Source organism: Aphelocoma coerulescens, chromosome 1A (assembly GCF_041296385.1).
Source record: "Aphelocoma coerulescens isolate FSJ_1873_10779 chromosome 1A, UR_Acoe_1.0, whole genome shotgun sequence".
In the NCBI taxonomy this organism is placed as follows: Eukaryota; Metazoa; Chordata; class Aves; order Passeriformes; family Corvidae; genus Aphelocoma; species Aphelocoma coerulescens.
In genome coordinates, this window is record NC_091014.1 from 70,543,462 (window position 1) to 70,687,640 (window position 144,179).

Consider the following 144,179-nt stretch of genomic DNA (forward strand, 5'->3'; position numbering starts at 1 on the left):
TAATAGAATCTGATCCTTTAAAGGGATTAGAGTTTGAGTAAAGTCAGAAGCCTTTGATTCATTTTCTTTTTTATGATCGACAGATGCTAAATTAAATTATATAAATGAACAAACAGTCCCATAATTTTTTTAAATCCATGTTTTAATTTAAACAGCACAAGGACAAACATTTATCTTCAACTGAGTTTTCCCACCAGCCTCCAGAATTAAAATGTTTTTCTTGGCTAGTTTTTATGTTTTATGCTCAGATTTTTTAATAATTATTTGGATCATGCATTTTGCATTTATGTTGATCCTTAGCTGTGAATAGCAAAATCCTATCTAGCTTCTTGATGAAAGTTTACAGGAAACATGGAAATGACATATCCTATGTTTTCTTTATTCTTTCTTCTTCTGTTTCTTATTATTTACCTCCCTTTTTAGTAATTTATTGAGAATTATAAGCTCTGTTGGAGACCTTATACTGTGCATATGTGGGCTGGGACACCTTTCACTAGTCCAGGCTGCTCCAAGTCCTGCCCCACATGGCTTTGAACACTTCCAGGGATAGGGCAGCCACAGCCTCTCCAGGCAACCTGTGCCGGGGCCTCACCACACTGTTTTCCCTCTGGTGCCACACTTTGGTGTTCTGCTTGAAGAGCCCTAAGTGACCCTTTAAGCTTAAACACAACCAGACAAGTTTCATAGTTTCATCCCACACATTTATGAGGGACAACACGGTAATGTCACACAAATGTGATCCAGTGACTTAATTAGAACCAAGTTAGCAGAGACAGAGCGAAGCTGTACATCTCCCGAGAGTCCTGGGGGACTGCTGCAGGAGGGTGAAGGCCAGGAAGAGATGGGAAAGGTTAGTAAAAGGACGGGAAAAAACCTCACAAACCCAAACCAGAACAAACCAACATGCATTTTATAGGGGGGAAAAAAGTTAGAATCTAGTTGTATATTTTGAAAGAGAAAGGTTAGAAAAACATTCAAGGAGAGCGCCCAAAGAGTTAATTTCCGGCAGCACTTGAGGCAGCAAAGCCTGGGAAGGCTCCTGGCGCCCTCTGGTGTGAGGCGGGAGCAGGAGTGGAAATTTCCTCTGGAAAACAGCTTTGTCCTAAAGTTCAGGCAGATAAAATGACTCTTAAGCGTCCTGATGGGAAGAGCGGTAATTTGACTTCCCAAGCGAAGCCTTGCTTGGGGTACAGCTTAGTTTGGGGGTGATGGGGAGGGAAGAGGGAAGGTTGTCTTATATATATATATATATTTTTTTTTACTTGTTTTTCTTTTTTCTCCGGAGTCTCAAGTTGGGCCGGCTGCAATATGAAGAAAGGGGCCCTGAAAGCCAGTAAATGAAAACCTCGCAGGATCCTCGGAATAATGGTTGCAGCAGGACAAATACCCTTAAAAAACAACAAAACCCCCAAACTATGTGCACCTGTTTCCCTCCCGTATGGAGTTTCCAAGGGAGGGATAGCCTAAACTAGCACGGAGGAGAAATGTCTTCTTCCAAAATGACTTAAATAGTAAAAGGGAAAAGCCTCCGAAAAAAGAGAAAAACAAGCAAACAAACAAGCAAACAAACAACAAAACAGAAAAGGCATTCTTGACTTCAAGCACCTCTCCCTTAAAATTGAAGGATGCTCCCTAACCCAAATCGACACCCTTATTTTAATTGCCAGGAGAGTGAGGAGAGCTCTCTGCTAGCAGGCTACGAATTCACTTTTTTTTTAATTTTTTTTTTTTTTTTTTTTTTTTTTTTTTTTTTTTTTTACAATTAGCAGCAATAATAGCTACTTGTGAGGAACAAATGCACAAAAGCCCACACCTAAATGCAAAGGGGCCGACAGAGCAAACATCAGGATTATTCCTTTAGGTACCTGTTGAGGAAATATCCTCTGGTTTTAACCCCTAAAATTAAAAGGGGGCGGGGGGCGCGGTGTTTATGCTGATTGGAGACAAATACACAGAACTTTCCAGCTCCTCTTTACCAGCTGTTTTTCCTTCATTCCTAATATCTTCCAGCAAATGCATCTTCCAACCCCTCCCAGGAGACCTGATTTTTGGCAGGAACCGCTTTTTGGCAGGGGATGGTCCTGCAGTCCGGCCGCAGTGGGGGGCCCCGGCTGCAGGTCTGCCCCCGCGGGGGTCTCCAGGTGGGAGACGGTAACGGGGATTTCAGCTGGCCTTGGACTGCAGCTCTTCCTCTCGGCATCCTTTCCATGTGGGCAGGAGAACAAATTTACCTTCAAAACAAAACATAGGTTTGTTTTATTACTTTTTTTCTTAATGAGTTTTTTTTTTTTAATATATATATACACATATATTTGTTCGTTGTTTTTGTGTGTTTATTTGGTTTTTTTTTTTTTCTTTTAAAAAAGAGGCTTTTTATGCAAGTGCTTTCACCTCCTGATCCGTCAACGCTTGACAAAGTTTGGGGAAATAAGCGGCAAGTCCCTGACGGCCGCTCTGCTTTTTGCATACCAACCAAAACACACTTCCTTAGGGTAAAAAATGCTAAACTAAACACAGTTTATTTAGTGAAAGCTAGCAGATTTCTGTTGTCAAGATGCAGGCGAGGTTCCGCACCTCCCTTGGTTTGTTGGCATACACGCGTGGTGCTCTTCCACCCCAAGCTCCCCATCGAAGTGCTTTGAAAGAGGAAAGATACTAGTATTTTTTTCCTTTTTTAATTAAGGGACCCATTTTACAGGCAGCGATAAGTCAAAGCAAACTGTAGCCGAATTCTTGTAGGAAGGGTCATGCGCGGGCGGATTTATCCTATTAATAGGACACAGGAAGAGCCGGGAGAGCAAACGCCAGCCCTGAACACAGCGTGGTATGTTATTTGAGGTAATAGTTTGAGAGCAGACACTCAGTACTTTGTAGACGTTCAAACGCGTCGTTATTTCGTGTTAAATAACATTTTAGAAGACGCTCCCCCGGTTTTTCTGCTGGAAGGATGCGGGATTATTTGGAAGCATTTAAAATGGAGAGGAAAAAAAAATCAGACGACAGCTCCCTGTGGGAAGCTAATCGACATTACAGATAGTAAACGTCCTACTATTAAGGGCTGCTTTAACGCAATTGGTTTTAAATAATAAACATATAAATACAGGAAATAATTCTAAGACCACATCGGAGTTTACCTGAAAATGACGGTAAAGTAACAGAGCATTCCCGAAACTGTCAGTACATCTCAGGGAAGCCTGCTAAAGGACTGACAGCTGGCGGCAAAAAAAAGAAAAAAAAAAAAAGGACAGGACACCCCCGAGCCCAAAGGTCGCCGCAGTTAGGAGGAAATACACAATACGTCTCTAAAAATCTCGCTCGCTTAATTGTTACTTTTGTAGTTAAAGTATTGGCTGACGCCGCAGATATTAAACATCCCAGTAACGCGATTACAGACGTACGGAACATTTAAAACATGACCCTACCAGTTTAAGAACTAAGCCTTTTAGGAAAAAAGACTGTGATAGCTATTCATTTTCCCTAATTAGGAATGAATGTTTTTCTTAAAGAATTCTTTTTACAACAGAGACTTCACAAAACAAGATGTCAGTAATTTTGCTTGTATTGACCTTCCTCTTCACAAGCAGTAAAAAATGTAGAATTCAGGAGGTGCAGGATTTTTGGTTGGTTGTAGTTTATTTAACTATTTTATTTTATGTCGAGCTTTTATTGTTGTTTTTTTGGTTTTGTTTTTTTTTTTTTTTTTTTCAGATCCACTTTGTATCCATGTTTAGTACATTAGCCCATTAATAAGAATATCCAGAAGAAAAAACAAAACAAAACTATGGAGGTGACGAGTAGGGCCCTACTGTACTTTTTTAACTAACTGAAAGACAAAATTTCTATTGACTTAGGTTGGAAGTGAACGAGGCCCTGTGAGAATCACTACAGGAGCCAGGTGTATTTTCCTTTGTCTCCTCAACCTTGAGAGACGAGCGGGACGATGCCGCACACCGGCCCCGGCGGCTGCACCATCCCGGGGCAGGGCTGCTCCGGCCCAAGCGGCACGGAGCTGCTCCCAAAACTCTCCGGAATCCCTCCCCACCGTGCGGGGTCCCCTCCTTTGCAGAAGGAGGGCACACGAGTTGCAGGCGGCAGCTGCCCTGCTCGAGCGGGACCGACGGACCGGCGCGGCAGCAGGAGCCAGAACCAAGCCAGGGGCTTTGCAGATATTCCCTTCCAAAGCGCAGAGAAAACGGATTACACTGAATTATCAAGTACCCCGCAATATTCTGCTTCGATTCACGCTTCAAATAAATTACTTTTCTAATAATCCATTAACTGCTTTAACGACCAGTGTTACTTATTCACCAGTGCTCCGTGAAAGTTACTTATTTGAAAATTCTTTGCGATTTCCAGTTGCTCTCCACATAACATGCACTATTCAAAGAAAGCAAGAGGGCTTTCAAACAGGAAAACACAGAGTTAGTCCCTCATTTCTCAAGACGAGCACGGCACTGGGGCTCCTAGTTTTATTTTTAATACAAAGAAAATTATTTTCCCCCTTGCTAAGCACTCACTGTTCCCGTGGATCTCCCTGAAAGGTGCTGGGTGCTGAAGCCTTAGGAGAAAACGGGCCACCTTCTGAGAAAGGCCTAACTACGGACTTAAACAGCCTCACTTGAACAGCCCACATTAACAAGCAATAAACCCTACGACTTCGTTTCAATCCCAAATTCACTGTACCACGCTTAAAGGATGACTTAAACAATGTGAGTACTACAGAAACAGTGTGCAAAAGTTACAGCCGAAACGGGAATTAAAAAAAAAAAAAAAAAAAAAAAAAGGGCTCTCATAACGGAAAAATGCTTTTAGGAGATGTGACAGCTGCACTCTGGAGCAGGACCTGCAGACTCGTGCGTTCCCTGAGGAAGCACAGCCAGCGCGCTCCGACCGCCGTCCCATGGACACCGCAGCGTTACACGGGTTGTAAATCCCGCTGCCCCGGCACCCACCCGCGGGGGATGCCCAGCACAAGGACCGCCAGCTGAGAACCAAAACCGCCGGGGGGGGGACAGCCGAGGGCGCCCCCGACTCCCACCAGTTATTTTTATCCGCGTCCGGCCTTTCCAACTCATCAGATATTCGCTGCGAGGCGGAGCAATAGAAAAGCACCCTCAGAACTCAGCCGGGCTCGCAGGGACACACAGAACCCACCACCGGGAGCGAGCAGCCCGCGGCACCAACAGGGACGCGGGCAGGGCTGCGGCATCGGGCCCGCACACTGCCCTCCCTGATCCTTAAATTAGCAACAGAAAGAGTTAATTACCTAAAACCAAAATATTGTGGAGATCTCAGTAAAGCAAAGAAAGAAAATTAAAAAGCAACAAAAAATACACCCCTAAATACCAGTCTAGGACAGGCGGGCAGCAGCACAGCACTGCTGGCTCACGGAGACTGAGCTCGGATTACCCTCCGCGACGCTCCCAGCACGGAGGGAAGGAACCTTCTTTTTGTTGTTGTTGTTGATTTGGTTTTGGTTTTTTTTTAAAGTTTAGTTAGTTAGTTTGTTTCCCCCCCTGCAATGTCTATTCTCTTTTCTGCACTAATCAGCAACCCCGTCCCTGTGCACTAGGCCCTGCAGAATCTTCCAAAACAGTTTAATAAGGGGTAAACCCGGGACTGAGACATTCTGATTGGCATTTAGTTTTTATACATATAAAATCTATAAAGTACAGATTATATATTTATACGCACATATAAAAATATATATCTAACCTCCCCCCGGCCTTTTTCAATATATCGGGAAAAAATCAGACTCGAGGTAATGCAAAGTCATTAAAATGAGCAGTTTTCTCTGGCTCTGTCTGACAGGCTTTGTCTTTATGTCTGCGTCAGACAGTGCTCAGTCTAAACCAACCGGATTAACCAGGACGATCCCCGGGTGATCCTGAGCAGCGTGACAAACCGCAGTGATAAAATATGACCGTGCCACTCTCTGCAAACACCTCGGGATTGTTTTACAGTGGTACATCCCCGGTTATCCCTCTGCTCGTGACTGCCGGCCGCGGGGCTGGCTGCAGGAATTAAAATCCACCATCTCACCCGGGGAAAGTTTTAAATCCCAGGATTCACTTTCCTCTTCACGAACAGTAAAAAAATTCAGGTGTGGCAAAGCAATTTTTTAAAAGTTATTTTTAAATAAAAATATTTTTTAATTAAAAACTGTAGTGTTCAGGAGTAGCGATAAACTCGTAAAAATCGTGACACGGGCGCAATGCAAGTATTTTTAAACAATCGGTATGGGTTTCTCAAAAGGATTAGTATGATTTCAGCAACCTTGTCTTTGAAATACATTTCGGGGGCCCGGAATGTTACGTGCTCGGTTACTCGAGAGGGAAAGGACACACCGGGACGCTGTGGATGTTAGCATTTTGGTGAATTTTTGTTAGACCCAAGGAGAGGAGCCCGGGGGGGGGGGGGGGGGGGGGGAGGAGAGCAGGCGGTCCCTGCACACAGCACCACACAGCCAGCCTCGCCATTTTACACAGCCACCGCTCCTGCGCATTAAACGGGACAGCGGAGGACGGGGTGGGATTAGCTCCAGGAATGGCACAAGCGTTCATCCGGGGGCTGCGGAGGAGCCGAGGAGCCCGCAGAGGGGCATGCGAGCACACAGAGCCCTGCGCCCACCGCGCCCCTTCAGCGCTGCTTCCGGAGAGCGCAAGATTTAAAAAAAAATTGGTGACAACGAGGGAGGAGAGCCGCGACCTCTTCCAGTTTGTGTTTCCAGGCACGGCCCTCCAGCCTAACACGCCTGTGTCCTCTGGCGGAGAGGGCACCGAAATGAAGATGTCTGTGGCCCGCCGGGTCCTGCCCCCCACGGCGGAGAGGGCTCTGCGCTTCGCCAACCGGGATCCCACTGTCCGGCACCCGTCCCGCGGCCTCCCGGCCGTGCGAGCCTGCTTGGCCCGCAGGGAAGGGCGGGCTGAAGGCGGCGGGGGCGGGGGCTGAGGACGGCTGCCTGCGGGGAGAGCCCAGAGAAAATGGAGGCAGGCGGGTTAGCTGCATGGCGGCAGCGGGGCGGCCGAAGGGCGCTCTGAGCTTCCTGCTAAGGTGGGAGCGAGTGAGCTTCCCCCCGCCCGTGTGGGCTTAACCGGGAGTCGGCAGCCACACACCGCCCGAGCCTCCCCGGGCTCCGGCCACGGCGTGGCCCCGCACGGCCCGGCCCTTCAAGGCGGCCGCGGGGCCGTTCCAGAACGTTCCCCGCGCGCGGGCTCTGCCAGCCCGGCATGGCGGGCGGTGGGCGCCCCCTGCTGTCCTCATGCAGCGGTCACGGCCCTCCGGGGCGCCGGGACAGCTAAAACACGTAAAATGTAGTGATTCTGTGGGGAAAGCGTCATCTTTCAACTCTGGCTTGGCACCCTGCAGTGTATACGCCGGCGCCCCAGCACCTGCTGAGTGTATAATTTATGTCAGGATTTTGTAAAATTTTTAATTTAGCAGTGTAAATCAAAAGTGCTGAGTTGCCAAGTAAAATGAATGTTGAGTTAAACTCAGTTGACCAGTGCAATACAGCTTCTTTCCCTTTATTTTCCTTTAAAAATACGTGCCTGTTTTATCACCCCTTTATGGTGGTTTATGGTTCCTTTAAATGTTGAATATCAGATCGCAAATACCAAAAATGTAAATCCAGCTTGTCTAATCTGGAGTTTAAAATATTCTTGTGATGTCACAAAGTGATGGCTTATAAAATATTTTCATTTAATTAGGAAGTGCTAAGAGGATTTCTGCAAGAAAAAAAATAAAGGCGAGGAAGCTCAGTTTGAATTATTTATGTGCTGTGAACTATCATGATTGCTGCTGCAGCTTTTCAAGTACAAAAATGCAGGATTTGCTCGCTTTTCATTTTTAGAACCTAATTCTTTAATTATTCAGGCATGCAAATTACTGTGAAGAGGGATTAATTATGCAGGTAATCAAGGTTTTACTCTAAGTTTACTTTTAAAAAGCAAAGATTGGCTGATACTATGAACAGTGTTGCTGGGCTTGTGCACTGAAATACTCCTTTAAGGTATGATAACAGTCTGGGATTTCATGGAAGTAAAAGGGGTAGGGATGAATTTGTGCCTTGCATAAGCCAAGGAACACAATGCATGACATAAATCTTGCTGTCCTGCGAGAGAGAAGGATCTCCTTCCTCAGGACCGAGCGCTCATCAACCTGTTTCTTCTTACAGAATCATAGAATACTCCACATTGAAAGGGACCCACAGGGATCATCAAGCCCAACCCCTGATCCTGCACAGAATGCCCCAACAATCCTATGCTGTGCCTGAGAGTGTTGTCCAAACACTCCTGGAGCTGTGGTAGCCATGGCCATTCCCTGGTTCAGTGCCCGACCACCCTCTGGGAGAAGAACCTTTCCCTGATATCCAGTCTGACCCTCCCCTGACCCAGCTCCAGCCATTCCCTCGGGTCCTGTCCCTGGTCACACAGAGCAGAAATTGGAGCTGTCCCTCCATTGCCCCTTGGGAGGAAGCTGCAGACCCCGGTGAGGTCTGACCTCAGTCTCCTCCAGCTAAAAAAACAAGGACTCTTCCCCTCAGTGGTGTGTACAAAAAGACATTCTGCAGAGGGTGCCGTGAAGTGGGGTGGTCAGAGGAAGTTTCAGATTGGAAAGAAGTGCAAATAAAATGAAAGGGGAAGACCCTTAATTCCACCATTTTGTCAAGCTCACTGGCCTCAGGGGTGGCATCTGGTGCCCTCAGGGGTCTGTCTCCTCCAGAAAGATGCTGCATCCATTACACAGCATCATGGCACTTTACTTCACCTGTGCTCAGGCTCTATCTTGGCATTCGCTGTCTTGGTTTCACTGCCAAAGCACACAAATCTATCAGTGGCAGACCTTAAGATGGAGAAGCTCAACTTCTATGCACAAACACTGCTCTGCATCGTTTAAGAAATGATGCTGTCAAGAGTACCACAAAAGTGCACCATCAGTGAGCACTGGTTGCATTTCTAAATGTTTTTGCAGCTGTAATCACGCTTAGATGCTTCAATTAGCAATCCCTTATTTAAAGCTGATGGATATCCAGATATACAAGTGACATTGTATCTTCAGTATGACTGATTTCAGTGGGATTATAATTTGTTATGAAAGACCTTCTCCCAGCCCTTCAGACTCATATATTTTATTGCGAAGCTGAGCATAAGTCCCTGAAGATAGGGAGGCTTAGGGCAGGGAGTGGTGGGAAGGGGCCAGTGCTTATTTCAAGGGATTCTTACAAGCTGTCAATCACTTCAGTGCTTCTGGCTTTAAGGCATGTCAAGTCAGAAAGCCAAGATTTGTGGATTTGCCTGATTTGGATGCTGCTTAATTACGAGTCCTTTTGATCGGTTATGGAAATAAAGCCTACACAAGGTTTTTTTGGTGTTGGAGAAAGAGGGGTGTTGTATGCCTCTTTCAAAAGAGCTGGATCTGTAGGAGTAATGCTATCTTATTTGTTGTCCAAGAAGAAGAAAAATAGGGGGTTTTTTTTATATGTCAGAGGAATATTTTAAAAAGTTAGGACAAGAGTTAAAGGTCTGTGGAATGGGGCAGCCTGAGTCCTTTGGAGACTTCATGACTCGTTTCATCTTCCTCCCTCCCCAGAACTTCCATTCTATTGCAATTGTTTGAGGCACCTTCTGGGCAGCAGGGAGGAGCCCACAGCATTAAAAAGACTATTTTTTTTCAGACTGACAAAAATGTGCTACAGCATCCACCTCATGCACACACAGCAACTAACAAAACCTTTTAGCTTCTCCCTGCCAAAGCAGTTTCCTCAAGCATCCTTCAACAGCCACTCCTTAAAGCAGGAGAAAGAAACCTCAAACACTAATCCCCACCAACTAGTCTGCTGGCAGATAGCTTAAAGGAAAAATGGACCTCTTACTTTTACTGGAGTTTTACTTTTTTGACTCGGTGATGAGAGTGGTAGTTAAGCAGCATTTGCAGTATAGTGGCTCTGATGATGTCAGAAGGAAAAGACAGGGTGGGAGATGCTGATACAGCAGGGGAAAAGTCTGCATGCTTGATAACCAGTTACCTTCCGTTAGATGAATATCACAAGCAATTAATTGATATGTATTGATATGTAATTACATGGAAAATGCTGCAAAAGATATTTATAGCAAATATAAATTCACTCCTTACAAATAGTGAATAGCCTTCTCAAAGAATAGAAATAGTAATGCTCATACTAAGCAGGATTGACCTTAGCATTAGCGTAGTGGGGTTCAGCCAGATTGAAGGAAGACATTCTTTTCTGAACAAAACATACAAGTTCAAGCTCCTTCTTTGTTCTGAAGATAAGTTCTGCAGTCTAAGAAAAAACTGCTTAGAAAAGGAACATGATTAAAAGAAATCATGACTATAGAATGCACATACTTGCATGTTCTGGTGACATGTACTTAAGGAAGAAAAAGGTAGGCAGAGAGAAAGAGACAAATTAAACTCACCAAAAAAAATCTCATTCACCCCCTTATTTTGTCCACATGATGAAACATGAACATGGAAAAAAAGCCTGTGCACACAAAGGACACAACCATCGGTGCTTAGTAATGGGGTTAAGACACTCAATTTACTTCCCTGTTACAGTAAGGTGTCATATAGTGTCCTGCTTTCAGGGCAGTTTACAGATGGTTTACAGAACACACCCTCAGGACATGGCAGCCATGGGGTTGGATGCCTCACTGTACTGACACTGGTGTAGCCATCATGGTGCAAACCCTCTGTACATACTGTAGTGTTGGTGGGACTGCTGGAGAAACTCCCTACCTAGGGACAGGAGTGGGTGAGGGGATCTCCTCCTTGCCCTTAGTTCAGTTTCTCAAAACATTGTTTCTTCTGCTCCCGGGGTGGAAGCCACTTCCAGCTTTGGGTGGATGGAAGAAGAAAGGGCAAGGCGCTGATCCTCAGCTGTATAGAGTGAACAGCAACAGATGGAAAAGTAGGAGACAAATTAATTTTCCCTTCCCTTTCTGGATATCTCTCTGGATTTAATTATCCAGGGATTTTATAGCTGTCAACTGATGGATGTGCAGTCTAGCAGTGCCTGCTGGCTAATCCACTTTGGGGCTATATTAGATTGGTTGAAAATGAGTGGATTAGAATAATATTCTGCTGTAACATAAAACAATAATGGGAAGAATGAGGAAGTTTATGGAAAAAGTATTATTGATGTCAATAGAGGAAACCAAGTGTCAATTTCTAAGAGGTAGATCTGAATTTCAGTAACATTAGTGCAGCACCAGAGAGAGTTGGGCTTGTTCATATGAGACTGAGAATTACATTAAAAAAAAAAAGACAGAAAAATGAGAAAAATAAATAGGATATATGGTCTTGTGGTTTGGTAGGAAACCAAAGACAGGATATTAAATTATGTTTGTGTGGTCAGTAGCATCTTGTGAACCCAGATGTAGGACCCAAAGAGTGGTAAAACAATAACAGTTGGAAGAAGAGAAATGGAAAGTCATAGACCTGTCAAAAGAAATACAAGTGAGCTCCTTTACATGAGTCCTTGAGGACCGAAGATATGTCTTAAGCCATGAAAATTCTTACTGTGTGTAAAGTCTTTATTTAATAATTCGTACTCAAATAACGCACCACCAAACCCCAGAATGGTGCATAAACCTGTGTTTTGACACTGTGTGTCCATTTTCTTGCTCTTACCTGTGAATAAAGGTTTACTCTTAAACCACTGATTTGGAATTGAGTAAAACAAGAGATTCTCTGTATATGTTATGGTCTAAGGAAGCTTGTTTTTATATATATACTTTTTAAAATATTTTGTGCTCAGTCCAACAAACACACAGTGGGTCTTTTGGCAGAAGTATAAAAATTGTTTCTGCACCAACACTAAGCTTTTATCATCCTGAATTGTTTCCTTCAAGATATGTCTACATGCCAGTATCACCATTACCTTGTTTGAATTGAGTATGATGCATTTTCTCTAAGTAATTGGGAAAGAAAAGCTTTTTCGTGCAAACCATTTGCAAACTGAGAAATAGAGTAGAACAAAATAGAATAGAATATTAAATTGTCAGTTGGAAAGAAGCCACAACAATCATCTGGTCTATCTACTGGACCACTTCAAGGCTGGCCAAAAGTTAAAACATGTTATCACTGTCCAAATGCCTCTTAAGCTCTGACAAGTATTGGGCATTGATCAGCTCTCCAGAAAGGGTTTTCCAGTGTCTTTGGAAATGTCAATGCTTTAAGGAAAGATAGGTAAATCATTCTTTTAGTATCTTAAGGGGATAGAAGTAGCCACAGAAATCAGAGTCCTTGTACTTCCAAAAAGTTCCCTGAACAAACCAAGAGTGATTCAGGGAGTATCAGGAGATCTCATAAAATACATGAGGTGTCTTTAACAAGGTAAACCTGATCTCCTGACTTGTTTCTCCCCCTGGGAGGAAGTGGTAATTTCCCCCTGTTTCATCCATATTGGTAATTAAACAGATAACTTATGGAAGACCTCTTAGGTGAGAATATAAACAGCTTAATTGCCTGTAATGAGCAACAACTGATGCAGTCACTGGCATTCGCAGATGCTTTCTGTAGCAGTGCCTTCATTACAAAATGTGCAAAAGTGACCAATACTCTGCCCTTTATGTAGAAAAGTGTTAACAATCTTCCCAGTAATAACATCAAAACATCCGTGTTGCTTTTTGCAAGCCATGAATGCAAAGGTCTAGGTCACAGGTTTGGCGTTTCCCATTTGGCAAAACTAGCTCACACATCCAAAGACCATGGAATATTTATATCCTTTGGCTTTATTATCACTTCTTTCATATCAGCCAAATCTATTGCCACCTGTTTAGCTTTCCCCCCACTATTGATATCCCTGCTGTCTTTTCTAGCGCTGATTCTGGGTAGGTAGTAAAGCCTGTAGAGAAGGAAATGGCAGCAAAGCCGGCATCTCCTTGCTGAGGCAGGAGGCACTGTGATGGAAGTGACTCACAGTCATTCAGTAGGGAAGTGATTCAGTGCAGACTAGCATTAGGCTTGTCAAATTCAGCGTCCTCAGGTTTCCTGAAGTCATGACAAACCACAATGATGAGCTGAAGTAATCTGTGACAAAGAATTAAAAGGCAGAGGGCACCCACTTGCCACTTCTTTGACTTCTTTGGTTGTATTATTTTACTGCGTTATCAGCAGTATGGCTTGACAGACTAACAATGTAATACACTTAAAATGACTGAGCTGGAGCTGAAATGAATTGGTCTGTCAGCATCTACAAGGAAGACCATCAGAAAAGCCAGTCTGAAGGAGAGGTGATGTTCTAATTTCAAAAAGGGAGCTCTAGACATGGAAATTGTGAAAGAAACAGCATCTTGTGGATTCTAGAAATACTACATTTTCTGTCAGATTACACTCTTCAACCCAGCTTTCATTTTTATTTTTAAAATATAGTTGTTGATTTATAGCAAATTCTTAGGGAAACCAAGGAAATGCTGTATATCCTGTATATTTTTAATACAGTGATTCATTTTATCAGTGCTTGATTTTATTTAGTTCCAGAATCTTTCCTTCACTACTATTCCAATTAACTCCTATTTCCTCCAGTCCTCTCTTCTATCTGCTGATCTCTTCTGTGCACCATTTTTCTCTTATATCACTGTTCTTCAATTTCTGCCTTCCATTTTCTGTTCTCTTGAAGACTCTTTTTTTTGTCAATATGTAAGTAGAAGTAATAGCCACCCTTAAAGCCCTCTAAATATTTGTTGTCCTAAATTGGATTCTTCCAAAACATATACTTATGATACATATAGAAAACAGATTGCTCTGTGTTATGACACCAAGAAAAGTAAGATTTATTAACAGGGCAAGCTTTACAAGAGCTGACATAGTGCAGTTCTAAAAAAGACAGACAAGCTTTGATTTTCACATTACAAAGGAAAAGTACCCATACAGCAACATGGCAGTTGGAAAGAAACTCATAGGAAATTGCTGTTTTTTCTTCTTAATTGCCAGAAGTAAGGGGACATGTACAGCTGTCAGCCAAAAGAGGGGTTTTTCTCCCTGTGTTTATGCCTCATGATTGTGGAAGATACTGTCTGTGGGCCATTGCCTTTAGAATCAACCCAGGTTATGACTTTCTAAAAGAAGAAAAAAATGTAGTGAAAAGATATGATAAAAAGACATTTAGCTCAGAGACTGTGTTTAATCAAGGCAATAAATAGATTCTCATTTTATGGCTCATAGAGGCTCAGTAGACAATTCATAACAATCAACTGGAGTTTGAAAGGTCCCAAATAGCAAAGGGCAAAAGACTGTATTAGCTCTGGCATGCACACAAACAAGCCTGGAACGATTCTGTGAACAAAGCTTTTGATCACTTTAGAGGGAAAAATTTACTCAGTATAAAATTCCCCTGCATCCAGAGATCCCATGGACACAATGTGAAGTGGTGAGGAGCATCCCCAAGAACAATACTGGATGTTGGAGCTATGCTCTGGATTTGGAAGGATGTTGGGGACTAATCATTAACACTCAGTAATCAGAAATTCTGTGTTGAATTATGTGAAGGTCACAAAGCTAGGCTCCAATTTGCTAACCCTCATAGGAACTTGTAGAAAAAAGTCATTGTCTGTACCCAAAGAAGAATGAAATAATTTAATTAATACCCTGGGGTGAAACATGTTCATCCTACAGGAACTGTTCATCTTTCTCAAAGATTCTTCAATTCTTCACTTTTCTGAAAGCACAGGTAGAGGTATGCAGGTACAGGCACAGTGGCACCTGTTCTTAGTTCCACCCTTCTTTTAAAAAGCAGAAAGATAAATGTATTCTAGAAACCACAGGGAACTGAAGACTTGCTACAGCAAGGCCGTGGCTGAAGTCACTAAATAACTGGCTTCTGCTCTGTGTTTGCTCTCAGGGGTGGCAGGTACAGCAGGAGCCAGCACCTGCCAGCCCAGTGTCTAACAGGATTGGTTTGGTGTGCTTCCTTAGGAGACTGTCTGCATGCTGGCAGCTTTCAGGGAGGTACTGGGTGGGGAGAAAGGGAGATGCTGTGGTGGCCACACACTGATTTCAGATAAACATAGATGGTAGAATGGTTTTTGTTGGAAGGGACCTTTAAAGGTACACCTAGCCCAAGCCCCAGAGCAGGAGTGCAGGTCTCATGCCAAAAAGGCTTAATCTCCTGCCTTTTTGGGCCCTTGCTCAGGAGACCTGTGCTTGGTTTGGAAAGAATTTTAAAATTGTTTTTATAATGCATGTAAGGCATGTTAGGGCTGCATCCAAACAATCTGCAGAGAACCTTCGGCTCCAAAGGAGGTGACGAAAGAGTAGAGGCTGTCAACAGCACTTAAGGTTTAAACTCTGGTCTCTACAGATATCTTGTACTGAGAGTTTAATCAGACACTGGAGTCAAGCAAAGAGTTAAATCTGTAAAGTGAAGTATGCACTTTTAAACATCTCATAAATTGCTTGTAACTGCACAAAATACCGCAGGGTGCATGTGAGTAAGTACCCTCACATGAAGCTGAATTGCAGCCAGATAAAATACCCTGCAGCTTTTGTTGATAATAATGATGAAAGAGAGGCTTATTGTAATAGAAAGAAAATGTAGGAAAGATTTGTAGATAAGTGACCATTCTAAGTCAGTGACCTGGGGGACAACATGATGCAAACAACATTATTTGATGTATCGTTGAAAGCTGTAAAGGGAAGAGTGGCAAACCTTTTTAGATAATTTCCAAAGTCTGGCCATTACATATATGTTAATATATCTTATTCTTCCTTGTCATAGAACTGCAGCATGACAACAATATCTAGGTTAGTCAAACCCTGATACACAGAGGAGATGATTAAAATATCCATGTAAAAGAGACAAGTGTTCTGGAAAACAGATGAAGGATGAATGAAGAGTAAACTTCGTTGGACACATCCTTATAAACTACTCACTAGGGGTCATTGTCACCTGAAAACCTTTTTAATAGGGCATTTATTTCAGATTTAAGGCACTAGAAATATTTCTTACTCCTAAGAAGTAGCCTAATGAATGGATATTTATTTCAGCACTGACTTTACCGTAGCTGTAAATAAACTGCAGACTGTCCTAGGTAAAAGCAGTAGATGGTTTTAAATGATGGCTGGTGGAAAAGACAGCAAGCTAAACAAACCAATGTTCTCATGTTTAGGTTGGCAACATTAATATCATCAATCCTCTGCTTTCAAAAATAATGTCTGGACTCTCCCTCCCCCCGCTTCCATTATTAGATTTATTTTAAAAATCAGGATAATTTTAAATATTGCAATTCTAGATATGCCTGTTTTTCTTAGAAGGCCGTAATTTCTGTGAGCAGGGAAAAAAATCACATTAAGGAGTTTTTCTTGGCACCTCACGTGTATGGAACAAAATAATCCAGAGGTTCTCGTTTGTCGTTTAAAAACATCAGGCATTGGAAGGCATGTGATTAGCTTTTGAAATCTAGAAATAATGTACTGTCAAATGTATATAAATACAGATCGTCTGAGTAGATTTTAAAAACAACAGGCACAAAATTGAGAGATGATATTTTTATTCCAAACAGGAGGGTTCATATTCACACAGATTTATCTCCAAATAGCAAGCAGTATACAATAAAACAAATTAATAATTTCAATATGAATAAAGCCTGTCAATTCCTGTATTTTTATGAAGAGATGGTTATCAAGTCCATTAATGAGTTATTCTTAGGAGAAAAAAGAGTGTTTAAAGGCTCGATTACAAGATACCGAATATGACCTAAACATAGGTCTGCTATTATGGAGTTTCGTACTGGTTGCTGAAATGAGTTGAATATGAGGGGAAAAAAGATACTCTTATTTCTGCACTATTTGCCTTTCAGGATGTTTCCCTGACAGGAGAATGCACCAGGTAGCAAGACAGAGATAGGCACTTTGACTGTAGACCTGAGATTTCTGGGAAGTGTAGTGTAGAAATCAAAAGAAAAAAAAAAAGCAGGTTTGGGTTTTTTTTTTCTTTTATAGATGGTTATTTGAAATTAATGAAATGACAAGGTTTTTGGTTTTGCAATTAATGAAGCTACAAGATTTTGTATTTGCAGTTAGTGAAAATGCAAGATTTTTGTGTAGGTACACGCAGTGATGCTGTTCTGCTCTGGGGGCAATCCCAGAGGCATGTATTTTGTCTGATGACAGAAATGCATTTAAGCATTTATCTGAGAGATTATGAGTAATACCTTTGAAAGCAGTAGGATGAATTGCTAAAGGAGGTTCACATGACTAAGATGTATCACCAGTGATATATTGACAAATGAAAAAAAGAGGTAAGCTTATCCATGTTGTGGTCAAGCCAGTGGGAAGTTAGTTATCTCCACACTACTCAAATTAGAAACAAGTAAATTTTGCCTCAGTGTCTGGCAATGAAGCCAGAACATGGATGGATGGAGATAGGGTAAGTGGAAACCTCATGATACCTTAGAGCTCCAAATACTGATGTCTGGCTCAATTGGAAGAGAGAACCATCATCACATTTTATTTGTCAATTAATACTCTTTCTCTGCTATATTTCTCTTGCTTATTCTTACTAAGGCACCCTGTCTTCTTACAATGAAAAGTACATCTCTGGAGGGTTACCTGAAGAAGGAATCCAAAGGACCCTGCAACTCTAGACTCACAATCTTGCTTCATACAATAGGGATAAAGCAAATATCTAGCAAGGGGACAGGTGCGGTGGTGAAAAACCTACAATAGGACCTGGTAGACTTTTCTCTTTGGCAACTAAAGGGTAGGAAGGTTTCTGTTGTAATTTTGCTAAGAAGCAATCTTCCCTTGAGAGAAGCATTGATTGAAGAGTGCTATGCTCCCTATCTACAAGCTCATCCCCAGATTTGGCACTGTGGCCACTTTGGCCTTACACTGGGATGCTGCCCTGGTACAAACACTCTGTGGGTCTCAATGTGTCTGAAGGGGAATGTGTTGCTTACTTCAATGAGATTTCAAGGTTTTTCCCTGTGATGCAAACTGTAAGTCTGGTTGTGTTTGAAATCTACAGTGATGCAATTTCACTGGGACAGAACATCAGGCCAAACACACAGAAGAGGTAGAGCTTTAGTCTTCTCAAGCTGATTATCAATGCTTACTGGTTTGCAACTCAGAAGCTAAAAAGCATTTTGCACCAGATAGAGTAAGGTAACAGTAGAGAAGATCAGTTTGGAAGAAAAGACTGCTTAACAATGTGCAGCTTCCCTTGTAATATTTTCAAAAATTGCAGTGCTCAGTAGGCAGGCAAAACAAGATCAGTATATCTCGTAAAACTAGCTTTTGAAAGTTGATTTTAAAGGTTAAGTATAATCTAAACCCACTATGATATCTTTTGTAGTCATCTTTCAAAACCATAGATAACTAAAAAGGTGTTTTCCTACCTAGATATGTCTGAGAATATAATTAGAAAATAGGAATGAGCATGTAAATCACAGCAAAAGTTACTTCTGAATCCTGATTTTTCCTTTGTTGCATCATATGTAGTTGTAGGGCCTAGAGACTTGCTGATTACAGACTTAATTGCTAGTCTAAATTTATTTTATCTTGATTCCAGTAGAAATCTTGCTAAACTGAGTATTTATTTTGTGTTCATTTGGTAGTAGGCTTCTTTAGTAGGGCTACCTTAGGCAAGTTGTGGACTTGAGTTCAATAATGATGTCTCACTGTATTATCTGAAGCATGGAATAAAAGTTGTTCACGGAACTTCGAAATCTACAGTCTCAAACCTTAAATCTCTGAATTGCTGTACTGATTAGAAATGTGCAAATGCTCCTTTGATTAGACATTTGTGTCGCGAGGACTGGGGAGAAGGCTTGTTTCTGCAAGATAGAATGAAAGGGCTTGCTTCCTGAAATACAGCCTAGAGACAACTGCTCTGGGTGTTCCTCTAAACTCCTGGATGGAGCAACAGTGCCAGAGAGTGGCTGGCTGGGATAAATGCAGCTGGATTTGCCTTGTAGTTAAGCCTTCGGGACTTAAAACAAGCGCACACAGAATCAGAATATCCCGGGCTGGAAGGGAACCACAAGGATCATCCAAGTCCACCTCCTGGACCAGTGGTTGATCTGAGCAGTACAGAAAGAAGAGAAAGGCGCGTAAAGTGGCCTATCACAGAGTAATTTTCTCTGTTATTGTCTGCATTCCCCAGAAATTTGACAGGATTTACTCTGATTTTGAACACTATACTTGGAAAGGTGACCAACAGTTCCTTTCCCCTTTGGTCCTGCTTGCTCATACTTTCATTTACAGAGCTGTGCAGGCTGCAAGCTGTTCTCACACTGTGGGGATTGCTGCTCCTGCTTGGGCAAAGTTCCCCGTTCATGAAATCCTATAAGCCCCAGGTCAGACAAACAGCACTGTGTCCCTTGTGGCACAGCCTGGAATAAATGGGACCCATGCCTGGGCCAGTGAATCTCATTCCCATCATCTTCATTTTTTTAAGAAATTAACACCTAAGTAAGCTTTCAGATTCACAGCCTGACCAGTGACTTCTGAAGGTCACTTGGATTCTCCTCCCTAGGTGAAGGAAAAGGCTCTCCATCTGGAGTGGGGGTAAATGCATTTGTGATGGATTGGAAAAGCTGAAGCTCAATAGGGCTTTGAAATATTTTACCACAGAAGCCACTTCATCAAAAGGCTGTGGGGAGGTGTGGGAAGAGTGTGGGGACCAGCAGAAGTGTGTGTAGGTGACCTTTCTTTTTGGCACGTTTTGGCGGTGTGAATGTTGAGCTTTGTCAGCAGAAAGTCAGTTGCTGAGAAAGTGAATTACGGAATTTTCAGTTGACTATATCCCCTGCTATGCCAGTTGTTTTGGATGAGTAATAAATAAGAATGTGCACTAGAAGAGCATTCAGCAAATGGTTTCAACCCACGTCTACCAATGCTTTAATATTCAGGAATATTACCTTGTGTCCAGAAAGTCTTTTAGCTTTACTAAGATGGTATTTGTTTAAAGTAATTCAACGGGATTTATATATTTTGCACATAAAGTAATTAGGTGAATCTCTGAATACTAATGTGATAATTAACCATTTTAATATTCTACAGGGATTTTTTTCTTAAATCACAGAATTATTAAGCTTCATTAAATCTTCTAATCCTTAGCCTAAGTTTTCAGGAACAGTCAAACTGATATTTGAAGGGAAGAAAATCTATAATTTTCCCCCAGTCTAGGATCTTCAAATCAATTAGCTGAAGATAACAGTGGAGTAAGGGTCAAAAATACAGAATTTTTTTGCCCTCTAAACGATTCCACAATCTAGCCTAGTTTCTGTTGTTGAAACTTCTTGGGTTTGCATGAAGAATACTCACTAATTCACAGGAGCAAGTGGGATGTGCTAGCCTGATGGTGAGCATGTAGTCACTGAGGAGATGAAGACAATATGAGTTGCATTCCTACTTCCGTGGGGTTTGTGAGAAAACAGGCAAACAGGTACGAGGGGTCTGTAGAGGAGACCAGTAACAACACATAGTTGTGATGCTGAGCCCCTCACTCCTCTTAATCTCCCTGGCCGGTGAATGTACATGGCCTCACACGCCGGGAGGCAGCCTGCCCCTCCACGCCGGTTCCGGACCCACACCCGGGTTTGGGCGCGGGTGCGGGAGCAAAGGACAGGGAGGTAGCGCAGGGGCAGCTCCCAGGTGCAGCGCTCCTATAGCTAGCGGTGGCGGAGGGGCGCGGTCTGCACGTCCCGTCGACGCCGGAGCTCCTGAGCGCATCCCAGCCCGGCAGGACCGGGGCCGCCCCGCAGCCCCGCTCCCCGAGCCCAGCAGCACCCCCGCCCCGCCGCGTCTCCGCAGGGTGGCGCTGTGACCCCGCGGGACAGGCCGGGGCCGCCCGGAGCCGGGGCTGCGCCAACTCCGCGGACAGAGCTCCGGGACCATCCCCGGGACACATCCCCGGGACACATCCCCGGGGCAGTTCTGCAGACAGAGCTCCGGGACCATCCCCGGGACACATCCCCGGGGCAGTTCTGCAGACAGAGCTCCGGGGCACGTCCCCGGGACACATCCCCAGGGCACATCCCCGGGACACATTCCCGGGGCAGTTCTGCAGACAGAGCTCCGGGACACATCCCCGGGACACATCCCCGGGGCACATTGACGGGGCAGTTCTGCAGACAGAGCTCCGGGGCACATTCCCGCGGCACATCCCCGGGGCACATCCCCGAGGCAGATCTGCGGACAGAGCTCCGGGGCACATCCCCGTGGCAGCTCTGCGGACAGAGTTCTGGGGCACATACCCGGGGCACATCCCCGCGACACCCGCCCGCTGCCGCCGTTCGGGCCCGCCGCCGCCCTCGGCATCGCCCAGCCCTGGCACCCGCCTCGTCCCGCCCCGGCCGCAGGGCAGATCTTTGCATACCCCGCTCCTCCCGCCGCCGCATGCCCGCGACGCTCGTGAGGGACGCACGACACTTCGTCTCCAAAAAGTTTCAAAAACCGGAAAAAAGGTTCACAGGTGGCGGGTGATTGTGGGGGTGCATCGTGAATGACCTTTTGGTGTTGGTCGAAGACTTTGGGAGGCAGCTGTGGGTAAAGTTATGAGGCTGTTGGAGACATGGCTCTGGCAAAAGGGAAACATAGAATCACGAAGAGTCACGGAATATTCTGAGTTGGAGGGGACCCACAAGGATCCTCAAAGTCCAACTCAGGGACCTGCACAGGACAACCCCAAGAATCACACCATGTGCCTAGGATTCCTGTGATTCTATGAAACACGGCCTCATCTTACCAAAAATGGCTTTAAAAATAGCGGGGATGAAGAACAAAAAAACCCTTATGTTGGATCAGAAAAAAAAAAAAAAAAAAGATAATAAATTACATTTAAATACAAGGAAATGAATGTGAAGGGAAGCCTCGGCATTTTTTAAGGACAAATCGTCTGTAGTTGAGTACTGATGACAGTGTAGCCGAGCGGACTGTAGGAGAGCTGGCTGCCTCCGAAAGCCGGAGCGCTGATTATTAAAGAATAAAACTGAGGAATGTGGGGAGAAAAGAGCCAAACCGATCCTCAGGCAGAGGAATCGGAGCTGGCGGTGGAGTGGGAAGTCTCGGCTGCCTTCGTCTCTACTGGGGGACTCGTTCTGAGTCCCCCTTTCCCCAGCACGGCCCTTCTCTGTCCCGCTTCGCTTCCGCTTGCCCTCACAGGGACCGGCTTGGGGTCTCTGCATGATGCCTGGAGAGGACTCTATTCTCGTGGGCTGGCTGGGTGATGGCAAGGTGCGGACAGCCTTTACTGTGGGAGTCTAAGCATGAACTGCGATTTCACACTGCACCTCTTCAACCACGGCAGCCTGGCTGGCCTTTAAAAAATCCTCTGTTTTCTCCGTCAGGATAGATACTTTACGATGAAGTTGTGTGTTCAGCCTCTTTTGCTTGCTTGTCACTGCCTGCTTTCCTTTCAGCCTTTCCTGGTGTGTTTAGCCGATTCTCTTTGAGAGATGCCTAGAGCCATCTGTGCTGACTGTTGCTACACGTATATGAATGTATGTGTAGGAGAGGGCAGAGGTGCACGAGTTTTTCCGTATCTGTGTAACTCCCTACAGCCCACAGACTTGTATCGGAGTGCTATTTAAGCGTGCGTATGCATGCAAGATCTGTGCCTCCGGACAGACACACATTGTATAGTTGACTGGAACAGATAATTCCACAGAATGCAGGAATAAACTGAGCAGCTCAGAAAGCAGTGAGGAAGAAAAGTAGAAAAAACAGAGAGAAAGAAATGAAAGGAGGAAAAAACAGAAAGAAAGGGAAGCCTTGCTCCTTGTTAGTGCCTGAGCATAAAGTGAGGTTTTGTCTCACCGATTAATCTCTCTAGGAGCAGCAAACTGAATATCCTAAACTGGTGTTAGAAGCCAAGTGTATCTGTTTCTCAAAGGAGGAAGCATGTTTTCTTACCGCGGAAAATTATATCAAATTTGGTGGCAGACATTTGTGTCCAGCCGGGTCAAATGGCCGAAGAAGTAGTCTGGACACACGTTGCTTTTTAGGATACGGAGCTGCCAGCAAGTGCAGCAAGTGGGGATTAACGCCTGCCTCTGTTTGTTTAAAAAGGAGAAAAAAAAATAAAGGAGAGAGAGAAAAAAGTTTTAACAGTTTCTTTTGCGAAGTCTGTACATTGCAAATCCAGCCGCGTTACCATACTAGAGGAAATGAAAAAATGCTTCGGTTTGAGAGGACGAGTCCTTTATTTCCCTTATTGGATAGGTTTCATGTGTTTTCCCCAACACTCCGGCTTAAGGACATGCCTTTTGAAACACAAACACACGCACAACTCGCACACGCACACACAGATAAGATATGACACATGCGGGGTGGAGGGAAGAGCGGGAGAGAGAGAGAGAGGGAGAGAGAGAGGGAGAGAGAGAGAAGAGAAGAGAGAGAGAGATCCTCCTACCTGGAGCCATAGATTGCAAGATACGTAGTGTTACCTGGGGAAGTCAGAACAAGTAAAAACAGATTGAACTTCAGGGCTCTATGAGGCAGTTGATCAAGATCAGTGCTTGCTCATTCTCTCCCTCAGACTGTCTGTCTTGGGGTTTTGTTTTACCCTTTTGAGCAGCCCTTTCCTTTTTTTCTTCCTCTTTAGCTTTAATATCGGAGCCGGTTTCGGTCACCATGGCTCTGGGAAGAGCTGCCTATCTGCACGGAGTTGACTTTTTACAGCTCGGCCAGCTTTGCTCCTGGGTAGCTTCAGCAGTGCTCTTGACTGGGATTTAATCGACAAGATCAGTTCGGCTTTTTGTGCGATTTTTATGGCTCAGTCCATTTCCTAGATCATGCACAGAAACTTTCGGAAGTGGATTTTCTACGTGTTTCTATGCTTTGGAGTCATCTATGTCAAATTAGGGTAAGTCCTTGTGCACGACAAATCTCCTTGGCTTTTGGGTCACGTTAGTGCAGAGTTGGGAGAAAAATACTGCAAAGGAGGGGAAAAAAAAAAAAGGAAAAGAAGAGGAAAGATGTGGTTATTTCTCTCTCCGCCCCCCGGGTGTCCGAGCGCCGGCAGCCCCCCGAAGCACGGCCGTGGGTCTCCCCGGTCCCGGGCCATGCCCGGCGGCGGGGCGCTCTGCCCGCCCCGAGCTTGCAGGGAGCCGGTCGCGGGTGATGACGGATCCTTTTATTTTGTACTGCTTAAGCGAACTTCAATATTATCTCTGGCTTGCAGTACCCTCAAAGGAAAAAAAAAAGAAAAAGGCAGCCTAACAGAGTTAACTCAGGCGCTGCTGCTGGGACAATAGAGCAGAGCTGAGGTATTAGGCGAAAGGGGCGGGAGGAGGGGAATCCCTGCTCTGAACCTGCGCTCAGGGATTTGGTTTATGCAGGCCTAGACACAATTTGCGTTTCTATCCATCACACGGACGTGTTGAAATTAACTTGACAACTGGTCCGGCTACCTCTGCTCTGGTGCTCCCGGGAAGCCAAGCGGGCTCAGGCGAAGGAACCGGCCCGGGGCCCTGGAGGGTGCGGCGGGGGCTCCCGGGGAGCCCGCTGTTTTCTCCTCGGTGTTTGATCACCGCAATCGAGAGCACGCGGTTATTTTGGTTGCCAAGTTTCGCCCTCTTTCCCTCTGCCTCTCCCCCCAGTGCCTGTATGCCCTTATTAATATTGCTCGTCGCAGTAGGCTGACTTGAGTTGAATTTCCACATTCCTGAGCCCCAGCCGAGTCCTTACCTGTCGAGCTACAAACTCTTTAAAGATCCTGTCTTTGCATAGCTGCGGGATTTTTATTTTTTTTTTTTTTTTATGATCAAGAATGCATAAGGTGAGTTGCAATCCACCTTGAAATCAATACGTGGAAGAGGAAGGGGAAGCCAAAGGGCAGCTCCCAAAGGCAGGAGAACGGGCACACTTCCCCGGAGCGACAAGCAGGCTGAAGCCCGACCGGAGCAGCGGAGCGAGAGGGCAACGGGGAGCGAGGAGCGGCCTGGCCCTGCCCGCGGGGACCCGCCGCTGCGGGCGCTGCTCCGCGCACGATGCGCGCCTGGAACAGCCCCGTCCCCGGTGTCAGGAGCCCGGGCAGTGGCGGGAGGAGCGGGCTGGCAAGGAGAGGGAGGGAATCTGCAAGAGGGAGCACGCCAGAGCCGAGGATTAAGGTTAAACAGCGGGGGGAAAGAATTAAGCTGGGCTCCTCGGGGATGAGAAAGGGAGCGGCAGGCTCTGTATACCCCACCGGGAGCTCCTGCAGCTGCGGGCAGCAAGGGCAGGGCTGTCCCATTTACAGGGCGCCGGCGAGACCCGCGGGCTGCGTCCCGGGAGTGTTCCCAGCGGGTTGCTCGGCGGACACCAGCCGGATCGCATCCCCTTGTGTTTGCTTATTTAGGTATTTTTGGCACGGCTCTCGCCCCGCCCCTGCTGCCGCAGGTGCCGCCGCGGTGGCCGGCGGAGCACGGCGCTGCCCCGCAGGCGACCCGCGGAGGATGCGCGGATGCGGAAGGGGCGCGGGAGACGCCCTCCGCGCTGCCCCCACCCTGCCCCGGTGGGGACCCCGCGTCCGCCCCTGCCCCAGCTGAGGCACATGCCCGGGGGTAGCTCCAAATCCTGACTGCTGGAGACAAGAGGTCTTCTCAGTGCTCTAACCTTTGCGAGGCCAAGTACCTGTGCCGCCCTTTGTCGTAGCCGTGGTCGGCAGCGATGGGCTCTGTCGTCCTCCAGGCTCGGATTGCTGGGAGTTTAGATGTGTCGTGAATTTGTTGAGGCTGTGTATCCATAAATGAAGCGATGACAGGGTACCCAATCTACTTCAATAGTGTGAGGACTTTGTACAGCACACCCCTCAGAGAGAGGCAGGCGAGCTCAAAGAAAACGCTTTGCAAAATAAGGGCAATAATACAGCTATTGCTTTCACTGCGGCGGAAGGGAACAGAGGATTGGGCACTTGTTGCAGTCTGGAAGGCAGATCTCTTTTCGAAATTGATTTTGGCTATTTTAGAAGGGGATGCAGAGCAAAAATCACAAGAATGCTGTCGGACTGAGCCTGGAAGTGAAACTGAGCGGACATCAGGAACAGTAAAAGCCTTTGCGGAAACTATCAGATCCATCACCGTGCCTGTAAGGCGATGAGGATACTTCACTTTCTCTGAACAATAGGAGAGAAATTTGCTCTGAGATCCAGGGCTACTTCTAGGCTAGGCATGTGGGGTGCAATTATTTCCTCTTTCATCAGCCACTGGAACTACCATTTTGTTGAAACCATATCCTTTGGGTGTAATAATGCCTTTTCTGGTGAGCTCTTTGCTTTGGAGGGGGGGGGGGGGCGAGGGGGGGTGTGAAGGCAGATGAAACGCAGTCTGTCTTCCAGGGCATTCGGCTGATTTTCAGCGGGAAGGAGAGACCTGTCGTGTCAGCCACGGCAAGGAGGGGAGGCTTGGCAGGTTGGGTTTTTTTTCCTTACTGCTGAGCACGTCTTCATGTCTGAATAAAACGTGCTAAAAGCTCCACTTTCGGTGGCAAACATGACACCGAGGGGAGAGAAAATAACGCAATACAGAAACTGTTGGACGGGCCGGGGTGTTGCATGGGGTGACACGGCAGGGTCCCACAAAAAAACTCTATCTTCTCCAGGTAGGAGGAGAGAGCAGGGTCCCACTCAGGTAGTCCTCCCTCTCGGGGATCTTCCGTTGTTTCCGTGTCTATTTCCGGTCCCCCAGTTTGCTGGAGAAACATGCGTGAGGTGAAGCATCCCTTAATATTTCTGTCGATGACGTTTCCAAGCACTGAAGCGTAAAGCATCTGCAGCCCCGCTAACTCCATTTAACCCCTCGCGAAAACAGGTCACATCAAATATTGACCTCAGGCAGGACTGAAACAGAAATATTTCCTGCCAAGATCACAGAGCATTCGGGTACCGTTTAATTAATAAATACGTCAGAAATTAAAAGTCATAGCAGCACCACAGATGCAAATCACAGCGGAAGGTCTGGGGATGAGTGATGTGTCTTTCAGAAAGATGGAGTCGAGGACAATACCCCGCTCAGAGATCTGGGGGGCAAACCCCACCCTTTTCCTCTTTACTCTGGAGGAAAAGAAGGGTGACAGCCAGGCATCTCCAAAGGGAGCGGGGAAGATCCCCTTTCCCCGCGGGGAGAAGGTCACGGTGCGGTTAGAGGAATGCGGGAGGCGGGAGCTGGCACAGCTCAAGGGAGCAACGAAAGGTATCGGCACCCCTTTGGGAGGCGGCGGGGGCTCTTCTTCCGAGCTGAGGGCGCACAGGGCTACGGACGTCGGGGACCCCGGCCCATTCTGGGAGGGTCGGAGCACGCCGCGCCCTCTCGGGACTCCCAGGGACGCTGCGGCGGGGAACGGGACAGCCGGTCCCACTCGCCTCTCCCGCGTCGAAGTTCGCCTTGGCTTTGCGGCGTTTTCAGTAAAGGCCAACGAAATCCCGCTGCCCTCGCCGTCCCCGGGGCTGTCCAGCCGCGGGGAGCCCGCCCGGGTCGGCCCTGTCCCCCCGGCCCTCGGCAGACAGCGGCCGGAGCTCAGCCTCGGCGGCGGGCAGCACGTGGAGCTCTGGGAGCTCCGGCGAGGCCCCGAGAGGAGACCCGCCCGATTTATGCCCGGAACGCCGGAAGGCGCGGCCGCGGCCCGGGGCTGCCTGGCGCCGTCCCGCCGGCGGGACCATACGCTCCGCGGCCCCTCCACGGGCACCTGCCGTTGTGCTGCCGCCACCGCCTTCCCTGCCCTCCCATCGGCCAGACACCGCTCATTCTGAGACTCATTGTTGCCTTCTTTCCTCCGGCACTGATCTTGGAGCTCGGTGAGATACAAGGAACGCGCGGTTCCGCCCAGAAAGGACCCGGTGCGCTGCCCGCCTGGCGCACCTTCCCGGCTTCCGACGTGCCCTTCTTCCGGACTGTCCCCAGGCTTAGGGTTAAAAAGGAACCGCGGCTGGGAATAGATGGATAACAGGGGAAAAAAAAAAGGCAAATAGTTTATTAGTGCCTGCCCGCCCGTAGTGTCGGCAACTATTTCAGTGTCATTCTGCCCGCATTTTGTCCAAAATACACCTGTTTGTGGAAAAAAGTCACAGATGCTGAAGTGCCCATATTAGACGTTACCGACAGCACCTCTCTTCCGGTTTGACGTTTTATTGAAGGGGATGTTTTCGTCTTCAATCAGCAAAATGAGTGTGGTTCTCGCTACCCCGGCTGACATACGTATAGAAACCATTTGGATGGAATTTACAAGGTTATTCTCATCATCATCATCATCATCATCATCGTCATTCTCCTCCTCCTCATCATCATTCATCATCAGTAATTTTTCGGCATAATAACCAGCCCCTGGTTTTAGAATCAAAACTAACTCCCCGAAGAGAAGCTGCAAGGCTTGGTTTCTTTACACGACTTTTCTTCCCCTACACAACACATCTGTGGATAAAGTCAGTTTCGACCTGAAAAATTGGAAATTGGCAAACCGTCTTCGTTTCAGATGGAGTGGGTCAAACTTTGCCAGCACAAGTCCGAAATTTTCCAGTGCCAACATTTACTTTGCATTTTTACAGTTCGCTCTCCCCCTCCCTTTCCCCCCCAGGCACATCTTTAAAAGCAGAGGCACATTTAAAATACCTATCCGAAGCGGAACAAATGCTGTAAATAAAACATTCAAAGTGGCTGCTCCTTCTCCTGGTTTCACGTTTAGCAGAGTTGCCCCAGCCCCATGTCTAGTAGGAGAAAGGGCACTGCAGGAGATATACATCTCTAGCTCTTTTGCTGTATATACACCCGCACGCACACTTACAGAAGTATAAATACGACCATTTTAGAATCCTAAATAATTATAAATAAGACGGTTCTGGGATGTAATAATCGTTGAAAGGCTTAAGCTTCCGTCTCTTGTTAATCGAGATCAGCGTTTCTCCAAAGGATGTTGACTGCCCCAACGTCTGGGTGGACCTTGCAGATGAAAGTGGTTAAAGCAACCAAACCCTGAGAAGATATTCATCGCATATTGAGTGGCATACAACGTTTTTGCACCAGTTCTGCAATTCCCATTCCATCTGAGGGAATATTTCGTTGTGTCGCGGAGACAGCTGCACCCGTGTTCTGGGACTGGTTAACTGGAGGAGTTGCTACCAGGGTGTTTTGTAGAGCTCTTAGCCAAGACATCTTCTTCAGTCATTAGGCAATTAACCTGAGACGAACATTTACAGACCGAGGGCACTTCGGAGCCCGGTTCTTGCTCATTTCAGCTGCATTTGGGTTTAATTGTCTTCGGTGGCCGTTTCTCTTTCGGGGTTCGTTTTCGACCTCCAGCCCCGGTATTTGCAGCACAGATCTTTGCACCATCGCTCTCAGCACTTCCGAAATGAAGGACAGACGCCCAACAATGCAGAGGAAGAGCGACTGTCTCCTGCACGACTGGGGCTGCTCGGGGCGAAGGGCTCCCGCCCGCCGGAGCGGGAAGGGTCGAGCATCTCTTGGTCGTGGGGCGCGGCGGTGCCAAAGGGGCAGGAGTCGCTCGGCTCGGGGGGAAGGCGGGGGAGAGGCAACTAACCTGCCGGGAAACGTCTCTTAGGAGCTGTATCTTCTCGGAAACGAGAGAAGGAGAGGGAAGAGCGGAGACGAAAGCTCTTCCTGCGGGAGTGGCGAGAGGTGTGGGGAGTCGGGAGCCGCCGGCAGCCGCCCCCCGCTCGCTCCCTACAGCGGTTCCACACTAGTCCTTTCCTTCCCTGCTCTCACGCGAAACCCAGTCTCGCCGGGAAGCCACGAGTGTGCATGTCTTTATTTCTCACTCAGTCAAACTATGACTACATAGGCGTCCCTTTTTTCTTGCGTTGCTCCTGAAATCGAAGCTTAATTTTTAACATCGGGGGGACAACAACAGCCAAACCCCCGCCGGGGCTGGAGGGAAGGCGTAACCCTTCGGTGGAACCGGGACAACCGGCCACGATAAAGCAATTAACTGAGAGCGGAGTTGGGAGCTGCCAGCTCGTTCAGGCTCTCTCCCAGGACGAGCTAAGGGTGCCACGGCAGATGCAGGGAGCTCGCAGCCCACCGAGCGGTGGAGGGGGAGTTAAAAATGCCCCATGGAGCGCGAAAGGAGCGCTTGCCGGGCGAGGAGTACGGAGAATGCTCAGCCAGGGAGCACAGATTCATTGCAGCCCGGGCTACATCAGTGTCTTTCCATTGCCATCCTCCCCTTAAAAAAAAAAAAAAAAAAAAAAAAAAAAAAGAGGGAGAGAAAAAAAGTAGGCGGATTGCAGTGACTGACTGCCCAATGGCAGCCCCGGGTCTCAGGAGAGTTACAGAGAGAGAGAGAGGGAGAGAGAGAGGCACTTTCTGCCATCCAAATCCCTTAAACCATCCTCATTCCAACACAAGAACCCACTGTAACAACTTCCAACCACTGAGACATGACAGGCAGGAGCCCAGAGGCAGCAGCAACAGCGAGAGCAGCAGCAGCAGCACACACTCTGCACAGGGAGCAGCATTAGCACCAGGGGAATACTACACACAACAATACAAACAAACAAACAAACAGACAAAGCCCCCCCAAGCCCAAGGGACTGGATTCCAACTCAGATTCAAGCCACAGCTGACACCAAAAAGGGTGGGGAATTGCGACCAGGGGGGGCCAGAAAGGAATAACCAAGGAAGCGAACTCAAGAGTGTAAACGGGATTCAGCCATGATCCTTTTTTCATCTCGCAGTGTGTTACTCTCAGTGTATTACCCTCAGATTTTCCTCATCCTTACCAGTGGGAGTTACCTGTAAGTGATCCAGATTTTTTTTTTTTTTCAAATACTGTTTGCAATGCCCCCGCTAGCAGCTACCTAGGGGCAATGCGCAGAGCGAGCAGAGGGAGCCGGGAGAAGCCAGCACGGGCGGCAGCTCCGTGCGGTGCGTGGTGGTGAGGATGGTGGTGGTGGTGGCGGCGGAGGAGGAGGAGATGCTGTGCTGGTGGCGGTGCTGGCGCTGCTGGTCGGACCCCGCCGGGGGAAGGGACGCACCGCCAGGTAACTCCCGGGGCTGCCCCGCCGGGGAGGCCGGGGCCCGGCGTGCCCGCAGCGGGGGCGGCGCACCTGGGAGGGCGGCGGGGCAACGGGACGCGGAGCGGCCGGCGTCTCCCCTGGGGACTCCGACCCCGACTCCTCCTCCTGCCAAACCGGAGATGGGCATTGCTTCGCGTCCGTCGGGGGAAGGCTGTTTGTGTGCGGAGATCCCGGGGAGCGCGGGGCTGCCGCAGCCGGCGGCGAGCGCCCAACCCGGACCGCCCGCGGAGAGCCCCCGCCGCCGAGGCGCTCCGTCGGCCGGCTGCTTTCGCTCCGGAGGGATCTCCAGTCCCGCAGTTAGAGCTGGCTCCAGGACCTTTTCCTTGTGAGGAAGGGGGTGGAGGTAGGGGTGGGGGAAATGAGAGTCGGTGGGTGGGACTGCGAGGAATTTCGGTCTCTTTTTTAAATATCTGTATCTGTATCTATCGTTGCGGTGGATAAGACGCGGCTGGGCTAGTCCGTGCGGGCTGCGGAGAGAGTGTCCGCCGTCGTTCTCCTGCAGGTCTCCCGGCAGGTCTCTGCGCCCGCCCGCCGCCGCGTTAGGGTGGCGGGGGTGGAGGGCCGGGGTCCCCGCGCCGGCCGGAGGGGAGCCGGGCCCGTCCGGGGCTGCAGCCGGAGTCCGGAGGGGCTGCCGGGGAACTGTCAAGAGCTTCTGCTCTCTTGCTCTCCGGAGGAGACCTGACCGCGCCGCGGGGCAGCCGTGCGGAGAGGAGGGCGCTAGGGGCGGCAGGTACCCGGCGGAGGGAGCCGGTTTAAAATCGGGGAGCCTTCTCCCTCCCTTGAGCAGCTCCCAAGCCCCGGGGGTACGGCAAGAGTCTCCGTGCCGGAACGCGGGGATCGGGCCCGGGAGAGCTCTGGGGCGGTTCGGAGCCTGCCCAGGCTGCCGGGGCTGCGGCAGAGGGGTTCACCTCTGTCGGTGATGGAGAACCCCGCCTAGGCATCCCCGGCCCCGCATTTAATCTCGGCTGCCGGGGCCGGACGGATTTCCCTACTCTCCCATCCCCATGCCGACCTCAGTTTTTTGTGCCCCGACGGATGCAAATTTGAGGTCCTATCCCTGAACTATATGTGGATTAATATGTATGTGGGGTTTTTTCTCTGTAAGCGTGCACAGGAACACATGCACATAAACAAGTACGTGTGTTCCTCTGTGTGTGTGTCCGTCTATTTTCTGTGGGCTATGGAAAAAACATATCCCACCGCTATGGGAGAAAAGTAGGAATAAACACACCCATAAAAAGAAACTAAAAGCCTATTTCTGCATTCTTAATTCTTAATGAAATGCACATGTCTTGGCCACCGATTTTTAAAAGCACTTAGATTTATGGAAGCACGTTAGATCAATTCAGCCAGAGCCGCCTGTTTCTGTTCACAGGAGGGATATGTCTGCTGCGTAGGTGACCGATAGCTTGTAAAAAAGCTTGCCGTGCTATCTTTAGTTGGTTGGTTTGTTTTATTTTTTTTTTTTTAGACAGGAGGAAGGAGTCGTAATAAATAAATAAATACACCCTTTTAATATAAGCGTAGCCTTATTTTTCTCAAAACCGTAGGAAATTACTATCCTACAAAGTTTTCCTTCTATAAATAGTTCAAATCTTAAAACAAAAGTTTTCAACCGCACACCAGATGCTGGGATGCTGGCGGTTTCCCTTGCTGTGTGACATAATTATAAGGTCCGAAAGCAAAAGCTATAGAAGTATAATAATAATACTAAGGCGACTGCTGAGGGGAAACACAAGGGAAGCAATGCCTGCTTTATTTAAAGCCAACTGCTTGGGGATCTTTTGAACGCTGCCCCGCGACAATGAGAAGTTGTGGTGGATAAATAATGCTCTCTCGCCTTTCCCTGGGCCGTCCCCAGTTCATCCCCTCCGCTGCAGGTCACTCGGAGCTGGACCCGCGGAGCCGCAGCGGAGGTGGCTATTGCAGCCCAGCAGAGCAGAAGCGAAAGGGATCAGGAGGTGAAACCCAACAAAGCGGAGCCCCAAAGCGACGCGCACCTCCCTCCATCCATCACTCCGAAGGGACGGAGCAGGCTGCTTTCCCGGGGAGAAAGCAGCGCGCGGGGCCAAGGGGGACAGGGTGCCCGAGACCCGAACCCCTCGCTTCCCCTCCACGCCACCCCCGGCCCCAGCCCCCGGCCACACTTGCTCCGTCTCCGCTGTGTCCCCTCCATCCTTCCCGCAGAGCGGGAGCAGCGGCGGGAGAGCTGGGCGGGCTGCGGTGCTTCGCCTCACTCCTTGTAGGAAGTGAAAAGAAAGAGGAGTTATTTCAGTGCTTAATGGAGAGCAGCCTACTGAACTTGTGGTGTTAGTCTGGTGTATAAATATACTTCTCTGGCTTACTAATGATAGCTTTTGAAGATTAAAGCATAGTAGAGCCTGTTGGAGCATTATCTACCGGTGTCTGTTTCTGCTACCTTCGCTCTCCGGTCTCCGGAGGGGAGGATGCTTCCCAAGCTCCTATTTAGTGAGCTCTCAGGGACTGTCAATGGTTATGGTAATTTTCCCCGAGATCTCTATCATCTTTTGGCTATGGGAACGACTCATTGGCTTCTGCATTGCTGCTCCTTCAGGGATAGAGGGGGCGAGTTTCAGCGGGCGAGCAAACGGAGTGCGGGGTGTCTGTGCTCAGTCACTCTTGGTGCGGGGAATGCAGGCCGGGGGCGATGGGATGCTGCCCTGTTATTCTGCAACAAAACCTGTCAAGGAGAAGTCCCATCGTGATGAAATGGGGTTTTCAGAATGGATAAGGCAATGGTGAAATGAAATGAAACGGGCACCACACCTCAGTGTCTGGTGTGCAATAGCTGGGAAGAAAGTTAAATTATAGTCAACTACTGCAAAAATTAAAGAACCAACTCCTTTATAAAATTGATTTCTATATGGTAAGTGTGCTATCTGATAAAGTTATCTTCTTCAGCGTGCTTGCCTGGTAACCTTTGGCCTGCTGAGGCACTGTGAACATTTTTACAACCAGAAGAAATGTGTCTGACTCCCTGAAAAAGAAAACTGACTGTGGCTCCAATAGCGGATGCATTTTAATGCTGGATATATTTTGGTAATCCAAGTCAATATTTAAAGTATAAGGCTGCCATTAAATAATATTGGTGTAATTAGTATAAATGTCTAAATACCAGGATTATGTAGAACACTGCCACTGTTTCTTGCAGTGCATGTGGGAGTGTGCATGTGTCTGTACACATACACATTTAGCTGCTTTTAAAGAAGGTGGTGCACGTCCATTTTCCATTGGTGCTCCCCTTTCACTGTTCATCTTCTTTAAGGCTGGATGCATTCACCAGCAACGTGAGAGTCGGTTCTTAAGAAGCTTATTTCAGGGATTATCTGATGGCACATAGACACAGTTAATTCAGTTATTTGCTATAAAGTGATTTGGAATAATTCATAAGAGAGAGTGCGTGTATGTAGTAATAGCAGCACAAATCTCCAAAGCAGATATGTTTTCTAACACCATAACACAGCAAATCATTTATATTGGTGAGTAGATGTCACTGCTTGGTTAGGAAATGTAGAGAAGGAAAAATCCTCTTCATGTTTTGCATTTGTTCTGCTGGTTCTTCCACATCCTCATAATTCCGTATCCTTAACAACAGGGCTTCTTCACACTTGTGGGAAGCAGATTAGAAGGAATGCAGATTGTTCATATGCCTACAGGAAAGTGGTCATGCCTAATCCCTAAAGATTAGGACTGCTGGATAGAGTCCCTGGAGTTTGCCTCTTAATCTGTCAGTGCTGGAGGGGGCTGCACAGGCAGAGAACCCAGCTGCTCTGTGAGGTAGATCCTTCAAGGGGACAGTGGGCACAGCTTCACCTGCAATGCCAACCAGAGTGACTGATGCTCCCACTTTAGCTGGTGCAGTCAGGGTTACACAGGCCTGGCCCACTCTTCTCATCCTGGTTAGATCAGGGCAGGATCAACCTCCATGATTAAGCTGACTATTATGGGAATGGGTTTGTCTCTGGCTCAGTCACTGAGCTGCATGTAAATCCATCATTTCCCTGCTTTTGCATCTTGTACATTCTATAACTGAGACTTTAGGGCAAGCTTGCTCTCTCAGCCTCCAGTTATGCAGTATACAATGCCCAAGGAGAGTGCTGTTGAGATCCTTAGATTCTCCTTTTACATGGTACTGTAATAATGATCCTCTCTAAGAGGATTTGGAATAGGACTTCCTTCCACTTTACCATCCCTCAGCGATGTGTTCGCTTATAGGCAAAACAGGTGAATCTTCAAAGGGTATTAGGTATTTTCAGGCTCATCTAAAGCTAATGTTTTTATTCAGCAGAAAAGATAAAAGATATTTTTATGCTGAACTGCCATAAGCTTGGCTTACCTGCCTAAGACAGGATATTTCCATGTATTGAAGCAGCTACACAAAGATGGGAGAATGATTGTGGTATGATTTCTTGGTAGCTCTAGAAGGTAAAGTCCAGCATTTCACTGTGAGACCCAGAATAAAATTCCCTGTCTAAAACCAGAGAGCTCTGGTAAATCTGTGGCTGGCCACTCCTCTCCCTGCCAAGGTCTAGCTCAAGCACTCAAATCCTGAATATCCTTAAATCCAAATGCATTTGGATGAAGACAACTCTCTCAATCCTTTGAAACAATCAGGTTCCAGAAATTAGATGTTTAGCACACCTTGAAATTGAAAAAAAATAATTACTTTAGAAATTATAAGGAAAGGTGACAGCACCCAGAATGTGTAGGATGACAGCATGGAATTAGTACATATGTTGGGTTACCAACATAATATAAAAAGTGGATACAAAGCAATATGAAATATTCAGATGAATAGGTAAGATTGAATAGAGATATGTTTGCGTATTAAACACCCAACAAGGCTAGACCTCAGAAGAGAGTTTAAAGAACTAAACAAAATGACCTGCAATTATACAGTTAGACTGACAAACACCTTTTTTGCAATGGGAAAAACATACCATGTGTACCTGGCAATATAGCATGCTGAGGGTAGAATGCTGTCATGGCCTTTCTCAGTGCACCGGACTGTGTAACTGGGGCTGAAACGCACAGAGCCTCCTAACCCCAAAATACGGTTTAACCCCCTAGTCCTCCCAAGTTACCCCAAGCAACAGAAACCTGGGACCAGCTGTAGATCAAAGGAGCTCTACAGTCATGCTGACACCATGCATTACAGAGCTGGTTAATGTTGCAAGCCCAATTTCTTCAGCCCACAACCTTTGCATGTTATTTTACCCTCGGTGGACTCTCACTGGTGCCTTTCATGGCTGCTGGCAAAGCACATCTACCTGTTAATTACCTGACAGATAAGTTTTTGCAACTCCAGGTTCGCCTGTCTGCTTGGTTCCTCTCATTATTTTTGCTCTTTCCCCCTTGATGCTCCACTGCCCTTCTGTAGAGCATCTCTCCTGCCTACCCCAGGTCTGTAACTTGTGTAGTGTTACAGTAAAACTCTACATGGAAGGGTTCTGTGAAAACCAGACAGGCCTCTCTCCGTGAGAACCATGATGGAAAAGCAAAATCTCCATGACTTTTTTGTTCTGGAATTGTGCCATGCACATGTGAATACCCTGTCAATGAGCTGAAGAAACTTGTCACCAAAAGCTTCAGGATTACAAGCCCAGAATTATGTAGGAGGATAAGAAAGTCCAGGAATGTAGGTGCAGGAGTACTCTGGAAGAAAAGCCAAGGAAGGCATGTTTCTGGAGAATGTCTTTCAGTCTTTTAAGGGTTATTAGAACCCTCTCCTCTTTTACTGTCCCTTCAATCCTCCCCCAAATGTAGAAGGATATATTTTCTCTCCATTGCGGAGAGTTGTGCAGGACTTGCTGTTTACTTCTTGCCAAGACAATTCCTATGTATTTGCATTTGCTATAACACATGCCTAAGGAACATATACTGCTCTAGCAAAAATGGAAAGAAATTCTAGATACAGAGACTTAAATATTTGCTCAGTAGGTTTTCCTGTCCATATGCATTTCTATGACTTCTCCCTTTCATTACTGCCAACATGTTTTTAGGACAAACCTTTAGATAACATGTTGAGTTGTTTTTTCTATGCTTTCCTCTTGAGCATTCTTTCTAAAAGTCAGTTTTCCGGATGGAGCTGAAAGTTCGCTGCCTTGTTCAGTTCTAATGGAGTATGGGCATGTTTTCTGAAGTTAAGATAATTAAGGCCAATAGTTGCTCTTAACATAAACACGTCTTTATTCCACTAGGAACTGACAGCAAGATGATTATCACCTACTAACTATTTTACAGCAAATCATAGATTCTCTAGAAGATCTCAAGACAGAGTAAATCAGTGTTATTGTATCTTGTTTTCCTGGAAATAATTTTAATAGTGCGTACAGTTTGTACCCGTATCACTGTTATGGTTTTGAACATTTATTTTTGTTTTAGCTTATGCTTGTGCATCACATTTCCCTTAAAAAAGGATAAACTTCACGTTTATGCAAAAATCCCACTTAATCATCATGGTGACAGTCTTTGTTTCAGCTCTTTGTCCAAGGTCAGATTTCACCCTGAGTTCCTAATAGGGAGGAAAAGGACATTCAGTGGTACAGCAAGTATGCAAGTGAGGGTCAGGTGTTTGATAGGTGGCAGAAGAATTTCCCGCATGTAGCGGCACCAAGTTCACTGGTCCCTGCACATTCCAAATGTTTTATTTGAAGTACAGCCACACTGTTACTAGGCAGTGGCACCACTTTCAAAGCTGATGGAACTCTGTGGACTTTACTGGCAGATTTGTGATGCAAAAGTAATGCTGGCAAGTTGCATCTCCACCTGCACATACTTGGAAGGCACAACCAAAGGCATTTGAAATAATTTCATTCTGGATGTCCATCACTGTGTAGCATTTTAGCAAGCTCTTATATCTTGTCCTTTAAGCACTAAGGGCCTAAGGCTTCTCTCCTCTGAGGCCATATCCACAGCTCAGCAAGCTAATAAAGCAGGAGTGACTCTGCTGCAGTCAATAGAGTGACTCCAGTGCAATCAAGAAGAGTACCAAACAGAAAGTCAGCACCAGCCTTGTTCTTACAGTATCCTTTTGAATGCAGCCTTGGCACAGGTTCCCATTTTATGCAATTTATAGGGAATCTGGCCATAGTTCACAAGAACATACAGCGAAGACAATATTGATAGGAGGCCATGCCAGACAAACCCTAAAATCAGTTCCATGGGCCACTGAAAGAATCATGGCCTTTGGAATCAGCAAGACCAGACGTAAGTCCAAAACCTTATTTAATTTTTTGAGGGGAGAAGCACATCAAAAACCTTGCAGCATTTGCTGTTGCGTGAGAGGTATAGCAGAGCATCCCAGGCTTCAAAGCTGGAAGTAAGCATAAGCCAGAAAGACATAAACCACTATCTGCATGCAATAGGACCTGGAAAAGGTTTTGAGTTGTATCTAATTTAAAATCTTAAAGTGCTGCAGTACTGGGACTGGATATCATATCCACCTTCCTAGTCTGGCTGAAGTGAGACATAATTATAAAATGTGACTACTATTTAATAATAGTTTCTTTCATTCAAGGATTGTAAGTCAATTAATCCTACCAGTATTCAAGTGAATTTGGCAAGGATCATTTCCCTCACTGCTGGGGTAGAATGCAGCAACTGCTGTGCAGTACCCAGCAGAGCTGTATGGACATGCAGGACCAGCACCAGTCCTGACATTCCTGGCAGCAAGGCAGGAAAGCATCTGAAAAAGCCCAAGCACATCTCTAATTGATCTGGACCCTAGCCAGGGCCAGTCTCTCTAAAGATTGCACTTTCCCATGGTGGGTTTCACTCTGTGGTGAAGATAGGAACAGTCCGAGACTGGGCCAGTGTCTGAGATACTGAATAGCAGTATCGTGACTTCTGCCTGCCTCAGTTTCCCACAGCTTTAATAGGGCAATAACAGCACTGGCAAGACTTGAAGGTAGGGGAGGGGCAGGAGAGCAAGAGCTGCCACAGCATTTTGGAAAGAGAAAATGCAGCGTAAGTGCTGCGTCATTACTTTCAGTGACTCTGACCACAAGCAGCAAAGACGGCGCGATTGCGTCTCATCTGAAACACGGCATCGCCGTCGCCCTCTTCACCACCATGCCAAGCATGCCCTTGGGGAGAGATCGGGGAAAGGGCTGCTCACCAAAGTCATGAGCATCATTTCTGACAGTGCCTTCTCCTTCCCTGGGAGCCAGACAGCCACTGTGGGCAGTGTGACAGAAGACTTGGCCTCAGAGAGCTGCTGGCCTTGGGGTATGAGGTGGCCGCTGGCGTGCTGGGCATCAGGCAGGACATGGTTAAGGGAGTGCTGAAGGGAATGGCCACATCTCTCATGACTCCTTTGGCTGCTCGCCAGGGAGCCATGTGACTCCTTGGTCAAAAGAGTCCTCTCAACCATGAGACACTTTTTTTCCCCCTCTGGTTGTACCTTTTCTTTTCTGAAGTTAAAAGAAAACAAAACATACCCACAAAACTTTCCACATTAAAGTTATATTGTAGTCTGATGACTCAGGGTGAGAAATTCAAGGGGAATGAAGAGGAAGGGAAACATTCCTGAATCAGATCTGTTGTGCTGAACCTTACAGAAAAGGATGATTTTGCTGGATGGAGAACAGCTCTGCTGCAGCACAGTGAGCAAGAAGCAAAGGATGGGACTTAAATCCCTTCCCTGCTGCTGTGGACTACTGCTAAATCTCTCAGGGTAGTTTCAAACCCAGTGGACTTTGACGCTATCGAGAGGGCTGAGGGTGGAAATGCAAATAAATATGGCCTCATCTGATTCACAGTAAATTACTTGTTCTCCACTCCCATGGCCTAAAGAGTACATCAACTAGCTTTACAGTTTTTGCTTAGCTTTTTTTTTATTGGCACTGCCCACAATAATTAGATTGGCACATCCCTAGTAGACTCCCTGGAGTCTTTTATTCCTCTGCCTACTCTGTCTCTGGGGAGCTTTGCCCAGGGTAGGTGCTTCTGAGGGGAGGGATGGGGTCAGGTTATTGTTGTTAATGTCACTCTGGTTATGTTGTAAAAGATGCATCAAAGAGGAAGTTCTTGCACTATGACCTAAAGGTCATCAGACTCTGGATTAGGCTAATCTCTAAAAATTTGTTCCCCAGACAGATCCTTTCGACCGAGAGTAACTTACCTCTAGGCATGGAGCTTTGTCATGTGTTTTATGATCTTCATTGTTCCAGAGAAGCTCCACAGCCCTGGCAGAGGTTTGCTCTGTCTTCCCTTGCTGGGCCATGATCCACTAATTGTTGTGTTGAGGTTAGGCTTCACACCTTGAACTAAGGATGAAAGAGAGCAGGGAAGATGAGAAGGACTTGCATGCAGTGGTGATGTGAGCAGCACAGCCTCACCCGGACACATGCTGTCGATTTTGAAGTCAGTATGCTGTTTTCATGGTCACAGCACTTTGGAAGTCATACAGTCTGCATCTCACTGTGCCTTTGTCCTCTCTTTGGAGCAAAAGGGCAAAACATTTTGAAAATTGCCAGCCAAGAAATTTTCCAGGCCTGTTAGTCTCTTTGGGACTCTTGTAGGCTGCACTGAGTGGTTGGAAAAGCTGTGGATAGAGAGTGCAAGTTCAGGGATGTCCATGAACCAGTAACACAGAATGCAAGCTGTGCCAAGGGTGTGGAGGTGCAGGACAGGATTTAGAAACAACAGCTTGCTCCTTCCTTTTTAATCCCCAAATGCAGACATGCTTCTGAGCAGAGCCAAGGTATCCTCTTGGTGTAAATACTCACTTTTAAGGAATGCACTTAAAGCAAGCATGTGTGGCTGGCCCTGTGTGCTCCTCTCCTCTCCCCACCCCAGCTAGGCAGTGTGCTAAAGCCAGTTCCTTAGCAACAAGACTTGGCAGGTGGCACCTGATGATGTAATTGTGCCCCTGGGCCATTAGGAGTCATGAGGTGCAGCCAGATGCTCCTGATCTGTCCATGGGTGTGATTTTTTGTCAAGTGTCATCTTACTGCAACTAGGAAATTTGTTCAGTTTGGGTCAAGTACTTCTGTTAGGGTGCTCTTCACACCCAATGTGTTGGCATGGGAGAAATGTGTGGACGTCCAGGGCTGAGGGGTGTTCCTCCAACTAACAGGGAAGAGATCCTACTTCTCACCACTTTGGTCTCCACTTATTTCCAAATCCAGACCTTCCCTTCAGGAAGACCCACTAACCTGAGCATTGATTCAGGTGCAAATAATGAAATGGCTCCCTTGGACAAGATGCTCCATTTTGTGTGTAAGAGATGAGGAACCTTCTAAGAGTTTGCCACTTTTGCTTCCTGGGATTTCCGTTTTGCAATAAGGTCTTTTAATTCTTAAATATATGAGGGCCCTGCTGCAGGAGAGATCAAATGACAGTTCCTTTTTGCAGTTTGAAAACACCTTGCTGTTCCAGGATTTCTTGCCTTGCTGTCTTGGTGTGGAAGCTAGGGGTTGAATCAGTCACACCTTCGTATTAAAGACTTGGTGTAGCAAAGTCCAACAGACAATGATGTGTTCTGGCTATCATGGAGGTGAATAGGAAAGGGGGGCCTCCAGTGAATTGCGGAGTTTGTTCTCTCTGTCTTTCCTTGGGAAGAGCTGTCATTGCCTGCCATGTTTGCTGCAGTGCTGTAGGAGATAAGAAATGAGGTAGTCAAGAAGTGGCTTAAAGTGCTCCCAAGTCTTGCTTCAACTTTGGGGAAGCCTTTCCTAACAGTGTGCAGGAAAGTTCTTCCAGCATTGCCTGCTTGACCTGCAAGCAGGGGAGGATGGCTCTGTGCCTTGGAAGCACATGCAAGACTTGTGCTATTTTTCCTACTCACAGCCAGCTAGGTACTGCCTAAAGTTGAAGTTTAAACTTTGGTTCCACCCAAACGTTGCCTGAATAACTTCAGGATTTAGCTCACAGTATTTTGTTAGGAGAGTGCTGTTTTTTGGAAAGAGAAACTGGTGCATTTTACCTCTCCAAAACTGAAAACCAACTTTCAGCACTAGCCAAAGCCCCGCTTTTCTTTGTATTGCCCAGACAGGATTATTTGAGGTGTATCAGATATTTTCTTACATGATAGTTGCCATTGTACACCTAATTAGAAATCAGCTTTAGCTTTCTGACAACAGCTGGCACAGATTATGTACGCTCTAAGACATCTTGTGAGATAATTAAAGTGTTGACTGAAAACATAGCAGAGCAAAAGGAATGTTTCTCAAAGCAGAGCCACTTTACAGGTTGGTTGTGTGCGTTTTGTTAAATGCAGCTCAGGCATAACTGCCCTGACTTGGATGAATTCCCCAGAAATTAATCTGGTGCCATATTTTTTGAGAAAAAAATCCTGAAATTCTTTCAGTTTCTGGCTCCTTTTTAAATTAAACAGATGTATATGAATATACTGCTTGTGAAGGGTGCCTGAATCACAGCCCTGAAAAATGAATTCCTCTTCTTACCCACAAAACCAGCACAGCACAAGCAGAGGGTGTGTGAGCTTCCCCACTCCACCCCATCCTCATGTCTCATCCATGACCTAGAGGGGCAACCTCTAGCTAGGCATAAGCGGGTGGCTCAGTCTCTGTACTTATTTAATCCTTGGCCAACCTGCCAAGGCTGCCAAAGAGGGTGCCAATTGTGGTGGTGGTTTCTGTGATGTGGATAGTCATCCACTGGGAACTGGATTAAGACCATCAACTCATTTCAAATACTCTAGGCCACAAAGCTTCTGCCAAACAGTAACCATTTTTTTCATCACTACCGACTTGGGTCATGTTTGGATCAGCGATGAAAGGCTCCATATCCCAATACCAAGCCCCTGAGCCATACAGTTTCCCGGAATAATTTTTTAAAAAGAGGAAAACATTATTCTTTGTCCTAGATTCTACTTTGATCTGCTGATTTTTAATGTGCATATTGGCACTTTAAGATACATCATTTTCATTACTTGATTGTAGAGGGCTTAGATGATGGGAAGGATTTTGGAAGATGGCAGGTGGCAGACCCATGTGGTGTGATCCGAAATAAGCTCTCTGAGATAGTGTCTACACACTCTGGAACCCCAGCTTACATTATGTTTTAACCTATAATTGATTTTGCACCTTCAGATTTATCTTATAATCCCTCAGGAGAAAAACTGCCATTAAAATTGAAGATCAGATTCTCCATTGCTCTTGCTCTTTCAGAGATACCTAGTTGTGTGTCAGATCTGCTAGCATTTCCAGCAGCTGTTTATATTGTCAGTGGCCCCTGTTGAACCCATCACAGATCTCTGTGCATGCCCACTAGCACCCTGAGTTGTTGGGAGGTGATTTATTTTTCAGATACTGCAGAACTGCAGGAGGCAGAGACTAAATTTTTGCTCAAATCTTATGGCCCAGCAGGGCAGGAACTGGAGTGGAGTTCCAGCTTGACCCCCAAACCATAAGTCCTTCTCTTCAGCACACCTGATAGTGGAGTTAGGGGCAGCTGAAATAGTTTTGTTGGTAATAAATAGTATTGCTTCCTGGGCTGTAGCTCTTGCCCAGAAGAGACCCAGCCCAAAGAACACCAAAGGTGAGCAGCACATTTTCAGCATGCCAAACGAAAGGTTCTGGCCTTCCTCAGGTAATACATAACCATGCAGTGTTGCCACCAGCTCTCCTTTGAGCTGCAGCAATTCCTGAAGGGTAATTGGTTTTGTTTTTCTGGGGGTAATTTACATTGAAGCTAGCATGAGGGCACTACTTCAATTGCTTTAGTTCCTTGGAACAGTGAGTCACCTGTCTCTTTCTTCCCTATTACACACGGAAGTGACGTGTGCTGGGATAACAAAGGAGTGACTGTTAAGATGATAGAGAATTCTGAGCAAATCCATTACAGCTATGGATATTCTGAAGCAAAGAGTAGAGGAAAAAATGATGGTATTTATTGATGGTATTGTGAGGCTGTGGTAGAACCTGCTTTCTCTCATACAGGTGAAGTGTCAGAGGCATCTTACCAGTCGTATATTAGTCTTGGACGGTGAAACATCTATTTTGGATTTCCTTTTATTTTCTTAAAAAGAAAAGGAAAAGATTTTATTTTATATATCCTCGTGCTGTGAAAAAGTTATCCCAGTTAAGAGAAATAGAGGAAGATAAAGAGTAGGGAAGAAACTGTGCTTAAACAATTATATGTAGCCATATAGATATGCATAGAAATAATAATTCTTTAATTTTTTTAAGACTAAGCGTGTCTCTTCTCTCTTTCTCTGCTTATTTGGAGCCCTTTGCATATAGTTTCTCTTTCCAGAGTAGAAGCTTCCCTTTCAGTAACAGCTGAGGCTTAAGTTCAGGGAGAGCTGGAAGCATACAGGCTTTGGAGAGCTTGTAGTTGCATCATATATTTAAACAGACCATGTCACACACGTAGAAAACACAGGATATACACAGTGCCCAGCACCCTTGTATGTTCCCTGAGTACAAAGGGATTCCAAGACATGCTTAACTCTTTCCTGAAGCAAGCTCTAAATTTGGGTGGCATGTCTCAAGTTTACGTTTTCCCTTCCAAACTCATTAAAAGTGAGTTGAAAATGTACCTTGTCAGAGAAATCTCACTTTGGGACACCCGAGCTTATGTAAGTAAGTCAGATTTTGCCTTGCAGCTTGTTGGCTGCGTGTGAAGACCAAGCTTACCATCCTAGGAGTTTTGGGATGGGAGGTGATGAGGAGTGATGGTGGCATGGGAGGGACAGCCAGGGAAGAGCCTGCATGTTCCCCAGGGAGAAGGGAATGGAGAGAAGGGAGGGGTGGAAAAACCCATCAGGAAGGAGACTAACAACTGAAAGGAAAAAAGTGAGAAGTCCATGAAGTCTGAAAAAGATGAATCTGGAGGATGAAACAGGCTTTAGGATGGCTGCCAGAGAGGGAGCCAGTTCTTGGTATGTTTAGCATTTAGTCCAGTCATTGCTCAACCTGTCCTGTTGGTCCAAGCCATGACCCCATCAGTTGGTCTGAAATTTAATCACCTCACAGCAGCTTTTTTGCCACTCATCATGAGGATCACAGCTCGGAGAGGAGCATATCCTGTAGCCAGAAGGCAAGTGGGGTGTTAGGAAGTGTGATCAGGAGGTGTGAGCAGAGTGGCTCAGTAAACCAAGCTCAGCCCAGAGACACCCACTGTGCAGCTGGTGGCTTGGTTTTCCCCAGACAGAATGTGACTGACCATTCTGGCCAGGGAGAGAGACAACAAAGGACAGAGTGCAGGTCATAGCTGGCTAGTTTCAGCTAGTAGAGCTTGATCCCCTTTTTGAGAGGAGAAGTACAGGAGAGGAAATGTAAAAGAGATAAGAGACAAAGCACAGTTTACATCAGGAAGAGAATTTGGTATTGGAAGATTTTCTGCATGGCTGCTCCACATAAATTGTGCTCAGCTCTACGGTTGCAGGATTTTGGTGTCTCTGATGTGGCTCTTGAATTGTCCTAAGGACAATTCTGTGATTTAGCATCTGAGAAATATAAGGCCTCACATGGGTGCACTTTTAAACTTAGAGATTCAGAAGCGCTCTAATATTGATGGTTAAAAGGGATGTGGAATAAATGCTGTCTTTACAGGATTTAATTTGTGGATATGGGGTGAATATACTGTATGGCCTGAGAGTCCACAACCCCAGTGTGTACTGGGAATACATAGTATTGCAAATCTTTGGTGTGACACTGGTGTTTGAGGCTGAATTCACAGTCACTGCTGAGGGGATGCTCAGCTTTGCCTTCCTCTAGAGCATGAATTCATTTCAAAAGCCAAGCTTTCAGGGAGTATAGCATTGTTTGTGTGCAGCCAAACCATAAGGGATTTTTTTCCCAAATTAAATTCAGCTCTTTCCTTGCCATCTTTAGAACTATTTTCAATATTTCAGCTGACTGGGATCCAGTTTTAAAATATATGTAGGAGTCTTTGCTTGGCACAGAATAGAAACCTTGGCTTTTATAGCATCCATGCACTACAAGGGTCTAGTTTATTACTTTGTAAAGTGTTCTTTGGGATATATGTTTCTTTATATAAAACTAAGTCCAGAAAAATTCATATTTCACATCTCTCTTCTCTGTTGTTTTCTTCATGGATAGAAATATATATATAAAAGATTTATAAGGTATGGAAAGACTCCAGAGAAGGTCTGACTGATTATGAGTGGTTTTGGGTTTTTAGGTTTTTAGCTTTTCTTAGAGTTCTCTTTTCAAAGTTGCACATCATTTTCATTGAAATTGGTACCTCATCCATACATATATGATTTTGTGTGTCCAAGCCTGATTCTCAGTTTCACTCAGCAGTTTTCACCAAGGACATATATATGTAGACCTGAGACCCGGCAAATATTAACATAAGTTGGCTATTGTATCATCCTTCTCGGTAACTCGAATTAAACTCCTTGAGATGAAGACTGGTATCTGAAGTAAGCTATCTTAATCAAGGCTTATCTCAGTGTAGCTATGCCATTTCAGTCTTGTCATACAATCTCAGAGCTGTATTTTCTTTTTCTCCCTCTCCTCTCTTCCCTCTATTACTGTTTCTAAAATAAAATTATTAAGGAAGAAGATAACTGACAGAGAAGCACATGAAACTCAAAGGAGGCTCAGAAACCACCTATAATTCCCATCAGTGTATTCTACTATTTGGAATAAACCTCAAGTCACTCACTTTCCCTGAAATGTGAACCCCAAAATGCACTTCCCGGGGACCAAGAAGCACCTGGCAAATACCTGGAGAGAGACTTGCTCCCATGTTCAGCAACACATGCAGGCACACACGTGCAGTTCCCCAGGCAGAAGAGTAAATGCTCGCTCCAGTGCTTCCAAGTTGAGAACACATATCTGGGCAAGCATAGGTTATTATAACTCTGGACAGCAAACCACAAAGGCATTCAAAGAATCACCACCACAGCATTTTACAGAATATTATTACAACTGTCACTAGGAGTTCTGTCAGAAATCTGGAAATTGCAAAGGACAAAAATTTAACTGCTGAGAAGCAGAGAATTCTCAGAAATTGTCTGGCAGTATGCTGGCACATTTGACCTGACAGAAAAGTGCTGGACTTTGCTGCTAACGATCCTGGAGAGTAAAGGGGGACAGTAGTGTCAGAATGATACTTGTGTACCCCTGAATGATACTCATGTGTCCCTCTTCCTTCAAGATCCTAATGCATTCTCATTAGTGTTTTCATGTCTGCTTGCTCTCCTCCTTTATATTGCACCACCTCTGAAGCTGGACTAGTTTCAAGGACTAACTTGAATACTGCTTAAAATCTCACATCTCATTAGAACTGAGACTTTGGAAACAAGTTTGAGTTTTAAGAGAGAGAAAGTAAATGGAGCTGTTCTCATATAACCTTTACCTACACCAACAAAATAAGTCACAGCAAGATTGCATTTAAATTATATCTGGTTGGGCATGACCTCTTGTGCTGTTAAAAACCTTATTTTGTGCATTTATGTATTCTGATAAGATGCATGGCATTTTGTGTTGCTCCAAATTTTAATTTTACTTTACGAATCCTTTCCCCTTGTTCCCTTGTTGCAAGAGGTTGTCAGAAGAGAAGTAGGGATTTGGACACAAGGATCTGAAAGCCAGCACTTTTGAAACTTGGGAAGCTTCTGTAGGAAGGGGTTTTGGTAGTTTGAGTGCTTGGGATATCTTTTAGATGGGAGGTAGAGCGGGGCTATCGTGCAAAGGTGCAGAGCTTGAATTCCTTATTTAAGTCCCACATGAGCAGTGGCTCTGAGGAATCTTCTCCATGCTGCATCCTTTTTAGATGCTACTTCAACCCAAAGTGATCCATGAGCACATTGCCTGAAAGCTTCTGATTGCACTACTAGGAGTGAAATGATTAAGCACGCTAATTACCATTTCTGCCAGATTTCAGGAAAAGCAGATTTGTGGCATGAGCTGGGCAGCTCATGTTTCTCTTGGATTTAAGGTTTCAGGCTTCTTGCAGACTGAGGGGAGCAGTGAGGTTTCAGTAGCTGGTGTGTTGAAGGGCGAATGAACTCATTACAGAAGCACTCGTGATCAGAACAGGGCTGCAGCTCCAGCAGTGAGTGAGGACATGTTCATGCAGTTGGCCCCAGTTCCTGTCTGTGGGAGAGCCTGCCAGCATGTGTGAAAGTGCTGCTGGGGGTGTGTAAGCTGCTGGCAACAAAGCCTTGTTGCCTCTGTCATCATGTATTCCAGGGATGTCTTTCTCAGAGCCCCACATGTGGCACAAGGAGACCCTGTGGGTGCTCCCGTATGCTGGGATAGGATTGCCACACCCAGAGTGATGCTGCCCTGTACAGAATAAAGGTTTATGCTGGAAATACCTGAGAGAGTTATGAAACATTATCTTTACTGCTGGTCATGCCCACCTCCCTCCAAAGCCAGGTGTCTTAATACTGATAGTTCAGGGTCTTGTCTGTAACACAGTACTGACACTGCGGAGGTGTGAAAGTGCCCAGTTGTGCAAAATCCTTTCGGCCAGCACTGCTCTGATGACTCTGATGACAATCTGGAAATTGAAGTTCAACTTCAGGTTGACAGGACAAGAGGATATGGGCTCAAGCTGTGCCAGGGGAGGTTCAGGTTGGAAATCAGGAAGAATTTCTTCATGGAATGTGTTGTAGACATTGGCTGCCTAGGGAGGTGGTGGAGTCCCCATCCCTGGAGGTGTCCAAGGAACACCTTGGTTGATAAGGTGGGGACTGGTCACAGGCTGGACTTGATGATCTGGGAGGTCTTTTACAAACTTAATGGTTCTATGATCATGTCCTCTTACTTTGGTCCCAGAGCTGGATGGATATTTTGTTGTCTAGTGTAGTTATTTGCAACCAGAAGAAAACACAATTGTATTTTTAAGTGCAAAAAGCCTCATAAGCTATAGACCACAGGGTGAATGAGAATATGTTGGACCAGGGGTGCTTTTCAGGCAACCTGAGGCCATAAACAATGTAAAATTGTGGATTGTTGTAGAGTCATATGATCCTAGAAGGCCTAGAAATGGACACAAGACAATTTCTCAGGGGTGCATGCTCTTTTCCAGTCAAAATGACTTATGAGATATTATGCATGAAGCCCATCAGTCATCCAAGGCTGACTATTGTGTCTGACGTAGGAAATACCGATTCTGGGGGGAAATATGTTTATGTATGTGCTGGTGGTTTTATAACTGCTCCTTAGGTTTGGGGCTTCAGAAGTGTCTCCAGGGAGCCTGGGTTAATGGGTACAAGAGGTGCAGGATGAGTACCAGAGGAGGATTTCCACAGCTTAGCAGTTGATATCACCACAATGTAAGTGATATCAGTGTCTTGCTGAACAAAGCAATCTGTTGTACTGGGTTCTTGTCTAGGGTCAGGTCTGGTGTTTTGTGGCCAATTTTCACCAAAATGCTTAAGTCTGGGAGTATCCCACTGGCTCTGGCTTGAACTCAGTGGGAGCATATGTGTGTTTAAAACTTTGTTTTAAACTGCTTTAGAGTGTGTCAGCAGCCCATGCCTGGTGTGCTCCACAGGGCCAGCACCAAGAGGCTGAGTGCCGTCAGCAGCCACCAGTGACGTGTGTGCTTCAGTCACAGCCTGCTCCCCCGGGTGGGTGGTTGCTTCACCAGACTGTTTTCAGTTACATTTTTACTCCTGACCAGGGATGTTTTGTTTGTCCCTTTCCTCTCAGACCTGTGCTTGGACAGTTTGTGTTGCTGTTTTTAAGAGCTGCCTTTAGCACAGGAGCTCAGACCTCAAGGGAATCTGCCTGGAATCAGCAAAATCGAAAGATGACAGATCTGCATATGGAACGTGCTGAATGTGTAACATCAAGTACTGTCCAAAGGAGGTATGAGCTCTTCAGGAAACCGGACTACTCCTGTGCTGGAAATATGGCTTTCAACTATTTGGAAAATTTGGCTGCTGGACAGATTTCGTTTTAATTATCTGTCTCTGAAGCCGTTCCTAGCACTGCTAAAAGCTTAGTGAAGGTAGTCACCTTCTCTGAAGGCCTGAAGAACACTCATTCCCTTGCATGTTTGTGCTATTGCCAGTACACTGAGCCAAAGATGCACGCATTCCCTGGCTATGCCTGTAGCCTGGATCCCATGCCATATCTCTTTTCACAGAGCTGCCCCCAGGGCTGCCTCACCACCCCATATATACACAAAGACGTGGTGTGACCCTTTATTCCTGGTCTTCTCCAAATCTGCTCTAGGGGTGGTCACCCTGGCATTGTCCTTTCCCATTCATTGCCATTCTAATATTTGCTATTTATTTATTTTAAGCTGGACTCTACAGCTGCCCAAACAAAGTATCTTCTAACAGAGTCAATCATCAGCACCTTTGGGGTTCATCATCCATCACCCATCCCCTGGTCTAGCAGGGAAGGAAAGGGGAAAACATGCACAAGCAAGGTCCTGCACGAGACAGGAACACTAAGGCAACAATCATGAGCAGGATACTAATCCTGGCTTCCTAATATACTCATTGCCAGTGAGAACAGTAATTTCTTTGAAGTCCCCAGAGACTTGTAGCTTAAGCGGACTTTGGCTCAGGTTGCCTTTGCTTGATACAATAATTTGCTTTAACGATGTAAGCCAAATTACTCCAGTTCCCTTCCAGTTTGACATGCAGCTGATTGAAGGGGAGGGTGTGGAGGTTGCAGTAGGAGGGAGGAAGAGGGAATGGTCTCCCTTGAAAGCAGATAAATGTTACCACTTTTAATTGCATAAAAATGAAAAGCTAAGCCATAAACTGGAGCGCAAGTCTGAGATTACTTGACACCCTGTTATTCAAATGCAGAATGCTGGATGGAGCAGATAGAGAGGAGCTTAGTGTTGGATAAGGCACTTATCTTCACTTGTGAAACCCCTATGTGTATGAGATGTCATTCCCAGCCTAGCAGAGGAAGATTAATGCACTCCCATCAGCACTAAAAGGCATGGACACGAGACTGTAACACCAGACCCACATGGCCCCTGATCTGTGGAGAACTGACATGTCAATCTGGCCATAGCTCAGGCCCCTTTATCATGAAACATTTGAAACCCACCTGTCTGTCATGCACTGATGAACATGTAAAGTAATCATTTTGCTATGAGAACTGACTTCCCAGTCCAATTAACCCGGTGGAAAGACTCCTGCTGTTTTCAATGAGCTTTGAATCAAGCCCAGGAGTGGCTGATAACACACACTGCACGTTCCTGCGTGGCCCAGAGGGACGGCAAATATTGCTGCTAATGTTTGGCAGCGCCTGTTAAAGCCAAAGCACACCAGAGTGGCTCCTCAGAGATGGCTTGCTACGGAGTGACAGAAAATTGGCCTCGGTGTTAAAATCCAGAGTTGTTTTCAAAGTCAACTGGAATACATATTTGTGTGTCGGATTTTTCCTTTGAAAAATTCAATATGCGGAAACCACAATTGCTCCATGATAAGAGGTAAACAAAGAGAAGAACAAAGGGAGCTGTGAAAGGCGGTGGCGTGTTGCAATCTATTTGAATGTTTATCTGCAGCAACATGCAGAGGTGGATTCATACAGCCAAATTTAGGCAATGAAAGGTTCTCAAGTTAGGAGTCTGGCCTCCTTGGGTGCCTCCTGTTGCTAATGGAGAGACAGGCAGGTCCATGGGGTAATTCAATCCACCTCTGCTCTGAATCATCCTGGGAGGTGTCTGGCTCTTTCCTTGAGGGTAGAGGGAACCTGGTGCACCTGGTTGCCTCCCTCAGGTGCATCTGGCAGCACTGTGAACGGACAGAAGACAGGACCCAGTAAAGAAGTCTACCAAAACTCAGGATGTTCTATGATTCTGTGAAAGATCAGGTTTTAATTCCCATTAAAGTTAATTAGACCTAGCCTGGTTGCTCGAATGGTGAGCTGCAAGAGAATTGGAAGGGAGCAAACAGGATGCTAAAGAGGCAGAGGACCAAACTCTGCTCTGTGCCTGTGACCCACTGCATACAAGAAACCCAAGAAGTGTTGGGGGAAATACAGCAATGGCAGTCTTTGTGCTGCATGGATTTTTGGGTTGCTAAATTGGAGCTGTAAGAGCCCCTCATAAATTGAAATAGTTCTGAGGTGCTGCACCAGTGGCTCCTTCTTTAGGCTGCTGGACTGAGGAGGGTGATGACATTGGTAGATGACTACAGTTCTTTCAAAGTGGGATAGTGTATCATCCTGAGTTGGAAGGAACACACAGGGATCATGGAGTCCAACTCCTGGCCCTGCAGAGACACCCTTCAATCCCACCCTGTGCCTGAGAGCATTGTCCAAACACCCCTGGAGCTCTGGCAGCCTTGGGGCTGCGACCACTGGCCTGGTGAGCCTGTTCAGTGTGTGACCACCCTCTGGGGGAAGAACCTTTTCCTGATATCCAGCCTAACCCTCCCCTGACACAGCTTCCACTTATACCAACCCACTGCTGTTCCTGAGGCAAAACAGCTTCTCCAGCTTTGTTTTGGGTTATCAGTGTACAACTGAGAAGAAAGCAGAGCAAAGGTGTTTTCTCAAACAGGTTAGGGGTTCAGCAGCACCTTGGGAAGAGGGAACATAATCTCTAGAGCTGCCAATGTGTGCTTGGGACTTCCAGGCAGTGAGGGTGAGTCACAGGGAGGGACAGAGAGAGAGAAAGAGAAGGGAGCTCAGATCTGGGAAGGTAGGGAATGTGGGTGGAAGGCAATTACCATGAAAGAGCAAAGGGTTGCTGTGTGAGTCAATCAAACCCTATAGATACTAATAGTTATCATAAATACCAAAGAGGTTTTAGCAACCACAATTTTCAGAAAGTAATAAAGGAAAACTGTTTCCTGTGGTTAGAAGGACCAGAGAAGACGACGTGAGTGGAGGAAGAGGAGGTATCAGGACTGCAAATGCAAGGAAAGGGGTATTGTGGAATATGACATAATGGAATATGGATTAGCAGCAATTATGTGGCATGGGCAACAAGATCGGATGATTAGCTTTTCCAGAAAGATGCTGTGCTGTTTTTCCCAGTAATCTCTTATTAAATGGGTGCTAGAATGCATGAACAATACAAGAAAACCCCTTCTTATTCTAGTGGCTTTTCTTTCCATAACTCAATAAATTTTGCCCATAAAGCATTGCAGGACACTGTGATGCTGTGCTGTTTTTCCCAGTAATCTCTTATTAAATGGGTGCTAGAATGCATGAACAATACAAGAAAACCCCTTCTTATTCTAGTGGCTTTTCTTTCCATAACTCAATAAATTTTGCCCATAAAGCATTGCAGGACACTATTTTTTTTTTTTTTTTTCTAGTGCTGCTTCATTTCAGTGTTGTGTCTTGCTTGCTTTGGTTTTTAGGTGGCACTGAATGTGAGGCTTGAAGTCTGCAGAAACATTTTTAACTCTTGAAGTTTCTTTTCGGGAGTTCTGTCAATGCAGAGATCACTGTTTACTGCTTTTACTTGCAACATTATCCCTTACTAGGGCCTGCACTGTGCGTTGCAATAGCCTGTCAGTGATTCATTTATCTTCTTTCTTTAGAAAATGTATTGAAAGGTGAATAAGCATTATAACAATCTTTTTAGTCAGCTTTTAGATTTTAATAACAAAACAGACGTGAAATAAGAAAGATGAAAGTGCATCTTTGAAGCTAAGGCAGAAAAACAATGACTAGGACAATGTAAAGTTTTCTCTAACCCTTTTAAAATGTTATAAAGCCTAAATTTTGGGCATTCCCAAAATTCAGAAGTGGGTTTTTTTCCCATTTTCTGAAGGACAGAATGCAATGAATTTCAAATGTAATTGTCAATAATGGACCTAAGCCATTTCAACTGATTCCATTTACAGGTGAAGTGTACCACTACTCAGAATGGATATAAGGGTGGGAAACTGGGCCACAGATGGAAGTGAAGGCTATGCACACAAACCAGAGCAGGGAGGGAGAATTTTTTTCTGAAATTATAGGAGGGATTGTTATGCATTTGATATGGTGTCAAGACTTCTCTTGTTCTGTGACAGGAAATTTCTGCCTCAATAATTTCAGACGAGACAGTTCAGAAGATGCTTAGAAAAGAGGCTTCAGAAAGTGATGCTGCCCTGACCTTTCATAATGTGCTTTTGAATATAGAGTTGCAGTTGGTATCCAAGTTGTGTCCAGATTTGGTATTTGAAAGCTCCCATTTGGGTTAAAATTTCAGTCTAGTAGTTATTTCTTTTTTTCTGACAACTGCCAATGGATCCTGAATGTGGTTCCCACCTAAGTGTGCATTAGTGTCTGATCTCTAATTCAGTCATATGTTTCTACAGTATTTCTGCCTCAGGGCATTTACTTCAAGTGGCTTTGGGTTGTAGGCTTTCCTCAGGGCCTGTGTCAGGGTAAGGGCTGCAGAGGGGGAGCAGAAGGCTCCTCTGAGTCAAGTATTTGGGTGTTGCTATACTTAAGTCTTTTGGGTTTTGAGTGAGTAGTAGCTATTCCCTGTATTTGGTTGCTTGATTCAGGTTCCCAGAATGTGACTTGCTGAAACAGGGAGTGATCCCAGCTGCAGAAGAAGTCAGAAGGATCAGACAAAAAAAATTGTTTTGAAGGCTGAAGTCCTAAGAGTTGTCAAACCGTGGACCAGTCAATACTTCATAGCTAAATCTTGCTGAATATCTAAGGTGGGAGGAATAATGTCTCCTCTCCTCAAAGGGGTGTTATGGGATGATTTTTCTGTGATTCTCTCACACATTGTATTGATCATCACTACACAAAAGGCAAGGTCAAGCTCAGACTATTCCAATAAAAAGGAGTTTGAAATGCTTATAAAGCCTGGGTGTGCACAGTGAACAAGGAGGAAGCAAGACAACGCAATTCCTCGTCAAGGGGTGCATCCAAGTGGACAAGAGGATCTGTGGAAAAAAAAAGTTGTGTTGCTGTAGAACTGCGGGGTGCATTCCATTCCTGTGCATGCACAGGAGACAGGTGAATTCAAGTTTCTCTTGTCTTGGCATTTTCTGACTTGCAAGTCCTTGACCTCATGACCTGAAAATGTTACTGCAGAGTTGCTTTCTATCACTTAATATTATGTGTGCTTAGAGAGGTTTGAATGGGAAGACTGGCAGAATGAAGTAGGACATAAAACCCTGATGTAAACTGTCTTTTCGTTTTAGGGAACAGTTCTTTTCATACTTAATTTTCTGAGGCTTCATCTGTGATGTATCGTAGTATATTGGCTCACTCACTTTTAAATTACCAAGTTAATTGAAGCCTGTCAAATCCTAGAGTTTAACAGTTTGGAATTTTAGAGGCATTTCTCAAATTCATCGATCATATTGCTCTAATGACATTGCTTTTTGGCTTATTGCACCCCTTTCATTTTCGAAGGCTAATCCTTCTAGTCCTACTCAAAGTGAAGAGATACATCAACTTGGCCTGTTACACTGGACTCCTTTGTGTCAACAACTCAGTAAACGAAGAGACATATCTGGATGCCTTTGCAGGGAACAAAAAAAAAAGAACTACTTTGTGTATTGCCAAAGAAACAGAAGCGTTCACGGGGCAAATGAAAACTTTGCTACATGGGTGATGGAAAACTGCTAAGTGATAATTTCAGTGTTTGTTAAAGGTTGCACCCTGCTTACAAACTCTTGATTAAATCCATCCTAGCTCCTAAATGCTTGATCTAATTAAAACAAGGTGTATTTTTAGATAAAGATGTTAGAACACTCTGTAATATCTACGGCTGATTGCACTCTGCAAGAGCAGGGAAGGAAGGTGAATGGCTGGGTGTGTATGAGCATAGGTACATGTGTACGTGTGTGCCAGTATCTGAAACAAGGTGGAGTTGAGTCTTAGGTGAAAGAAGAAAATCAATCTCAGCAATTTCTGGGATTGCTTTGGATTATTTTTAAGAAAAAACCCTTCTAAAAGGTACAGCCTGTAGAGCAGCTTGGCTGTGTTTCCCAGGGTAAGTGAAGAAAGGTGGTAGGTAGTAGAAGCAGGATATTGTGGCATGTATCTGGATAGAAGAGTGGTTGGCCAAAATCCATTGAACAGAGATCTCCCAGCTTCACAATGAGCAGCCCAAATTCTGTCTAGAGCAATATTAGTTGGGGGACATCACCACACCAGAGCTGCTGGGTGGCTGAGGAGAAAATAGATGTTGTGGCTTCAGCAGCGGCTCCCCCATGGGTCCCATCAGGCCACTTCTGTAACCAGTAGTAATTAACACCCCTATTTCCAGTGTTAGTTCTGTGGCCATGAGGCAGGCCTGGAAAGGTCTTTCCCTCTGAGAGGCCCCTGGGTTGTGGCTAAACTTGCAGAGTGAGCACTGTAGTATCCTTTGAACACACAAAGAGAATGGGCAGCTGGGAAGAACCTAAGATAGGGAAAGAGATGGGGTAAACCTGGCCTCTTGCTATTTAACTAACCCAGGGAAAAGCAGTGACATGGGTTAGCGAAGAAAGAGAAAACATCTGCATCTTAGGATGCCACTGCCAGAGTCATAGGGCAGAACCGAATTTCGTACTGCAGATGTTTCCGTTTTCTTTTTGGCTGTCATTTGCTCTTCTGTGACAAATGTGTGTGTCTGAATCAATGACTAGAGGCAGAAAACAGAAAAATTCATATTTTTATGTTTCAATTGGAATCGCTAGAGCAAACTGCGATGGGGAGTGATGGGCTATTCATCTTGGAAAGTGCTCATGAAAAATCAAAATCCATTCCAGCATGTGTTTAAAGCTGGATTTCTCAGATGAATAATTTGTGACCTCTTCATGGGTCAAAAGAGGATTTGGGTGATACTACAAAGTGTTGCATGGCATTGTGCAGCCCCTTGGTTCTTGAGAAAGAGGCAGTGCAGATATGGGTGTCCTGTAGTTGTACCAGCCAAGGCACAGCACCACAGCTTCAGTGTGTTGTAGGAGCTCAGCTCCTTCAGAACCATGGAATGTTCAGCAGGCAAGGATAGTGGAGCAGAGAAGAGGTGTGTTATTGCCAAGTGGGGAGTCACAAAATTCACAAAACTTGTGCTGCATTTATACTTGGTGCATCTATGTTAAGAATTTGAGATTTAATACATTCAGGATATCCTCCTCATCCTTAGTGGGAGATAGTTGATCCACAAACTAGCGTTAGCATCCTAGGCATGTAACTAACATGTTAGTTAGTGTGTGTCTGTTTAACATGGCTGAATTTGAAAATTGTCCTTAAGATGGTACTCCCGAGCAACCTGAAGGAGATATTTAACATTTGCTGTGCCTACACTTATGTACCTTCTCTGGAGCTGGAAAGCACTGACACATGTTTGGCAGGAGTGAGGAGGATGGTTTGTTTTAGAATTACTACTTCGGCAACAACATCAGCTCAGCTGGGAAAAATCTATGGGCAGCTGGAGAGGCAAGACCACATTCCAGCCCAATACCTTTCTTCTGTGCAAATGAATAACAGCAGCTATAGCAAAAATGATCATTTAAAAGGTTTGCAAAGGATAATTTGGATGGTGGAGGGAAGCACTAAAACTTATGGTACTCTAATTTTTTAATGCCTCTCCTTTTTGCTGTCAGCCTGTTTGTTATTGGTGGTACCTATGTGAGAGTCAGTTGATATGTACCTTATAATTAATTTTTCAAATAAACGAATGCCTAGCACTCAGTCTGTAGCATGGAAAAGATTGCAAGTACGGGCAAGTCACTGTCCTGGCTTATGCTCTGTCTAGGAAGGTAAGAGATAAATGCAAAGAAGCAGGAAAGCAGCACAAGGCAAGGAGGTGGCTCACTCAAACCTACACAGCAGATCAGAACCAAGAGTAGGACCAGATCTTGTTACTTTGATCCAGTATTGGAGATGCTGGAGAAGTGGCTCTCCTCATCTGTGGATCTTCTGGAAGAATAGGAAAACAGGGAGAGAAAGTTTAGGCTGCTCTTCAGGACCAGGAGACTTTCAATATCCTGCACCTACTGGATGCATCCTTCCCACAACCTGCCTTAGGTTGTAAACATGGGAAGTGAGCTGATGTTCTAGGTGTGAACAGAGCAGTGCAAGACCTGAGTCAGATTGCCTGATTTTCTACGAGTCTGTGTCTCCAGAGGACAATCTCAGATTTTCATTTCAAATCCTAACCTATGGGATGAACTGGCCTATCATTCCTGTGATTTGACATTATAGTCCTAAGGTTTTTCATTTAGAAAGACAACAGGAATGTAAATATTGTGAAATACTGCCCTCAGCGTGTGTCACGCAGACTTCCCATGCCATTTAGAAACTGTAAGACTCTGAAATGTGGGAGATACTAGTGCAGACAACTAAAACAGCAGAACCAAATCTCATGTCCAGCAACTGCTTGGGTTTGATCCTGTCTAAAGATGTACATCTGCAGGAAACTAACAGCTTTCTACAAGCTCCTCTTTGGGTTTTCAATCCCTTCCTTTTACATTGTGCTGTAAGGGTTGGAATTGTCTCCAAAAAGGAATGGGTGATTCTTCAAGTTTCAGTAATCACCAAGGAGCTGAACAAGAGTTTGGTTGACAAAGATATTGCATATGGAAGATGTCACTAAGTTAAAATGGTAGGGAGCCAATTAAGATACTTTCCGTCAGCTTTTTCATTAAAATTCATTAAAACCTTTGCAAACTAGAAGATGTTTTGGATTAATTGCCACGTTCAAATTCAAACCAAACAGCTTTTTGCATAGTTCTGTGCTTCAGTATTCACATCTTAGAGTACCACTTCTCATCTATTGCTAGTGCTTGGAATTTTCAATCTCCGATTTTTTAAGACTCTAGGCTTTTCTTTATTTCACACAGGATAGGTTTGAAGATTATTTCATTTGCCTGTACAGTGTCTCACCATGCTCAAAGGAAGGTTCAGAATGCTTTGGATCCCACCATCAGCTGATGCCAATTAAGAAGACATGATGGAAACTAACACATTGTAGCCAGGATAAGAGTAGAGTTCCTGCAGCAGCACTTAATTCCTTGATAAAGCTGCTGTACAGAAATTGCAGGAGTCTGGCTTTGATTCCTGGCTTCAGTAACTCACAAGATCATCTCAGGGAACTATTTCTTCTTGTTTTCTTTTTAGTCAGTGTCAGGTTACAATTTGGCTGCTTTCTACACAGCTCCCCTTATAACTTTACCCAGGCCAGGACAGCTGTAAGCTTGCAAGTCAACAGCTTGCAATCAAACCCAAGGATCTCAGCCACTAGGAAGACAGTCTGTCAATAAGAAAAAAATAAAAGCTACCCACCAGTTTGCCATGCTTCAGTGTCAGGGATATTTAATTCCACCCCCTCTAGCTTGGAGTAACAGCAGTTTGAAAATATTAGCTTACTTCTATGTGAGTTCACTGAATTTAGTGAAGCGTGGGGACTGTGGGTGGAATTTTGGTATTTTGTGCAGAATTTTAAACCCATGAAGATGCAAAGAATTCGTGGCCACTGAGATAAGTTATTATAGGCAAATATAATACAGCTTCTTATTTTCACATTTTTGATTCAGATCATGATCAAACTGGTAGTTTGGAATGATGTGAGTTTGGCCAGCCTAGGGGTAATTTCCAGAACCCAGAACACCACAGCTGTTATCTATCATTGCCTCATTGATGGTCTCTACATAGAATTCAAGGACTTACTGGTTGTAGAACAGGAACTATCTCTTCATCCTCAGAGAAGATTTTTCCAGTTCAGCAGTGAATACAGCAGTCCTTGCATGTGGGTAGGGAAATAAGGGAGGTAGAACATCAGTTTCTAGAAACTTACCAGAAGAAGTGTGCCAGAATTTTTTTTCTCTCCTTTCATTCTTGCATTAAAAAAATTACACCAACTGTATCTTATAAAAGCTGAACAAGAAGCTTTTTATAACTGGAAAAAAAGCCATCAGGCAAACACTGAATTATCACTTTTTTTTTTTTTTTTGGGCTATGTAGAGTTTTATTTTTCTCTGCAAGCCCTGTATTTGTCACACTGAGTCATCTGAGGTCAAGCAGCTCAATCTTCTCTGCCATAGTGCCCATCTTTTCTGGGATCTTGGCATGGGATCTTGGCAGGCTGGCACAGGGCAGCTGTTGGCATTCCCAGGCCCAGGTTGGCTTGGGTGCCCCTGGCAGTGCAGTCAGTGGGGCCTGGCATGGACCAGCAGCTTCTTCAGGCCACACCACGCCGCCTTCCCCCTTCTTGTGCAGAGCTTCTCCTGGTGCTGTCACAGCTGGGAACACATCATGGACGAAGTGACACTGGCAGTGGATAGCAGAAGGCTCACTCTATGAGACCTCTTTCTCCCAATATTTCCAGTTTTCTCTGGTCTGTCCTATTTTATTCCTGGAATTTATTCCATTTCAGCCTTGCTGCAGACTTCAGTCAGTAGAAGTGACTTTAGTTGGCTACAGTGTGTTAGGACCTTACACCACAAGCTACTCGATCTCTCTTTTGGGTTTCCATTTTCCTTCTGAGTGAATGATTTTTTGGCATGGGAAATACTTTTATTCATGATGAAATTTTCTCTGTGTTAGAGATTCATGCAGTGGTGTTGTTTGGACATACCTGATGATACACTGCTGAACATTTGGCAGAACTGAGAATAATCCCTTCACCTAGAAACTGGCTGTCAGTGTTTGTCTTTCACTGAAATAGCACAGTGGTGGTTTTGAGCTAAATAACCAAACTGGATAGGGAACTTATCATGACAGTTATGATTCAAAAATAGTCCACGGTATAAAAATCATTATAAGGTCAAGTTTCCCGTTTGAAGTCTCTAGATCTGTGAATCCCGTTTAGCTTTATTAGTAAAACAAGGAGGATCATCTCTTCTGTGCAGTGTGGATTAATTCATTACCATTTCTAGAAAGCCCTGAATGAGCCTATTTCATAAGTCTGGCTCTTTTGCCACCCAAAATTCTTCTGTGGTAGGTTATGGGCAAAATCTATCCTGGCATCACTTCACTTTTTCATTCAGGGAGCACCCTAAGAAACACGCAAAATTTTACTCCTTTTCTTTTTGAGTTAAACCCACATTCACCTATACTTTGTATGCATTTCATACAGCTAAGTCATGAACATACAATATTTGTGTCCCTGAATGAGTCCCAAAACAGTTGCAGGCCTCTGTTGGTGTGCTCAGTTTTACATTCATGGGATTGTCCTCTTGGGCCATAGAGTTAAATACCATGTCTAAACTCCTAGGTTGAATAGTTTGAATATGAACTGTAAAATATCAGCCCTTTAGCAAGAAACTATCAAATTTACTTAAGTAATCAGCAGGTTTCTTGCCCCAAGAATAAAAAAGCTAGGATGGTTTTTATACAGACAAAATACAGAAAAACTGTTTAAACAGAACAGGAGAATACAACATATAGTTAATACTTACAGGGATTCTACACAGGCAAGTTTAATTATCTGATTTTCCATCAGTTCTTTGATTCTAAAAAATGCCAGAGGATTTTTAATACCACAAGAGATCAAGCCCTCTGTTTCATCTGTGGGAGGCAACATCAAACTGTAGGACATGCGTCATCATCTATCACCATCTATTTTCATTGTGAATTAAGCATTTGTTATCTCCAGAGGACCTGGATTTTGGGTTAGCATGAAATCGCATTGTTTTGTTCTACAACAAAGACGCTGATTCTTGTTAGCTTTGGGGAGTTGGTTTGTGATATTTGGATTGTATTATCAGGATCATGCACCATATGGGTTAGTTATCAGATCCTTCATGAAGTTACAGTTTTCCCAACACCAAACAAAAAACCCCAAAGGGGCGATTTTCTTACTCTCGTCTTTCTGTAAGACAGAAGGAATGCTGTAGATTTTTTTTCCTTTCTGGTGACAGAAAGTTTTGAAGCATAACAAACAAGATGCTTAGGGGAGTTCTAAAGCATACTTTAAGACATGGCATTAAGGTATTATTTATAATTTTTTTTCCTGAAAGCCTTCAAAACATTCTCTTCATTAAAGTAACTGAATAAATACATATGTTGTTCCCTTAGTGTAACTAGTTTTTCCCTTAAAATAAAGATTTTTAGCATTCTGTAAGTATTTTTTAGAACACACCAGAAGACAGAATAAAAGCAATTGACTTGGAAAACACTGGCCAGCACAGGAAGAGCCTTGGGAAGATGGATTTTGAACAGCATGAACTGTGATTTTTTTCCCTGTCTGTGGGGGGGGGGCTTCCCCACACAGAAAGGCAGTTTGTGTCTCATGGTCAAATTTTCAAAATAAGCAAGAATTCTGTTGACCCTCCAAATGGGTGGCCAACTCATCACAAAGAATTGTCTGTCAACTGAGTAGATTTGTGAGAGGGGTGAGTGGTCCTACTTACGGACTGAACCCATGACCTCCTAATCCTATCTCATGTGTAGTGCCTGCCAGACTGTTCAATGGTCATTAGACCTGGGTGAACAATTTGGACAAAAAAAATGGAGCCATTCTGGGGATTAAAGATCCAAAGAAACCAAAACCCAGCTCTCAAAGTTCCTTTGGGCTTTCAGTTTCCACTGAGTTTTATTTTATCATAATGTTTTTCCCATGCTGCATGTTTTTTTGCCATGGCAGTAAACTTTCATCCTGGATCATGTAGGCTATGCTAGGAAAAATTATGGATATGGCACAAATGTTTTGTGTGTGAGGTACAGAAACTGGAGTCTAAAGATTCGTGTTAATGGCATAATGCAATGGTAATCCAATAAAATCAGGCACTTTGATTTTTGCTAGGGGTGAAATGTTCAGAAGTTGGATTAAAAATGTAAACACCAGTTTAATTCTAGAAGTGTTACTGGAAAGAAACTTATATCATCCATGCTCTATAAAAAATCCATGAAATTACAGAAAATTCAGAAGCATTGAATGGTTTGAACTGTAAATCTTAACTCCTAGGGTCCCTTGAACGTACAGACTGGCCTAGAAATCAAACAAAGTGTGACAGTATTTCAGCCTGCAACCGAAAGACACATTTTCACCAATGCATGTAGTTCCTTACAAGAAAAACTTCTCTGGCTTTGTTTGGAGACACAAGAGAATGACTTGGTAAGGCTGGAAGTGATGCCACCTCATCCCCTTGGTTCACAGATCTCCAGTTGGAGCAATTCTCATTCTCCTGTGCAGTCACTTCAATTCTCAGAAGTGCAATGAAACTAAAACACATCAAGCCCACTTTGGCTATGGTTTATTGGGAAAATTGATTCCTATGCTGTAATTCCACACAATACTACACCAAAACTTGGCGTAGATTTATTCAGGCAGTGTATCAGTGCAAGGCAATATATGCAATGCTTTTAAGACTCTCAAAATAGGTGCTTTTAAAACACAAGCTTTCTGTATTTTAGGTACTTAGTGAAGATACTTTTACTTGCCCCGTCTCAGACACTAAAACCTCTAATGTAAATAATAAGCACAATCTAAGCAAATTGTTTTTCTACACTTTTAACCATACTTCCCCTCCATCTGTCCCATGTTCTCAAAGTCAGATGCTGCAAGTCAAAGGAATGCTCATAACTGGACACTAATTGCTGAACTGCTACTGTTCCACTAATGAGGGGGTGAGACACAAGGAGTCAAAATACTTTTGGGCCCGTTTGACACAGCTGCAATCCAGTCCATGCAGGAACTAAAGAAGTCAGAAGCAATGGTAATTCACTGTAGAATGAGGACTAAAGAGCCACTTAAGTCTCAACTCTATTGCACTAAGTGGAGCTAAAGGCGTCAGGTGACAAAAGAGGTTATCTTATTATTGTATCCCAGAGGAGGAGAGGGGAGTGTAATTTCAGTCATGATGTTTAGTTTATCTTCTTGTGCAGAAAAGCTTGGACCAGTGGGAGGGAACATTGAAAAGAGGGATAGAAATGATCAGAGGTCTCATGCATGAGAGGAAAATTTGAATGAGGGCTGTTTTGCTCTGCAGAAGATTTATAAACAACCTAAATGACAGTGCAAGGCCTGTGGGGACAAAATATTCTGTTCCCATTGGGTATCAGAGAAGAAACCCTGAGCTTCAATTGCAGAAATTTCATAGAATCATAGAATAGAAATATTGGAATATTCTGAGTTGGAAGGGACCCGCAGGAATCATAAAGTCCAACTCCTGGCCCTGCACAGGAAAACCTCAAGAACCTCACCCTGTGCCTGAGTGTTGCTCAAATGCTCCTTGAGTTCTATCATCCTTGGAACCATGACCATTCCCTGGGGAGCCTGGTCAGGGCCCAACCACCCTTTTAGGGAAAATTTAGGTAGGATGATTTATTAATGGTACAAAGTACCTGTTAGGAATGGGAAAGGTGTAGCTGATCCTGCCCAGGGAAGGTGGATGGACTACTGTCTCCTCAAAGTCACTTACTGTCCTGTTTGTTCCCTTCTGTGAATCCTGTGCCTTCCCATCACTCCTCAGACAGATGTGCTCACCACATTGCTTTCTCACCAAGCTCCCTCGGGGGAATGCAGCTCATTCGCTCCTCAGCATTCATGGTCTCGTACTCTCCCAAAAGGAGCCTTTCCACATGCACACACAGGGGCCAGTTCTGCACACACAGCTGCCAGTCTGACACGCCTTGGCATGTGCTTTCAAAACCCTTGGTGCAGGAGTTCTGATGTAGTGCCTAAAGACAGGCATGCTCTTGGCCTAACACCATGTACAAAGGCATATCACATTGTCGGGGTAACCACTGGGGGAACTGAGGGGACAGATTGAAGATTTCACAGCTTAGAGAAGGTCTGTGGCTGCCCTTGCCTATGACCACAACCCTTTTAAAACAAACTCGCCTTCTGAGTATGCCATAGTGCTTAAAATAGATTTAAGTCATTGAGTTTTAGGAAACTTTGATAATTTCTCATCTTCCTCATAGTCCGTGATGCTATTGTTAGCTTAAGTTTTTCTTCTGTGGAACAGATAAATGCAATTCAGACAGAAAGGTTGCACTTCTCCATCAATTTCTGTTCCACCTAAGGGTAAAAAGTTAAAAGCATCAGGGAGAAAAATGAGAGTAAATATTTGTTAGCAGTGAAAGAAGATTTCTCTAAGAGTATGGGGCTAACTGAAGATGAAGAACAGAATGTAGCTCAGATGTAGCTGTTAAGCCAGGTTTAATCTGCTCTGGGTGCTCACTGGCTGACACTGTGTGTGCCACCAGCTGCCTATAGCCCCTATAGATTTCATGCGACTCACTTTGGTGGAGCTGTTTTAGTGCTACCTCTGCAGGCTCAGCTATGAATCCCAAACAATCCTTATCACTTACCTCTTTAAATCTCTTCACTCTTTGGATTGCATGGCCATAAAGGGATTTTTTCAAATTACTAGATTCAGAAAGAGAACTGAAGGAAAAAGAAATTGAAGATGCCCATAGCCAGCAGCATCTTCAGTTTGAAGGCAAGAAGCAGCTAAATTGGGATCAATATGCCACATAAGAGAAAGGCAGGTAAATGCCTGCATGTGTATGATTGACAGTGTGCGTTGGATCTTTTGAGAGAGGATTTTAGAAGGAGAAGTATTCCATCCAGCTGCTTTCACAAGCTTATAGCGATTTGCAAAACACCAAGGACACACCCAGCACGGGCCACTGGGATAATAACACAGATGCACGATTTTTATGGCTGCATACCAAATTTAGAAACTCCCTCTACAAAAACAACTCAAAATGACTTTTGCTAATCCTTCTGAACACCTGGAATAGACTCAACAAGCCAGGGAACTAGAAAAGTTACTGTGTGGTTTACCAGGCCTCTTACATCACTCAGAATTAAAATTTTGAAATAAGTAGCTGAAAGAAACCTTAGAAATTCATAGATGGTCCTGTTTGGTGTCACATTATTTTGTGCCAGTGTTGACAGTTCAGATTATAAAACAGAGAGTTTTTGTTCACAGAAAGCCCACATGATGCATACAATAATGTTTTAAATGCTTGGAAATCTGCATAGGAAATAATCTTTTATATTCCGCAGTTTCTAAGGGGTTCACCCTTTTTTTCCACACTTGAGGATTTCTCAGACTGCAGCTATTTTATAGTAACATCCCACTTTTAGGTACAGATTTGAAGGTCTGATCAGACTGGTGATCAAACCCTATTTCCTTTCCTATTTTCCTATAACCAACATGTATAATCTCAAGTAGACAAACTGTCTCATAACTTCAGTAGGTTAATCCATGTAAGGAGCTAACCATAAGTTTTCTATCTGATAGATCAGAATTTCTCTTTGTGTGACCACCAATAGCCAGTGGGAGTTTTGCTGGGTGCAGGGAATGCAGGCCTGCTCCATGGAAGTGCCAAGCAGTTTTGCATACAGTTGGTGTGGTGGTACAAGATAGGGTGCAAATAATTTTCTCATCGGGGAACAGACTCAGAAAACGAGAGACACGAGTTAACACACTAAGAGACTATTAAAAAAATATATATCCAAGTGACGTTTGCTATTTGCTTGAAAATATGTTGCATTTTTTTCTTTTCAGTAACTATTAACTAAAAGTATACAAAACCTACCAAGTGCAGCATTTCTGCACTCTGCATTTCTTAGGCAACTACCTTAGTGTAACACCTCTACCTTCTTAATTTATTTTGGGATCTGGTGTTTAGCATGAAGTCTTTGTACAGGGATATATTCTGGTGCATTGACTTGGGCTGAGTTGCAGCTGAACAGCAAATTTTCCATGGAAGCAAATAGAACTACATGACCAGGAAAACACAAAGGGTGTCAGCCATGCATCTAGCACCTTGAAATCTGTAATAGATCTCTTGTATTTAATAAGGTGGTCCTAAAATAATTTTCCTTCCTAAACCAGGCTTTGCAAGAGCTTAGCTGAGCTATGCACGCTGAAGGGGACTTTCAGGGCACTTTTGTTTGAAGTTGCAGCCAGCCCAGAGAGCTCATTCAAAGCTGCCTGTGCAGCCCTAGCACAACCTCCTGGCTGCCAAACCTGTCCTGGGAGCAGAACATGTATCCAGGCAATCATCCTGTGTCAATCTGAGCAACCTGCTCTATTGGAAAGTGAGGCCCTGGCACAGGTTGCCCAGAGAAGCTGTTGCTGCCCCATCCCTGGAAGTGCCTGATGCCAGGTTGGATGGGGCTTGGAGCAACCTGGTCTAGTGGGAGGTGTCCCTGCCCATGGCAGGGGGTGGGACTGCATGGGCTTTAAGGACCCTTCCAATCCAAACCATACCATGACTCTGAGGAGCAGAGCAGCAGCTGTTTCTTTTCGAGGTGATGTGGAAGGTGCATCCTCCTTCCTGTCCTTGGTACTGGAGATGGAGAGTACATTCGACCTATGTCTCAGGCAGAGGTACTTCTGCACCACCAACCAGCCTCATGCAGGCACACCACCCATATCTGGTGGGATATTGCAGTTCTCCAGTGAGGGAATAAACTCTGAAATGAAATATAAAAAAAATTTTAAAACCCCACAGTTTTCCCCATGCTTACCCGTTCATGCTAAGGTTGGAGAGGTCCATGGTTTCTGCTTCTGGGACTTGGTGTTTCTTTTACAGTTTTCCCCGCATCTTGAGAACAATGCAAGTGTGTTCACTATGAATGAGTGTTCCCCAACTACTGTAGTTTGAGGGAAAGGTGAGAGTGGGTAATTGAGGAGGAAAACACAAGGGCTCAAGGCTTCACAACCAAACTGGGACCATGTCAAGGTGTCTGGTCCTGCTTGGATGGTGCCAAGGATGTACCGAGTCCTCACACTCACTTCCTCACCTGCTGCATACCTGAGCAGGAGGAGCTGCCCTTCTGATGATCTGTCATCCCAAAGCTTCAACAGCTGTAGAGAAACATCAAGAGAACTCATTCTGCTCCTCGTCCCCCGACAACGATCTTGCCTGAGGCATTTAGAGCAGATGAGAACAACAAATGCTGCTGCTGGTTTGAGCAATGCTCCCATTCCAGATGTAGGAGCTCCCATTCCAGATGTAAGTAAACCTGACAGCACCAAGCTTATGGGTTTTTGGTTTTAATTTTGCTTGTGGATGTTACTTAATTCCATATCCTGATTTTTTATGGCCTTAGGAAAGATTTACCACCATGAAAACAGTGGTGAGGGCAGGAATAGAGATAAAAGAAATAAATCATGGCTCATAATAGTGGGGTATTCAGTGGATAAAAATTCAGTGTCACTGACAGAGAATTAACTTTTTTTCTCCTCTGCTGCTAATTCAAGACCAGTAAGACTTGTTTTGTGGTCATATATCCATGCAAAAATAGCACTTTCAGTGGTCATTTAGTCTGAAGCACACATTGTGGGCGGGGTCAATGTGGCCTCTCCACCTTAACAACAAAAGAACATCTGAGACAACTTTGTATGGCTTTTTGGGTGTACCTCAGAGGTCCATACAGACTTTGATCCTCATGATTAACAGACACTGCAATGGAGTCTTAAAATTTTAACACAAAAGACTAAATTCTCCAACATAATGGCTCACCAGTAGACTTTCAGAATTTATTCTCACTGGTTGCTCAGACTAACAAAAATGAGTTCCTACCTGAACCACGATAGCAGTAAAGCCAGTTGACTTCATTTCAAGAAGGAAAAGTCTTCCTTTCCTGTAGACCTATTAAATGCTTTCCTCTTTCAATTTTTGTATCATATCTATGGAAGCCTCATGCATGCAAAGCCAAAAATTTAAGATCTATCATAAATGTTTAATGAAAAATATCACAAAGCATATATTTTAAGATAGATTCCAGTAACAGTCCACCTTAAAGATTTTAAAGCCATAATGCATACCTGGCATTTTAGAATGAGCTAACCCATGGATAACTGCTTCTGTGCAGGGCATCTGTGGTAGGACTGTGACAGGCTTTCATCAGATCTCACAAATTAAGCAGGGTATGGTCTTGATGATTCTTGGACTTTGCCTGAAGACTTCCTCTTTCTCTTTTCCTCTTAACCTGTTCCCCAAAGAGAACAGACTGCTAAACTTTGGTCAGAGCCAAAGTATGCACTTTGCTTAAGTTTAATTAAGGCTTGGAATTGATAAAGCTTGGAAAATGCCCATATCTATACATATGCCGTATGTGATTGGAGAAAGCTTATTTGTTCTTATTTACTGTATGAAAAACATGACAAAACCATGGACTTTACATATAGAAGTGTGAAAATTTTATTTTTCTATGATACTGGACTGTTTTCTACATAGACACAGAAAATCTGTGAGTTATCTCTTCCAGCCAGTTTGGTGTTTCAAAGTTGCATTCCACGCCAGGAGAACTGCAATATCCCCCCGCCAGTTACCCTGTAAGGAAACTTTGTGTTCCACTGTGATGGGTTGCTGCTCAGCAAACAGCTCTGTGCTTCTCTGTCAGACACCAGTGTGGCTCTTTCTAGTGCTAAGGGGAAAAAGAAATGGGGTGGAAGGCAAATTATAGTAATATAATATATAATTATAGACAACACCAACTGTGAGTGCTTAACAGGCATCTTGGCATTCAGGAATGGACTTTGTTACTGAGGGTGGAAGCTGCCTGGTACTTTGCATGGTAAGGTGTGTGCATGTTTGCAGAACTGAACTGGTAGGTCTTGCTAACGGTGTTTATAGAGACAAAATAAAATAACAGTGTGAAACAAAATTGTTTCACTTTGATTTCTAAATATGATAAAGTTTTGGTTGTAAAAGGAATCAAATAGTTTTATATCAACACCATTTTTCATTAAGCCTATTCAGATAAGTTCAATTACACCATGTATGTCACCACCTTCATCACTGACAAGACCAAAGCAGGCATATTCCAGCCTTCCATGAACTGCTCAGGAGAATGCCAGAAAACTGCAGCCTTCCTGCAGCTTTCCAACACTGGCCTATCAGTTTTCTCTGGTTTAGCAAACCAAAAATTCTTGAAACACAAATTCCTTTGGAATCATTATTTGCCACCCTTCAGATATTTTAACACCTGATTTTATTTTCATTAATCTTTATATCCACAGGATGTGTTTTCCACCATATAACAAGATGCCCCTAGAATAAAGTGATTTGAGACAAGAAAATCTTCATTATACAGTAGTTTGCCACGAAAATTCAGGAGGAGTGAATGTCCAATGAAAATGGAAATGTGAATTTGCTACTGTGACCTTTACAATAGGACACATGAGGCATGTGAGGCATTTCTGTTCTCCACGAGCCTTTCTTTGGTGTAAAAAAGTTGAATACAGGTAAACTACAGATGTAACAGTCTTCAAGATATCCTGCTGGTACATATCAAGTGTTGCCTCACGGACAGATTAATAAAAATTATTGCAGTGGACCAGTCATACAGCAAATAAGATATGTGTCAAAATCAGATTTCTCTTGCTCAGTGAACAGTAGGAATTTGCAGGAGGCTGGTGCTGGTTGCTGGTGCTCATCTGTGAACATGGATCCCAGGCAATGTCTCCCCTCCTTCTCCTGAAGCCTAATGATTCACTGCTGGCTTCATAGCAACCATCCCAGCTGGCAGGTAGGGGAGGGTGTGATCCAAGGCTTTGCTGGTGTTCCCCCCATCACTATGGCATACGGGATGGGGGCCATACCCCCACCCCTCTCTCAAGCAGGCATTTAGCCCGAGGCATGTTCTGCCCTTGTGTGAGTCATCCCCTCAACTTACCTATCCTGCCACTTTCATTCCTGACCATGCCAGCAAGCACATTGCGTAGGATATCAGGCACTTTTTTGGGTGAGCTCCTCAAAGAAATCTCTGCCTTTCATTTGGTGGGAATGAACAGGTTGCTGTGTGCAGCCCCAGGTCCGGAGCTCCAGCAGAGAGGAGAGCACCACAGGGCTGTACCACGCAGCCTTACTGGATTTCCACTTCAGTAACATATGTGCTGAACAACAATTTCCCAAAGCCAGGGTGGAAAACAAAACTGAAAGCCTAAACATATGCAGATGGCATTCAGAGCCCAGGACACTCCTGCCAATTTCTGCAACTGATACACACTCAAAATATTTACTTAGGAATTCTTAATTAAGTCAACCATTCGGTAGTGGTGTACGGTTTCAGATGTGTCGCAGTGTCACCACAAAATACCTCGGTGGTTCCTGCTAACAAAGAACCCACTATGTGGATTTTTTGTGAGAGGTGGTTGGGCAAGTTTTCGGTACAGTGTGCCAAAAAGCTGCACAGCTCCCCTGCTGATAATGGGATTCATGTGGATAAATCCCTTCATTCCTTGCTGAAAACAAACCCCCTTCCCAATAGCAGTTTCAGGTGAATATCGAGAAGCAGAGCTGGGGTGGGATCTCAGTGACCCTACAGTTGCCTATCCAAGGGCTTGCAGTAAGGCTGGCTCAGTGGGAAGTGTGCACTGTGCTGTTGTGCAGCCAGGAATGCAAATGAAGGAGGGTGCTGGAGGAGAAGAAGTTCCTGAAGCCAGTCCTGGGCTCCAATAAAATGTAATTTGCCCAGGCAACACGGATTGGCAGAGAATTTTTAAAACAATTTAAAAACTTTTTTTAGCCAAAAGGTTAAAATCAACCTGTTTAAGTGTTTTATCTGTATATGATGTGTTGTTGGCTTAATCTCTTATTTTACATCTTTTGTCATGTATTTGTCAGAATGGTATATTAAACTCCTTGGAGAAATATCAGTACACATCTCTGCCTGTGCAGGAGCTTGGGGACAACTCCAAAGATTGGTTAGTTACTGCTCTTCATCTATAAGTATACAACGTTGTTGCATAATTTTATCAAAGTTCAGATTCTTTTAACAAGAATAAAATTTAGATTTTTTTTTTTCTCATGTGCTTGTACAGCTGTCCATTATAAGGATTTACTTTATGTATTTTCCACTTGTGCAAAGACTCTGTAATCTGTAGTTCACATGATGACCTTCCTATACATGAAAATAATCAGAAGTTGCAAGGACCTGATAACATTGGAAATCAATGAAATGACTCACGCTCAAGTTAAGCAAATGCTTGTATTTGCAAATATAAAATGGAGACTCAAGAAAGCCAACCAGGAATGAAGAGTACATTTCTCTTCCAACAAGTAGTTCTTAAAACTCAAGTGGCTTTAGTGTTTAATTTCTGAAGCATTTCAAAGACCTTTACTTTTATGACTTACTTAGAATATCTAATAATTTTCATTTCACTTTGTGAAAAGGGAAGCTGGAGTTACTTAGGTCCTACAGAGGAGATACAATTGTAACAGGAAATACATTTGGAGGGAGAATTTTCTAGTTTTGTGACAGGATTCATCTGTCTTTGCATAAGTAAGCAAGCATTATTTCAGAAAATAAGCTGAAACTTGTCTCCCACTGCCATGAATTTCTGCTTGCTGTGACACAGTCCTAGTTATTTTTTCAAAGGAAAAAACCCCTGATATGTCAAAATTCTTATGCAGAAACCACGCCTTCCAAAACCTTGTTCATCAGGTTTAATTTGATGGAAGTTTGAACTGCAAGGTCCTATCCAAGCCCAGATCTGTGGGGTTTTTTTGGTTTGGTTTTTTTGTTTGTTTGTTTGGTTGTTGTTGTTGGGTTGTTTGGGTTTTTCCTGGGGTTTTTTTGGTCGTTGTTTTTTGCCCTTCTTTTTTTAAATTTTGGTATAACTCTGTTTATAGCTATTGCTCAATTTCAGTGCTGGTGTTTCCCTTGGATTAATGGCATAGGCATGAAGAAACGTGAAGGCTCTCCATATTCCAGACACTAATGCCTTAGGATTCTAAGGACACTAATTCCTCAGGAAATGTGCCATTATTCCACTAGCTCTGTTTATCTGGATAAGCCATGTGGATGATGTTTAATTGGATAGCCCATGTGGATGACCCAGCAGAACACTCTGAGGCATGTGGAGACTGTCGTGGTGCAGGATGGTTACAATTACTCTAAACTGCATCAGAAATCTTAACAAAATGACACACTCATGAGTTTCTGGTGATAAGAATCAAGGAAATTTGCACCACAAAGAAAGATTAGATGAAAGAAGATGCCAAAATGTGGCATGGGGGATCTGTCTTTTGACAGCTATAAAGTAAAACAATCTCCATCTCATAAAAAAAATGATGTAGACTTCAACCTGCCAAGGGGCAGGGGCAGTGCACAACCCTCCCGAATGTGTGACCGATGCACAAACTGAGGGATGCCACAAGAAATAGAGGAGAGGAAGCTTGAAATGCTGTTGGGTGCATTTCTTTAATAAAAATAAAGTTTTCCAAAACCTCAGTTTCATGATTCAGCATTTCTTTTGGCACTGTAACAATTTAAAAGTAGGCTAAACAAGTCTGAGGGAATATGCTGGTAAGTTCAGGCCAGAGAAGGGGAAGTTTCTGGAAGTAATAACAGAAAAACTAAGACCCCTTCAATGCCCAATAATTGCAGTTTAATTGTTTTAATACACGTTACAAGCACACAATAATTACGACACCCTCACGATACCTTCTGAGGCAGATATGATCATGCTTATTTTCTGGACAAATAAACTGACCCACTGTCAGTTTGACCAAGGTCTGCTCCAAAAAACAATGGGAAACCAAAGAATATCCTCTTTAACCTAATCAGGAGACAGCAGTAATGTGTATGAAGCAAGCAACTTAACTGAAAATTATATATTTAGATACTGTGGCCAATTCTTGCTTTCCTTTTTTTGAAAGTCGTAAGGTTTTGCTGCTCAACTTGAGAATAGTTAGTGGAAACTCTGGAAGCCCACCAGTTAAAAAAAAATTATGTCAGGAAGTTATTGCATGGTTTTTATCAGTTTTTAATTTTAAAAAAAATATTTATATAACATACAAACAATTTTTAGATGTAATTCTTGCTAGTAAGATGGTGGCATAGCCTCAGGAACTTGATGACTGTCAGGCAGCTACGAGACCAGAACTGTGTCTTGTGCATGTGCTAAGCATCAAATGGAATGATGAATGCCTTGTGCATGTTTCCTTCTTACGAGTCAACCCCAGATTTCCTCAGGATTAGGTTTTCCTGGAAGGGTCAGTGTCTGAAGCAGAAGTGGAAATGGGTTACCAGGTAGGAAGGTCTTGCAGGACGCCTGGGCACCTGGTCTGTCCCAGGGAACTGGGCAAAGCCATGTGGAGGGGATGGGGTAAGAATGGGGCTCAGCATTTTAGCATCATCAATGAGTGCATGTTTCTGAATTTGACACAAAACATCTATTAAGGAAAAATGCTTTCCTTTGTGTTTTATTGCAATATTTTCAGAATGTTCATCCTACTTTGTGTGGAAAGTGGATGAAGTCAGAGAGAGAAAAGCTCCATGACCTTCCAAAGAAAATAACACTTTTACTTTTCAATATTGAAAAGTGTCTGATTTATTTTTTTTTTTAGAAAATTAAGTATTGATACATTCCTCTGTGATTTTCATTAGCTTCTGAAGCCATAACATAAAGGTCATAAGCCACTGTAAAGATAATCTTATCCCTGTATCAAACTCACAATACTTTTTTGAGATTATCACATCTCTTGGAAAGTTCTGATTTAAAGACATCACTATTTAAATTTTTTTCTTTTTTTTTTTTTTTTTAATGGAGAAACACTTTTTGTCAGAAACAAAACCTTAGTTCAAAACCTGCATGAATCTCAGGGGCTCTCTGGTTCCAGCTGATGCTCCAGCTTCATTGCTCAGCACCCAGAGGAACACAAATTAAAGCTACAGGTCTGAGCACTCCTGCTCCAACACTGAGAGTGGTCAGACTGCAACTACCTTTTGTTCTTACTTTTGTTTAATAGGCAGAACAACAGGGCATGTGTTGATACCTTATCTCTATATCCATACCCCTCCCCCCCCCCGCCATAAATAAAAAAACCCCAAGTGGTGAATTTCTCATGGATTGTTAACTTTGGAAAAGATGCACAAATACCTATTAAAGGCAGAGGGAATCATCATGAAATTTCCATTCCACAGGAATAGCAGTATTTCATTTTGGCCAGGGAAGAGTGCTCCATTTCACCCTCCTTGGTCTGGCTTTACTGTAGCTTATTGAAATGGCAAATTTAAACACTCTGATTTCATTGAAATGCAGCATTTATGTAACTTTGCAGTGATGAAGTTGATAAATTCTTATGTAATTCTTTAATTTTGTTTAGTCAGCATTTCCCCAAGGAAGCATTTCCAGTGGGAAATTTTTAATACTAAGATGAAAGGCTTAGGCTGGTGTTCAAGAGGGAAAGTAGAATCATGGGGCAGTGTCTGCTTGTTCAGAGCCACCTGAAGCATCTCCACATGGGCCTGGTGGCTACTCAGTAGATGTGACCAGAGGCATCACTGAACGTGTACCCATGTTTTCCCATTTTTTCCCCAAAATATTACCATTTAAAATGTAGCCTGTAAAGATGTCGAAAAATGAGCCTGTGAAGATGTTGAAAAGTGAGCTGAAAATGAAAAATAAATACACTCAAGTGAAAACATATGGCAGGTGCAAGTTATATGCAAACTTCATAATGAATTCTGAAAATATACTTGAAGAATGAGAACTGCAGATATAGTCTGGATGGCACATATTAAGAATCACTGCTATGTGCTCCATGATGTTTGCCAGATCCCAAGTACAGTTATGCTGGTGAACTTCATTAATCATTCAATACCCTGAGCATAACAATGGGCAAGAGTGTTGGTAGTGTCAAGTCATTTTCTAAATTGTGCTTAACAGTTTCAAATGAGGGGTGGATGAACTGGCTGCAGTAACTAAAACACTAAGCCTGAACCTGTATTCAAAGTAGACATGAGTTTCAGAGATTTGTGGATGATCACTTGTCACTATTTTTCTTTTAAATAAGTCTTGCTTTCCACATCTCACAAGCTGATGTCTCTGTGTAGGACTGGAAACAAAAGTGCCAAAATTCCATTTCTTTGTTTTTTCTGGCACAAATCAGATCAGGAATTACTGCAAGATTTCCAGGCTCCTGTACCAGACCAGAGACATTGTGCCAAGTTGGCATAATTACAGGAACTCAACCTCCAACCCTTCCCCTTTTGCACAGTGCCTTGCCAGCCACACAGCAGCACCTGGTCACCTCAATTTGGTCATAACGTGTCTTTCTGCTTTTTTCCTCAGAGCTTTGTCATCCGTGGTGGCTTTAGGAGCTAATATAATCTGCAACAAAATCCCAGGCCTGGCCCCTCGGCAGCGAGCAATCTGCCAGAGCCGCCCTGATGCCATCATTGTGATCGGGGAAGGGGCACAAATGGGAATCAATGAGTGCCAGTACCAGTTTCGGTATGGGAGGTGGAACTGCTCTGCGCTGGGAGAGAAAACAGTCTTTGGACAAGAGCTTCGAGTAGGTAAGGGTGTCTCTAATACGGTGCTGTAGGGATCTGTTTGAGATGGTTTTCTTTTACCTTTCTTGCTATGGTCCTGCAAAGGTTTATAATCCTCAGAGTTCAACTGTGATGCTCCCAGAACAAGTGTGTTTCCACTTGCTGAAAAGTAACTGGCAAGACACATGAAATCTCCAGTGATCTGTAGATGAAGTCACTCATATCTGTGCAACTTCAGACCCAGCAATGGCCTCAGTGCCTGCACAGCCATCCAAGGTCACAGCTCATGAAAAGAGTATTTCCAGCTGTTGTCTTGTTACAGGTTGTCATGATAACTGTGGTGAATATTAGGGCTAATCAAAAATGAACTAAAAGCAGCTCAGAAAAATCCCTCTGAAGACTTCCCAGAAGCATAAATAATATGATAGTCCCAAATAATGGATGGAAGTACTGTGCATATGACACTGGCCTTCCTATATGCGGCAGTGATACATTTTAGTGTTGCTATCATACCGCAAAGAAAATACTGCAAGTGATTTGAGGCAGGAAACCTATTCAAAGAAAATAACACATGGCCTTGGCCTGACAAGCTTTTAGCTGGCAGAAGTTAAATCAATACCTTTCCATTTACCATATGTCTGATACTATTTCACAGGGGAGATTATGTAAATTTTTTTCCAGCACTGAAGTCACTATTTTCCTCATCACCCAGCTGGGTATCCTTAGCTTATTCCTGACCTTTTCTTTCTCCCCCAAGGGCTACCCATTCTCACATGCTGTCTGCTGTTTTGGGCTAGGATAGCATGTTGTACTGTGTGGCTCTCTCAAGGGCACTCAAAGTGATACCATCCAGCTTCTCAGAGGGGTTGTAGCCTAGTCTTCTTGTGTCTCATTTTTCTCTGCATGATACCTCTTGCATTCAATGGTTCAGGTGAGTTGTGTTGTGCCTCCAACACAACTGAGTGTGGTTAGACATAAGATCTCATTAAAACTGTATGAAAAAAGGCATAACATTTAATTTCTTCTGTGCAAAGAGGAGTCGACTCACATGGTGCTTTGGTTTTTAGTGGTGGTCAAAGCTTTAGGGTTTTTTTCTAACACCCTTGTGAAATGAATGCCAAAAACTGAGGTATGTTTGAGTCAACAAGGGAACTGAATATTTTTTGAAAGAATATCCAAATCTGAGAATCTGGCTGGTGTCTGGGCACTTTAAGGACACAGTGGTTCAGCTGTAAAGAGTAAAATAAATCCACTGGCACTGGGCAATTCACTTACATTTGCAGAGGGTCTGTCATATTCTGTGAGCATTATATTATGTTCTCAAGGAATCATATTCAGGAATTAACCTAACTTTTGACTTCTACCTTCAAATTTAAATGAACCAGTAAAAATTCTATTCACTTGTCTTGACTGTTAGAGGCATGGTCTGGTCCTCCTTGGTTGATAATATGTTTGTTTGCTTTCAGTTGATAACCAGAATTATGTTGCTGCCAGAAAATATACATCTGCCAAGCATGCTGTACTTATTCATGCTCTGTTTTCATCTGCCAAAGTTTGTGGGCATGCTCTGACCTTACATAAGTGGGTTCTCTTACCTTCTGTGAGATCCCCTATGGCCTGAGAAGGGCCACTCTGGAGGGTTGTACCAGAGTTGGTGTCATTACTAAGCTTTCCAGTGAAAAGGATTTCACCATTTCTGCTCTCCTCTTCAAGCTGAAAATCTTGTGGTCCTTTACAAGCTCCACCACTGTGCTCATGGGTAACAATCCTCTTCACCACAGAGACTCTTTTCCTCCTCCAAAACTTTGCAAGTTAATGCAGTTCAAATGACTAAAGAGGACAAGTTGTAGCTGTGCTTTCATTCTCAATGTTTCTACTCAAAGTAAGTGCTACAAGGAACAGAAGTTATTTGTCATTAGGATGGACCAGCTATCAGGTTGGTCAGACTATACAAAACTGGAAAAAACCAGGGTTTTCTTGAGCCACTGTTCAAGCCATATTTGCCAAAATGTTTACCAGATTCTTGACCTCTCCACTGAACCTGAGTGGTTTCTTGAAAGTCTGAAATGACTGATGTGGAATTTGGTGGGTTCTTTTATGGGTTAACCCAAGCACAGATGAAACTTGGCTGTTGCAGCTGAGTTCTGCTTTGACATTTGTTGGGAGTGAAACCACACAGTCTCCAACAGATGGAGAAGGTTTACATGACCCCTTCCAGTCAAGCCAGACGAGTTCCATGCAGGTCTATAAAGGATCCCATAATTCACATGTCTTTATTTTTTTTATTAGTGGAGTAGCACCCAGAGATGATGAGGTCAGTACCTAGGAAAAGGATAGGGTTTAGGAAGTAGTGTTATTACACTAGCAAGGGGGGAAAAGGTAAAAAATGGACAAAGATTTAAAAACCCCACTACTTAAAAGTACAAGATACCTTTAAGCATAAATATTCACTCGTGTAACAAAACACACCCGTGTCTGACACAGAAACACTAAACCGGCCATTTGGTTCTGCCTGAACATACTGAAGAAAGGACTAAAACTAATAAAAGACAGGCATGTTTCTCACTTCACCCCAAAGGAAAGCTCCATCCCAGAATCCCTTGGGGAGATGAACACTGAAGGTGAGTTATTCAGGTCTCAGGGTGGGGAGGGAAAGTAAGCAGTGATAACATGATATGAATTGCTCTCCTGCTGCATGGGAAATAGGGGACCTGCTCTTTAGCCACTGGCCAAGACTCTACCACTACACTGAGAAGTGAAGATTTATGATTATTCTAACTTGTATTTTGGTGCAACACTCCCCCTTCAAGATTCAAAGCAAGCACTCAGACTCACCCAATGTGAGGTTTCTCCAACAGATGTGCATCTGTTGCTATGATCACCTCTTGGGTGCTTTTATGTTCTTACTATGCATGTCTTCCACCCACCACCAAGCTAGAAGACATGACACAGGGACACATGTCCCCCCTTGTGTTTTCCAGGGATCCTACTCTGCCAGAAGAAGTCCTCAGTTTTTTTTTGCTAAGCTCTAAGATGGATCAGTGAGGAGTTATTTACTCAAAGAGGTACTTCAGTGAATGAGGGCTGCATCACCAATACAGTACATGGAATCTGTACTAAAAACAATGGAAATAGTCCAGAGGATGGACTAACAACCATAGAAATGATGGGGCATTCATGTTGGTGTGAAAGATTTATAGCAGCCAGAGATAAAAAGTGTCAGAGAAATCTAAATTAGTAGCATGTACAAAGACTGTAGCATGGGATGAATTAGCCAAGCATTGCGTATAGCTCATTTTGATATATTTATAGCTGGGAAATCTTCCATAGTCCTGCCATCCCCAAAGAAAGTCAGTCCTGCACTTACTTTACCCATGCTGTTCTGTACACACATTTGTCACCTTCTTGCACTCATCCCTAGTTTTCATGCCAGCTTCTCACATAATCTTCTGTACTCTCCACTCATCCTTCTTGCTTTAAGCCTCTTAAACAAATGGATTCAAAAATTAAAAACTAAAAATTTTAAAATGAATTAAAAAATAATTATCAAATGTTATTACTGGTAATCACTGTTGAAAGATAATTGCCCTTCTAACATTTTGAAAGTGAGGACCCTATTCTGGATGAGTAACGCCTCCGGTCCTATCAGGTTATTGATGCAAAAGAGCTCCAGCTCCACTAGGGAATGGTCTCTATTCCCCCAAATGGGAATGGGATGGGCAGAGCAATTTGTCACTTACATGCCTCTAAAAGCTACAGATCATTAATAGCATAGAAAGCAAAGAACTCCACCTCAAAAAGTAAGCAGTGCAGGCTCTGTAGTATGAAGTCCGAATCAATAGCAGAAATGAAACCTACTGTTGTTCTTTGACAGTGGATTATTCTGGCTAATTATTTGTGCATTGACCCTTTCCACTGGAATCCTTCCAGCTCAAGTGCTTATGAACAGGCAGCTCTTACCAGTGCTAAACCCAGGGCAAAACAGAGGTGTTTTGGTATTTTGAAAAATACCTCTGTCAAGATATCCAAAGTGATCTGTACCTGTCTCCTTTCTCAGACTCATGAAGTGGAAAATGATCATGATTTAGCAATATTTGGTGGTGTCACTGGTGCAGTGATTTGGAAAATCATTAAACTGGACACCTGACAGGGAAATATTAACAAGTAGGCCAAACCCAAGGGAGTTCTGAAGTTGTTTTTTTTTTTGCTTCAATGTCTTACCTTTTGTTTTGGTCTTTAGTTTTCTGCTGTGTTGAAAAAATGCATCTGAAGGGAAGTTACAGCTCTGCTCACCAAGGGAGGTTTAGGAGAAGAACATTTTAAGAAGTTTCCTGTCTCTTCCCATTCACCCAACTTTTGATCCACTCTCCAGGCAGAATGCGGGAGGCATAGGAGAAAAACCCTGGAGTTATAGAGCCAAAAAAAAAAATCTGTGCATGAATTTTATTAACTCCCAGGTGAAGAAAACTTTTGGCAAACACAATCAGATCATAAACTTGAATGTCACAGTTCTCTCTACAAGCATGCACTTGTACACATGCACACATAAACCGGGGACAGGATGGATAATTCCAAATGTAAGACTGGGAAAGGGAGGGGGATAGCTTCTGAAGGATAGATACTCATAAAAAAAGTGATTCTTGCTCTATTTGTACATGAATCCGGTAACGTTGTAAGTCCACTCTCAATCCCATGTTTTAGCTGCAGGCCTGAATTGGAACATGGGAATTGGGCATGAAAGATATCTAAGTGATGGAGTCACAGAGAAACGGTTGGCATCTTATCACACATGCTGAGGGGGTGTCAGCCAGTAAATTATTCTTGGTTCAGGCCATATATAGGCTTAATTAAACTTGGATTCCACATGTGAATCCAGTCATTTTTATTCTGGGCTATGATGATGGTTTAACCGAGATGCCAAATGTTCATAAAAACTTCCTACCAAAAATGGGAGGAGTAGAGAGGCTCATTATTCTCCAAAAATGGATATTTGGGTCCAAGCAGATGGATTAATCTAGCACAGTAGTTTCTAGTGTGGTATGAGTTGGCCAACTTGGAAAGCTTGGCTTTCAGGGTGAGCAGAAAACTTCCAAGACATGAAGACAAGCGGCATTCTTAGGAATGCTTTACAACCATAGTTGTGCTTTAATGCTATCAGCAAGTCAATAAAGGGAACCATAAATGAATCCAGACAGTTTGCTAAAGTAAGTACATTTCTAGCTCACTTCTTGCCTTCATTTTCTCCTGCCATTTCCTTCTCGGCTACTCTGTGTTCTCATTTTCAATTTTTTAAAATCAATTTATGTTGTTTGTTATATGTTTATTAAGGCTTAGTAATATTCATATATCAGGTTGACTGTATGTTTATTATTCTAACATCTGTGTATTTATTATGGGAAAATCTATCTTTATGAACTTGCACTATATCCAATAAAAACAATATGGGGGAAAAAAAGGAATTGTACAGCTGGAAACAATTTGGAGGGGGAAAATGAGTTGGAATTAGATTATTTTAAATATGATACAGAGCAGGGTACACACTTCACCAACGGAAAGGCAGTAATTATCTTTGTCATAGCAGTAGGTGCTATGATTGGTTTAGGCACTTGTCAGCTACGGGGAACCTCAATTGCACAGTGGCTTTTGGACCTAATGTGGAAAAATTTAGGGTTTTTTGTTGTATAGCATGGGCCCAGACAACAATGCCCTTTGAGCATTCAAGCAACTGAGGAGAAATAAATTTGTTTTCAGTAATTTGAACTGGATTTCTCTGTTGGTGCTAGGATATAGTAAAAAACCTTCCGGTGTGAGGGGTGGCTTCTCAGGGCATGGGATCAGCTTTCAGCTCCTAGTACAGCAGGCTGTCTGGGATGCCAGGAGAGAGGTGCACAGGATGCATTCAATCGGCTGCAGTCTGTACTAAGGATGTGTGCAGCTCCAGAAGATGATGCAGGACCAGTACAAACAATATCTTTATTGCTCATGTAGCCAACTTGGAGTGACTGCTGATGTCCACTTCCCAAGATGCCATGTGGAGTCATTGCATTTGCACGTTTGATTTAGCTAAACTACAAATACCATGGCAAATTTAATGATCTGTGGCTTAAGCAAGCATAAGCTCTTAATAGAAGCACAGTGGTGCATAACAAGATGTATATTTCTCGGTTATTTGGAGAGGGAGAGTTTTCTCATTATTAGCCTGAATTAAAAAAACCCCAAAACAACAAGGCATGCATGATGAACCACCACCCCTAGCATCTAGGTAACTGGCTGGCAGGTAGAGGCAGGCAGTAAAGAGGTAAAACCCCCCAAATCTGTGGACTTCCTCTGCATGCTCATTTTGCAGGAAATATTTAACACCCTGCAAACAGTCATTGTAAAGCCTTCTCTTAAAATGTCCCAAACAGCTCCTTTATTTTCACAACTGGCATGCTGTTGCTGCAAGGAGAAACTAAAATATCTTTAACCTTAAGAATGTCCAATCTATTTGTTCTCACTTATTAGCTATATATTACTGCTGAAGGATTTTGGTATGTCAGTGACTATCCCACAAGTTGCCTTACAGAGGTAGACAGGCCATGCTGGAGCAAAGCTGAGCTGTTCCACCCAAAGCCCTGCATGCTGCTCCGAGTAGTGAGAAAAGTCCTCAAAGGCAGGCTGCCTTAGCAGAACAGTTTCCTCAGTGCACCTCATCACAACTGAAAGCTAAACACGGGGGAAAAGGTGTGATAATGTAGTAGTTAAAAGGCAAAGTGTGTGAGAGGGCATTTCAGTTTGTATTATCATCTTTGGGGGAAATTGAGGACTTGATTCAAACAGTTCATACTTTCTTACTGTAGAAGGGGGGCAAGCTTTTTACTATCACAAGTAACAAAGTAAGACAGTAACCTAAACCAGAATAAGAAAATAAACCCTCCCAGCTGGCGGTAGCTGAGGTTGTGAAGGAGCAGTAAAATGTTATGAAACCACTAAGGTGCTAGGAATTTGTATTTTTTTAGCTGAGGAGACAGGCTATTGTGGGAGTGGTAGGTTCAGACTCTTAATGTCTGTCACTTGGATGTTTTTAGAAAAAGAAAAATATCTTCTTTTTTAAGAAAGTACTGCTATTTTAAAGAAACATCCTATTTTGACAGGATGGAGGATTCCCAGCTTGGTGAGTCAATTTGAACATTTGTGGGTGATAATTTCTCTGTGCTTTAAAAATTTCTTAGATGCCAGAACCTCAGGGAGGCCTTAGTAATGTTTTCAAAACACATTGTCAATCATAGAGGAAAAGAAAAACATAAATGGACAGTACCATTTGTAAATTATGAGCTGACAGAAATAAATTTTGTTTGACTTAACTAGAAAAACTGTCACTTTGCTACATTCATTTTATAATCTTTATTTTTTTGTGTCCCTATAAAAGAAATAAAAGCATATATAGTCTGCAGCATATAATAATTTCCAGCCATGAAGAGACAGACTTTTATATATCTCAATTTATCTTCTCCACTTCCTAGTCTTTTTTGTAAGGTTTTACTGTTTAGTTCAAGTATAGCTCAATTGTGTTTTCTCTTCCCTCAAGGGTCATGAGTGTGAAGAATAGTATAAATTCTCTTAAATGAAAATATTCTTGTTGCCATTTAAATACTTACCTATTTGGCAGCAGACTTTCTTTAAAAGGCAGATATCCTTATTCCAAACACAGCACTAATATGGTAATATAATTACTTGGTGAACTGTGTGTGGCTTGCAGCTGGATGAGGAATGGTGGTTATCGATCTGAATGAAGTCTGGATTTTCCATCTTAAGGAAAGGTCTTCTGATTCATTCCATTCCATATAAAAATGAAGATTTTCTTGGAACAGGTGCTTTTCTGTAGACATTTTCAAATTTAAATACATTAACATACCAGACTGGGAGCAACTCCATTTTTGTTGTCAGAGCACTTAATTTTAACTTTGTTCCATGCATTGATGTAAATTAATGCCAAGAACTGTAACTGGGGAGACTCAAGTCTCTGGATCTCCTCAACTCTGCTCTCACATGCTTCCATGGGTATGCTGGAATGTAAGGTTCCACAACGCTGCACATCATATAGCACGACACGCTGTCTTCCTGTGACCTTAAACCTCAGATCTCCTGAAAAACCGATGGACTGACATGGGGAAGGGGTTCAAAACGAAATGGACCTTTTTTATTGTATGGAATCGCTCCATTTAAGTGTCAGTATGGAAAAGAAACATTTAGGGAGGGGGGAGGGGAGGGATGGGTACTCACAGGTTTTGGCATTTGATCATCCTACTGCATACTTAGGTGTAGTGGAAAAGGAATAGGTACCTGTGATGGGGCCTTGGGTCTGTGATGATAATTTCCTGCTCTGCACCGGCCAGAACAAAAGTTCTCCTTTTCTCTTTTAGCTTTGTCTGTAGCTATTCAGGGTAACTTTTTCCATATTACTTTTCTGGTTTCCCTTGGGATGAGTCAGTCAGAAGTCCTGTGGAAAAGATAGTATGCAAATTCTAGGCTATGATTTAGTTGAATACTGTACCAAAGTTTGGACACAGGGCTAACTTTGCATAGAAGCTTTAAGCTTGGCCTTTCCTTACTTCCAAGTGCTTCCAAGGAACATTAATGTTCATTTAGTGTCATTTTTTTCACATTACTTTTTAATAAAATTGCTGAGTACAAATGTTCCATAGCATGCTGACTCATGAGTTACTTCAGCATCCCAGTCCTATTGGTCAATGGCTTACAACATAATGCATGCTTAAACCAGGAAGACAAATGACATTAAAAGTCAAATAAAGTGGTGCTGGGCTTAATCCAAAAGGGCAGGGGCCAAATTCTTGTCCTATTGCTGTCAGTAGAAATTTTGCCACTGGTTTCACCAGAGCCACTAAAAAGTCTCCTGGCTTTTGATTATGAGCAGAAGTTGAAAGTGAAACTGAATTTCATAGAGGGACTCAGCTAAAACCCAATTAGTTAAACAGAAATCAACCATATGACATTTGACTTTTTAAGTACAGAGCAACTCTGCAAACAGGCAGGTGCTGCCAAACCTTGCCACTGCAGGGGAAGTTCTTTATGGAGGATGACAGGGAGTACAGGACAGCACCTGCTGGTATGTGATCCTGTAATAACTTGGGGTTCTAATGACTTTGGAGATTCCCTGGGCTTTACTACTGCGGTTAAGTGTGTTGTCAAAATCTCTTCCCTAGAATTACAGATGATAGGTTTGGTCATCCAGTCCAACCTCTACATCAAGCAGGCCAGGCTAAACATACCATTAGACTTCAGAGTTACATATGTAGCAGCATCCCTCCCTTTTCTCCTCTGTTCTTAGGGATAGGTTCTGTTTGGTAAACCATCTGTTTCTAAACTGAAAAGCTTCAAGTGCAGAGAGAGGCATGTAAAAACATTACAAAAAACACAGCATTTTTTATCTGCACATTTTGGTTTGTAAACAAATATTTTAGCATTCAGGATTAGATCACTGATCCATGTAGTTTGCCATCATGCCTCCAGTCACCAGCAATTTCTTTTCCTAATGAAGTGGCTGGTGTATTGCAAAATATTACATCTGACAAATACCTCGTTTTCTAATTGACAAAATTTCCTTCGTGCGTATCCTGTCTGACCTTTTAGCATTGGATTAAATTGTGCATGACTATAGTTTATTTCTTACTGATGTTCATACTGTGAAGTACAATATTATTGTTACTGATAGAAGAGGCAAATTTAAAAAAAGAAATGAAGCAAGCAAGAAAGAGGACTCTATAATCTATTATTTGGAGGCTTGAGAAAGTGAATCTAGCATTGTAGTTCTAAGGTAGTCATTCCCTCAGGATTCAAACTGGCCACAGACTCCAGCCATGCTTTTTTTACCCAATACGTGTTTAAACCCTCCATTGTAAGCGCTACTAAAGAGGCTTTGAAAGTGTTTCATTTTAAAGGCAGAACCAAGTGGTTTGCAGAATATAGAAGTCATAGCGAAAGACAGCATGCAAGATCAAGCTGAGGATGGGTCCTTCTGCCCATCCCAGATCCACTTGGAGTGCACCTAGGAGACAGACTACTTTTAGCCACAAGTGTAATTTCTTCCTATGTATAATGCTCTCTCCACAACTCCAGTTCTGGGATTGTGTGAGAAAGATGATTCCTAAGACTTAGCTGGTGTCAGTTAAATGGGCTTGAATTACTGAGGTGTCTTTTTGGTTTGCTCTCACCCCAGAAAGATCACTGATGCACTGAGAGAAGGCACTGCTATCTCTAGATAGAAGCTCAACAGACATGCACTGAACTGCTGTAGACCTTACAGCTCTTTCCAGGTTGCTAAAACAAAAAAAATTTACTCGTGGATCATGACTTATTTTTACCTGTTCACTCATTTCTTCACCAAAATGTGGAGACTCATTTTCTGTCTGATTCAGCCTCCAGCCATCCTGTTCAGAAGAGATCTCCATTTTAAGTCCCATCAGACATGCTCAGTGCAACCTTGCATTTTCTGAGGGGAATGGCACAAGAGATAGTAGTGGTTTCTCTCTGCTGCTGAATTAAAGGATTTCAGACAACAAAGGCAGAAAAATGAGGAGCCCCTTCCTCACTTCTTTTCTTTGGCCCAGTTTCACATCACACAGCTCCAGGCATTTGCATGAGATGTCTGAGATAGGAACCTAGTCAGGCTGTATTCCTTGTATGGTCAAAGAACAGGGAGAAATGCTTCCAGAGGGTGATTTGGATCTTGACTGCACAACAGTCCCTGTTTCCTATCCTGGGAGTTTAGACTCCCCAAATACCTAATTTCTCTTTGTGTTTGGAATTTTTCCATCTCTATGTATGTTTCTCAGGGGAGCATGTGGTCCTTTCAGAAAGGCATACCTGCTTGCCCCACACAGCAGACATGGAAACTTGATCTTTATTTAAAGTCCTACCTATTCTTAGTACTCAATCACTAGTAGTACCTGCAAAAGTTGTCTTATCTGAGGACTTTCAGACAGATAGTAAAAAAAAAATAAATGCTGCAACCACAGGCGTAGCTCCACCACTGCTCTTTGGAAATTTAAGAAGTGGGAGTCCGAAATTACCACCAGATGGTGCACCTATTTAGCAAGTGACAGAGACATGTTCCACAAAAAATGGAAGCCACAGTCTCCAGCAACCCACCAAGTAGCTTCCCCAGCTGTTTATTCTCAGTTTGATATAAATTGAATGTGTTTGAAACATGGAACTGCTGGTCGTACTATCCTGTTTTAATACGGAGTATGTTTTCAATCTTTGTGATGGAAGCCTTTCAACTGCCTGCCTAGGGATGTGAGGAAGTGGGAAAGAGTATAGCAGACCTATAAATGCACGTGAAGGGAGAGGAAAGAAAAAGGGATGGGCCAGAAGCAGGAAAAATTGGTAATGGTGAAGGGCAATGACAGGATCCAAAATCAGATGTGGCCAGCACAGAGCACCTGTGCATTGCTGTTTCTGTAAGATGAGGCAGTTCTGTCTATCAGTGGTGGGTACTTGTCAGTGCATTTCTGAAGGATATTCTTGATGTCTAAGTCAATAGTTTGGAAACTTGCTAACACCAGTATCTCAGGCAGAAACAGACAGGGTATTTCAATAAGTGCACAGCAAAGGTGGTGAACTTTCCTAAACAGTCAGGTGGGTTTTATACTCTGACTGCTTCTCATTCCTAAGCATTTGGGTCCTCCACGCTCAGAGAAGGATTAGCACAATTCAACAAGCATGTATTTTCTGCCATATTTGTCACAATGACAAAAGACCATGTGATTCTTTCAGCTAGATTTTCTGGACATCAATATATTATCATGTGTAGCACATGAGCAGGTGTCTATTCCCATTCTACTATTCTACTTCTTGCTTTAAAGAAAATTCTAAAGTAATAACTAGGTTCCTGGCAATCCTATTTCATGAACATCACAAAACAGAAGAAAGTACTGTGTCTCATTCCTTTGCTTATGTGGGTCTTTTACTGCTTTCTGGTGTTTTGGTGTGTTTAAAATGATGCCATAAATAGAATTTAGTCTGTTGCTAAGAATGATTAATTAGAAAGATTGTTCTTTTAGTTACAACTTCACCAGTGAAAATGAAGTGAAAATTTCCTGAGTGAAAACATTTGAATATATTTTAACTTGAGAAGTATTCATGCAGAAAGGATAAAATAATTTTTCATTCTCTGAGTCTAAGCTGAGAGGAAGGCATCATATTGAGAAGCTCAATACCATTCCCTTCCTATTATTTTCACATACCTTGTGTCTCCTAGTTCAATGTAGGAGCAATCATTTTATGGTGAAAGCGTGAACCAGGAGATAATGGACTTGTTCTCTGCTCCCAGCTGTGCCTTCTCTTGTGACCCTGGTCAAGTCACTTCATATCTCACTCTCTGGAAAGTAAAAATTACTATGAAGAATTGAAATTATTGGGGACTAACCTCCACTCAAACATTTGGGATGTATCTTCAAACAAAACTGGTTGCTGTTAAAGTCTTCTTATACAAAGAGGAAAGCAAAGGACAGAAATGTAATGGAAGAATTTGGTCTTCTAAAAAGTGAGTCCTGGCCTGAAAAAAACCATAATGAAAAATCTCAGTAGAAGAGGTCTGGTAGGATTATTAGCTTAGTTTGCAGAAGAAGGAAGTTTGGAAACCTTAGGTAACTGTCCACTCAAATTTCATGAAGAGAAAACACTGAACTGATGTTCAGTACTTACACGTAAAATAAAAGAGAGCGAATAAAGCCCACAGGGAGAGTAAATCCTCGTTACTTATTGTATGTGTGCTGTGATTCTTTGAGTAAATCTTCCTGTCTTGAGTTCCCTCTTTTTCTAGCTACTGGTGCACTGTGACATCGTGACACCAGAGATGGGGCGTTAGAATTTTTCCCTCTTTCCCTTCCTTTCTCCTTGCTGTCTCCCATTTTCCTTCACTTCAGCAGTTCAGTAGTGTTGAAACCAAGTTCCCTTCCCTTTTGTTTGCTTTTCCCTTGTCTACTGCTCAACCATGTTGATTATTACAGACACTGTAGTATTAACTATAGTGTAAATAGAAGCTCTGAGCAGGAGATTTAGCTGGGTTTTCCCTGCCCTCTTACGCAACTGAAGGTTCTGCAGTGCCCCCTTCTTGTTTGTTTTCAGGGATTAGTGGCAATATTCCACATACTACTGACCTAATGAAGCATAAGCTTCACTCAGAGAAAGCATGACACTGTTTTTTGGGAGACTGTTTTTTGTTTTTTGAAATACTGTGCTAGTAGGGATGGGCATGGAAAGTTTGAAAGGTGGCAGCCTACCCTCAGAGCTGAGTGGCAGGAAGATTGCTGATGGGGTTTTGCCCATCATGAAAGCACTTCCATGAATACTGTTTTCTTCTTGAAGTTGGATTCAAAGTGTATGCATGGAACACCTCATACAGCAGCATGTGCATGCTGTCAGTTTGTGTTAACCAGAGGAACATGACATCATGTGATAGACAAAAACACTACTTGGTACCATATAGCCTGATCCAAAACTTTTCACGTGAAACATTTGTTTTGTTTTGGTTTTAAGACATTTGCCTTTCTAGCTGGTCTGTTTTAATTAGAGCTCAACCTGAACCACAAACGATAGATTTGAACTTTCCCAGAGTTCAGCCGTGTTCAGATCTGGCTTTTGGTTTGGCCCATCACAAAGACAAGGGTCAGCTCCAAAGTTCAGATCTGGAAATAAGCTGCTGCAAAATGGGGGGCTGGAAAGATTATTTAGTGAGACCCACATCTTGCTTTAATGGGGGATTTGCAGTAGAGACACTTGCTAGTGGTTTTTAGAAGCAGTTTTACATGAGCAGCTTCTGGAATACTGGAATTAATACCAATCTATCTATTGAAATACTCACGTACAGCAGAAAGGGTCTTGCTCCTTGTTTCCTGGTCATAAAGCCTGGATCCTGGTCTGAAGCTGGAGTACCTTAAAAACCTAGAAATTTTTCTTCTTGTCTTTGTTTAAAACTCATCATTCATTTCTAGGATATAGTGTTTAAAAACAGTTGACTGTGGGCTAGAAATTTGATCTTTTTATTCTTATAACATTTAGCTTTTTCAGCAGGTAACCTGCAGGGTTGTTATGGTATCTGCCATTTGTCAATCTCTTGCAGGTGTGGATCAGCGTTTTAGGGAGGGCTCGCTCAGTACGTGGCAAGACACACGCTTAACACAACATAAATAATAAACAGCAACCACTTGTCTACTAGATCAGATAACCCAACCCAGTGGTGTTAGCTGGACAGGCTCACATTAAACATTGATTCAGTATCTCTCATGAGTCCTGAGAAGATTCAGATAACCCTTCCCTGTTTATATGAATCTTGTAACTTCCCAACTCTTGTCAGGACCAGAAACTCCAGAGCTGAAAAAAAAAAGACTTTGCTCTTGTGATGCTTCCAAACTAATTTTGCAAACCAGAGAGGTTTGGATCAGAATCTAAACTTAGTGTATTTATCCAAACTTCTCTGAGCTCTTTAGTCTTTTAAATCTCTTTCATATGTGTGATTTGTGCTGTGTCTTACTCCCCGGGGTTGCAAACGTGACTACCAGACAAGGACCCTTTAAATGCCAAGAAGGGTGGACATCATCACTTGACCATGTCTCTCCTCCCAGCAAGATGTACAGGCAAGTCAAACGTATCAGAAAGGTGAATGCAGCCACACAAGCAGTGTGAAAGAGCATTTGGAAAACATTTGAGCAAATTCAAAAGCAAGTCTCAACCCAGCCCTTCCACCAGAACTTTCTCATTTGCTCTCCACAGCCTCTGAGCTCAGAGAGAGGACTGCAGGGTTTACTGCCCAACCCTTTGCCCTGAGCCCAGGAGATGTGACCTCTGAGCAGAGTTAGCAGAGCACAGGCCGGGGGTCTGCCAGTCCAGCCCCTCTGCTGCAGCCACCAGGGAAGGGCTGGGTGGGGTGGGCTAAAGCCAGAGAGGCACATCTGCTGCCATGGGAGATATCCAGAGTGGGAACATCCTGAACAGCCCCATAACACTCGCTATTGTCTCCCCTGGCCAAACTCTGCCTTGCCAAGAATGCACCAAACACATGAAAGCCCCCACACCTACAGGATGTGTCACCTGTGACAGTGCAAGTGACTTGCTTGTGGAATTTGACATACTGAGTTGGTTCTCTAAGGTATCCTGCCAGGCACTGGAAACCATGCCAGGAATTTATGTGAGCCACAGATTTGTAGGACAACCTTAATACAGAATTATCCTCCAAGAAACAATCCAACAGCCATTCCCAGCAAATGCAGCAAGAATGTCTCTGCTATGTTCCTGTGCAGAATTCTTACAGAAGACAACATTCTGGTATAATATTTGATGCAAATTATTTTTCCTTTTTTTGGTCAAACTTAAGTCGTTTGTCTATGTCTATACACTTTTTAAGAAGAAGGCAGAGTCACCAGACAAGAAAGCATAACAATCTCTGTGCCTGGAAAGTGCTGTCCTAGGCATACAGGAGCTGTTTCTCCATGACCAGCAGCCTGAAATGCTTTTCAGAGCTCCCAGTCTGGCTGTCACCATTTCTCAGTTTGGGCAATATGTCCTCCATATTCAGTGCTCTTACCACGAAATGTTGTGTAGAACAAGGTCATTAATTCATAGTTATTTCACGTAATGCTCGTCTTGTGTTACTGTTGCAGTGAGAACTAAAATGTCAGTGGTTATTCCATTTCATTATATTTGTCTGGATTTAGATTGGAAATCTGAAAGATAATTTAAATAAATATATATATATATATTAGACCCTTCATAGATCACCTATATGCCTAGTGTATGTGATTCAGTTTAATAAAAGATACTGCTGCTCTTCATAAATCGTGCTTTAGAAATGTCATGACTAAGTAGAATTAGTACTTTATATAAACTCATGTTAATTCTGTACTTGATAGAACCAAGTTAAATGATACTGAAAAAAAACCCTAGAAAAAAACACTAGAAGAAGTTATATTATGTTCAGTAGAATGTCTTTTTTCTAATCAGTGAAACCAACAAAGTCATCTCCTGGCTTTTCATGTAAAGAAATCTTTCTTCCCCAGTCAGAATATTTTAAGGGTGGGCTCTGCTTTTCTAAAACCACCATGTCCCCCCAGCAATTACACTTAGATGATTGCTGCCAGCACAGTTGGAAAGACTCACTGTGCAGGAAAATCTGGCTTAACTCTGATGGGATAAGTTTAGACTCTCCCTTTCTTTGCATTTTGTACTGCCAGTTTCGGGGCTTCCCCATGCAGCTTGATACCTTCTGGGAGTCTGGCTTTTTTGGTTTCTAATTCTCTCAGTGCTTGGCGAGGCTGGATTTTTGTGTCAGCCACATGGAAAATGCTATGTGGAAGAACATCTAAAAGACAGGCTTTTAGAGCCAACACCCTGTTGCAGATTTAGCTCTAGGTGATTAGCTCTTGCCCTATAGATGTAATTAATTTTGTATCCCATACATGTTAGGACCTAGTTTGAAAGCAGTATCTCATACCTGCTAAATGTCCTGGGCTACACTTGCTTTGTATGTGTTTCCAAAAGGAGGTTTCTAGATTTATGTTTCTATATCTCTATCTATCTATCTATCTATCTATCTATCTATCTATCTATCTATCTATCTCAAACGTTTGTGTGGGCTAACATAAAAAGTGAGTACAGAAAAAATGTCTATGCTGACAAACAGAAGATCAAGTCTGAAGCTGCACATACCTCACTAGTAGTCAAGAAATGTTATCAATTCCAAATGGGGATGTGAAATCCCTCAAAAGCTCTCTAAAACAGCAGCAGACAGGACCTCAGCAATTCTTCTGAGAAAACTAGTTATTTTTTAGTCAGTTATTTTTTCCAAGTTAAAAGTAAAGGAAGGATGTGGATCCATGCTAAGCAGGTATGGCATGTGAGGATGTGTGTGGGTGTGAATGTAAGGAGTGGATTCCAACAGCCATGTCCTTCGGTGGCAGGCATTGGGATGCTCAGCATTGTTGGGTCAGACCTCTCTATGCTTCTGGCAGTAGATGTCCAGTTCAACACTGTATTGAACAGTGGAAGAGCAGAGCAGAGGATTTCCAGTCCCAGGACTGCTGCTCCTCTCTGGGAGGGCTCCTGTCCCACCATGCAGTTCCATGGATATTCTCCCTGGATTGAATTTGTATTTCAGTTGTTGCTTGAGAAGACTGCAACTGAGTTACTCTGTTACCTCCTCACAAAAAGAATCCAACAAGAGGACAGCTTGTTCTCTTGCATGTCCTTCTGTCCTATGGATAAATATCTTAACCTCTCCCCTGTGGAAGAGAGGTGAAAATATCTCTCTTCTCTTGCCCTCTCCAGCTGAAAGATGTATCTCCTTAGAGCAAGAACTGCCTCTTGCAGAAACAGATTTGTGTCCAACACCAATTTCATCCAGGTATCACTCAGATATTTGTAATTCAATAATTCTGGCAAAGTGGCGCTGGCCCATTCATAGGCTCTGCACAGGACACTCAGGTAATATTCATGATTTAACTAAACCACTTTAGGAAGCAAGATCAGAAATTTCATCTGCAGAATACACAGAAACCCACACACACACACTCTGGCATGCTCAGGTATAGGAGCTTGGTGCATGCAACTACCCATAATTCAGTGGACCCTTTAGAAGGTGTTATTATTTAACATGTTTCTACAGCAAAGGACAGGTATGCACAGTGATTTACAGAAGAATACGGACTTGACCTCTGCCCTTGGGGATTTGTTATCTGGGTTAGAAATGACATAAGATGATAGAGGAAAAGATGGCTCCATGCAAATGGCATTCATGCAGATTTATTTTTAGAGAGGTGCTCTTCAACACAGCACAATTATGTTAGGCCACTGAGATGATTAAAATCAGTTAATTAAAATACTGATCCAGCAAAAAGTCCACTGAGAAGGTCTGATTCTGCATGGTAGTGGATTTTTAATATTAATGAATATTATAGAAGGAAGGACAGAGTATTTGTGAAATGGGGTCCAGAGCAAAGCCAAATACAGACACAAAATCACTGAATAACTTAGATTGGTAGGATCCTACCTAAAGTACATCCATTCTGAACTGATTCACTCATGGAAGGCTCAAGCCAATAAAATCTATGCACATGAAAATCTCAGTGGTATGGTAGCCACCTGCTCTGCTCTTGTATCTCATTAAATAGAGCACAAAGTTGACTTGATAGCAAACATACTTTAAAAACGTGATTGGTAGTACCGCACTCTGTTTTCTTGTCAGGTTGAGCGTGGAGGTTTCTTTTCTGCTTGTTTTTTTTTCCTTTTGTTTTTTATTATGTGGCAGGCATATTTTCTACTTCTTAAATCAGAGTGAACAGTGTTTCCCTCGCTGAGAACCGCACAGGTACCACAGGAACCTTTAATAGGCTATATTATAGTGCAAGAGTGCTATCAAGACCAAACCTAAAAAAAGGATAAAAATATGTGCCCACATAGTTATAGATTCCCTTCCATTTTTCTTAAATATTGGACTTATTTTCCTCTGTGAAATGCCCTTTAAAAGAGAGACTGTAATGCATCGTCAAATCCTACATAAGAACTGTTGTTTACAGGTTGAGGCAGTTGAATTATTAGATTAGGATAGAATAGAATAGAATATGTAACACATCTGGTTCCTCACAGACCCATTTAATTTAAGGACACTGGTATACTTAAGAACCCAGTTTCTCTGGGATGCCTTCAGATTTCCATGCTTTCTGGCAAGGGGTGCAAAGAACTTTTTAAAACTCCAGTAGACTGCAAGATGTCTCCAGCTGAGCTTTCACATACTATGACATATCAAACCTCTTGTCATCGCTGAAAAGAAAAGGCACCAAACATTCAGCAGGGAATTATTGAGTGCCACAGTGGGACGTCAGCAGGTCCAGAAGAGAACACAAGCAGGAGACGATCTCTCTGCTCCAGCTCTTGCTTCCCACATGCTACTTCGATAGTATTAGCAGCAGCATTGTGAAAACACAGCCGGCTGTGACACACAGAGGCTGTTCTCAAAGGCACAGCGCATCTGGGAACTACCCCCTCGTGCTCCTGAAGCCATGCTCTCATGCACTCTTTAAATGTGTGCTCAGCACCATGTTCTGATTTAACTTTGACAAAAACAAGCACTGGTGCTTTGGGACCAAACCTCAATTTCCCCATTTTCTGTTAAGAATGGGATACAGTTTGCTTCTTAGGGCTGAGTTGATAAGAAATATTTGTTACGGCAAATATAGTGTTACAGTGGAGAGCACAAAAATTTCATATTTCTCTGGGCACTGCTAAACATCCTTTCAAAGATTACAGCAAACTCACTAACCTCACAGAAACTGTCCCAGAAAACTTCACCAAGGGACATGTTGCCAAAAGACAGTCAAAAACACAACACGATTATGCTCACTGGAACAGAAGTGCTGACTATTGTTTAAGGTTGCCAGGATTTAACTGAATCAATTTATGGGGTAAATTAAGTAAAAAATCCCTGTAAATCCTTGGAAGACTCATTACAGAAATCACTGTGGAAAGTACTACCAAGCCTTCAGAAAATAACCATGACATTCAAAACATGTTTGAAAAAATGTGAAAAGCAGAGGCAGAGTAAGTATCTCTTCTTAATAGACATGCTTCCAAAAGTATATAAACAGTGACAGCAAGAAGCTACCATAAGGCTCGTGTGAAATAATTCTGGCTCATGTACAGCCCATTCTAAAAGAAGATTTGACAAACCCACATGAGCAACAGAAAACAATCCAGTTGACAGAGCAATTCTAAACTGACGGCCCAGATCCTGGCACCTCCAACCATAAAAACTTAGTGGGAGCCTGGAGATGAAAAATGCTGAATAAGAGAAGAATCTGTAAATAAACCATTATGTCATATCACTACACATGCTCAGCTTTGAGATCTGCAATATTCTCTGTCCTGGCCCCGTGTAATTGAAAATAGATACCACAGACAGCCTAGGAAGAAGCTGCTGTAATCACGTGCAACCCTTGCTCTAGCTCTAGTTCAACTAAACAGACCTATATGGATGAAACAAAATTAAACAAGACTGCAGTAGAAAATCAGGGGTTTAAGGAGGAAAAATGAAATGAATAAATACTGTAAAGAGAACATTACTGAACATGAGCATCAGCAGGCTCCATAAGACTTGACCAGAAAGTCCTGCCAGTAACAGGTACTCAACCAGTACCGAATTCATTGTTCAGGAATACTTCTGAGCATAGGTGCTACAAAGGAGCCTCACAACCATGGATGGCTAAATCTTTTTTTTTTTTTTTTTGACAGAAGGCTACACAGAAATCAATGAGTCAGTAGTACTTTGTCAGTGAGTAGGAGATATAGAATAAAAGCTGATCCACTGCTCAGTGGAGTGGACACCTGAGGAGAGTGCAAACCAAGGATAATATCAAGAAGGCCAAGCATTCTTGCCTCAGATTTCACTAAACAGGTGAATGGTGAGCAGATGGTTATAAACTAATACCATCAACACAGGAATACCCTCTGAGCATTAGAGAGCAGTATTTGTCCATGTTGATTGCTTTCCAGTTAGCTGTCCCTCATCTCAGAACATTTAATGGAGCCAGTGTGCAGCTGGTAGTCCTGACAGCCACTAGTGCTGAAACCTTGAGGAGAACTCTAATTGAGAAGAATTGAAAAGACAAATGTATTGCCTTTGTCTAAAAAAAAAAAAAGAAAAGAAAAGAAAAGAAAGGAATTGTAGGACCAATCAGCTTAACTTCAGTAACTGAAAAAATATGGGAACAGACCCCTGTTTGTAAGCTCATAACTAAGAACAAGGAGATGAGTAAGAGTCAACCAGGATCTGTCAAGAACAAATCATGTTAAACCAATCTCATTTCCTTCTTTGCCCACCCAGGGCCTCAGAGGCAGAGCAGAAGCAGTTTGTACCATACATCTTGGACTTAAAGGGAGCTTTTGGCACTGCTTTATATGACATTCTCGTAAGAAAAATAAGAAGATGCCACATGGGTACAGACCATCTGGAAATCGTACTTGCAGGGTAGTTATCAAAGTGGAAGGGTGTGCTGACTAGGTTTCTTATGATCGGTACTGGGTCTGGTACCAGTCAGCATTATACTCTTGATTTGACCAAGAGAATGAGCACTCTGCATTTGTGAATTATGTAATGTTGGGAAGGACTACCAGGAAGCTGGAGGAAGTCGAGGTCAAAATTGAACATGATCACAGAGAAGTGATCCAGAAAAGAAGAAAAAAGAGCTAAAGCAAAGAAAGAAGAGGCAAATGAGAAAGGCAAATACAAAGGTCTATACGTGGGAATGATCATCTGCAGAAATACAAGATGGGAAACATCTGGTGTGAGAGCAGCTGCACAGAAGACAGCTGCAAATTGAGCAAGAGTCAAAAGTGTCCTGCTGCTGTGAAAACACCATGCTGGCAGGAATAAACAGGACTACAGCACACAAGGCATATGAAGGGCTCTTTCTGTTCAGGGCCCAAGGAGGCAAGACCTCATCTGGAGCACCCTGTCACATCTCTGCAACACCAACCAGCCAGTTGGGAGAGCAGGGGCAAGGAGCAGAGCTCTTGGGGGTGCTGGACAAGGACTGATGATGGAACACATCTGGGAAGGAGTGGAAGTCTTTACATATTTCAGGGCTGCTGCTAGAAGGAGGGAATAACTGGTTCTTGGCAGCTCTAGAGAAAGAAGCAGTGAGTTTTCACTCAGAAAGACAATTTCAGGTTAATATTAGTGAAATACATACCAGTAGGGGTCCTGAGGTACTGGACTAGACCCTGGAACCTCCTCTACTGAAGATCCTTAAGAACTGGAAGAATAAAAGCTGTTGTGAGGAACATCTGTCTTATTAGCCTATGTCAGGGTTGACAGACTAGAGACCCTCCTGTGTTTCCTGCTCTTCTGCCTTAACTTTTACTGCCTGTACAAAGGGGTTTCAGTGGCCTTTAGTTCTGACATGTAGCACTGGGTACAGAAAGTTAGAGGGACAGAAAAATTAAATTAATCCCTGCTTTTATAAACCAAGAAGCTCAAAGTTAATTACACTGAAAATGCAAATAAAGGATCTGCTACAGACAGTGAGAAAACTCCTTCTGACTTGTATTGCCCTTGGATCAAACCCAAAAAGAAGAGCCTGCACTATTTTCCTTGAGAATTGTTAATATGTGTGTTGAATAAAATACAAAATTACAAAGGAAATAAACTTGTCTGTAAAAGTCTTCATCCAACACTACTTAGGCTGCTGTTGTCTGAGTTTTAGTTTATTCATCTAGATGTATCTATTGTCTTTTGCCATAAAAAATGACTCAATCTGTCATCAGCTTACAAGACTTGTTGAAAAGGGTAGGTTTGTCAAAAAAAATTTAGTTCTGCTGTGGTTCATTTCTTTTTCCCATTGACCTAATGTTGTATTGTGTCATATAATCAATCTGGTGTCTTGTGTAAGTGCATGAAGAATTTGTTATGTTTAATGACAGTGTGTAGTACATTTTTCTATCATTGCTGATGCAAGATCTAGGAACTTACTGGCCAAACACTGTATGTTCTGCAGTTTAATATTTCAAGTTAAATTACAGTTCTAATAGCTGACATTCAGTGGCAGCCTTATTCATCTAGCTGCTGACATGAGTCATTGCAGGATGACATGTGCAATAGCAGAATTCTCATCTTGTTACTCAGAAAAATAGATGTCTTGCAAATAGCTGTGGAACAGTTAAGTCTTTTTAACCCTGTGCTCACAGCTGAATAATTGAATATGTATTTAGCCTATGTGATTCTCAGCTGATTGTAGCTCCAGGCTGAAAATACTCTGCTGAATCTGTGCATGTTCGAGTCTGGTAAGCTACAGCAATTGTGGAACTTGTAAGAATTTCCACATCAAACCATACTAAGTTTAGTGCACAGTTAGAAGTCTAAAACTTTGTCAGAAATGACATCTAAATGAGGGGTAAAATATAGGCTACTCCATGACTCCAATGACAAAAAAGGCTCCTCTCTGCCTATCTGCCAGAAGACACACACTTAAGGAACCAGTGGTCCAATGTCTGTCTGTCTGAGCAGCAGCTGCCTGCATTGCTGGCTATTAGAGCACTTTTAAAGTACAGTCCTTTGTTAGAATGCAAATGAACTCAAGAAAATGGCAGTAACTCAGATTGGCAAACCACAGACTCCTCTGATGGCCTGGCAGATGTCTAGAGGTGGCTTTGAGCACCTTCACCAAAGAAAAAAGGCTTAATCCTAATTAATACTGGCAGTCATCTCCTTTTGGAGTTATTAGATCAGACAGTTATCAGATCAGATGGTTCTTAGATCATGTTACTCATGAAAACATCCCTTCTATGTTTTGGGAATAAAGTCAGAACTGTCATCTTTGACACCAAGGCAGGCATTTCTAATAGAGAAATGGATGAATCCAAGAGTTGCAATAAAAGCTGAAGCAATGTGTTTTTCACCAAAATAAAAATCTTGACATAATTATTCTGGTCTATGTGACAGAAAACTTTGGAAGTCAGACAAGAATTTTTCTTCTGAGACAGAGACACTGAGTATATACAGCGCTAAATAACTAGATAATCAGGATATTCACTGGAAAAAGAAAAATCTAGCCCCAAAGTTGGGTCAAATCCCAAATCTGCTGCTACTTGTGTCTTCATTTCATGAACATTTCTGGAAAGACTTGTCTCCTTTTCATTACAGACCAAGAATATTTTTGAAATCTCAGAAAATTCCATAAAATGAGATTATTGTTCTCCATTAAGGTATCACAGCAATCATTACATAAATATTTTTAGCTGCCTAACAAAGATTTGCTTAGAACTGATTCCAAGTGATGACATGCTAATGGAAAGCTTTGTGTACAGCGGACATTATTTGAGCACAGAGGTTCCCCTCCCTCCCCCATCAGCAGTTCCTGATAGACTGCACTGATCCTGGGACTTTAGCAAACTGTTCAGGAACACAAGTGAAGTTTTAGAACATCCTCTAGTTAAAAAAATAGTAACCCTCAAAACCCTTATTTTTTAGCAGGACAACTCAACTTGCTAAAGAAACCTGGCTTTCAAGCCAGGTCTAATTTCTGAGACCTTCTTATTTTAGAGTTGCATGGAAACAGGAGAGTAATCTCTTCAGAGAGTCACTGTGGTCTCCATTTGATATTATCCCATGACTTGAGATAATTCCATCCCTCCTATAGCTCTCAAATCGGTAAAGGAAAGATACTTTTCTTTATCGCTGATGGTAGTCAGCATATAATAGGAATATTATATGCTGACATTTTATGAAACTGATCAAAGGAAGTAATGTGTGAAAATTTACAAAGAGGTCACAGACACAGTGGCCATAATAAAATATCTTACCACGTACTCTGGAGACATAGGGAATATATTGAGCTTAAACACAAAATATGAGCAACTGTCACTAGTTAATCTCTGAATCTACTGAACTGTAGGTCACAGCTGCTATGTTCCCTTACAGGAATAAATTTCCTCTTGTTAATAAACCTTTCTACATGTACTTCAAAGGTAACTGAACCAAAAATTTCCCTGGGTCTGATTTTGCATTGTTGTTTACCCTCATCCTGAAGAAAAGCAAACTGTATCTATGTATGTAGCTTCTATTACCTCTCATACTTCCAATATTTCAATTTATAGATTATAAATAGATTTTTTTTTTTTAAAGAAGGAGAAAGAAATCCTGCAAGTCAACAGAAGACATTTTAAAACAAGAGTGCCAGATTTGACTTCAGCTGGCAAGCGAAGAGGAGAGGAGTGAATATCAACATATGAAGATAACACTAGGAACTAGAACAGTGGTTCCATAACTGTTTTGGATTGCTATCAACCCTCAGAATTTCTTATGGACCACCAGGCATCATTATCATCAAAGTTTTAATTGAAAACACTATGTAAAATAGTGTTTAGTATGGCTCTGTGGATTAGCTGTGAGGCCTTTACCGTGGCCTCCTGGACCACCAGTGTTCTGCGGACCATGGTTTGGGAAGCACTGAACCAGACTGCACACATCGTACAGCCCAGCAAAACACTGCTGTGTCTGCAAGCAGAGGCCGTCCTGCAACTGCACCATGTGCTCAAATAATGCACATGTCAGTTCAGCCTTCTTGGTAGCTGAAGAACACAGCACCCTTTTGTTTTTCCCTTACCCAAAGTTTCTTTTTTATTGCTTTAGAGAAACAAGCAAATGGTGCCAAACCTTAGTTTCTGATTGTTTCTTGTAGGGTCTTCCTCATATCTGGCAATGATGTAATCTTTCAGGAAGCTATCTATGAAATAAGAAATATCAATCCCCCTATATATCATATAAATATCATATAAATGATAACTGTGGAGTTTTCATTCCAGAATAGTTATGAGATCTACAAATCTAAAAATTAAAATATTAAAACTAGCTTCTAAATTGGTTTTTCTTTTCCTCCTCTGGAAAAATTGTTCCCTTTTTTTTCCTTCCCAAATGCACTTATGATGCTAGAGCTCTGTGTGTGGTCATTAAAGCATTTCAGCAACTTTCTGCAAATTCTTTACAGTTATTCTTTGGCTGCAGCACTACAGGACTGTCTGCTTATTACCAGAGAAACACAGAGGAAAGCACTGAGAAAGGAACTTGTGGGGAAGTGTTATAAATAAGTGCAGCAAAACACCTAGAGCTGCAATTCAGCCCTAAGTGAACTCAGTGACAGAGCGTGGTCTCACATGAGAGCAGGGATGGGCTGTAGCTTCCCTTCCCATTGTTCTGCCTCGCTATCTCCTTGCACCTCACAGGCACCTCAGCCCACCAGTATAGAAGGGGGCCTTATTTGCCTCTCCTCATATACTCATTATCAACAGCTATTACATGGAATTGGAAATGAGGAACCTTTGCAAGTAGCAGCATCACAGAAAAAAAAAAAAGAACTCCTTTTCTAAAACAACATTTTTAAAACAAGTCTGTGCTTCCATGACAATATCTCTCCTGTTTTGGAGAGAAAATAGTGCTGTCACAGAACTTCTATGCCCCTTGTATGCTCAATAGCCATGGTAATGCAGAGGTTTGATTCAGAGTAGGAGTGGAAAAAGGTCACTTCAGCCAAACCAATGCACAGGAGAAGTCTGCAAGGGAAAGGAGTAACCTCTACCTTGAACGAAAATGAAACCTACACAGTTCTTGTCTCTGTAGGTCTCTCTTGCAGTACTTTGCACTCAGCACCACTAATGGGTGCTGCTGGAGCAATTATAAAGTTAGATTAATAATCAGCCCCCTTTGTGTCCTGGTTTTTTTGTTGTTGTTGTCTGAACTTTTCGTTATCCATGCAGTGCCAATGCTTAGAGGTAGTTATTAACTCACTTTTTATTCATCTGAAACAGATAAAGTTCAGCTTGCAAACCTGACTAGACAGTGTGAAAACAAATCTTGTGGCCTCACCTCACCACTGTCCAGATTCATTGCCAAGTTCCCCTCTGCTGAAGGGGTTTACATGGGACTTTCACATGGCTGCATACCTGGGGTAATAAGCCCGAGTTGAGCCAAGCATTTTAAATATGTGTGGAATTCTGTAAGAATGAGAAATCCACACTGAGCAGTAATGCCCTCCTCACATTGCTGCCTGACCCCCTTGCTGTAGATAATGTGTGTACTTTCTTTAGTAAGTACGTGCTGCCTTTCTGCCAACCCATCAGCTTTTGGCTTCTCTCCACAGGAAGCAGGGAAGCTGCGTTCACCTATGCCATTACTGCTGCCGGGGTTGCACACGCTGTCACGGCCGCCTGCAGCCAGGGCAACCTCAGCAATTGTGGCTGTGACCGAGAGAAACAGGGCTACTACAACCAGGAGGAGGGCTGGAAGTGGGGAGGCTGCTCTGCGGATATCAGATACGGCATTGAGTTCTCCCGGAGGTTTGTTGATGCCCGAGAAATCAAAAAGAATGCACGGAGGCTGATGAACTTGCACAACAATGAGGCTGGAAGAAAGGTATTCCAGAAAGGACAAGGGATGGGGATGTGTGTGCTGGAGGATGGGGGGAGGCTGGCTTGGTGGCAGGAGGCATTCCCTGAGAACTTACCCTCTCTCTGATGTTATCCCGCACCCACATCAAGTCACCAGGTGGTATCTATTGTTCGCATTTTTTTTGCTGTTTCTTTTTATTCAGAGCTGGCCATGTATTACAGGAACTCCTGTAAAAATTTCTGCTCCCTAAGCCTTCTTTCCAGCGCCCCTGATAAGAGGGAGGACCTTGCTGGATCTGTTTGGCATAATGATATATCACTGCTTTTCATCCAATTTGCAAAAAACCTAGCAAGGGATGTCAGGGCTTGTGATGGGACAGAACTGAGTTGTCTGCATTGCTCAACTTCCACAGCACTTCCAGATATTTATTCCAGCCAAACCCAAACCACTTATTTGACCCCAGCTCTAATGAAATACACATAGTAGTACACAGGGCACTTCTTAGCAAACACACAACTGTCTCTTTGTAACTACACAGCTACAAACGGCTGCATAAGAAGAAAGTTTCGTGTCTAGAACCATGACTGAATTGCTTGTCATGGAAACAATAAACATCATGGACCTATGCTGATTTATGTTCACTAACAATCCTCATAGCTCTCAAAGCTTGTCGTTTAAAGAGTGTAACAGATCTTTCTGCATCATATATACCTACCTCAGGAGAGATTATACCCTTTAAATTGTTTTCCCCCAGGAAAAGCCCTCCACTCCAATGTTTCAGAAAAATCCAATATACCAATATAGCTATCCAATAAAATCCTTCTCCTCTAATCGCCAAAGTAAGATTGAATTTTCCTCCTCTAAAACCATGTGTGCTTTCAGTCCTGCAACTGAGCACTGGGCAAAGAGAGTAGAATTGGTGGTGACAGAAACACTGCAATTATCTTACTGCCTGGATCTTGCTTATTAACACAGTTGCATTGGCCATGCACTGAAACTGAAGGTTCTGTATGGGCAGTAGTCACTGGGATAGAAATCCTACATAAATTCAATGTGGTGAGAGAGGCATAATCTCAGGCATAGAGACAGGATTGGTACTTCAGTGATAGCTCACACTGAGGTCTCCAGATGTGCAGGAGAAAGCTGACTGAAGAGCCAAATGGGGAAAGCAGCCTTGAGGGGCACAGTCTTTTTTTCCTAAAATATTGTGGTCATGGGCACAAAAGAACCTCATTCAGCAGTTTATCTGACCACTTCACCTAGGCTGGGAATTTCAGCTCAGCATCATGAATTGTGTTTGGAGGCAAAAGAATATGGAAGCCAGCTCTTAAACTTGTCAGGGAGAGTTTATTACTGCTAGATGCATTATCATCCCTCCTTAAACTGGCATCCTCTTGTGGTGTGTGCTGTGCCACCCCCATGGAGATCCTGATGCATGTCCTGCTTGGAACATGTCACAGGCTAGATGTGAAAGAGGGACAAAAGAGCAAAAGCAGATGCTGAGATGGAGAACAATGAAATCCCAAGGACAGAAAGAGCTCATTATGTGAACCGGGCATTGATCATGGGTCCCCCAATTCTAAATACAGCCCAGTAACCACTAGACCACATTGCTGATTCTTATTAAGTATTTTACTTTTCATCAGAATTTCTTAAGCAGAGGGACATAAGCAAACTAAAGAAGTGCATATTTTTATGGCTACTTCTGGTAACAGCATTCATGCAAATAAATTCCGTTTGACATTTCTAAAATTTTCTTTTTTGCAAATGTTCTTGCAAAAAACAAATCATAAAACTAATATAAAAGGTGGTTTTGAGAGTCATGTTTAGAAACAATGTTGGTGTTATGATATATATTCCCATAAAATGAATATTCAGAGTTGTACAGTATATAATATTTAGTGATTCTGGTTCTTCTGAGATAATTTTCTATTTCTGAATTCAAGACTGACTGAAACTTAAAGTTAGAACAAAACTTTGGAACACAGAATATGCATTCTGTGTTTCTGGGTTGGACCCTTATAAAAGCAGTTACAGAGTTTTCTGCAATTTCAGTGTGAAATCACAAATTCCTTCTGAGAATCCAGGCAAACTTGTAATCTGATCTACATTCACCTGAAATCTGGCAGTTTTGGGGGTCCTTGGTAAAGCTGGATTGGACTGTGAGCCTGACACAAAATCTGTAAGCAGGAGATTTTGCTTATGCATGAATGAATGTAATTCTTACATACTCCACATGGTCCTTATTCACAGTCAAGTCAGAAATCACAGAATCACGGAAGCAATCACAGAATCACAGAATGGGTAAGGCTGGAAGGGTCTAAACCCTTCTGCTCAAGCAGGATCCCTTAGACCATGTTACTCAGGATTGTGTCCAAATTGTTTTCGAGTATGTCAAGAGAAGGAGACCCCACACCCTCTCTGGTCTCTGTTCAGGGCTCGGGCACTGGCCAGGGAAGAAGTTCTGCCTCATGTCCAGGTGGAACTTCCTGGGCATCAGTCCCTGTCCGTTCCTCTGGTGCCATGGCTGGGCCCCACGGAGCAGAGCCTGGGCCCTGCTCGGAGCCCTCCCTGCACACAGGGACACACAGGGCTGAGGGCCCCTCTCAGCTGGGGCTCCTCTCCAGGCTGAACAGCCCCAGCTCCCGCAGCTCCCTTCCTCCTCATAGGACACCGAACTCCATGATCTTGTGGTCACTACAGCCGTGGCTGCCCCCAACCTTCCCAACCCCAACAAGGCCTTCCTTGTTTGTTAGAGTAAGGTCCAGCAGCACACCTTCCCTCACTGGCTCCTCCATTTGCCTGGATACAACACTGAACCTCCATCTTTCTCCTTTTCCCTTCCAAAACTCTCACAACACAACTGGGAAATGCTTGAACTGCTCTGAGAAAGTCTCTCAGTATCATCCTACTGATCTGTATGTGGCTTGTCTTAGAATTTGGAAACACTTTGTAGCCAAGCTTCTGGTTCATGACTGCTATTATAAAAACCCAAAGTAAGGATATTTTCCCTGTGTAATGAATAGGAATGAAAGGTAAGAAGGAAAACACAGGCAACTCTGTTTATTTTTTAATTACTTCATTGCTTCGGAAGTTCTCAAATAGTATTTTCTACCTTAGAGTGGTAATGGTAAAGACAGTAAAGGACGTATATGCTTTTGTAGCTTCCTACAGAGATTTCACAGCATTTTGACCATTTAAAAAACCCCACATTCACATGTGTAATGGTAAGGCTTGCAGTTCTTTTTCAGTCATATCAAATTGGCTTTTTGAGTTAGCTAAGAACAATTTTTAGCCAACAAATGTGCTACCTTCATTTAGTCTTCTTTTTGAAGCCCAGAGCCTTCTAAGACAGAAACATGAGGAAAAAGGGCACAAAGAGGTCCCAACCCCCACTATGATTATTCCCAACTTGCTCTGAAGTCAGTGGTAGGCCCTTGATGACCTCACTTGATGTCTACCAGGTGGCCAGAAGTTCATTGCTATGATCATTAGTCAAGGCCACCAGTTTTTCCCCCTGAGCAATTATTTGAATGTTCTCTTATAACACCACAAGGACTTTCTCATGTGCTCTCAGAAATCTTGCCCATTCTCAATCTCTCCCAGCACTTGTCCCACACATGCCTGGGCATCAGAGGGGTTTGTAAGTACAGCAGTATGGCTCTAATATTTTGCCCTTGTAGGGATGCTCTCAAAAGCTGGCCTGCTGGCATTTCACTGTTGCTAAAAGCAGAGCCCAGAGGAATTTTTCTTTGTGGAAAAAAGCAGCGTGCTGTAAAAATAATTGCACAAACTTTGCAAACAGATGAGGGGAAAAACCATCTTGGGGGGCTTTTACTGGAGTCTAGGGTTGAGATGTTCAGTACTACCCTCTGATAAATTACCTCTTTGGAAAAAAATTTCATTTAGTCTTTTCAGGGAATTTCTGATGACTATGGAATGAATGAATCCCCCAATTGCCCTGCCATGCATCCCCTAATGGCTCTGCATTGCATTTCTAAGAATTGTTTCAGCTAATGGCAGGTTTGCAAGTTTCTGACAGATTTGCAATAAATAGCATCAATGACAAAATCATAATCTTGCCATTGGTGTCATTTGGAATAAATAAATGCTCAGGGATTCCTGGTGACACAAGATGCTCCTGATGGAAGATTTATGCTTGGTGGCAAAGCAGCACCTCATGGTGTGAAAGAGCAGAGGAACAAACTTCTCTGTCAGTTTCTAAATGTCCACTATGATTTGGGATGGAAAGTATGAGTATAGTAAATGAAAACAAGCCCCCAAAGGAGGACTAGTATAAGTTTAATACAAATGTTACTGAAAGAATGTCTTGTTGCAAATCTGAAAGATTACAGAGAGATCTGTGGGCAAAATTTTGACAGAGTAATGAAAAATTAAATACCAACAAACCAAGTCAGCTTAGATGCTGTTTTATGAGACAGCTTTCTACCATGTATTTTTAGAAATAAGTATCTTTATTCCGGGATAAATGAATTTAGAGTAACATCTGGGAACACATATCATTAATCTTAACTTTTTGTTGAAAGCTTCAAAACAATAACCGTCTCTCATGGGGAATCTCATTTATAAAAATGGAGGTTTCTCTTTGTTTTTATGGGGTGAGTATAAAGAACAAACTGACAAATTGGTAGCAGATTGCAGCTTTTACCAAAAAGTAGAAATGTTTCTAACAGTTTATCAATCAATTAGGCTCTTACAGTAGACAGTGACTGTGGTTACGTGGAGAACAAACTGGCCTTTCCAGAAACACACCCATCACATTCACTGCCAGCAACTCAGCCTGATACCATCCCAATATTTACTCCTTTGTAGTGGCAATGGGTTTTTCCTGTTGTTTTTTTGGAATGCTTGGAAGATGACAACAGTTTATCTTACATGTGAAACAGTATGGGGTGTGAGGAAAAAACAAGTAATTCAGGTTCTCTTCAGAAAAGATTTTTCTATTACTTGGGACAACATTTCCATCTAAGCCATGGCTTTTTCTCATAGTTTCAGGTGCAACAGGCCTGTGGTACTGGGAAGGGGTTTTTTTGCTCACTTGCTTTGGCTGTAGAATAGCTAATGAGGTGATTTGTTGATTACCATTCATTATATATATATATATATATATATACACATATAAAGATATAAAAATAATATATAATATAATACTATTACTAATATAATATAATATAATATAATACATTCACAGGCATAAATATACATCGTGTGTGTGCATGTAATTATGGATATTTATACATATTTATGTATATTGTCTGTGCCTATATTATGTAAGACAGTGTAAACTCCCTTCACTTCACATGAAGAATTATAATTAATCTGCTCGCTCCTGCAAGATGCACAGCACCTGATATGCTGCAGACTGCCCACACTGTCACCTGACAGGATGTAGAGATAAGAAGCAATGCCCAGAAAAAGACTCTGCATGAAATGTTCTGAAGACACAGTGGAGGCTGAACTCCAGTTTCAAACGTGACAGCCAACTAATTTTATGCTCTTATAAGACTAAAATATTCTTTAAAATGTGACTTTGTTTCCTAAGTCATTTCAGTGATGCAAAGAATGTGACTTTCCAGGTTTTACAGCCTCGAGTCCATCATTTGCTGAAAGTTTCTTTCTCTAAAAGTGACAAATTATTTCACTACACATCCCTTGTGAGACCACTCATGAAAGAAAAGCTTTCAATAGTTGTACTTCATGCTATACTTTCCATCTTCCCACTTAAAGTGATTTGCAGACATAAATCCAATTTCAAAAATTTTGCTGCTATAGCTTGGGTGGGTTAGATGGATAACTAAAGGCTTATCCATATGTCCTGAATATGCAAGTTTGGCTCAAAATCTCATGAGGATAGATCTCCTGCTTCCAGTTGGGCTGGATTTGTTAGCCTATTTTTTCTTCCAGAAACACACCCTTAACACAGACTGCCAGCAGCTACATCTGGTACTACCCTAATTTTGAACATTTTACTTTAAAATTAGAGGGGGGGAATAGCCAAATATTCTAGGACTTGCTAAATGGTTTTATTCAAGAAATGTGCATGCCCCTGCATACCATGTAATGCATGCAAAACGTATCAAACATCAGTGAAATATCACTGCACAACCTCAAACCTGACACATCTGTTCTGCTTGACAGAAAAAAACTACCAGTGAAATATTTTTAACTATTTCAGGTGATATTTAAAATTTTACCTGTAAGGCTTACAACAAATAGAAAAGAGAGTGGAACACTGCAAGCACTTGCTTTGGGGATGATTGGGAGGACGTTTCTGAAGAAAATTGCTTTTTGCAGCATTCCACTGTAAAAATAACGTTCAGAAAGTTGTAACCAATTGCAGCAGTTTATTGCTCAAACAGCTGTTTTCTTTTCTCCTAGAAAGCAGAGAACAAACACTGATGGATTAGGCTATTGTTCATCCTCATAACAGTAGAGACACCCATCTAATGGACAGCAGGTCCCAAAATGCTGGGTTAATTTTCCTGGTAGCTAAGAGGAGAACTTGTGTAAAGAGTGCAGTGGGCCTTCCTCAGCTTTTTCAATGCATTAAGTGGGGACACTATGGAAGAAGATGTCTTACCTAGGGAGGCAAATGGAGGGCAGGAGGAGGTGAATTGATACCTCTTGGCACCCCCGACAGTCCCCAGCCCTGCTAAACTCTGGCCAGTGCCAGGGAAAAACCTCCTCATGCTGTGTCTGGATACTAACCTGCTGCAAAGCTGAGGCTCCCTGCTCCCATTAAACTAAACAATAAGAAAAACAGGGATGTGACAAGAGGAATAAACACAGTAATTCAGTTCCTCGTCCCACATCCCATAGAATATAAATACTGTTGTGATGCTTGATGGAACAGCTTCACAGAGGAGCAGAAAGAAAACCATGCAGCTGAAGTACCCTTATTCCTCTCCTGCTGGCTCCATGCTCCCTCTTCACAGGGCTGGGCACATTAAGGAGACACATCATGAACTGCTCAATTTTGGGCTCTGTGATCTGCTATTAACAAAGAATAATTTCAGGACATTTGTATTAGAGGAGTAGCATTGCACCCTACTAATCTTAGTTACACCCTGGCCTATCCAAGATAAAAAGCCAAACCCAAACAAACTCATCTTGGATTCCCAGATGGGTCCAGAAGATCAGCATTTTGTCAGCAGTGGTGGGCCCCAGGCTGCACGGAGACTTGGGTTGCCCACACATCATCAGCAAGCCTTCAGCTCTCGTGGCTGCAGCTGCATGAGCATCAAAGAAGTGGTGACATCTTGTGACCAGAATCTTTCTCTTTTGGTAGTTGTTACCCAAAACAAAAAGTTGATCACTTGCATATTTGATGAGGCAAAACTCTTAAAGTCTTTTATTTCTTTTTGATACTTTAGTCAAAAAGTTATATGGATTTTGTTACATTCAGCATTTGGTCCAACAATGTGCATTTCCATTAAGGAAAACACAAACCAGCAGGGCTAAGCCAAAACACACACACACACAAAATGTAACTGTTGTTTTTACATACTTTATCCAAATAGGATTTTTACTATGTACAGAAACTGTATCTGATATTATGCAGTTGGGTCTAGATATGGAACTTGAAAAAATGAATTTCTTTTCATGCGTATCATTTTGTTTAATTTTGGTCTTCGCAAGTCTTTTTCTACTTAACTGGCAGCAGACAGCCCTCAAATTGCATTTTAAATGTATGATTTATATAGGTATAAAAAGATGTGGGATTAAGAAAGCCTTAAAGTTATATTTCACAATTCATTTAACAAAGTAGCAGTAGTTAGAAAATTTTACTTGGCAAGATCTTTCTGGGGTGGGAGTGGGCCTGTATGTGGAAAAGGGACCTGAGGAATGTTCCTATGATTAATCTGAGGCAGCACAGCCCAACGATGGGAATTTGCTCTGGGAGGTAGATCTTGCTGTAAACCATTCAAGATTAGATACGAGGCACTGACATATGACAAATGAAACTGCCGAGAGAGTGGCTCATATGAGCTAATGATTTTCAATCTTTAATTAAGCACCTAGCTTGGCATCGTGTCTTAGATTTGAGTAAATAAGTACCTTTAAGGTTCAGGGTCAGAGCTTTGATGGGAATTTCGCTGAGGAAAGCTGAGCTGGAGGGACATTTAGGAAGCAAAATGTTAGTTGCTCCTCATTCAGAGCATTGAGCAAACAAGGTCAGATCTGGCCACTTTTGCCAGGTCCCATGGCACCTCCCTGGCAAGTGGGAAGCTGCTCAAGATACCATGCAGAGAGACATTTGTCTGGGAGGGCCAGAGCATGCTGGCTTGTCAGCAAGGAGGGGCACTATGCAGCATCTGGGTGGAAAGAGGGGGGAAAAAATGTTGCTTAGAATCTGCTTAGTTTGGGCCTTGTATTCCCTGACCTCCAAGTTTTTGGGCACAATTTTATACCCACAGCTGACTGTGGGCACACAAATTATAGCATTCAGGAATTTAACTACCTGATGATTGGGCCTCTGCTCAGTGTTGTAACCCCAAGCATTCCACATTCATGAGAGAAGCCTCCAAAAAAATTAAAAAAACCTGCAAGATTGGCTTCAGGAGCATGAATTAATACTTTTCAAAACTTCTGCTTTTTTGAGCCTGCATGGCTTGCATTTGCAAGTCCTCCCACCATCACAAACAGTGGGAATCTGAAAAAACACAGCAGTGAAATCAGGTTTCTGCTCACCAAAATGAATCACAAAACTGGACCTTCAGAAAGATAACTGCAAAAAAAGAAAATCAAGACTTAGGATAAAGTTGCTGGAGATTGTACTATAGAGGCTGCCAAGTAGTGTCTATAGATTATATATATATATATATATACAAAACGTATGTAATGATGTATATAAACATCAGCATCTCAACCAAATACACATAGGCAAACAATTATTATATAGACAGACAGGAATCCACATATAAAAATACATTTCCAAAGATGTCACCCAGGACACTGAAATGGATGATGTCTGTCTTTCAGGAACAATGACACTTTCTAGTATATCAGGGAAGCACATCAGAGGCTCTTTGGGACAGTGCCCACAGTGTTGAGCCCACAGAAGAATAAGGAGCCTCATGAACTTCATTGCCTTCCACTCTCTTAGCAAGTTACTGGCTTGGCCTTTTCAACCAAAATGCAGACCAGAAACACATGTAGAGCATGACAAAATATGTACACTTCATCAAGATTCACTGCTCAGGGAGGAGTATGACTCAGGGGTGACAGATCCCATCAGCAATGCTTTCCTGGAAATCCTTAGATCTTAGTGCTGTTTGGTGGAGGTGTAAAGGTTGCCTCCACCTCTTGTTATGGATTTTGCTGCAGTTCTTATAGCTGCAACTGCATGCTGAGAAAGCTGTAGGAATGGGTTAGTTTCAACAAAACCAAACATTCTTCAGCAATATCAAGCACAGTTTCTAAGCATGTTTATACATACCTACAAACACATCTAAATACCAATAGATTATTTGAACCCACATTTGTGGAACAGGATTGAAATCTTATTTGGGAGTCTTTGGAGAAAGATCTTCTCCATAGGCCTGAAATGGTTACAGAGGAGATGCTAAAAGACCCCAGAGTACCTACATAGTACATCCATCTCCTCACTGCCACTGAAATGCTGCTGCTGCAGCAGAAGGTGGCAAGTTTTCTCTTCTACCAGTATAGGAGACAGGAAGGTGATACACTGCATTCCAGTGTCCATAAAAAACCCAGCTCATCACAGCCTTGCTGATTTTCTTTAGAGCAGTTGCAGCTATAGGAATTTCTTCCCCAACTCAGTAAACCTTGCTGGAAACCACCTTTTCTGCCTCTGATAGGGTAAATTGACCTTGACCTGGGTAAAGCCTGTGGTTCCAGAAGGTCTAAGGTCAGACCTCAGCAGGGGCTGCAATTCCTCCTGAGGGGCAGTGGAGGGGCAGCTCCGATCTATGCTCTCTGTGACCAGGGACAGGACCCGAGGGAATGGCTGGAACTGGGTCAGGGGAGGTTTAGGTTGGATATCAGGGCAAAGGTTCTTCCCCCAGACGGTGCTGGGGCACTGAACAGGCTCCCCAGGGAATGGTCACGCCCCCAAGGCTGCCAGAGCTCCAGGAGTGGTTGGACAATGCTCTCAGGCACAGGGTGGGATTTTGGAGTTGTCCTGAGCTGGACTCAGTGGGTCCCTTCCAACTCAGGATATTTTATGATTCTTGCATAGGTTGCTCAGCTATCTTATACTTGCTACTGTTGGCAAGGGAGAATCAAATCCAAATATTCTCTTTAATATTGAAACCCCAGAAATTTGGGAAAAAACAAACCATACAATTTAAGTGAAACTCAAACAACTCAGGAGGGTGCCCTCTATTTGCAGGGATAACCAGATCTGTACAGCTTTTATTTTAAGGCCAGTTTCTGAAGCAGTAAGCATTTTTTACTCCCTCCTACTTCATTATGCCATTGTACTCAGATTTCGGCCCTTTTATCCTTTGCCCATTTCAGTCATGTTCTGGGATCTGCAGTGAAACCACTACAGGAGATGGTCTGCAGCATCAGTAATGCTTTCAGACAAGCTCGGTAGCTCATATTTCTTTGTTAGCATCCCATTGCAAAGGGGAAAGATCAGTTTGCTTTGTTCTTAGGCCTTGATTTTCATAAGCTAATGATGCCTGTGGGTGTAATTATGGTCAGGCTTAAGTGGTAGCGCAAGGGCAGAAAAACAGAGAGGCACTTCCATGGAGCTGGCTTCCTTCTGCTGCACACACGGAGCGGGAGGGCATCGCTCGCCTTCCCCCGGGCACAACCTGGCCCAGGGAAGGAGGGATGTGCCAGTGGTGGCATGGCTTGGCTGCAGCAGAAACAGCAGAATGACAGTGGAGCCTGAGCCCAAGCAGCCACCAGTTTGTGTCCCTTCTGACTCTGAATTAAACCCCTCTGGCTGAACCTCCTCTACAACAGCAATACATTTCTCTTTGGCTCACTGTTGAGCAGGACCCTTCAGTGGATTTTTTTCCCTCTAATGCTGTTTTATTATTGCCCTGGTGGAAAAAAATGTATTTGTGACTGATTATTCACTTAATAGTTTAACTAAATACTGCAGTGAGTGCTGCTTTTAAAGGGGATGGGACATTCTGCGGGTGGAACAGTCCATAAATTTACCACTGGTGGTATAGGTATAGATGTATAGGCAAAATCTTTAATTATGCAGTGAATATAGAATCATAAAATGGTTTGGGTTGGAAGTCACCTTAGAGATCATCTAGTTTCACCTCCCTGCATGTAGGCTTATTCAGTCACGCAGTATATACTGTTCTTTTTAAGCATTCTTTGATCATTACTTAAAGCAATTAAGTATTCTGAATCTTATGCCACTTAAAAAACCCCCAACCCCCTTTTTTTTTTCTGTTTTCAAAATGAAAATGTTTTGACAAAATTTAAGTCCCCTGTGGCTCTAAAGAAATGTCTCCAAAAATGTCAGTAAATATTCTCCAATATTTGGAAACAGAATGGAAACTTTTTACCAAAAAATGACAAAACACTGTATTTCCAACCAGGTGCCACTTGAAACAAAATGTGTTATGAGCTGGGAGGTGAGAAGATTTACAAGCATGCATTCAAAAAATTTCAACCAGCAGTAATGAATATTCATATGACCTAAACAGACCCAGGTTTAGGCAGGCTTGCAATACTGTTTTCCTGCAGTAACAATACACAAATGTCTGTACACATAGGTTCTCGAAGAGAGAATGAAATTGGAGTGCAAGTGTCATGGAGTTTCAGGTTCCTGTACAACTAAGACCTGCTGGACCACGCTTCCTAAATTCAGAGAGATTGGATATATTTTGAAAGAGAAATACAACGCTGCAGTGCAAGTGGAGGTGGTACGAGCCAGTAGACTGAGACAGCCAACCTTCCTGAAGATCAAGCAGATTAAGAGCTACCAGAAACCCATGGAAACAGATTTAGTGTATATTGAAAAGTCACCCAACTACTGTGAGGAAGATGCTTCCACAGGGAGCGTCGGCACCCAGGGACGACTCTGCAACCGCACCTCTCCCAATGCGGACGGGTGTGACATGATGTGCTGCGGAAGAGGGTACAACACACACCAGTACACCAAGGTGTGGCAATGCAATTGCAAATTCCACTGGTGCTGCTTTGTGAAGTGCAACACGTGTAGTGAGCGGACAGAGGTGTTCACCTGCAAATAACGGCATCATGTGCAAACAAACAGAACAAACCACCGAGCGAGGAAAGTGGAGTACAACAAACGACAGCATCATTTTGCACATCTAATTCTCTTGGGGAAAAGAACCCCAGCCAACACCACAACCACTCCCTCCCCACTACTACTTATACTTCTAAGGATGGTGCATTTTGGCTGGCTGGCTGTTGTAACTGCTTTGGAAACAAGGGCAACAGGATTAAGGTGATGTTGACAACCACATGAAATTTTCTCTCTGTCTCTATTTTTTTTTAACTACAATCTGAGTGTTGTAGAGTTCTCTTAGTGTTTTAAATTATACATATCAGAGAAGCTGATTGCATTGCAGCTCCCATGACATTTAAAAGAAAAAGACACTTTCTCCTATTTTACAGCAACAAAACTGTCTAGCCCTGTGCAAACAAAGACTTTTTTTAAGGAAATGAAATCTTCACTGACTAGAACACAGCATTCTCACTGCAAAAACCAAAATTTCTAAGAAAGCAGGTAGAGAGCAAACAACTGGTAGGGAGCAAAATTTATGGCAGAAATACTCCACTATCAGTTTGGAAAAAAAACCCAACAGACATTCACAAAATTACAACAGCTGCCAGTGACACTGGAACTCTTTGAATGAACATTAAAAATAATTATTTATGTTTTTAATAGTATCAAAAAATTCTAAGCACTAACGGGTAGCTATGTCTTAATTCTGTACTAAATGTAAACTTATTGGAACTCTGACTTTATGACTTTTGTATTTGGTTCTCCCTAAGTTCTTCAATGCTACTGATCTGTTGTCACTCCACTATTAGAGAGTTTAATTACTGTAGGCCTTAAGCAATTGCCAGAACCGAACGAAAATATCACATGAACCTTTGGTTACCAATGCTTGATACTGACTTTTCCTGCTTGCCTCCTGAATAAGAATGACTTTTTTTTAGACTCAGGCCTGAGGTGTGGAGCACCTGCTCACAGCTCCTCATAGGGAGTTTTAGGATACAAAAACATGCTTCAACAAATATCAAAGGTTTTGCTTTGCCGTTGAATGCACTGGCAGGATTTTCCAGGCATTGCGTTTTCCCTTTAACAGTTAAAAGTTAATATTTCCAAGAATTTTAAATAACTTACGCTCAGTATGCACTCAGAAGTCAATAAAAGTCTGGCAGCTGAGCTCTAGGTTGCTGCACCCTCTGAGCTGTCATGGCTTCACGAGCATAAGAAAGCTAAAATCTGAGTTAGTCTGTGTTATCTTTATTTTAAGATTGGCAATAACATACCCCCTGGTAAGCACATGAATGTTAAAAGAAAGAAGCTCACTTCTTAATAGCACTCAATCTTAATTCCCATACCTTTTCCCTACAAGAGATTTTTAAAACAGCCTCAGATATTTTACTGCTGTAAAATCTAGTGTTTTAACCCCAAGAGCCCAGATATGCCCACTTATAACACAGCCCATTTAACCATGTAATTATTTGCTTGTCCCAAGGGTCCCTGCCTGATTTTCTGAAAACTTGAGTTAAAAATGTCCTTACATCTGCATATCTGCATTTTTAGCTTTTCATTTTCATTTCCATTTCATTACTTATACTAAGGGGCTGCAGAACCATGAGTCCTCCCCACCTGACACAGAAGCACTTGTCCATCCACATGGTGCTCTTGGGGAAAAGGGCTGGTGGACCCAGAGCTCCACCAGCTCCTGTGCTGGGTATGTGAATGAGCCAGAATTACCTCTGTAATTTGTGGACCCATATTATCAAAGGTAATTAAAGATTCGGGGACCTTCATTTGAACACTTGTGAGGACCTGCCTTTCTGACCCCAAGCACTTACCCTCTGAAAATCAGACCCCTTTGATAACTCCCCCACAGAGCAATGCAAAATTGCTTATTTTTTTCAATGTTGCTGTTGATTTCTAAATACCAGCCTCAGCATGAATGAGTGCAACTTCACAGAAGTCAAAGGGGCCCCCAAAATACTAGATTCACTCCATGTAATTTAAAGGCCCTTGGATTCATGGGTATTGTTGTTGAATAATAGTGATAATACTGTACTTTCACTACATTCTTGACAGGAAGCAAATAAAGCTCCCAAACACAGTAATGCACAGTCTTATGGTACTAGATACTGTAAATACATTAGAATAGTATTTGTTAAGTACAATTGAGGAATCCAATTAAGTTATATTATTGTATATCGTTTAAATGTCTATAGAGTATTTTAAATTATTGCGAACTACACTGCGTTAAAAAAAAGAAAAAAAGGAAAAAAGGTTATATATTATAACACCAACCACTCTGAAAAGTGGACCAAAGTGACACTTTCTCTCTTCCACACCCCTATTTGAAATAGCTCTGTCTGCTATTATAAGACCACTGTAACAGTCCCATGACTGGGTTAGCAGTCTAGAATGTAATGTTTCAGAGCATCCTACAAAAGCTTTGCTCACATGGAGGTGCAGCATTCAAAAAGGTGCTGTATGGCACAAAGCAGGGGCTGGCAGTGGGAATGCTTGGACTTTGAAATATGTCCCAAGGAAAAGCAGTTTTGGTCAGAAAACACCATTACCACTAATACACTGAAACAACCCCCAAAATGGCGACTTTTAACGAAGGTGTCTGTGAATAGAAGTGGGTTACACACAACTTTTATTTTTAAAAATGTAGTTTAATGTCAAAGACCTGTGACAATAGAGGTTGGAACATGACCAGCAATGTGTGGTTTAACCATACTTTAGCCATGACAAAACTCAAAATACTTTATGTTACTAAAGAACTTAAGAGCGAAGATCAATTTGTTTACTATGTTAATGTTTTATGGCAAGCAGAAAACAAAAATGAAATGTGTTTCCATTAAAACTTAATTTTTTCCCCTTCTAGTTTCTTTTCCTTTTATTTGTTCTTTGTTTAGGAAAAAAAAAAAAAAAAGGCAAGGTCTTATAAAAAGGCCATTTGTGTACAGGCTTCTCCACATGAGAAATGATGGGCAAATTCAAAGTCCTAAGCAGTTTTTGTGTTTTGGGAAAAATAGTAATGAACATGACTGTGTGTGGTATTAGACTCGAGCCATCTACCTACACCAGTGCTAGAGAAACCGGCACCAGCATTGCTTCTATCAGAGACTTTAGCTGGCTACAATGAAAAGATAAAATTTTTGGTGGAAGAAAATAAATGTTTTGTGACAGAAATTTGGCATCCAACTCAAAAATGGTGCTTTTCCATGAACCTCACATAACAGATTAGCAGAGAGGAATAAGAGCCATAGAAGAGAGGATTGAAGGCCCTGACTTAGGCACTTGTACATGCTCCAGCTTATTCAAGCCAGGTATGGATACATCTTAAAATCCTGCCTGAATCTGAACCTGAAGGATTTTACAGCACTTACTTTGATTAGAATAGTTACAACCTGTTTGATACTGAGCATAGCGCCTTCCTATACAAAATCTAAAGAAAATGTGTGACTTTTGCTGTATTTACCCTCAGGGAAGATAGCCAGATATAGATAGAGCTATAGTGAAATTCTACATGAACTGAGTCCAAAATAACTTCTTTAAAATGAACAAAGTTGGCCTGGGTTTACAGCAGCATAAGTATGCACAGCATTTTACCCACAGATGCCAAAGAAAACATTGCACCTTCTTTCTAATTACATCATGGGAAACTTGTTAATAGAGCTGCAGGAAGCTTTTATAGCACATGATAATATTACATTTGTTTCTACGATGACATCTGGAAACTAGATGAAACTCATCAAAGGCTTTGCAAATCTAAAGCATGTTGTAAACAAGTCACCTAAAGTTTTAAACATATTTCCATGGGTTTCTTTCTCAGTTGAAGGTTGAAACCCCAAAGTGATACTGAAGGTAACAAATCACGACCTTCCCTTACAGCAGCTTTCCCATGCAAATAACTCACTGTGGCTTTCACTATTGAAGGCACAAATGGCATTCAGCAGAAAATGCTTTCTATAAAGCTAATTTTCATAACTGGACAGAATGACTGCACATTTCCTTTCCAGCCCTTCAGAGCTTTTGTTGCAATGACAGTTCCCACAGCGAAGGCGATACAGTAAATGGTACAGTAAAGACCCAACATTCTTCTCTCTGAGTGATAGCCACAACAAGATGTGGGACATACACAAAAACCCCTATGCCTAAGGAAAAAACCATCAAAGTTGGAAAGGCATGGGAAGTTGTAAGCAATTTCAGTTTGTGTTAGTGATATTGTAAGAAACCTCCTGTGTGCTGAACAAACCGCACTGTAGGCTGAACTTCACCCACAAACTCATTTTCCCTCAACTCCAAAGTCCCCGTCTGCATCTCTGCGCATTCAGACTTGAACAAACCTACCTAAAGGTTGGCAAGTATTTTCTTTTTCCTGTTTTATTTGCTATTAGGAAATGGTAGGGGATCATTTTCTGTCAGGGAACGTGTATTTGCAAATTTAAAACTTGCATCTAATTTTTTAACTGAAGATTTAGGGCATTTCACCCCTGCACATTCCTGCAGTAGAGATATGTTTGCTTTAAAAGATTTATTCAGTGAAGAATGGCAGTTCACATAATACATGGTAATTGTTTGCAACGTGTTCCATAGAGCACAAAGACAGAGGGTATAGTACTACTGCAAACTCAAAATCTTTTGTTGTGCTCTTTTTACTAAAAGCAGTATACTATTTATTAGCTGTTTGAAGACCCCAGTGTGAGTCTATTTTGATCATCCTTTTCAGAAGTCAGTGCAATGAAAATTGCAAAAAATTGAAATATTAAAGTTTGCTTTGTTTCCAGGTCCTCTTGATGCAAAGAGATCCTCAAATCAATAACAAACCAGCTTAATGAGACTTAAACTTGCATACGTAATAAAAACAATTAAGATATTTGTTTCATAGGCAATCCCAAGCAACTGGCAACCATAGCAGAGACGGGAAATGTTTGCATCGAAAGCCAGCTGTATGATTAGCCTCTGCCTTCATTTGCCCAGCAATTTAGGGAAAACCCTGCGTTTTAGATCCCATACAGCTGAAAGGAATTCCCAAGGAGATTACAAGATTTTGATCTTATTGTTTAATTCCTGTGGCTGAGAATGAAAAGGAGCATTCCCTCAATCTTTGGGTAAAGCGAAACCCAAAGGCATTTTGAAGGCTATTCACACCACTCAACTTAAAAGACTAAAAGACGGGTTAAGGGAAGTGACAGCCTCCCTGGAGCCCCTCTACAATAGGGAGAGCAATCTTGCTCCGGGGGGGGGCCTTAGTTCAGCTCTGACAGACCTTCTCCCTCTCATCTGGAGAAAAACTCTAGGAAGACAACGCTGGATAATTTATCTGCTGAAATTAAGCACCAAAATTTGTATCATGTGAGTGTGCTTCCATTTCCCCTCTACCATTTGCCTCAGTTGCTCTTGGGCACCAATTCTATTTTCCTTAGGTTTTTTTAAGTGCAATCTTTATTGTTTTATATGTTGTGGAATAGATACGCTACTACATCAGTGAAATTTGCTTTGCTTTTGGTTTTTACTGCCACCCGCTCCTCTCTTCCAGCCAATCTCCAACTCCTGATTTAATGCATGGACTATTTCCCTGCAGAAATTATTTCAAAGAGAATTGTTAAAGCCAGACTATCATTCAGTGATTTGATTGAAGTAGTTTCCTACAATGCATCTTATTTATGATTTTGAATTCCTCTAAACATATAAGCTGTCCAGAGAACTCTTATTCAAGGGGTAAACATTTAATGATGCTGGTTGTGGACAATCCTAATGGATGTCCATTGCAATCTTCTCCTGGTTCTTGCACCAGAGTGGATCCAGGCTGCACTGAAAGGCTCTCACAGCAACTGCATCCCAATTACCTGCAAGGATTGCACCCTGACATTGCACCCAGCCGAGTTCAGCTTCCAGGTTAGGCTTGTTCAAAAGGCAGTGAAATTTAACAATCACGTATTTTCAGTAGTGCTAGACACAATACAAAATTTTCCGTCATGCTAAATATCACCTCAGCACCTTGCTGAGGTAAGTATTGCATTCTTTTAAGACACAGAAATACACACATAACAGGAGGTTTAGGTTGGATATCAGGAAAAGGTTCTTCCCCCAGAGGGTGCTGGGGCACTGAATAGGCCCCTCAGGGAATGGTCACGGCCCCAAGGCTGCCAGAGCTCCAGGAGTGTTTGGACAACGCTCTCAGACACAGGGTGGGATTGGGGGATTGTGCAGGGCTAGAGGTTGGACTTGATGATCTTGAGGTGGGATCCCTCTAGCTCAGGATATTCTATGATTCTATGATACTTGTAGGAATTAGCATACCCAGAGACAGGGGGGAAAAAGGTAGTCCTCAAATTGCATCTTATATCCCAAATAAAAAGCCTAAAATGCATGCACATTATCCATGTATTTCCACACACATGTACAGATACATGTAAATACATAAAAATGTATATGTGTGTGCATATCTGAAAAACACTCACTGCAGATATTCAGAACAATTTCTATAAGCTCCTTCCTCAATTTTCCCTTTTCAAGGGGAGTGGATTTTGTGGCCTCCTACTGAAATACAGGGATACAAATTTTGTACATTGTCTTCCATATGTCTGTGTCATCAGCACCCAATAACTTCTGATAAGACCTCCTTTTTTATTTGTAGGTATTTTCTTTTATTAGCAGGTCTCAATGGAAAGCAGAAGCGGAGTTGGATTTAGATGATGTTTACGAGTCTTTTCTAACCAAAACTGTTCTGAGATTCTATGATTTTGCAGTTGCTAAAAGGGGATATGTGTGAAACCTCTCCCTCCACCTAGTCAGGAACAGAAGGCAGCCTAATTTAGTTCTAAATGCCCCGCCAAAGGCCCCAGCAAAGGCCAAGAGTAAGGGCTGAACTCAGATGTCCTGGATTTCAGTGCTGTTACCAGCCCTATCTGCCATGGTTCCTGCAGCGCACAGGAGCGACAGTTGTGATGAATATACATTTATTGGCAAGCACCTCACAATCCTTCCTCCTTATCTCTCTCTTAAAAAGATAAGCTACTTAATATTTGCCCCTGGCTGATATCAACAAATGTGTCATGATATGCACTTGATCTGCACCCGTGTTAACCTTTTGAGCAGATGCAGGCACTTTCAGTCAGAAAACCATCACAGGTATGCTCTGTTAGTACATTTACAGTAATGAGTCAGAAAAATGCTTTCTGTTTTTAAAAGGCCAGAAGCAATGCAGCAGGACAGGTTTGTCCACCCACTGCATTTTGTTCCAGCAATTCTGGCACAGAGCTGCATCTGGGATCAAATAGTCTTAGGAAGCCAACATGCCAAGCCTGAAGAGTAGGCTAATGTAAATATATAATGGCGTGGGAAAAAATCTTTTGTTTGTTAATATTAGGTGATACAGAATATCTGTTGTTCAGGACAAGGAACCAGAGAGTTGTTGGATTGTGTTCAACAGTGCCCAGTTGTCTTTTTTTTAGTGTCTAAGTTGCTTTCCTCCCTGTGCGTGTGTGCACATGCAGAGGGACTTGGGAAAGATTTACTGAGTCAATCCATTAATAAACTTTTCTTTTCATGAAAGAAATAAAAAAAAGAAGGAGTTAGGTGGAATCTAAGCAAGAAGTACCTGGAGATGGGTCACAGCAGCATGGTAAGAAAATATGTGCTTTGGAAATTTCAGCTGACTACCTAATCCAAACCACTCCTGGAGGAAGGGGAAGGAATGAGGAAGTCAGTTTGCGGTTACCAGCTTCTCTGGCTGTGATACCCAGTACATAATTATTACAGGGCTACAGTTCAGCCAGCTTTTGACAAATGAACTACCAAGAGTTTTCTCTACATGTTTTCTATTCAAGTGTGTTTAGTCATAAATACTTGGTTCTAATGGCATTTTCTTAGTCAAACAGAGCCACTCCTAAGCATTAATGTTCCTGGAATAAGCCTCTGTTCTTTTATTCTGGTTGAAGGTCTTTTTACAGAAGTTGGATATCCTGGATTTTTTTCACCCACGCTAATTTTTGGCTAATTACACCCCTAGCACTCTACATCTCCAAACCCTTTGCAACAGTTCACATAGTCTGTGCTGAAACGTCTCCATGAAATAGAAATAAGCCTTCAGATACTCAATGAAGTTATAAAGTTAATTTTAGAAATGGAAAAAATTTTGCAAAAGAACACAGACATCAGGTCAGAACACCAAATTTCCTTGTTCCCTAGCACCTTATTCAAATTCAGCTTCTCTAATCTTCAGGATCGTAAACCAGAAACTCCTGAGTTTGTAATGCACCCATTAACTTATCCAGAGGTATCCCCATTTTAGAGGTATCTGTATATATCAACTTTCAGTCCCAAAAACCTGCAAGAGGAAGCAATGAGCCATTAACAATCCCTGGTGATGCCACTGTATGCTTTGGCTGTATTTGCAAACTAAATATTAAAATGAAAATGTACATGTGGAAAATGTTAATTTTTAATCAGTGCATATTTTTCAAACCGTATTACTTTTTAAAGTGAGAACTAGCACTCTTTTTGATTCTAGAAGCAGATAATAAAGAGGTCCTACACCCCTTTTCCCTGAAGTGGAAGTTAAGATTTAGTGAATTTAATGCCCTCTACTAGTATTTGAACCATTTTTGTGGTTTTTTGATTCTGCATTAGGAAGTCATGTATACACAAAACACATTTAGTGAAAGTACCAGCATTGTCAATTTTGTTTTAGGTAGTTCCTGAAACTCTCTTCTCATGCCTAACTACCCACCAGCAAAGAGAATAAACAGAAATAAATTTTTTCAAAACCCAGCTAAATTAATGTTTTCCCTCGGACCTGCATTTGCTTCCCTCTAAAAAGAGAATCCTCAGTTTTCTGTTTAAAGCCTTTTGCATTCAAGAGCTGCCTCTTTTCCCTAGGTGGGTTCACTTGAGCTTCCTTCTCCACTTCAGCTTTTTAGTTGGCTACACTCCCTCACAACCTGATACCTGTTCAAATGTCTCTACTCAAGCTGAGACAGATCCAAAAGGCACTTGCAGAGGGTGTTGGCCACGATCCTGAAAGCCTTTCTGCTGGTACTTCAAAGCAGTGAAGTGTTTGCCTGCTCCTATCGTCTCCAGCTGAAAGAGGAGGGGGCTGAGCTTCCCCTTCCACTGTGGATGACTGCAAGGTAAGACACATCAGCTTAAGGAGCAATAAATCAAATCAGGCTCTGCTCAAGCTCCTGACCTGAAACCTGCACAAGGTGATGGTTTGTACCAAATTCGGCTCTGAGTCTACACCCAGCAAAGCCAGACTAGAGGATCCTAGAGGGAGTTTTCTAACTCTGGTGTACCTCTCAAACTATGCAAAAAAAAATCTTTGGTGAAAAAAGACAGGTTAATCAAGACCAAAATAGAGTTGTGATGCATGTCTTAAATTAAGTATAAAAACAGAAGACTAGGGAGTGAGAACATTTTTTAAGGCAGGCCTCCTCAGCATCCTAATTTTTGCATTATTTTAATTACATATTTTAATATATATTATCTAAAAGCTTGAAAGAAAGGAGGAACAAGATACAGAAAGGTTTCACAAATATCAAACTGAAATTGGTTGACCGGTCCAAACCAGACCCTATCTTAAATCAAGGGGAACTATAAATTTTTGTGCTTCCTTGGAAAGAGAACACTTTTCAGGATTCTTTTGAGTGTGTGAGTGTGTGTGTGTTTGTGTACTCATGATGGGGAAATCATCCTACTCCTAGTTAAGGGACATGTTATCTTTTTGAACATTTTGTTCCAATGCAGCTGATAATCTTTCTTTCCTCCTACTTTTGCAAAAATCCTGCCTAGGTGACCATGTGGAGTTTCATATCTCAGTTCCAAAAGAAGATAGTCCTGTATTTTTCCCCTCTCTAATCCTTCTCAGATATATTCTGTTATTGTTGTTCTTCCAAATTCAGACATCCAAATAAAAAAAAAAACAACCCAAAACTGGAGTATACCACTGTCTTCATCTCAGAGAAATATATGAAGCCAAAAGGTGTTAAGAGTATTTTTTAAAGATATTAAGATATAGAGAAAAAAAACGCCAAAACAACACAGAAAACAACGTTTAAATAGCAGAAACCTACCATTAAAACAAAGCCAGGCTACCATATTCTGCCACAGTTTTAAAATAAATACAACTGATTAATTAGGAGCTTACTGGCCTGACCTGAGATCTCATTTGTGAAATATTTCCCAATGACTGGGTAGTTTCCCCTTTCCTTAATTCAGCTAACCCTGGTAAAACTCAGTCCTGATGTCAGGTGTAGCAGAGGACGTCAGAGAGATCAAATCAAACACAGGGATCAAGGAACACACGGTAGGTGCAGCAAGGCACAGACTGAGCAGGGTATTTTAACCTCACCACAGCTATTTGTGAAACACAGGAATACTCAATCCTACAGGCAATCTATGGCTGGAACGATTTTCTGTCATTTTCAGTATTTCCAAATGGAAAATGCTTGGCTTCTCTGCACTTCTTGAGTAGTGACTACTTCTGCATCCTCCGGGGGAGAAGAGGGCAGAAGGCTACAGAATGCTACTTTGAGAGTTACAGGCAAACTGCTGGAAAACTTGGTGTGGTTATTTCTGCTTCTCGTGGTACCAGCTCAGAAGAACACATGGAGGCCAGTGATGGAGAAGCTGTTTAAGAGAGGGAGAGATAAGACGCAGTCAGTGCCCAAGCAGAGGCTCCCAAGTGACACTGCAGCCCTGTCACAATGCTAACAGCCCTTTACTGAATCCCATATTATTCAGCCTTATTATTTGGCTCGCATTTGTTTCCTTGGTGCTTTCCTAAAAGCCAAGACTTTTCTTTTCAAGACCAGCAACCAAACAGTGCAACATAAATATGCTGCCTGTTGCTACACAGCTTCAGCACAGGTTGAGGAGTCACTCTGAGTGTGGATGAGGCAAACAAACAACTCTCACCCAGAGGATAAAGCAAATACTCCATTCATGTCATTTTGGCTGTGGCTTGTGTCAGGAAATCAAAGGTACAGGAGGCCCCATCTGCTCAGGAGAATGGACTGGGATTGCTGCCCTTGGAAGGCTGTCCTGCCACCAGCAAGGAGCCATGGTATGGAACCAGGAACCAGAGAGGTGCAAGCTCAGCTTTCAGCCCACCTCGATGCCTTTTCTGCAGCTCGTGCTGAGGAGATTGAGTTTGCATACTCAGGGCATGAATAAAGGCGAAATTTTCTGAACTATTTTAATGTAAATACAGGGGCGTCCACAGTTAACCAGCATGGCAGTTCAACTGGGACGACTGCCAAGGAACAAATTTAATGCAATGTATTTCATTTACTCCTTAACAATGGGTAAATGGCACTCTCTTACTGTTTCAGAGGTGTACCCGCCGCTGTCTACGTGTCTGCCCACAGGTGTTGTGCCCTATGAACACTCACAGTCTGTTAACACAAATCTGTTTGCTCATGTTTGCTTCCCTCTTCCAGCCTGGCTGCTAAAGCCTATCAAAGCTCCCAAGCCAAACAAGCACAAACACTGCTCGCAGAGTGTGTAGGCAGCAATTAGAGCTCACTGAGGTAGGTGCAGTGCTTCAGTCACACTGGCCTGTGGCCAAGGAGCTGCATGAGGGAGCTCTGCTTCCCCAGACATGCAGGAGGAGGGAAGAGGAATGCCCTTCGTGCCTCCCAACGTGCTGATAATGACAGAGCTCCCTCGTTCCAGAGCCGTGCCTTCGTCCCTGTGTTTCCAGCTGCCAGTGGACATTCCTATGTCACTTATTAAAATTTGCCTTCACCGCAACCATTCTTGCAACCCCATTAAATACTTGTAGTAGCCCCATTTTTCCCCCAACCACTATTTGTGACTAGCAAATAAACTGCTGTTGCAGTGAATTTATTACGTTATTAAAAAAATACCAGCAGCTCTTTGTTGATTTTGTGAAAAAATCATGAAAATTCATGGCCAAATCTAAAACAGAGAAAATATTTTGCTGTTACATAATAAAAGGTGGGGAAAAAAATAAAAACCAATTTTAAAATATCAAACTAAGATATTTGATCACTTTACAAGCTTAAAAATAAGCATGCACAGAAACATTTGCTGAATTGTGACCTAAATGTTTTTTACCTCTGGTACAAAACCCCCAGTACAGTAGTGATGATGAGAAGCAAAACAATCTGCTAATTCTGTAAGTTTTTCATTCCAGGATTTTTTTTCCATTAGGGACTGCATATATTATGGTAAGGAAATAGATTCAGCTCATGCAGTTTTTTCTTTGTACATAAACATGGGAAAAATTAATAACCACACAGTTCAGTGCAGCACCCACAAAACTTTCAGCTTTCTGTTTGCTCTTCTATTCCTGTGAAACAACTAGAAATGCATCCCATAAATTAGCATACAAATAGTGTATGTAATTCAGTGTAAACGGCATTGTTTATAAACATCAAACATTATTTATAATGCTCACGCATGTTACCATGGAAACAAAGTAATTGCTGTACCATTAGAACACAATTTCTCTGTGCAGTGAGAGAGAACGGCAATTTATCTGCATCTGGGTGGTTTCACATTGCTGCTCGTGGTCACAGACCTCCCCTCCAAAGCATCTTTTGGATGTGGAACTAGTTTTGATTACTGAAGAAAAGATTACATCAATCTAAGAGTAAGATGACTTGAAACAGAAGCGCACATGTGAAAACACTGCAATTATTGCCCAGGAGTGATGTGAACTATTCAGTGATGGGAATTGAAAGGCAAACTGAGGAATTTCAAGCCCAGTCAAAGGTCACTGTAGGCCAGTGTTTTCCATCTCACCATTCCCAATGGTCAGTGGTTGCTGCCATCTGTTTGCTGGTTGGCAGCCTCGATGAAGTAGCAGTATTGATTGTAGATCCAAAAGGTAAAAAATTAGCAAGAAGAGACATCCTTGTTTATAATCCTTCTAGTAAGGTCAAGGGTTGAATGGACCAGAGAAATGTTTTTCTTCTTTAAAGAGAATGGAGTATATGCAGTGTCAATATTTAAAGGTAAACAACTTTATCAGACAACTATAGGGGTAGAGTTTGGAAAGGACAGATATGTCTGCATAAAGAGACATCAATAGGGATTTTTGTTAATATCAGTAAGAATATAAGGCATTAAGACCACTGCTTTCCTTCTTGCACTTGAAATGGAGGCTGTGATACAAAGAAACCTGTTCTTGGACCTAATAGTGTTAATGGCAAGATTATCACACCTTGGCAATAACAGCTTCCAGCTTGGTCTTTTCTGCCCAACAAGAGCCCTTTAACAGAGTTAAGAGAAAACAGGTGGTAATTCATCACAGCATCATACCAGACTGCATCAAACCATGGCTTGAACTGATCATGTATGTTTTAGCATAAGAAAATATAATAAAATTCTCAGCTGAAATTATCATTCCCTTTAACCAAAATCTGTAAGCTTGGGCAGACAGGATCCTTGTACTTATGATGAAAGGTTCACTCTGAGGCTAATTTTGCAATATCACTGCAGGCACAACTCCTAGAGATGGTAAGTCAGAGTCACAAGGTTACTCCAAAAGGATTGCATGTAGAAAGTCCCATTGCTGCATAAATTGACCTTATTCCCCAGTTAGATTTCCTATGAAGTGTCTGCATTTTGTCTCACCAAAAAGTTCTCCTAAATTCAGAATGGAAGACTCCTTTGTGCAATCTGTGCTAATAACAATAAAACCAGAATGGCTTCTATATTTCTGACAGAGGTTTTTCTCTAAGGGGGGAAAAAAAGTCTTCTCCCTCCTTGCAGATCTAAATGCTGCAAATTACTTCAGGAGGCTTTAGGATAAAAAAGCGGCTGGAGTAAACACAGGGTATAATTATCATCATCTGTCTTCTCTGTGAATCCATACATTTTATATTCCATTTAAAACAGAAAAAGCCCCTCGACGGGATGTCTTCCAGTGAACCAATTTAGCTAATGAGAGTGAATATCAATGACTGCTGGCTAATCAGAATGGTATTAGCATAAATTTTACTTAATGAGGACATATTTGCCTGGTGCCAGGAGCAAACTGCAACTGAGCTAGACTGTAAAATGCAATGGATGGGTAAGTCTCATCTGAAAAAAATACCAGCAGATCAAGTAAACAGAACTGTATATGAGGTTCCTGCTAAACTAGATTTTTTTTTTTGCAACCCAGGATTTAAAACTCACTTGAAGCTTTTCAAACTTCTCCATTATAGTAGAATGCTATCAAGGCTTTAACTGTGATGAATTAAACACCCTGGGGAACAGCTTGACAAGAGATTCCACTGAACTCTTTTAACCTTATGTGGGTAGGTAGATCACTGAGGGAACTTGCTTTTTTAATTTAAGGCATGAAATACATGCATTCTGCTGCACAGCGAAAGTATATTTTCCCTTTGTGCATTATGTAAGGTGCTTTTCTGAAAAATCCTTGACACTCCTCCCAGCTTCAAAAGCAGCAATGGTACATTGCCCTCTGTCTGCCTGTGAGCGATCTTGGGTGGAAAACTCCCTTCAGTCACTATTGTCTTGAAGGAGTTAAGTCCCAGCAGCATCCCGGAGCTGTTCAGCACACTGCATTTCTTCCTCTTTATACAGAATCCCTATTAGACAGTCTGAGGAGGCTCCATGAACAATATGAAAGATTTTTGTCTACAGTAACATAAAGGGGTTAGAGTTCAATATTCTCACAAAATATTTGATCTTTCAAAATGCTATTTGTAGTGTCATTCTTGTATATACCTGCTTTGAAATTCCTAACCTTAGATTCTTCTATGTAAAGGAATATAGGGCACAAGTGTTCTTACCTTTGATATACTATAGGATCTAACAATATTTAACTGGTGAAGTCATTTTTGTTTCCAAACCTGTGTCTCAAATATGCTTGGGAACGTGGAAACTCACAATGCCCTTATTCATGACATCAAAATCAGTTCCATGGTAACACATTGTGATGACAAAATACACAGATTGCAAGGTCACAAGTCACACTTAAGAACAGGCAGGGGAGAAATTGTTAGTTTAATGAATAACATTAGCCAGTTCCAATAAGAATAAAAATAAAGAAAAAAATAAAGTGCCTAAAGTAAACACCTTTAAATGCACTTCAAAACCATTTCATCTTAAGTAGTTCTTCAAAGGCAGAAGCTTCCACGGCTTTCACCTCTGCAGCAAAGAGAAGCCAATGTTAAGAAGAAAAGAGGTGCTGTACATTAATGATGGCCCTATCAGTGCTTTTACATGCACAGAGAGAATCAGCAATGGCAGGAAAGAAATGTTGGAAGAAAATTAGTCATGTTAATTCCAGGCTAAATCCCTGAAAGCAACTAATGATTCTTATGCTCAGCAAGGACTGTGTTTCTCCACCCAGTGAGAAGCCACTTCTGCATGTCCTTGGTCTACAGACAGGTACTTGGAATATTTCTGTCACAGAACTTGGCAATGAAAAGTGCAGTACGAATCCTTCTGCTGAATTTGAAGTTACTGTTTCATTGCTTGTTTACTGAACACTGCATGACAAGAAAGCAATCCAGGTTTATATGGTTTTAATGCCCAAAGGCCACCTCTGATATTTAAACCCTTTTGCTGCAAGGACCCCACTATCTTTAGATATGAGAAATTCCTGCAGTCAGCTCATTGCCTGAGTAGATAAAGGCTGCAAAAGAGAGGAAGGAAAAACACGAAAGAGGAAATGACCAGCCCAGTATCCGAACAAATGCCAGGCACCTCTAAGACTTTGACAATGCCATTAGATTTGCTTGTGATTTCCTGGGCAATGACAGGAAAAAATTTGAGTTCTTCAAGCAAATGAACAAGAAAAATCTGTGGTTAAGGGAATGTTCTTGCATATGGCATGTCTTAGTCATTAGGTGGTTGGTCCATGAAGTCACTGCACAAAAAGTAACAAGAACATATTTGAATGGGTTTTCCCTCCTGACTCTTACATCTAAACCTTCTTTGAAATCACAACTCAAATATGTCACATACAATCTATTTGACATGACTGTGTCATAAAATTGGCGCTGCATGTTCTGTGCTTACCACAGTCTGAAAGGTCAACAGAGAGGATAGATTTCCTTTAGCCTCTTGTTTAAATAGCATCTTATTTTTATTAGAAAAGATGGTTTTGCTTTTTTCACCATATCATGGCAGACAGCCCTATCCCAATACATCCTTACATAAACAGCGACTGAAGAGCCAAAAAACAAATTGCAACTTAATCTCTATAAGGAGAACCACCTCAGATTAGTCTTCTTTCCATATATCAGAGCAAAGGATTTGAAAGGTGGAAGCATTTCAAAATAGATCAGGGAGCAGCTTTGATTTTATTTAAATGATGTAAAATCACTGGATTATTCAAAAACAATGAAGCCTGCTTTGGTAAGGCATTAACATTTTTAACATATTCTTGTACTCTGGCAGTGAAGGGAATGGTAAAATTCCCTCTCTATTAGATAAAACGGCTTGACAGTTGCACACATACTTAACCACAGGTGGGGGGTTCTTCTTAATTTGGTGTCTATCATGTGATGCTTCATAAGCAAAGAATAGCAGGCCATGCTGCTTTACTCAATTGGGTTATGCTTTTACTCATTCTTCCTGCATGTGAAAAGCATAACAGAGAACTAGCAGAGCAGAAGTAAGATGTGTTTTGTTAGTTGTCTGAAGCCCTGGGGCCCGGAACCGGATAAGTCCTGATATTATACCCTGGATTGAGCAGAATAAATCCATTTTGTTTCCTCCAAACATTTAGCCATTAAAAAAATATGAGATAGAAAAACAGACTTTGCTGTCTGCATGCCTTCTTGTAAAGCTTGTATTGTGGAAATGTCAGAATCATTAGGTCATTGGCATATATTTTGCAAGCTAATGCTTCTACTTTAATTCTCACTGGGGACTGCATGTCTGCTTTTCAAATAAAACCCAGACTGAAGAAGGTGAAGAGAGCTTAAAATGATGCTGGTAACGCTCTGTGATGGCTGATAACACGTCAGGATATGAATAATTAGGAAATATCAGCCAAGGCTGATATAACTACAGCTATTAAAGTATAAAGCCCCACAAAAGCAATTGGTAAGTGTTAAAATTGCCTCATAAATATTTGTGGCTCCTTTTAAATGCACACAGAGGCACATGGCTGAATAAAGTTTTAAAATAAATGCAGCACAAAAAATAAATTTAATATGTAAAATTATGCACATAACAGAAGCACAGTGGGTTATACTTCAGAGGAGACAAGTGGATGAATTTTCTCCTGAATCACCCAAGACAGATGCAGAACAAGTGGTCACAGAAACACAAGCCCCATTCCGAAAAGAGCTGCTTGTCTCTCAAAACACGCATTACTGATAAAATCTGGCATGAGGTGAAGAAAGAGGTTAATAATAGTAGACATAATAACACAAGTAGAAACACTCTCAACTCACAACTGGATAAAACATTCTTGAACTTGCAGCAGTTACTTTTCTGCCTGAGTGCTCACTGCCCAGACCAGCTTTTCGGCCCTATGCAGACACACACACTTTATTCTGTGACTGAGCACATCTGCTTGAGGAGAAAGGACAGATTCCCTCACTTAAAGTCCTTCTATCAGAAGCAGACCCAGCTTCCCTGCGCACTCCTGCAGCCCTGCCAAAGGCTCATGGCAGGGAGCAGGACAGGTTTGGCACCTCCAGGCTTTCTACCTTGAGCTTGGGGCTCTACTGAACTCAAAACAGCCGCTCAAAACCCAGCCAAAACCACTGGGTGCTACCTCAGTTTTATAGCATGGCCAGTTTAAACTGTTCAAAACCACAAATTTAGTGAGATTTTCATACCAGTTTATAAATCAGCCTAGATTTATCTGAAAGAAGAATTCAGAATCAGTAGACAAGTTAGTGGACTTGAATAAAACTTCAGACAAATGCAGTTTTTATTCTGAATTTCCAAACAAATCCTCGAACTAAACAAATCTCATGTAGTTTCTGTTTTCATTGTGGACATCTTGCACAGCCCCAACTAGTTGCAGATTTCTGTGTCCATTTTTATGTTTCTGATCCATATTTCGTGGTTGCATGCTCCGCAACAGCCCTCCAGGATATATCCCGACTAACTTTCACAGGAATTTCATGTACTGTGACATACTGGCTTAGAGTTACACTGCTCCAAAACACAGGAAAATCAACTGTGAACACTGGAAAGTGCTATTTCACCTGGCCTTTTTCAAGGTAATAGCTTAACTTACAAGTATTTTAATAACCTAAAACTTTACTGTAAACTTCTTTACAGTAAAACCAGAGTGGAAATGCAAGACTCAAAGAGATTGTGAGCATATGTATAAGCATAATTCCATAGCCATCAGAATAGATATACACTGTAAAACCTGAACCCTGCTCCGAGTTTTACTGATCCCCTTCTTCAACCTGCTCTCCTTTGTATTTATTTTTCTTAAAATTAGTCTGACTCTAACAACCTATGCAAAACCCATCTGTGTCGTTCCTCTGAAACTGGATGGCATTTGCATTATCCTATACACATAAAAGATGAGTTTACAGGCTCTCAACTTCTACCTGAAGCCTCCCCCCTTCTCCACTGCAAGAGTGGGTGAGTTGAACAGTAAATAACTTGTTAGAAATGCTAAATTGAGTTTTACTCAATTCTTTTTGTGATTTATTCTTGTCCTTCAACTAAGCATATTGGGAAAAGATGAATTCCCAAAAGCTTGAATACTGGAATAAAATAATTTTCAGAATGTATGCCTGAAAAAACATTAAAAATGTAATCTATGCACTGTAAATAATCCTGTTAAAGCAGCAGTGTCTGACAAAGAGCAGAATGTCATCTCAAACATTAGTACCTTTGGTGAATGCTTGTAGACTTTTCAGAGAGGAAGAGGGTTCACAGAAAAATCTGGAGAAATCTGAATTACCAGTTTCTTTGAAAAATTGTGGAAGGCAAGTTAGTTTGAAAACATTTTTTAAAAAATGAGTACATATTTTCAGAAATGGTTTTGGATATAAACTTGCTCTTATTATTAGCTCAGTGGAACATTTATTTAATCTTAGCTGCTACACAGAAAGAGTTTGCCAAGTATTGGCCTCAGGTATTTTCCTTTCCAGATCAAGCACAAGAGCAACTGGAACATGATTAAAAAGAAGCCCATGTTATTGCTCCAGCGAGCATGATGGCAATGTTTTTTGTGGGTTAGGGCAAAAGAGGACACATGCTGCAAGAGAACTGGCCATCTAAAAGGCATGGAGCATTTAATTTCATCCTGTCCTTAGATGTTTACTGACTTTGTGGCGAGCCCTCTCTGCCTTGGTTTCTCACTAATCCCCTCTTTTCACAGTTTGCTTATTCTAGAAAACACTATCTATGGCTTATAAGTAGCAATGCAAGATTCTCACTGGAGTGGTGACTGAGCATTATCTGATCCCATAAATTTGGAGGCAATCTCTAAAACCTGAGGCGGAGATAAAGGGATAAGTGCAGGGCTCATGTCAATCACAGCACTGCTCCATGACATCTGTTACACAACTGAAAGAGGTTCAACCAATATTTTCCTCTCCGTGAAGACAGTGATGGGGGAGAAGGCAAAAGTGGCTATTATTACATAGTACTGGGTCAGAAGCACTAGATGTATTGAGGAGAAGAGCAAACTAGTTGCCATTCTAAATTACAGAAATCACAATGCTTCAGTTTTGGGAAAAAATCAAGCCATTGGGATAGAAATTTCCTAGGAGACAAAAAGATGGAAAGACTTCTGAGGTATTTAGCACAATTTTTTGACTGTGACTGATTAAAGCTGTAATCAGATTTTGATTTAGCTCTGTGGACCACAGAACCAAAACTTTAGCCATAGCCTTAGCCAAATACCAGGACAAAAAGCGAGAGAGTGTGCATGCCAGTATTGCGAGAAATAGAAATGAAGAAAAGGTTGTGGGACTCTTCACATATGGCTACAAGTTTTTATAGGTTAGACTTGGGTGCATAAATTATTCTCACACCCAGAGAGTGTGTACAGGATACAAGTCAGCTGAAGTTACCAAAATCATTTTGAAAAGAAAACCTATTTATAGGGAAAGAATTGATAAAATCTTTCTTTGATGACACTAGAGTGAAATCAAACCATAACATGTGGATATGAACTCCATGTGAAAGTATAACAAAATCTAGAAGAAATAACATTTACAATTGTTTTCTTATAAAACATTTTCAGGAAAAGGAGTACTTACTCAAGGGGTGAAAATGCCAGATATTAGGTTGTTAAGAATGTGAATACAGTAGGAAGACAGAAGCCATTAAAAGCTCAAAAATATATTCTCAGATGTTTTTAATGGCATAGAAAAGCTATCAACAGAACACAAAATAAAGTTAACAGAATTCAAATTCTGTTATACATGTGCCAACACATACTTAGAAGCATACTTAGATGAAAACTTAAGGAAGAAATTAGACTTATTGCTCTAAATCCAGAAGAGAGTACTGATGCACTTTTAGAATGAGTCTTCCATCTAACAGCTCCAGAAGAGGAAGGGGAAACCTTCTACCCCCACCTTGAGCTTAAAACAAAGCCAAGAGGGGGACTTTTTATAAGAGCATGGAGTGACAGGACATGGGGGAATGGCTTCACACTGACAGAAAGTAGATTTAGGTTGGATATTAGAAAGAAATTCTTCCCTGTGAGGGTGGTGAGGCCCTGGCACAGGCTGCCCAGAGAAGCTGTGGCTGCCCCTGGATCCCTGTAAGTAGCCAAGGCCAGGTTGGATGGGGCTTGGAGCAACCTGGGATAGTGGGAGGTGTTCCTATCCATGACAGGGGGCGGGATGAGAAGAGCTTTAACATCCCTTTCAACACAAACCATTCTGTGATTTTATGTTCTGTCTACCTCCTAAGGGGCCAAGCCAATGCCTGTGCAGAACTTCACATATCTACCAGGAAGAGTGTTTCTTAATAAATGCATTTACCCCCTCTTTCTCTCATCTTATCCTAAGTAGTTCAATGGGGTGGTGGAAAATTTCTTTAGAAAGAAAATTATCGTCCATGAAATTTTAACTTACACCCTCTAAACACAGTGCTTCATTGTAACTTTTAGGCTGTGCACTGCACCCATATTGTTTCCTGAAAGGATATCCAAACGTGGGAATATACAGACGTTTACCAATGGTATTTTGCTGTGAGTATGAACAATAGAACGGTGTCACAGATGGGGAGTTGGTGGTGTAAGCTTGGAACATAACAGACAGCAATGTAAAGGTAGGAGTGAATAATTAACTTTCATAGGAAAACCAGGTCTGATCTGGGGGCCCTTCTAAGCCTTGGGGGGTTAGAGATGGCTATCAATTATTTCTTTACTTACAGAGAAAAAAAGTACATATGAATGATAAATTTGGCTGGAAAAAAAATTCTATCCAATTTGACTGCCATAATGGTTGATTTAAAAAAACTTTAATCCGCAAAAAATGTGTACAAAACACATTAATCATAATAATTAGCCTAGGAACAGCTTATGAAGAAGACACCCTTCCTTTGCTTTTCTGCTGGTAATTGCTATACAGAATCATCACCTGAACCCGCTATGTGACGTCTCGCAACAACATTTTTGCAGTGACGGAGATTGTCAGAGACTGTAGGTAATGCTTCAGGAAACCTAACAGAAGGTGAATGCCAGAAAATATGTTCAGGAAAATTAAAAGCTTCCAGTGCTTATGCCTGCACAACCCCTTGGCTCCTTGTTTGCCAAAGCAGGCTATAAACTGCTTATGCCAGTGGTGGAGAAAAGAGTCTCACAGAAAAAGTTATTTCAATTGCAGATGGATGATTTACAGCCAGAATATAAACCTGGAGAAAACTCTGTTTGAATTTTCAGTAAAAGAGAGGTAGTACAAACACCAGGGTTTGATGTTGTTCATGTAAACAGGTTCAAGAAAGTTTTCTTGGTCTCAGACAGGATGCAATCAGTCACTGCAAGAGACAGTAATGCAAAAAAATGCATTGACTTTGCAAAAGGTAAAGCCAGTGATTAAGGCTGGCTGACCTTCTGAGTGTAAACCTACTCCTTTTAACAACTTTGAAGGAGAAATTTATGTGGCAGACGGCACTTTGCTCAGAGGTTCTAGATAATTGGCGTGTAAAATTGCAATGTAGCAAACACAAAAGTGAATACATGCAAGGTCTGTGGACACCAGGAGTGGAGAAGTCTGGTTTAAGAACATATGATATTCGATTCAAAATTAATGCAGATTCAGGGGAGAGTAAAGCCCTATCAATACAATAGCAAATGTCAAAACCAGGAATATTCAGAAACTAGAGGGGTAGGGGAGAAACTGTAATTTTAAACAAGGTAAGACCTATGGACCACATTTGATGTATATAGGTGTACGTACATAGATGAATAACTATTCACATTTTGGTTGGCAGGACAAGCAGATGGAGACTCAAGATGTACCAGAGGAAGTTTAGATTGAACATCAGGAAGATTTTCTTCACCGAAAGGGATGTTAATCATTGGATGGGGCTGCCCATGGACTTGGTGGAGTCCCCATCCCTGGAGACATCCAAGGAATGCCTGGACGTGGCACTCAGTGCTCTGGTCTAGTTGACAAGGTGGGGATTGGGCACAGGTTGGACTCAATGATCTTGGTCTTTTCCAACCTTAATAATTCTGTGATTATATGGTTATTCCTAATTTCCAGGAATATGATCATTTGGGTACTCAGCCATGAAACTTGTGACCACACATACAAAATCTCTGTTTGCATAGAAGTTACTTGCTTTGGAGAACTAAAGATGGTATTAATGCATTTTTTAAAATTTGTGCACATATATTGAAACAAATTGATACAGAAGACCTATTGCGACAGTATATCACGTGACTTAAAATCTTTTTATGCACAGAAGAGCACACTGAAGGTATTTGACAGCAAATGCAGTTATGAAAATCACTTGTGTCCTGTAAAACAAGTTCATTCATTTCTCTGAGATTACTAAGAAAGTCCACACAAATAGTGCCCACCTTAAAAGCTGCACAAAAGAAAGAGGAAAAACAAACATCCTGAGGCTCCAGGATCTGAATCAGAGCAGACCAGAAATGGAGAGGGGATTAGCCAACATCAGTCTGAGAACTGAACAAAACACTGTGGAGAGCTACAACCAAAGGAGCACCAGCTCAGAGCCCAGTGGACAGCTCTGAAGAATTGCTGCATCATCATGAATTTTATCCATGCCTCCGTGGAGAAATGAAAGTCCTCGGTGAGGTCCAAGATCTTATTTTAGTTTACACCTACCTATGTAAGCAGCCTGACTTTGCTCAGGGAGCCATCTCCTTTTCTCCCAAACTCTTCCTTTGAGCAGTTGTCAGCTTACTTTGAAAATGACAAGTGATTGTTTTGGCTACCAGCCAAAGACACAAGATGAGCCACACAGAACCTAGAGTTCAGGTAGACAACTATAATGATGGTAGATGGGAAAAGCAACAGAAGCTGAATTTCAAGAGACAGGCAGAGGGAAAGGAAACCTTCTAATTCCTTTAGTATGTTAATAAAAATTTCCATTTCCATCTCCTCCAGCATCTTTTTCAAGGCAGTTTAAAGAAACAGGTCATCTTCTGGGCTAACTGAGTTCTGCAAAAGAGAGGGAAAGAGACAGGCAATATTTATAGTGAATATATTAATTTGCTTCAGAGGAAATTATCCCAAGACTACGGGGTACAGCCATCCTGCAAAGTCTGCTCCTGCTCAACTGTATTACTCACCCAGAGTTGATCAATACTAGCAGTTCAAGATCCCTGAAGTAACTTTCTAAGTTTACAGGATTCATTATAACCATTTTTTCTTGATCCCTCCCTAGACTTCCCCCCCTATTTTGTGTATTTAGACCACAATGGAGGAAAATAATTTATAAATGTACTTAACGTTAAAGAGGTGATTAATGCCTAAAGACATAAGTAGCAGGTAAGCACGTAATTACTTACATCTAAAATAAGATGAGATTTGTACACTTTAAGTGCATTCCTAAAAATATTTCTTAAGGGAGATTTTCTCATCTTGTTCTGCTTGCCTGTAAAGTGCAGAGCACAAAGATTTCTGTTAAAAAAAAAAAAAGAAAAGCAGAAAGGTTTCCTTGCAAAGATGTTTAAAAGAGAAACAAGATTTTGATTTGCTTGGAACATAGTATATTTTAACACACATCGATTTCTTCAAACATTTGCAGAATCTGTATGAGGGGATTTTCAAGCCAGTGTAATTTATCTTTTGATTTTTCAAGAATAATGTCTATGCCTGTACTTTTGATTCAGCCACAGTAAATAAGAAAGTTGCCTTCCCTTTTTTGCAAGGCCTGTTTGATGCTGTTTCTTGATCTTGAATTAGTTGTTGAATCATATCAAAGGCAAATCTAGTCCTTTTACACTATGAATCATTGCTGCCCTTGGTTAAGGAGTAAGAAGAGATGAGAAAGGAAACAGAACATTTCTGGACAATACTGATGATTGAGGGCTGGTGTGACTCATGCTTAGGAGGTCTGCTGCATTTTCAAGTCATCAGCTGAGGAGATTAAGAAGCAACTTCAAACAGGGCTTTCAAAGGGAGAAGAAAACAGGAACTAGGATAAGGTACAGAGTAATGCACACAGCCACATCCTGAAGCCCTCACTGATGCAATATTCCCAGTGATATTAACTTTATGGTTTCCAAGCACTAAGCTTAGAGTTCATGGTCTAAGACTGGCCCTCAGTTAGCTGGGAGGTCCAAATAGCCCAAAGTCCAGTCAGTAGAGTTTAAAAGTAATTATTTCTTGGTCAGATTTTGTAACAAACAGGAATTCAGGAATTTTTCCTCAAAAACCCCAGTTTCCTTCTCATATACACAGCATTGTTATGAAAAATGTTGGCATATCCATGGTTAGAAGGAAGAGGATATGGATGGTGACATTTCCATTTGCTGAAAATTAGGTGGGGAGGACAACTCTCAAAGAAGTATCAAATAAATCATTCTTGTATCCCATCTAATTTCACTCTACATGGGAACTTAATACAGAATTAGAAAAACATCTGTCCACACAGCAAAGCATCTCTTCACTGCAGAATCAGTAAAGTCAGAAGTGTACCCACTTTGCTATTTACTGACAGATAACATTTTTTCGCAAGGTGAAGAATACATTTTCTTCAGTTCTAAAAATCGTAAGAGATTTTTGACTATTCCCTTTTAGACTGTCTGGGGGAGGGAGGTGTTTGGTTTTTTAGTCAAAGATTCTTCCGTGCATTACTTTCCTACCTACCACATACATCCACTGCACAGGAGCCCCTTTTGTACTCAGGTACACCAGGTTTAATAGCAGAACCGATCCTGCTCTCTTTGGAGGACAAGGAATCTACATGTCTTTTGTGCATGAGTCTTAATCCCATAATAATTTTCTAATTCCTTTCATATTCTTGTCACTGGTGCTTAAGAAAAAGCTTCGCAAAAGGGCTTTAAAAAGAAGTCAAGGTATTGCTCAAAAGTTTGAAAAGAACACGGAAGAAGAGATTTACCTATCTTAGAGCAGCAATGAAACAAATGCTTTTACTTTAAAGAGTTCAGATGACTTAGCTCAGATTAAGTTTGGATTAAAGAACAAACACAATTAGGATTACTTGGCAATCATAGTGGGGTACTCAGCCAGTGATCCTGCACAGAGATATCCTACTGCTATCACTTTTACCCAAAGGAGGGCATTGTACTGAATGCCAAAGATCCAACCTGCGCTTGCTATCAGCAGGCAGTTGTCCACCAACCCTCCTCCTCCTCCTCCAAAATCCCTGGCCACTATCTTGTCCCCCTCCTCCTCACCAGGCTTCCCAGCTGCTGGGGATCCAAGGGAGCAGGAGCTGCGCTGCCTGCTGGCTTCGCCCTCCAACCCCATCCCCTCCTCTAGACAGTACCAACCAACTGCACCAAACCACACATTCTGATATGACAGATTAAACGCCAAGAATGAGGAAATCAAACAACACACGAAATTCGCTAGGCAAGTTCCCTGGACAAATATTTCCAATTAACTCTGCAACGAGGGCTAGGTTCAGTGAAGCTGGCTCTGAAACCAGACACCTCTCAGTTCGCCAGGTGGGTTTCATGTGGCTGTGCTGTGCTAACACTGAAAGTTTCTGTAAAATATATCACAGATACATTCTAATTTGAAAATCTTTGCATGAATAACAATGTATTTCATGTGCACTCAGCTAGCTGTATCCTCGGTTAAAACAGTAAAGCCTCTGAGAAATATTTGAGAGAATATGTGCACGGAGGGGACTATGCATTTGTGGTGTCTGTTCTTGTCTGTATAAAATGAAAATAGGAAATCAGGTTGCCTAGGTTTTCCATTTTAACGTAACTTTCTAGTTACCATCTGATGCCAAGCTGCTAATTGCACACAGGTGGTGTAACAGTCAAGTGGTGAAAGTTTGAGGCTTGTGGCAGAGAATACTTACAGTTTTGCAGAGATTGTAATGTTTTCCACTGAGCGATTTGATACCAGATTTACAAAACAGAGCCATAAAGTTATGACCCCAAATTCCCACTTGCAAAGACACAGCCCAGTGAGTAACAACTCCCACTATCCAGTAGTATCTCCTGTGCACCTCAGATCAACCTCTGATGGAACTGATGCATACTTGTCATTCATTTAGGTAAACTCATATGTTTGGTTTTCTGCTTTAAATTAGGTAAACTCATGTCTTTGGTTTTCTTGCTTTAAATTCCTCTCTTTAAAACATTGATTAAAATATCTTAACTTGCACATGAAAATGCTGGAGGAATAAACTCCCTGTCAATTTTTAATGTTTTTTTAAAAAAAGGTTTGTCATATTTTACATAGCAGTATTTTTTGTTTACGCAACCAAAATGAGATTTAAAAAAATAAATCTATGCTAGGCCCCAGTCTTAGCCATACCTTCTGCACCTTCCTTTACATTATAGCTGGGCACAGATCTATCAAGGGCAGCCAGTGGGCCTCTGCTGCTGCTTCTTTGCACTGGGGGAGGCTGCAGCAGCGTTGCTTTGCCTGGCTGGATCAGGGCATCACTTGTACCGGGATGTGTGGAATCTGCATGCCCTGAGGAGCAGCTGCTGCCCTGCCCACGTGCGATGGACTCCTCCACAACTTATGGGCTTGCTAAAGGCTCCTGGTTCCTCCACGCTCATTTTTTGTGACCCCAGCCTGCAGACAAAACCTCCTGAACATTAAACTCCTGCACCCAGCCCTGTATACACCTATTTATTCAGGCCACCATATGTAACCGATTAACAGAAAAGAACATTTAATATCAACATCCCCTGGTCAGATCATTCCAGCCTAGATTTTAGATTCGTTCACAGGGAGCTCCAGTTTGGACCTGCATTTATTTGCTTCGAGGTGCCATCACCATGATCTATGACCAGGATCCCACCATATTAGTCTAAAGGCACATGCACAGGAACAGCAGCAAGAAGCAGCAGTGCTCCAGAGAGCTGGCAGCCTGAGCAAGGAGGAGAGGTGGGAGAACAAACAGACAACAAAGACACTGAACAACACTCCAAAAGGCTGAAGAAGTTTGGAAGCAGAAGTCTGACTTACTTTCAACAGTACTAAGGGGGAGGGAACAAACCCAGGTCCCCAATTTCTCTCATACAAGGAACAGAAAGTCACGGATTTAAGAAACAACTTTGAATTCTGGTTTGGGTTTTCTTTTTATGTAGTATTTTATTTTTCTTATAGTGTTTTTTATTCTAGCATGATGCCAGCAATAGCAAACCATAAGCTGTAAGAGATGGCTGTCCAGGTAAGTAATGAAGTGGTAAAACAAGAGTTCCCAATGCCTCAGACACCTGCCCTGCCAAGGGGTGGCCTGGCTTTAAGGTGCTGAAGGACAAATCCATGAGGGGACCAATCAGTCCCAGCCTTCATCAGTCAGTGGGTTAAGCACAGTCCAACAAAACTATCAGGACTTTTCAAGACTTTCTCTAGACAGCCCCAAAAGACCAGGCAGAGGAAACGTTTCTGCTGTGTTTGGAGAAGCGACCAGAGGAACCACCAAGCTCCGACTGCTGCCCGGGCACACCACACATCTGCACTTGCAGAGCCCCATGTGGTCACTCCATGACACAGGGGACCCCACCACACATCTGCACGTGCAGAAGCTGAATTTGTGAAGTTCTCTTTGCCTTGCCTCGTGACACAAAGAGACTTGGGGAATTTCAAGGGCAAGGACATGTGTCAGTGGTTTTAGGAAAAGGAAGTGGATGACAGGGGTACAAACATGGAGATTGCCCTGAGCAGACAAGCTTTTAGAAAATGGAGTGAGGCAATGTGGATCTCCTCTGGTGACAGTGGTGTGCATCTTCACCTGGAAATCAGGGCTGCACACACATTCTCCCCAAAAACACAGCCCTGCAGTAAAGAATATTCCCAATTTGCACCATCAGCTGCTCCTCCCCATGAGAAGTTCAAATAGTCATGTTATCCACTCCACTAAGCTCCACAGAAACACTCAGGTGACTAATGCTCTTCTGTAAATGATGCTGTTAAACAGATTCGCAACTGGCAATTTTAATTCAAATGTTTTTAAGTATGGCACAGCCTGTTAGTCCTGCTCCCTCTTGCTCATGCAGCTGCCAATGATGTGACGGCAATGTTCAGTGGAAAATGTACTTTTCTGTTGAATAATGGCAGGTACCTTCCCTTGAAAAATCCAATCCTGCAGTTTGGTTTTGCTTCAAGCATGCCAGCTCTTGGGAACAGACTCTGGGGGACAACTTCTGAACTTTGCTGTGGGAAAGGCAGGTCGCCTTCGCTGAGAGCTGTTTGGACCCTAGGGAAAGTGAGTGTGAAACAGCATACAAAGAAAAGGGAAAATAATTCAAAATAAGGGAGCATTCAAAAATCCTTTCTTTGGCTAACAGTGGCAGTAAATGTCTCACTTGAAATACTGCAAGGAAATTCAGCTTGCCTGCATGGGAGAGCTATGGCAGACTGGAAAACTAAACACAGTAATTAACAGTGAGATTATAGCTCCGACGATGTAAAGCATAGCACAGCACTAGGAACTCTCTAATATTTGGCATTTTTCTATAAGAACAA

The 144,179-nt window shown here is 42.6% G+C and overlaps 1 protein-coding gene and 1 long non-coding RNA gene across 6 annotated transcripts; one reads left to right on the top strand and one right to left on the bottom strand.

The window, feature by feature from the left end:
- Positions 1-123: 123 nt before the first annotated feature.
- Positions 124-5,618, bottom strand: LOC138104773 (uncharacterized). The gene is made up of 2 exons (XR_011148275.1): positions 5,347-5,618; positions 124-2,231 (listed from the first exon to the last, which is right to left on the bottom strand). It is a non-coding gene; the product is annotated as an uncharacterized lncRNA (long non-coding RNA).
- A 17,698-nt stretch (positions 5,619-23,316) lies between these two features.
- Positions 23,317-118,021, top strand: WNT7B (Wnt family member 7B). 5 transcript variants are annotated; one of them, XM_069003451.1, is made up of 4 exons: positions 23,317-23,830; positions 75,810-76,036; positions 102,694-102,965; positions 114,674-118,021. In XM_069003451.1, exons 1-4 carry the CDS (start codon positions 23,760-23,762, stop codon positions 115,151-115,153), a joined length of 1,050 nt encoding a protein of 349 aa, XP_068859552.1. In that variant the 5' UTR covers positions 23,317-23,759; the 3' UTR covers positions 115,154-118,021. The 5 variants fall into 5 exon arrangements, with proteins under 5 accessions (XP_068859552.1, XP_068859551.1, XP_068859555.1 ...); XM_069003450.1 differs by lacking the exon at positions 23,317-23,830 and adding an exon at positions 30,182-30,691; XM_069003455.1 differs by lacking the exon at positions 23,317-23,830 and adding an exon at positions 30,765-30,937.
- Positions 118,022-144,179: the final 26,158 nt, after the last annotated feature.

Coding starts and splice junctions, on each gene's coding strand:
- WNT7B (XM_069003450.1), top strand. CDS start 30,609: ATGATCCTTTTTTCATCTCGCAGTGTGTTACTCTCAGTGTATTACCCT. Junction 76,037..102,693: donor TGGACAAGAGCTTCGAGTAG/GTAAGGGTGTCT, acceptor TTCTCTCCACAG/GAAGCAGGGAAGCTGCGTTC. Junction 102,966..114,673: donor ACAATGAGGCTGGAAGAAAG/GTATTCCAGAAA, acceptor CTGTACACATAG/GTTCTCGAAGAGAGAATGAA.